Below are 144,179 nucleotides of genomic sequence, written 5' to 3' on the forward strand. Positions count from 1 at the left end.
ACAGTGGGATGGCATACAGGTAGAATAGCATAGAGTGGGGTGGGGTACAGTGGAGATGCTTACAGTGGAATAGCATAGAGTTGAGTGGAGGTAGACTACATTGGAATGTCAAAGGTTGGGGAGGTATGGATTGGAGTGGCTTAACATAGAACAGCATGGAGTGGCGTACAGTGGACTAGCGTGGAGTGGCATAGAGCGGAGTGGCATGCAATGGAGTGTGGTGGAGTGGTATATAGTGAAGTGGCATAGAGTGGAATAGCATACAGTGGAGTAGAGTGGTGTACAGTGGAGTGGCATAGAGTGGGTTAGCATACTGTTGTAATCCAAAAGAAGTGTATAAACAAAAGTAGAGAGTAAGGGATTTTTTCATATGTATGAAAAGGATTATACTCCAAGTCCCCTGGGTTAAGGTATCTATGTAACAAAAAAGGAGTTTCACCACAAGAATCGAAGATTCTGAATGGGATGTGTTTAGGGAAAAAGGAACATTTATCCTTTTGTAAAAAAAAACTCACTCACCAACCTAGGGGTGGCATGCTTCATCATTGGGGTCCACCCTGATGACTGAATGCCATCAGGGTGTGCTGCGACACAGTGGAGATGGTTTTTGTGAGTGATAAGTGCAAAAAAAGGTGTTAAAAATTGTCCTGGTATAACTTAGTTGAAAAAAACTTTATTCACAAGCTACTGAACAATATTAAAAATAGTGTTGAGATACTAGTAGGTGGTTATGATCATAAGTAACTATGTGAGTGGTCTACATGTTTCAACCTTTACAAGGCGTTTCCAGGTTTTCATCAGGACCAATGGGCAGGGAAATGGACGATCTACACACACTAACTTGTATTCAATCCTAGATTCCTGGTGCCAGGTTGCCAAAATCTGCAATCGGCATATACTCAAGCCTAAAAAACGGCGCGAACATCTGTGAGGAGTATAGGTAATCTGCCATTCCGATCTCGGCAAAACTAATATGTTTACGAGCCAAGAGAGCCTTCCTTCTGCCCCCCCCCCGATGCCTTAAAGACACACAATAGGAGTCTTTTTTTCATTTCTCGACGTTTTTTAGGCTTGAGTATACGCCGATTGCAGATTTTGGCAACCTGGCACCAGGAATCTAGGATTGAGTACACGTTAGTGTGTAGATCGTCCATTTCCCTGCCCATTGGTCCTGATGAAAACCTGGAAACGCCTTATAAAGGTTGAAACATGTAGACCACTCACATAGATACTTATGGTCATAACCACCTACTAGTATCTCAACACTATTTTTAATATTGTCCAGTAGCTTGTGAATAAAGTTTTTTTCAACTAAGTTATACCAGGACAATTTTTAACACCTTTTTTTGCACTTATCACTCACAAAAACCAGCTCCACTGTAGTTCAGGTGTCGCAGCACACCCCGTTGGCATTCAGTCATCAGGGTGGACCCCAATGATGAAGCATGTCACCACTAGGTTGGTGAGTGAGGTTTTTTTTTACAAAAGGATACATTTTCCTTTTTCCCTAAACACATCCCATTCAGAATCTTCGATTCTTGTGGTGATACTCCTTTTTTGTTACATAGTAATCCAAAAGAAGCCACAAATTAGGTTGTAGATTAGAGGTTTATTAAGCTTAGTTACAGGATGGTAAGTAGGATGATAGGTTCAGCAGTTCAGCACCCCCAGAAGTAGCATCCTTCCTGCTCAGCCCAAACACTCCAACTGTCTCTCTGTCAACCACAACAGGCACTCAAGCATTCCACTACCTCATCAGGCATCCTAACATTCCACACACATCACATTCATACTGGCTGAGTAGTAGGTACCAGATAGCTAAAGGAAAGCATGCAAAGCAACATTACAAGTTACAACACACATCTTCCCTTAGAGAAAACAATAATAATTATTCAACAATGTACAATGGGAGTACTCGCCATTTGACATCATCAATACGAAAGAGAAATATACAATATTACAAATAACTATTTCAATTTGAAAGAACTAAATACCACATCCATTGATATTACAACACTGATATTATGCAGGAACGGGAGAACGGAGGACATAACTTCAGTGTAACTCCCTCATCACTCACCCCCTTCGCCACACCACACATAGCACACCTGACAGAACAAGAAGTCTCAGGTAAAACACAGTACAGGGTACACGACCCCTCAACACACCCCTAGGCAAAAAACAGTACAGGGTACATGACCCCTCACCACACTCCTAGGTAAAACAACAATACAGGGTACACGCCCAGTCAACGCACACCTAGGTAAAAGAAAGGTACTGGGTACACAACCCCTAAACGCACACCTTGGCAAAAAACATCACAGGGCACATGACCCTTCACCACACCCCTAGGTAAAACAAAACACAGGGTACACGCCCAGTCAACGCACACCTAGGTAAAACAAAGGTACAGGGTACACAACCTCTCAACGCACACCTAGGTAAAACAACGGTATAGGGTACATGACCTTTGAGCACTCACCTAGGAAAACGACTGCACAGGGTACACAACCCTCAAACGCACACAACTCGCACACCTAACAGAATAAGAAATCTCAGGTCAAACAGTAACACAACCCGTAACTCAATAAGATTCTTCATAACAACGCCACACACTGGACCCCCACACACATATGGCATTATACACACACAATAAAGAAATTTATGATAGCATACTAAACAGTATAGCATAGATGACGAAACACTAAAAAGAAACAGTATGGATTCAGAAAATACAAATTGCATCACACTCAGCATAAAAAGTAGCTCGGCATACCCTCTCCCACCTAATAACTAGATGAGGTGTAAGCATACACAACATAGCCTCACTTCGTGCAAAGGATCTCTACTACACCCCCATCCCCTTCTGTTCAAGGGGCAAATACTCAACATAAGGCACACACATAAGCATACTCTAAATGAAGTAATATTATCCACATAGGACAACAACACACAGAAAACGGTGCAGTGTTAGTCAAAAGGTCGCTTCTGAATGCCAGCTTGTGACAATTCCATGCCTTGTAAACATCAGTCAGAGCATGTTACCCATAATGATAGAATCCGGAGTAGTTGGCAGAGGATCATCTTAAAAGTGAGGTTTCTTGTCCGTGTCCTCCGGTTGGTAGGACTGCTGTCCTGAGGAGAGCTGCAACAGCTGAGGGTGGTGGCACTATGTCACCAGCCTCCCCTACTCACGCTGCACATGGCACACTGGGACAGGCGAGCGGATAAGACAGTGGCCTGGGCGATGCAGACGGAAGCACCACCTAGGGCGTGTCGGCTGGGTAAAAACAAAGACGGCGGCACGCAGGAGTGGACGGCATCAGGTGGCTCATGGTGCGAGTGCTTCCAAAAGTGAAACAGCTCGCATTCCTGGATGACAATAGAGATGCCGCAGATCTACTCGCAAAAACAACAATTGATGGACGAATGTTGCACAATGGCAGAACATTCACTCCCAGTCACAGATCTGGGTTTAATCCATCGTTATTTTGCTCACCAGACCACCCCAGTTCAGACATGGCCATATGCAAATCAGTCATGACCCTGTGCCTCATGGGAACAGTCCAGCCCGAACTGCCAAGCCATGTCTTCATGGACTGGAATCAAGCATCCTAGGACCGGTTTCTGGCTATCAGCCGTCATCAGCCATGATAGCTTGATTCCAGTGGCCTGGAGAACAGCACCTTCACACGAGACGTGGGCAACAGTAAGAGGCGCGTGAACCGCTAGAAATGAACTTCTCGCGGCCCATTCAAATGCCACTTCATTGTAATGGCAGCTCAGCAATACAGTTTTGTATGACCCCATGATTTCGAAAAGCACCAAACTAGACCAGTTCCTTTTGTAACACAGTTAATTTGAAGATAATGGGTCCTGCTGCCAGAGCTTTCTACTTTGAACTTGAGTGTGCCGACTTAGCGTACTTGAAGGTATTTATTGTTAAAAGGAGCCAGCAATGTTGTGCACTTTTGCAGGTCAAGAAGGTTACCAAGGATGAAAACGCAGGCAAACTGGCGAGTTCCTACCAGCAGCCTCCCTGGTGATGCTAACGTGAATTACTTTCTGACCTCTCTCACTAATTTGGTCACAATTCTTTGTGGTTACAAGTTTCCTCTTGAAGCCTGTATGGAATGTGGTGCATTGACGCTTTTTTTAAATTGAACAGTTGGGCTAACAGGTCAGTGGCAGTGAGCCGGTCCTGTGAGGGGGAGTTTTATGTTTGTTAAAAACTCCCCCTTTGTCTTAAAAATACTGTTCTGAGGAAGTCGGGCGTTTTTGTGTTTATACAATATTGAGTGGGGAGCGACCTGACTGTTTACACCCTGGTGCTCCTTGTAGTTTTGACTCAGAACATCTAGACTGGACTATTGTAATGCCCGACTATCTGATCAAAAAACCGCAAGTGGTCCAAAACACAGCAGCCCGCATTCTCCTTAGCCTGCCCACAAGAGCACATATGTCCCCCCTCACCTGCGAGCTCTCCACTGGCTGGCAATAAAGACAATTCTCTTCAAAACACTGGTCTTAGTGCATAGATCCTTTCATCATTCTGGGGCAGGCTATCTGAGGGCTTTTATGGCCCCTACAGAAATCTGAGGCCAGCCCATAGCCTCCTGGTAAGGATCCCCAAGATCCGTTTCACAAGAATGGGCAGAAGATCTTGGTTATATATTGGATATGTGGCTTGGAATAAACTCCCTTTGGAGCTATGTTCTGTAGCTGCCACCGACGTTTTCAAGAAAAGTCAGAAGACATGGCTCTAGGGTACAACATAGGTTCAGGAAAGGGAAGAGGACAATCGACCAATGTTTAAACTTAAGTTTAATGATAGTAAAGTACTCAGATCGCTCAGCTGCATTAGATTGTGTGATTCATACCAAACTCTGGGAGATCATGGCCCATATAGGAATTGACCCGCTGATAATAAATTTCATCAGGCAACTATATCCAGGGGATACAGCTAGTGTAAGACGTGGAAGAGGGGGGGGGGGGGGATGAACAAAACTGTTCGGTATAGAACGTTGGGTTAGGCAGGGCAGCGTGCTCACCCCTTTTCTCCCTATATACGAATCAAGTGGAGATGATATTAAAGACAAGCGCTAAGGATATACCATATATTGAGTCCTTCCCTCTCCCTTTCCTCCTTTATGTGGATAATGCATTCCTCTCGGCATGAATCCCAAGAGCTCTGCAGAGATTATTTGAGGATTATACTAGTTTTATGGCTGCCCTGGGTGTTCACATTAATGATACAATATCGAACATCTTAATCACTGGACCTTGTACACAAAAACAACAAAAAAGACGCGCATCCTTCTAAGCAGCCCAGCGTAAAGTTGGTGGTTGATTCCTACCTCTATTTGGAGATAATCTTTGATAGTAAGTGGAAAGATAGGGTTACAAATGGAGCCCTCCTTTTTGAAATAAGTATAGCAGCATTGTTCAATTTTTCCCAAAAAGTTGGGAACAGACAAATGCCCGTGATTTTGCTAATCTATGATGCACAAGCGAAGGTCACTGCCACGTATGGCATGGAAGTTTGCGACATGGCAGATATTGATTCTCTCGAGCGTGTGGAGGATAGCTTTCTTAGGAGTCTTCTGTTTCTTCCCAAAAGTTGCTGCAGTTATCAGCTCCATAGCAAATTGGGTCTACCATATATAGATAGCAGACATACGCCTTGCCCCGTTGTTACTGTGGCAGTCTATAAGGCACAGAGACGGTGATGTTAAACAAGGAGTTTTAAAAGATTGCCTCAAATTAGATCTGGTCAAGGAGATTCCCTAGTTAAAGTGTGTCCAGGCAATGTTTGCCTTTTTTTGGGTTCAGTAGTAAGGAACAGGCAGAATAAGTATAACAATACCGCTGTAGTCCTACACCATTCTGTTCACTCGGTGGGCCACGAGTTCCACTCATATTTGGCATTGGTTTCTAATTTACAGCATTGTTTCATTTTAGCAAGATTGAGATTGAACCTCATTCCTTTGATGAGTTTTCCAGCGAACTCCTATTCTTATAATAATCTTTCTTACACGTTGTCCATTGGATGGAGTCTTCCAATCTACCAAACATTCTGTTCTTTTGCCATTTTTATAAGCAGCAGAGGCACCTCGTATTTTAGTTACTTTCTTACGCAGGAGGGGTGAATTGCACAATAAGGCTGCATTACTTTTTACAACACCTGGACAAACCCGTACTGGCCGCTTTTCTTTGGGCAGCCACGCTACGTATGAAAGAACTTAATTGGCTGGATGAGGGACATTTGTACGTTTAATTGGTCTACGTAATCAGGTATGAGTTACCTGATAAAGTAAATTAATGTGCTTCAATATTATTCCTGTGGTATATTGTTTTTTATGTGATCCCTTTGTCCTGTTAATCTGTGTGAATTTTATATGTTTACTGATGTTGATGCTATTGGATACATCATTTAGCTCTTTAAAATTGTATGCACTTATGTGATAGCTATGATGGAGAGCTTTTAACTATGAAAGTATCCTTGTATATGTTTGTACTGTTTGAACTCTAAATGCACTATGCTTTTTATCAATTATACTGTGCGACTTATCGATGGAAACATGGCTACTTAAGTCTGACTCGACTATGGTAATGCCCTATATTTAGGCCTCCCAGACTATCTGGTCAACAAGCTGTAAGCGGTCTAAAACACAGCAGCCCACCTTCTCCTTAGCATGGGCCCAAGAGCACATTTGTCCCCCTCACCTGCGTGCTCTACACTGGCTGCCAATAAAGAAGAGAATTCTCTTCAAAACACTTGTCTTGGTACATAGAGCATTGCATCATTCTGCGGCAGGCTATCGGAGGGCCAGAATTTGCTTTTACAGCCCCATCCAGCAATCTGAAGTCAGCCCATGGCCTCCTGGGGAGGAGGCTCAAGATCTGTCTCACAAGAATGGGCAGAACGACTACCATATCTTGGCATGGAATAAGCTACGTTCTGTAGCTGCCACAGACTTGTTTAAGAAAAGGTGAAAGACATGGCTCTTTCAACATGAATAGATGATTGGATTGCTTATTACGGTCATTTAACAGCGCATCGCCGGGACGCTCTGGAGTCGCTGTGCAAGTGTCAGTTCATTCATAATTGGTAAATTAATCTTTGTTCTTTTTCACAAAGGATCCCATCTACATCCTTTGCCACTCTTTAGTTGTTCAATCGTGACCCATCTCAAGTAATTTGCTGCATGTCCTGTGGATAGATAGTGCTCAGACAATCTTGGTTGTATTTTTTCTACATCATATATTACTACGAGGTTCACAAATCCTCGTGTTCTCACTCCCAGTAGTGCCTACGTATTGTAACCCACAAGGATAGGTGATCATGTAGATTACTTGTGTGGGGTTAGTTTGTAGGTTTTCTGATAGTCCATAATGTTTCAAGACCCATGTCCAAGGTTTTAGTGGCTGTCAAATGGCAGACACCACAATTGCCTCAGGAGTAGTGATCCACTGCATTGGGAAGGCCCCAATGGTGAAGGTCAGTGTCTTGTGTTCCTACATCATCTTGGTCTTGTGGAAACCAACATGTCACTCTAGCAGGTTCATAAGAGAACATAGGTTTTTCCCATTTAGGGGGCCCGGTGTTTAGGATGCTCTAATTCGGATTTATAATCTTTTTGATGTGATTAGACATAACATTAAAATGTGGTGACACAAGTTAGGGGATTGTCATTTGTGTCTTTCATGGAAATTTCCAATATTGGCTCGGTTTTCAAATGATCCTTTCTGGATAATCACAAGCCCGTAATTTATCAGAGAGGGTTTTTGCTTGCAGCTTAAAATCAGCTATTTTACTACAATTCCTTCTAAGTGTAGGAATTGCCCATCGGAAAAGGTGCTCTTTTAAAGGTCTGGGATAGAAGCTGTAAAATTTTAAAAGGGTGTTTTTATCAGTCGGTTTTCGATAGGTATTAGTGTTTAAGACCCCATCTTTTGCAGATATAGTGACATCCAAAAATGTCAAAGTTTCATTGTGTACAGTATGTGTGAATTTAAGGTTCGGATCAGGTCTGTTCAGTCATGGGAAAGTGGAATCTACATTCCCTGCCCAGAATACAAGGACATCATTTGTACATCTTCTCCATGTTAACATGTTGTACCTGAAGGAGTTGAAAGATTTAAGAAAATCATGGACATATAGTCTAGCCACACTTGGGCCGAAGGCACTCCCGATGGAAGTACCATGTATTTGTAAATAAAGTTTTTTTAGCATTCAAAGAAATAGCATTCAAAGAAATGTTTTGTTAGCATTCAAAGAAATGTTTTGTTAGCATTCAAAGAAATGTTTTGTAAGTGCTAATCTTGCACTTTTCAAAATAAAGTTTTTGGGTGTTGTGTACCCCATTCTTCGTTCTCAAGAGTTTCCCCATTAGATATAGTGTCTTTCTGGAGTACACTTGTGTGCAGATTTTCAATGTTTTTTATACCAAACGATTCCTAGGCCATGGAGGTGACCACCATATTTTTCTAAAGGCTCCTCCTATAATCCATGCTCCAAGCCTTTAAAAGCGCGCGGACTGGTAATTCAGCAGCCATTTTCTTTTGGTACAAGTTCTAAGGCATAGCCAAGGCCAGTTAGAGTAACCACTTTGCCCTTGTTTTTATTCCATTGCCTCTTTCGCTGTTTCCTTCTCTCAGGCCCAATTTTGCTAAAAGAAAGTGATCAGGAGAGGGAAGGGAATTGTAACATTTTACACTGTGGCCTAGTTCTCTAAAGAGGAGTTGACAATCCGTGTTTTAAGTTTAGTTTAATATTCACTTTGTTTTATATTCACTTTGTTTTATATTTAGTCTGTTTTAGTGCATTCTTTGGAGATGAATATTTAGGAATAATTAAGATAATTTAGCATTTGCATTTAGGACTAAGATTTTAAATAATTTAGAGACAGTTTACATTAATATTTGCCATGATGGCCAAGGATAAAGGTTTGCCTCAGCTAGAGGTAGATGAGGATATGTTTAAAAATAATTTTGCGGAGGGTTTGAAGACTTCTATTAAGGAGGCAGTCGAGGCCGCTGTATCCAAGATGAAGAGGAGTGAGTCTTCAGGGGAGGAGTACTTCTCTATCTCAGATGAGATTAGACCCTTAAATCTCAAAAAGGGTGGGAAGGCCATATGTAAAACAAGATATCTGGACATACCCAAGAACACTGGGTCAAGTACAAAAAGCGATGACCCTGTCCGGATCGCTATAAGACACCAAGGTAACCACAGTGCTACTAAAGACATTGTGTCCATCGCGGCACAAGAGAGTGATGTTCTTCATGGCACAATAGATAGGGAGGACTAGTCTACCATGAGATGTTCGATGTCAATGAGAACGAGAAGTGGTTTGACAAAATAGTTTTTGATCCTGATGAGGCCCCAGACACCCTCGACGGGCTAGATGACAATTTGCAGGGAACGCCTGCAACCAGGCCAGACAAGGATCCTTTAGGCCAAGTGATATTTAGCCCGGAGACTATTAAACATCCAAGCTGTTGCGAGTGGTGGCCACTTACTCATGTGGCAAAGTTTATTACGCAGTGGGTTAGATGACCTCTTGAGGCAACAGTGCAACATGATGTAGACATAATGCCCCAGACCGCTTTTAGATGACAAGGCAGGCCAGATGCCTAACTTGGACGCAGAACTCCTTCCTTTTTTATTCTAGCAGGGACCCAAGAAGGGGTCTGAACAGGTGTCTGAAGCAATGCCAGGACCATCTATTACATGTACTGGGCCCTTTGGCTCAGATACTGGATATGGCCGAAGAGGCACATATCAAAGATTCAGAAATAGGACCCGACCTCCTTAGAGGCTGGAACCAGCGAGCGGTTTGCATGCTGGGTAATGCCAATGCGAGGCTCATCGCTGAAAGAGGCAGCCATCCATATGAGGATGAGCCCGAAGCTTGTACAACTGGCAAATAGAGAGGCAGAAAGTAACCTGGAAGGCTTTATCTTTGGTCAGAGTTTTATTACGTTGTTGGGTAAATATGTGTCCACCTTTACACCCTTAAGTGAAGACCAGTGCAATTTGCAGCGTGTTTGGGTCATGTGCTTTTTGGAAAGGCTGACTGGCTGCCAGGACAGGAACAAGAATGTCACAGTTCAGCTCCTAAAATCAGTACAGTCAAGGCTCCATAGTCTACGGCCAAACCTACCATGCCTCCCCAGGTTTCTTCCCACAGAGAGGTAGTTTCTGAAGGTAACTAGAGCAATTTGGGCTGGTTCTTCCCCCAGTAAATGTTGCCATAAGGCTGAAACTTTTGAATTCACATGGGGGAAGCGATCACAAACGACCCCTAGGTTTAAGGGGCAGTAGCAGGTTTCAAAATAGATTTCTGGGAGACCCGCGTTCAGACTTAAACCCCCAAGAGATTGATTTTTAACAAAGACAGAATGGATTTGGTGGATGTGTAAGTTTCCCAGATGTAGCTAAATGTACAATAGTAAGAGTGGTAGACATGCACAGTGGGTTTGTGAGCGCAATTTTTCTAGAGAGAAAAAAGGACAAGGGATGGCACCCAGTTATAAATTCAAGGGACCTAGACAAATATTTGGTATATCGCCGCTTCAAGATGGAGAATTTTAGCCACAATTAATCTTACTGGAGGTTCCAACAAAACTGTACACTTCTTTAGGTTTTTGGATTGACCAGATCACGCCCATCTGTAGTAGATGGTTAGACATTTTCTCCTCTTGGCTAGGCTAGCAGTTTCACAATATCTCGTCTTTCTACTTTGGCAGTGGCAAGGTGTGTGCGTTTTTGCCCCTAGTTTGTCTTCATATCCTGCGGTTTTCCAGAGCACCACTTCCTCAGGTGCACCATTTTGGGGTTCAGATTTTGACTGCCTAGTCCTTACACTAGGGAAATTCCACATACTGGCTTAAGGTTTACCTACCCAGTCTCTGTTCTACAGGATGAAAACAAGTTACTTACCTGTAACTTTAGTTCTCCAGTATTGGAATCTTTCATAGATTCACATGCCTGAATCATTCCCCGTCGTCGAGACAGGAGTCTCCAGTATATAAAAAAAGCAGTGCTTAGTAGTGTAGCAAACTGAAAAGAGGCCTAGGCCCATTTCCCTTTTGCAACCCATAGCCTTTGTTATGTAAAAAAAGGCCCAAACTTTTCTCTGAACCAATCAGAGCTCCTCACCCTCTAGAACACTCCTGAGAGAACCTTCTGCCTCTCAGGGGAGGAGGGTGGGTGCATGTGAATCTATGAAAGATTCCAATACTGGAGAACTAAAGTTACAGGTAAGTAACTTGTTTCCTTACTCCAGTATTGGAACTTTCATAGATTCACATGCCTGAATCAGAATAGCGAGCAGTGAAAACACAAAGCACATTTTCCTGATACATTACATAAACATGCAATACCATTAGAAAATGAAGCATAATCACATTGTGTGTATATATATATATATATATATATACACACACACACACATACATACACACACACACACACACAAAATGTGACTTTGTAAAGAAAAGAAATTATGGATGGAGGGATGCAAGAAAGGCTCACCGTTACTGGATGATATTCCACAGTACCGCCTCTCCCACCGCCGCATCAGATTCTGCGGCTGCCTCCAAGCAGTAGTGCCTGGTGAAGGCATGCGTAGATGCCCAGGTTGCTGCTCTGCAGATATCCTGGATTGGCACTCCTCCAAACAAAGCAGTGGATGTGGCCACTGGCCTCGTGGAATTGGCACGGACTCGTGCATTCAAAGGCTTTCCAGCAGCTTGATGACAGTAGACAATTGCACTGGAAATCCATCTGGCAATTCCCCGCTTTGACAGCGGGAAACCTTTCCTGGGTGTGCTGAAGGTGACGAATAACTGGGAAGACTTGCGAAAAGCCTTAGTCTCTTTCAAGTAAAATTTCATACATCTCTGAACGTCCTGCTAGTGTAACGCTCTTTCTGCCGCTGTTGATGGATGAGGAAAGAAACGCTTCAGCACCAATGGTTCGTTCAAATGAAAATCCGTTGGCACCTTCGGAATGAATTTCGGGTTTGTTCCGAGAACCATTTTATCCTCTTGAAATTGCAAGAAAGGCTCCAGAATCGTGAGCGCTTGCAGTTCACTTACTCTTCTCGCTGAAGTCAATGCAATGAGAAGAGCCACTTTCCAGGACAAGAACTTCAGGTCTGCCCTGTGTATCGGTTCAAATGATGGCTTCATCAATTGAGAGAGTACAATATTCAGATTCCATAAAGGTGGTGGAGGCTTTACTGGTGGAAAGACTCTGAAAATCCCCTTCATGAATTGTTTGATAATCCTTGAGGACCAAAAGATGGGACTGACGATGACCTCCTGTAGCGGGATAATGCAGCCAAATGCACGATGGAGGCATGTGCTAATCCTGACTTTGCTAACAGCAGAATGTAAAGTATAATTTGATGAGGTGCAGCAGTAAGAGGGTGAACATCAGGTCTCTTACACCACAGACAAAACCTTTTCCATTTCAGTCTGTAGGTTCTGTTGGTACTCTCCGCTCTGGCCTTGGACAGGATCTCCCTACATTCATGTGAGATGTTCAGATGGCTAAACTCAGTGTTCAGGAGAAAGGATGCTAATCGCAAGGATTTCGGGTCCGGATGGCGCACCTGCCCCTTGGACATTGTCAGAAGCGATGGAATCAGGCGCAACCAAATTGGACAGTCCTCCGACAGTAGCAGCAGTTCCGCGAACCAGTGTTGTCTGGGCCACCATGGGGCTACTAGGATCAGCCTGCACGGCTTTCTTGATCTTCACCAGTACGCGGGGGGAGAAGAGGAATTGGAGGAAAACCGTAGGCAAAGATGCCGGGCCATGCCATGGAAAACGCATTCCCCCAAGATCCCCTCTGGGGAAGCCAGCTTGCAAAGCACTGGCATTTTCTGTTTTCCCTTGTAGCGAAGAGGTCCACCATCGGTGTTCCCCATCTCCGAAAGACGCTGTCCAGGATCTCCTGGTCTAGCTCCCATTCGTGGCAGGACGATTTTAGCCTGCTGAGAGTATCTGCCTCGATATTTTGATCCACCGGAGGTGTTCTGCTGTCAATGATATTCCCTGCGGAAGGGCCCATTCCCATATCTCCTGGGCTTCCTGAGACAGGGAGAGAGATCTTGTTCCCCCTTGCTTGTTTACATAATGCATCGCCGTGGTGTTGTGTGTTCTTATCAACACCGGCGCACCTTTTAACCTTGGCAGAAAAGCCAGTAATGCCAAGCGGATCGCCCTGAGCTCCAGCAGATTTATATGTAATTGCTGCTCTTCTGCCTTCCAGCAGGCACTGACCTGAAGGTCCTGAAGGAAAGCTCCCCATCCTTCTAACGACGCATCCGTCGTCACCACTAGCGGAGCTGCTCTTGCTAGAAACGTCAGTCCTTGAGACACATTTGCCTTTTGCGTCCACCACTTTGCTGACTGCAGCATTACTGGCGTCACCATTATTGTATCTTCGAAGGATCCTGACGCCATTGTAGATCGATCTGTTCCTACCATGGTCTCATCCTTAGCCTGCAGCAAGGTACCAGTGGAATACAAGAGGACATTGTGCCCAGTAAGGATTTGTACCTGCGGACTGAGAGAGACTTTCTTTTTCCCCCAAGTCTTGGAAAAGGGACACAATCCTCAGTTGTCTTCCCTCGGAGGGAAACGCTTTGTTGCATTCCGTGTCCAATATTGCCCCCAGGAATGTGATCACTCTTGCTGGGTGGAGGTTTGACTTTCCCTCGTTTAGAGTCAATCCTAAATTGGCGAATAAGTCTATGCAAGCTTGCGTTGACGCTCTGGCCTGTGTCTTTGATGGTGCTTTGACTAGCCAGTCGTCAAGGTACGGAAATATTTGAGGTCTTTGTTTCAACACAGTCGCCACTGGAGCCAGGCATTTCGTGAAAACTATTGGCGCGGACTTCAAGCCGAATGGCAGTACCCTGAACTGGTAATGTCTTCCGGCTACCCAGAACCGAAGGTACTGCCTGTGTGCAGGATGTATCGGCACGTGGAAATACGCGTCCTGTAGGTCCAATGTGGTCATACTATCTCCTGGGTTTAATAACGGAAGGATGTCTTGCAAGGATACCATCCTGAAAGATTGTTTCTTGAGATAGGTGTAAGGATCTGAGATCCAGAATGGGGCGCCACTGGAGCTTGTTTTTCTTGATAAGAAAAAAACGGGAGTAAAACCTTGTTTTCCTGGGATTTCGGTACCAGTTCTATTGCTCCCTTTCGGAGCATTGTCCGAATCTCCTGCCAGAGTTGATGCAGATGGTTGGCTCTCTGATGCATCAGTGGCGTACAAGGGGGCGTCTGAAGAAATTCTAGGGTGTGACCGAATTGAACAATTTTTAGGACCCATTGGGCCGTTGTTATTTTCCGCCAATTTTGAAGATGGTGAGCAATCTTTCCACCCAGGGGAGCATCTGACAGAGCCGGAAGATGGAGGATGTCATTGCCGACGTGTGTTGTCCTTTCCTCGGCCACCACGTCCTCTTGGAGTTAATTTTGGGTATCCTCCTGACTGACGCTGGTTATATTGCTGACGGTACGGCTGCGATGAGGACTGATAAGAAGATGAATATCTCCCTTGTTGCTATCCTCCTCTATAAGAGGATTGATCTCTACCCCTGGAGCCACAAAAAGGGGTTTTTCTGTACTGCAGTGTTCCCAGAGCCTTTGCCGTATCAGTATCCTTCTTGATACTTTCCAGCGTATCATCTATATGCTTCCCAAATAATTCTTCTCCATTGAAAGGGAGGTCTAAGATTTTGTTTTGTACTTCCGGCCTAAATGCTGTTGCTCGCAGCCAACCCTGCCTGCGCAGGACTGCAGCTCCCCCCCAGGGATCTAAAAGCCATGGTCGCTATATCCATAGCGCAGTCTATGACTTCAGCCGAAGTCCTCTCTCCTTCCATGAGAATTTTCTTCGCCTCCTGCTTCTCTGGATCTGGCACCAGGTTAACGTATGGCGACAGGTCGCACCACATCTGCCGGTCATACCTCCCCAATATTGCAAGGGCATTAGCTGCTCTTACAAGCAGAGCAGACATTAATGAGAAACGCTTCCCTGCGTTATCCAACCTTCTGCCCTCCTTGTCTGGAGGTGTTGCAATCTGAGCAGATGGGTTCCTGGATTTCTGTTGTGCCGCCTGCGTGATAACAGAATCAGGTTTGGGATGACCTGAAAGGGAAGATGGTGCATCGACTGGTGCTTTATACTTTTTATCCAGTCTGGCCAGAACCAGTGTTACCGTCGCTGGCGTCTCCATAACCTTTCCAGATATGAGACACTATAGGTAGATATCGCACAGATCTCTGATACGAGTCTTTAAAGTCATATAGAAGACATTCCGTTTTCTCCTCCGTCATGGTCAGTGCAAACCTCTTAGTGGCTCTCTCCATCAAACTATGAAATCCACCAATGTCCTCCGGTGGAGAGCTCATTGGTCTCTGCGGAGGAGTTGCAGGTGATGGGGCGATATAATCATGCCATTCTGCATTTGTGTCCGCAATCTCACCATCCTCCTGATCCTCATCCGAGGTATCGTGGTGTGTGGTCGGTGGTGATTTAACAGTAGGTTCCGGCACAATCTCTCTCCTACGAATCGGAGTTCCTGGAACCGACCGTGGAGAAGCCTCTATGGTCTGTTGAGCGACTGGTGTCGCTGGGTATCTATTCCTCTAATCCTCCAACATTCCCTGGAGATCCTTCAACAAAGAGGATGGTACACTGGTCATCTCCTCTCGTTGCCGTTGCCGATATCGGTGTTGTTCCTGGGGTTGTTCTTGATAACCCCCATATTCTTCCTCGGAATCGTATTCTTGGCACTTGACCTGTAGTTGCAAAGGGCTACTGGCAATACCATACTCATCTTCCTCCGAATCTTCTTCCTCCAGTAAGAGAGACGGTAGCAATGGGGAGACCTTGCTTGGAGATGTAACCTCAGGTGTAATAGGTTTTTTCCAAGGCACCAACCTTTTTTCTGGTGTTTTTTCCCCATCGCCGTCGTCGACCAAGTCATTGTCGTCGACGCTACCGTCGACGTAGTCGTCCTTGTCGACGCTGTCCTCGTCGACGTAGTCGTCCTTGTCGACGCTGACCTCGTCGACGTAGTCGACGCTACCGTCGTCGACGCTGCCGTAGACACGGTCGTCGACACTATTTTCTCACCAGCCTTATCCTTCTTCGTCGACGGAGGCGTTTTAGTCGTCGATGATTATCCCTTTTTAGTCGACGGTCCTGCCGACTGAGCTGATTTCTCCTCAGAAGGCGCAGAAGAAGATCGTTTGATGGTAATCTTGATCTTCTGAGGAGACTGTGGTAGATCTGAGGTGGATTTTGCTCCTTTCACCTCACCAGCAGATCCCTTCTTCCCCTTAGATGAGACTGAAGGGGATTTTGAGGGACTGCGCCCTGAAGTGGACTTTTTTGGGGCCTTCTCAGGTCTTTCCCCTGAGGAATGTGTCTGAGGAGATCTACTTCTCTTCTGAGATCTTAGACGCCACAGATTCCTCCGCACTCACTTGAGAGGATTTCCTTCCTGGCTTTGACCTTCTGAAGCCAGATCAGTAGCCTTCCCTCACGATCTCTCAAGGTCTTATTTGAAAAGGTACGACATACCTTACAATCTGCTGCCTTATGGTCTGGATAGAGACAGTAGATGCAGTCCTTGTGAGGGTCATCTGTAAACAGCCTTTTCTTGGAGCAGGTTGAACAAGCTCTAAATAATCCTTTTTTCTCTTTCTCAGACATCGTTAATGTAGAAACCTCAAATTCAAGTCAAAATACTGTATAAGTAAAGAGTTTGAGCAGAGCTCAAAGGAGACTCCCTAGCACAACGTGCGGTAGAAAAATCTGAGGGGCAGAAGGTTCTCTCAGGAGTGTTCTAGAGGGTGAGGAGCTCCGATTGGTTCAGAGAAACGTTTGGGCCTTTTTACATAACAAAGGCTATGGGTTGCAAAAGGGAAATGGGCCTAGGCCTCTTTTCAGTTTGCTACACTACTAATCACTGCTTTTTGATATACCGGAGACTCCAGTCTCGACGACGGGGAATGATTCAGGCATGTGAATCTATGAAAGTTCCAATACTGGAGTAAATACAAGGCATTTATATTGTTCACACTATACACCATTACAGGGAAGCAGGGCTGTCCCGCTCTGAAGTAAAAAAAAAAACAACAACTCTATACTCTCCCCATCAAGGCACTGTTTCTTACCTATTAAGTCTGGTACTTTAATGAGCGCTCATTAGCAGAAAATAGAAACCAGTTTGTTTTTCCTACCATAAGATTACACAGTTCCGTTTTGCCACACTAAGCGATTGTTAAACTAAAGAAGCTATTCTGTTGTTGGAGAAAACTTGCAAAAAGGGGGGCGGAGGGGTTTTGAATGATCGAATTTTGTAAACTCAGGTTTCAGTAAATCTAAACTTCCTGACAGAAAAAAGAAAATTGAATTGGGTGTACAAGCTTGCTCGGTTCACACTAAAAACGACCACTGGCTATCGAAAAACGACCACTGGCTATCGTACTCGCAAGAGGAATTAATATATTTTAAAAGAACTAAACGGGGTGCCGCTCGCTACAGAGGTTTACATCGTGTCCAGGTCTTTGCCAGATCACCGCTACAGGAGTAGCCCTTGTTAAAAACTACTTACAGTGCCCGAGGAGGACGGAGTTTCACCAGCGCGGCCGCAGAGGAGGCGAGAGGCGCGGCCCCGGGACTGCGAGGTACAGCGTAATCACCACCAGCTGTTTCCTCTTCCCGTGCGGGCCGCGCCCCCTCCCAGTGCCCCGCCCCTATTTCACCTTTTACTGTTCTTAAGCAAGGTCGCCGACGCGCGCGGGTCGACGCCCGGGCCAAGGGCGGGCCCGTTTAAGCCCGTTCGAGCCTGGGCAAGTCTGGGCCAACTCTCTCTTCATCGTCATCTGCCCATTGATAATTACAACTTATATGGGGTGCACTTTACTATCACATTGATTACTTATCAACCTACGTGTGCTACACTGCCATTATGACTACCAGGGCCATGAGGAACAAGACGGCCCAAGGAGTGGGTCAAGTAACTGGCCCAATTGATCAATTCATTACAAAAGCTAATGACGCTATTAACCAGGGGATTGTAATGCTTGAAAGACGTGTTTCCCAGGACCTTGCTGCAGCACGAAGATCCTCCATGGGCCTTCTGGCTTTAGCCAAAACACCTACCCACCAGGAAATTAACGTCCCATTACTGCAAGAAACTCGCGCAGAACTTCATACTATCCCTATGAGCGTCGACTTATCTGTCACTCAACTTTCTCTAGGGGAAGCCTCTATGGATGATTTGGAGAAAACACCTACCCTGGTGATTAGCCCCACTCAAACCGCACCGTTAACTTTAACAGAGTCGCAACCTTTGATAGTGTCGCTACCATTAGTAGTAGCCTCCCCCACAAAAACTGAGAAGGCGCCTAAGGAGGGTGCCTTTCCCAAACAAGCTAGTACAAGGCCAATACCCAAGACTAAGCAGCACTGCCCACCGAAGCGTACTAGGTCAAAAAAATCTCCTCGTACCAACCTCCAAAATAACACAAGACATTCATTGCCCGCTAACGTGGATGACTCCTCTGTCCTGGCCGCATCGTTGGATGAGGCTCATAGGGGTCACGACACTGCAAATACTAACCACCCTGAGCTTAACGCACACGTGTTTGACTTAATCAAGGACCTCATAAAATCTCAACTACTTCCAATAGAGCGAACTCTTAACAATATCGAGAAGCAGCTTGCCAGATTAGTCAACCACACTAGCCATCTTAAACCTCCCACTACCACCCTGGCTCTACCAGTCCCTACGACTGTCAATCATGTTAAAGCAGTTGCCGTACACAAATCTGCGCCCCAACCCACAATACATAAAACCCCCTTACCCACAGGAAAAAAAACCAAAACCCCAATTATTATACAAGCAATTCCTACAGGTACTAAGGGCACCACCAAACAAGTACATGAAAAGCCACTAACAACTGCTGACCCTACCAGAACGAACTCAAAGCCCCCTTCGCCCAAACCCTTGATCAATCAACAGGCTGCTGATGCACCCAGCAAACCAGTTAGTACAAAGAGACCAGTTCATCTTCCCCCAGAAGCAAGCCCCTATACTGTGATCCTCACGGGGGTACCAGAATTGGAACATGTGAGTGAATCCACCTGGTCACTGAAAAATAAAGTTATGCAGTGGCTCCAGACTAATAGACCCCTTCCTTCACATTGTAAAAGTAGACTATCCATGGTACGAAGAGTCCCCTGAATTGGTAAAACAAGGAAAAGAATAAAGGGGGACTGCATTATTATCAATTTTGATAACCCAGAGACAGTCAGCCACATATGTTCTTGGTCAACCTTGGAGAGAAAGGGAAGTATAGACACTAACAGTCTGTCCTTCTTTTATCCACCGAGGTACCCCCGTGAACAAGATTTCCTTCCAAGTTGGGATCAATCCCCAGGCTGGAGCTGGACCCAAGTCGAAACGCGTAACAGGAGGAGGGATTGGGAAAATTATCCCTGGAATCCAAGAAGAGATCAACCATATACAGAGGGGGTGGAGAGGGGCTCCAACTAGTAACTATTTTTCAACCCTAGAAATGGTTGATTGACCATTAGACAACCAACTATCTATTAACAACAAGCCTATAACCCCCCCCGCCTCCTGTCAGCCCAGGGATATCTCCAAGGAAGCATGGGAAACTTGCTCCAGCTCAACCCATTGTGGATTCCTCCAACCTGGCTCTGCCACACGGCCACTTTGGGCCGGGAAGTGCACAAACTGATGACTCTCAGATTCCCTTTCTACCCCTAACCCCTGTCTTGAATCTCCCATATTGCTCTTCAACGCATCCTGTTGACGATCAATATTTCTCAATTTTATCTTGGAACATAGCTGGTCTCTCAAATAAACCTGAACTACATAAATACCTTTGACATATTAGCGTTCCAGGAATGTTGGGACCTGACACCTATAAACTTGGATGGCTATAGTACACACTTCACTCCATCTATTCAGTCATGCAGAGGTAGGCCCTCGGGAGGTCTTTGTTTGTACGTTTCAAACAGATTAAACGTATCATTAGAACGCGTCGAACTCCCTTTAACTGACTGTAGCTCAAAGTCTTTTGGTCGCTTACTACAGGCCTTCAAAATGTCTGGGAAAAAGGCAGTCAGTTCTCTCATTATAAATTTATATAACAGCGTACAGAGAGATGACCAATCTAAATTTAAAGAGTTTTTCTAAACTCATAAAGAAGGGTATGGGAGGGTTCTCCTTAGACAGGCGCTTGATCATACTAGGTGATTTTAACTGCCACCTATGCCCATACAGTGGAACCAGGGTTTGTGATCAAAGAGCCCCAAATGGAGAACATACTACCCATTTTGAACATTCAGCTATGGGATCCCAATTGAACAACCTATTACATGAGTGGGATCTGGGCTTTTTTAACGATTTAACGGTGCCCCCGACCGACTTTCTACCCACATTTCATGGAAGGGGTTCGCTCACGACAATAGATTTCTTCCTCTTGTCTCACAGCCATCATGGCGATGCCCTAGAATTCAATAGAGAGGAGCTGGTTCTGAGCGATCACTATCCCATCAGTGTCAAAATATATTCCCCCTCCAGTGGTACTAAGTCCAGGTGTAACACGGAAAATCTTCTCACATACCATTTCTCTTTCATCAAGAAACGGATACACTATAAAATGGGCTAAAATTGACACCTCGAAATTTCTTGAAAATCTGATCAAAACTGCTCCTGATCTTTTTCGGACTTGCTTAGAACTCCCTCCCAACCCTCAAGAAATTATTTTCGCCTTTGACCAAATCGCCTCGCAAATTGGAAAAAATTTGACCAAAAATAATAACAAAAGCAATGCTTCCAAGAGCCATGGTTGGTTTGACCACGAGTGTTCAAACACTCATAACATCTTGAAGGCCACCCTTAATAAAACACCAAAAAACCAGGTGGAAATTAGATCCGCCCGTGCCGCTTACAAACAGGCAATCAAGAACAGAAAAAAGGAACTGAAAACTGCGGCCTGGGAAGCTCTGTTGAAAGCTAGTACCTTAAGAGACAATACGGCCTTCTGGAGGGAGGTCAACGCCCCTTTTTTTAGCGACAGGTCAACTGACCGCATAGAAATTGCCATCACGGAAGAAGTATGGATAAATCACTTTACCGAACTGTACAAACTAGATGACCGGATTCAACCACTTAACCTTGTAACTCTACCAATGGAGAGTAATGAATCGCAAATCAATAATTCGGAGCCGTTTCCACTATCCATCTACTTTAATTACTCAGAAGTGGAACTGGCCATCCTTGAAAGTTCTAATGCCAAAGCGCCCGGCCCGGATGGAATCCCCATAGACCTATTTAAAGACAACATTCAATTATGGGCACCTATTCTTACAAACGTCCTTAACTCTTATGCCCGTAAAGGATTCCCTGCAACATGGCAAGAAGCGATCATAATACCCATTTTTAAAAAAGGCGAAAGAACGGACCCAAAATGTTATAGACCAATTTCCTTACTGGACTCCATGATGAAGGTGGCCGGGAGAGTCCTGTTGAACCAACTGCAAACATGGGCACAGGAAAATAACATTTTGTCGAAATTCCAATATGGATTAGTTTCTGGCCTCGGGACAGTGGAACAATGCTTAAATCTAGCTCTGATCATCGACAAATACGTGTTGGCAAAAAGAGGCAATATATACATGACTTTCGTGGACTTAAGCTCTGCTTTTGATTGCCTCAACCACAGCTTACTATGGTCTACCCTCATTAATATGGGCGTTGACCCTAACATCTTAGCTTTCATAAAAGACAACTATCGAGGAGCTGGGGCCAAGGTCCGTTACGGGAAGGATGGAGCTTGCACGAACAAGTTCCCTATAAAAAGGGGGTCAGGCAGGGCTGCATCCTTCCCCCTTTCTTTTTAATTTGTACATTAACAGCGTCGCCGATTGCCTGGCCAAACTAGATGTTGACTATTCAAAAATAAATGGCCTTATGGTTCCAATCCTTCTATACGCGGACGACGCTGTTATGTCCAGGACCCAATTAGGGCTTCAAAAAGCGTTAACTGCCTTTTCTACCTTTATGGGCTCGAGAGGCCTTAAGATCAATGTAAGTAAAACTTTCACAATGTGTTGCAGTAATAAAAAGAACACCTCTTGCAATACGTTCATTGATGCAACCAAAATCAGCCTCACAAAAACCTTCACCTACCTGGGTATACTTTTTAGCAACACTGGCACATGGAAGAACGCCGTACACACCCGAAATTTGGCTTTTATTAGACAAATTGGAGCCCTGAAGAAATTTGCGACTAAACTAGGTGGGAAACCAGTTAGGATTTTGTTGGACATATTTGCCGCCAAATGCGTTTCTACCGCAACATATGGAGCAGGTATCTGGGGCCTGACGGACTGTGGAGAGATCCAAACCAGCGAGAATGCATTCTTAAGATTTTTGCTGGCTGTTCCTCGGTCCATTTCAACCACAGTCTGCCATAATGAGTTAGCACGAGTATACATCTCGGACACAATCAAAATTGCACCAATACTGCTATGGCATAAAGTATGGTCCTCGGAAAAAACGGTGTTAAACCAGGACATAATTAAGGATTGTATGGCCTTAACTAACTCCAGAAAAATACCCTGGCTCGCCTATGTACAGAAATTTTTAACCTCACTGGACCTAGCCGATATGTACATTAACCCCACAATGTGTCAAACGATCTCTAAAAAGGACCTCAAGGCTCGTTGTTTAGGCTTACTTTCAGACAGACGTTCTTATCTTGAAGGTAACAAACTATCGATTGCCAATCACAACCTCTTACTTTACGATGTTGGCATCCCATCTTACCTCTCTCCGATTATCACAATCTATACGAGAATGTTGCTAACAAGGATGAGGGTGGATTGTTTCTTCCGTCTACTAACATTTCCCACCGTAAACGATTGGTCGACTACCCTGGTGGTCTGTCCTTGTGACAATGTTTCCAAGCAATCCAACATTCACGTTATTTTATTCTGCAAATTTTATGACTGGGGTAGAAGGAAACATCTTCTCCCACTTTTTAAACTCTGGGGCTTAAGACAGTGCAGCCAGCCTTACTTAAGCTATACAGGCTTGAAGATGAACTTTCAATCAATGCAGCTGCTAGCTTTTTGAAATTCGCAGTAAGGTGTAGAGTGTCTATGAACTAACTGTCTTCCGTTCCCCGCCAGCCATAATACGCACAAACTTAATTTTTAAATCCCTGTGTATGTTGTATGTTTTATGATTGAAATCCGTACTCATTTTTATGCTGTATCATACCTGCTTTTATGATTTTCCTCGTAAAAAATCGAATAAAGCTTTATTTGAATTTGAAAAGAACTAAACACCTAGAGATTTTTTTTTGCTGTAGCTGCCAGTCTAATGACATCAATGCAGTACGTGGCAATGGTCTATCACAGATGTATATACCGTACCATTGAGATCAGTATGCTGTGGGTGATGCGACAAATGTTTATTTTAAACTTTGTTTCAAAGGGATAGAATAAATGGCGCCACTAGGTGAATACATTCTGTATTTACAGTCCTACTTGTAAGCCAGTCGAGTAGGCTTTGCCAATGTTGGTTATGGGGAGGATGGCCAGCAATGACCAAAAACATGAACTGAAGAGCAACTGCTATATTTCCTCTCCCCTGGTTCAGTCACAAGGGATGGACAAGAAGGCAGCCAGTGGTGCCAGACAGCAAAGCAGGGCTGCACCAAACCACAAGCATGCTGTGTATTTAAAAAGAGTAAATTCGGAGAACACCTTTAAACTACAGAAAATATAAATTTGCCAAGCGTCTAATGGTCAAATCACAGTAAATTAGGCATACTTTTTTGGGTACATTACGAAGCAAAGCGTGGACCAGATTTTCTGGCACTCACAGAATAAAATACACATTGTACGGTCATGATGTCTTTAATATTTACCAGGTACCACAGTTAACTCCCCTACCATAAGGGGGAGCTCAACTGCTTACTGTAACCATTTACAAAGAGGAAATGTGTGCAGGAACAGAAAGGAGAGTGAACAGTTGCGGGACCAGCATGTACACAGTGTCAAGGTAAGGTACATATAATACAGTAAATACACCACAGAGCCGGTGGAAAGCGCAGCACCACCCACAACACGTAAACTGTCGAACACATGCAACTAAAGTGCTACTAGGCATCGCCCTCGGCAGACAATCCCACTAGTTCACGCTCTGGAATTGTTCCCGCCAGATGTACAGAAGTGCTGCAGTTCAAGGTCAGAAACTGACTGAGGATATGTCCGCCCTTTAAACATTACTCAGAGCATCCACACCAGGAAGAACTTTGCCTGCAAGTTAAAGGGAGAAAAAAAATGGTGTTAGAGGTTTCAGTATCTGTGGGAAATGTAGGATTACAACTCGTTCTGGCTTCTGGACTAAGCATGCATACACTTTCAACACGACCAATATGCTTTATATTGTAAATGTAATTATTAGCAAACAGTTTCCAATTAACAAAAAAAATATACAAACCACACGATCCAATACAGGCCTTGAAAAATTAAATTACTACACTTGCAGGTCTAGTAAAATTTTTATCATCTACTCAACCTAACTAATGTACGTGACCAGTAAACTGGTCTAAAATTGTGCGATCCTCCTCCTCCTCCTCCTCTATTCTATTTTAAGGAGCCACCCTTTTCTTCATTTATCAAATATGAGAGCACCTTCAGATTTGAGGTCAGCATTTCTGCTGTACAAGGATTTATTTTTTGTTTAATAGACTAGCCTTTGTTGCATGCATAATTAGACGAGAGGCCACATATAGGGTTCACACATGACCCCCGACTTGCCTCTTATTTCACGAATAGCATTGTCATCAGGGCAGGGGCAGTAACGTTTCTCAGTTCAAAATTAAAAACTCACTTTCAATAAATATATTACTACAGCATGATGTGGTAGTACACATTAGTTTACAGCTTGCACATTTTCCATTGAAATGGCGACAAACTTTCCCACTAACATGCAGTTTTACTGATAAAACTATAAAGCACATAACTAATGTTTGGATACTGGGTTTCAGCAAAAAAAAAAAAGATTTATCATTTGCACATCAACAAGTAGTTTTCCAATTTATCATAAATTTTGTTTCCACCACACAATTACAAAAATGTGCATTAATAACTACCGAAATATATTTGAAGACATTTATACAGTTCACTTATTTCAATGCAGTATTAGAAACAAAAAAGCCTGACATATTACAACCATTTATTTTACACGCTTTGCACAGCAGGATTTGCACACAGTTCACTTTACAAAGTCCTGAAACTTCAGGGAAAGCAATTCTATACAACAAATGGTAGCTTTAAATACATAAGCCATTACACCCAAATACCTTGAAATGGTGGTATGATGAAGGCTGTATTCAGGTGATTTTTAAAATAAAATCTTGAATGAGTAAGCCATGGATCCTGCGAACCAGACATTACTGGTCATTACTCTAGAATGGACTAGACTACTGCTTCATTGATTACAGAGAGATGGAGAGAATTCTAGAGCTAGCACATATCCCAATTCATTTTATCGGGCCAACCAGCCTTATTAACCCTTGCGTGCTCCAGTCGGCTAGTTCTGCCGTCAGCTGACGGAGCGCCGCCCGCACCGCGGCGGAAAAACTGCCGCGGTTATGGCGTTAAATATCAAGCTGCCAGTCCGTAAGCAGAGCAGAAGATGGAGGATTAATAGGCAGCTATTTCTCAAAGTCAGATTATGCAGGAGGCAGGGAAGGGAAGGGAACGGAACGGAGGACTTTAGCTGGAATAGGACGTCTGCCCCTATTCATTTGATATGGGAAGCATATAAAGCCTGGTTGATGATCACTTTAAAGAGCTTCTCTGTTGCGTGGAACAGAAAGGAGAGAATGCAGGTATCACAGCCTATCTTGAACAGAACTGAAAGCAGGCTCGGTAAAGTGGGGCATTAGGAAAGGAATAGAGAAAACACTGGAGGACTTGCAGCTGAAGCTTACATTGAAAATGGATACAGTAAATGGGAAGCCAGCAAGGTCAGGGAACATGTGTATGGCGAGAGCTGTAGAAAGTGGGTAGCCTGGAAACCCAGACTGCATAGAAATCTGAATTACATCAGAAAGGTTATGGATGAGGCAACAACCTAGATAGTTGAGGAGCGTAATGATCTAAAATGAGATGTTTTTCTAGGATCTGCATTTAGAAACCTAAGTAATGATTGGGGAAGAGTTAGATACATGGTTAATGGATAAAACATCTGACCAGTCTCACCTAAGAACAGCAATAATTCCTAGGTCACGAAATACCCAGTGGAGATATTTTGACAGCAGTTAAGAAGCTTAAAAGAGGGAAAGCAGCAGGCACAGGCAGGATCTCAAATGAGCTCTACATTTTAATGTTGGATGCGGTGATTCTGGTCTGGCGCAGGTAGTTTAATTCAGTTTGATTTTGGAAAGCAACCCCTTACCAGGGTCCTGGAAGGAGGCTATGTCACTGATTTTATAACCTGGTAAGAACTCCATACAGTGGCAGTCGCACAGACCAACATCATTGCTGAATTGGGATTATAAGGTTTACCAGTATTTTAGCTACCAGTCTGAGTAAAGTGGTGGGTAGTTTATCTAATGAAAATTAGAAGGGTTTCCTACTTGGAAGGCATATGTGCAAATTAACTCGCATGTTGATAGGCTGAACAGACTTAGCCATAATTCTAGGGGCCCACACTGACACTTAACCCTGGACTCTGCCAAGGAATCCGACCGTGTTAATTGTAACTATTTAACAAGTGTGCTAAAGTGTTTTGTGATGGTGGACGTGTGTTCGGGTGTACTGGGTACGATTTATAGTATACCAAGAACCCAAGTTCTTGTTAATAAAAATCTCAATGCACCAGTTAAAACAAGGAGGGGGGCGCGGGGGGTGTACTAGGCAGGGTTGTCCCCTCTCAACCATTCTGTTTGATTTGTATACCGAACCTCTGTCAAAGTTTAAGACTGAACAGAAGAATAAAACCTTTTACAATAGGCGCACTTTTCAGAAAAACAGCTGTATGCTCAGGATTTGAACGGTTTATACACCAGGCGCTGCATCTAGTATCCCGTAGCTAATGTTAGAAGGGAGGCATTTTGGGGAGCTATCTGGATGGCGGACAAGGAGTCAAAAACAGAGATAATGGTGTTTAATCAGAGTTTTGAAGGTATACAGAGTATAGGGATAAATAGGATGCAGGATCCAGAGAAAATCCCATTAGTTAACATGGAGAAAGTCTGCAAGAAGGTAGGTAGGGGTTATGAAGAGATGGCAGACACATTTGGTTAAGTTGTCTATCCTACCCAAATTTACCTACCTGCTTGAAAATATCCGTTAAGCTTGAAAAAAACGCTTATGAAAATACAGGAGAAAATTGCCTGGTTTGTCTGGACGAGCAAAGGAATGACTCCCTTGAAAAAAAAGCTGAGAATGAAGGCGGAGAAAGGGGACGTAGGGGCTCCCAGATTTTCAACTGTAATGCGGAGCCAAAAAAACAGCCAAAAGGCATGAAAAGATGGTTCATGGAGTAATACTTTAAATGGCAATATTGTAAAGTATGCTAGCAATCTATTATTGCTACATGCAATGTATGGCAGAAGCCAAAGTGACTGGCTGGATTTTCAGCCACAAACATTAGTTTGCACAGTGGTATGACAAACAGTAAGGACAATTTGAGGAAGTTCCATAAATACTCACTGCAGCCATTAAATTTCACCCACAAACAGTGGGGATTCCTCAAAGTATGTCTGAGTTACTTTGATAATAGAGTCGTCAAAATACACCAGCAACAAGTCAAGAACTGGATTAGTGTCCGTTTATATATGAATGGGCTTCAAAGAGTCCATCACACGAAGGGCAAGAACATACAGAACAAAAAGTGGCCTTTTTATGTAACGCTTGTCCTCTCTCAACATTCAAACAGTGGTCTTGATAATGACCTCCTTTGAAACTGGACGATTTAAAGGCTCAACTTTGACAATATAGAATGCCCTTATTTTTTTTTAGTTGCATCTCATCTTTCACCGTATTTGAAACCATCAATGAAGGTCTAATCTTTCAAGGCACACCATATGCCACTTAATAGATCTGCAACGGTCAGCACTTGGTTGCCAGGTTACCAGTGGTTGAACACTGCTGTAAAACTAACACAAAGCTAACTGAATGAGCAGCTGCAGGCTGTACAAAACAAAGGTGGCACAAGTCATGACTAACTCCAAAAGAGGGCAAGAGAAGAAATTGCAGCTTAGCATCGTTTAACTCTGGGTCAGCACAATTTCCTGAAAGCATAATCGACAATGAGATTTACCTTCCAGGAGTTCTAGACTGGCTCCACCTCCTGTGCTGACATGGCTTACTTTGTCCTCAGTGTCCCACTTTGCACAGCAAGTAGCAGTATCTCCACCGCCTGTAATAAAATAAGTAAAATAAATGAACTAAGCCATTTGAATTCTTTAGATGTTACCCTCCAGAATGATGTATGAAAGGGGGCTGCACTCAAATATTCAAACTTAGTGCAAATTTAAACCAGTGTATGTGCTGTGTCGGGATTAGTGCCTGCACACTGTGGATATGAACTGAATATGGCCTGGTGCCAAAAGGCCACCAGGGCTCCAAACACGCACAATGAAAAAAATACTCCTTTTAAACAAACTGCAATGTATTTAATCACATGAGTTTCTTCAACCAAAGTTCATTTTCTTACAATCATTGTTTACTACAAACATATCAATTTCATCAGTAAATCAGGACATCAAAGCATCATTAGTTCAATCAATGAAACTATGGAACATAATCAAAACATAACAAAAACCCAATGCATTTCGGGGCCCTGCCCCTTCGTCAGGGGTCTGTATAAGAAAAGGGAAAGAAAAAGGAAAGGAGACCGTATTACTTTTGTTGCCAAGGGGGACAAAATGTATATACACTAAAACTTGCGTTTTGTTACATCTGGCTTACCTAGTAATTGTTATATTGCGCGTTGCCAAAATGTTGACAGGGCGCGTAGTTCTCTTTTTTGACGTTCTATGGGAAAACGAGTGGAATTATGCGTTCATGAATGGTTGACTGACAGTCAAAGAAGTGTCATACTTCAAGTCAATTCAAAAGCTCACCTCAGTATAGAAAATTATGTCCAATCTGAAAAACGCGAATGGACATCTATCAGTATGATTGTCAATAATACTGAACAAAAGGTAACATAAACTGAACCAAGAAAAACGTGCATTTACCTGTGGGGTATGTGTGTATTCTAACCCCAGACAATCAATCTTGTCAACAGGGTTGCCTACAAAACAATAAAATCGAAATGTTGGAACTGAATATATCGCCAAAGGTTATCTGCCATTCTTGCCGCTTTAGGCAGGCACATTTGCTTACCTGCGGGGAGATTAATATTGCCAGTCCCGCTTCGTGATATGAGGTACACACGTCCGCTCTACATAAAGAGAACGAGTGTTACTTAAATCTAATGTGCACTCGTTTTGGTAACCAAAAACGAGAAAATAAGTTTCTAACTCTTACCGATTTGCAGCCGAAATATTGGCGAAAATCTGCTCAATCCTAGATGTGCCGAGTAAACCGCGGGTACTCATTGAGTCCCTTTACTCTGTTTATTGGAAACTCCAACATGAAAATAGGACTAGGAGCAAAAAGGCGTCGGCCATTTTTGAGTGGTGTTTTCGCAAAAACGAGTGTGAAAAAAACTTAAGAGGAGAAAGAGAGGTGAAGTGAAAAAAAGGGGAAAAGATTAAAGTGAAAGAGAAAGAATAAAAAAATAAAAAAATAAACACGACAAAAGGAGTCATTTTCCCATCTATGCCAAGCAATTCCTGCCTATTTACAAACTGAATCTCAACATTTGGATGGTAATGGCAATCATATAATGAAATATACGTGACATTAAACCTGTGAATTTCTAGCCATGTTATGATGGTCAATGTTGGATAATGAGTGTGGGTCATCGTGTGGGAGTTTCCCTAAGGTCCCAAGTAAGTGTGCTTTAAAGGAAACATGCCATGTCCATTTTGTCATTAAGCCCAAAAGGGGTCAGTGTTTGCAGTTTGCGAATCCAGAAGGCCTCTTTCTGAAGTAGGATCTTTGAGTTATCCAACCCCAAACGCTGTGGGAGTAGTTCAATCACCTGGAATCTTAGTTGAGCGATAGTGTGGCCAGCTTCCCACCAGTGTTTTGCGAGTGGTGATGTGTAGTTCTTATTCCTTATGCGGCTCTTGTGTTCCGACAGTCGCAATTTCAATTTGCGCTCAGTTTTGCCGACATATAAAAGGCCACATGGGCATTTGATTGAATATACAACAAACTCAGAATTGTTTTGGCAACGCGCAATATAACAATTACTAGGTAAGCCAGATGTAACAAAACGCAAGTTTTAGTGTATATACATTTTGTCCCCCTTGGCAACAAAAGTAATACGGTCTCCTTTCCTTTTTCTTTCCCTTTTCTTATACAGACCCCTGACGAAGGGGCAGGGCCCCGAAATGCATTGGGTTTTTGTTATGTTTTGATTATGTTCCATAGTTTCATTGATTGAACTAATGATGCTTTGATGTCCTGATTTACTGATGAAATTGATATGTTTGTAGTAAACAATGATTGTAAGAAAATGAACTTTGGTTGAAGAAACTCATGTGATAAATACATTGCAGTTTGTTTAAAAGGAGTATTTTTTTCATTGTGCGTGTTTGGAGCCCTGGTGGCCTTTTGGCACCAGGCCATATTCAGTTCATATCCACAGTGTGCAGGCACTAATCCCGACACAGCACATACACTGGTTTAAATTTGCACTAAGTTTGAATATTTGAGTGCAGCCCCCTTTCATACATTGTTATAGTTTCACTGCCACACGGGAGCTTGCACCATTGTACAATGTCGTTTGAATCTATAGCGGGAATTACAGACAACAGAGCGAATATTAGAGGATACTCTGCAGAAGAAGCCTCTCAAATTTACAAACTCATAAAGGAAACCAAAACTTTTGATACCCAAGGAGGATCAACCGCGCAACAGTTAAAACAACTTGAATATCTGGCACGACGTGAACTAAATCAACGTCTACATGCGTCCACACTAATTCAATACCATCGTGTGAGGTGGATCCCCAGGGGCCTACGACTAGCAATCAGACCTATGTTATACAGATTAAACAATAACCTGCAATTCATGGAGAAATGGTTTGAGATTCTCAACAAGTGTTCACTTGATCTTATATTGTTATTGGTAGAAGAACTGGCTAAGACAATCACTGATCTGGAGGAGGAAATCTTTAATGTTAAGAACGAATTGTCTAAAAGAATAGAGGATGAACCATGGAGTGAATTCCTTGAGGAACTTGAGATTAAACTTGACAAATATGGCAAGGAGCTGCAAGAGACTAAGTTGCGCAAATTCAAACGGGACACTATCGACTACAAGTTGAACGAAGCATATACATGGGCTGAAATTTACGCTAAGAGGCGCTACACAACCAGGAAACAACACACAGCGTCATCAGAAGAGAGCGGAGTGTCGGATAGTGACACCAGTGCTACTAGGCAACCCATGAGCAAGCAACAACAGTTTACATCTAAACAGCAAGAGTCGACACCGAACCAGCAAGACCAGGCAGAAATAGGAACAGGTGCGACAGCCTCCACATCTGACTCTTTTTTAGACAAGGACATTGCACCACCCAAACCTCCGGATATACCATCCACAACGAGCGACAGAAGACGCGACGAGGACAAGGCAAAGGAAAAGGAAAAGGAGGTAGAGAAGAAGAAACCAGGCCTAAGGAGCCAGACCAAAGCCTTGTAATTAATATTTCTAACTACCAACTAACAAAAGCAGAAGAACATCTACTTAACAAAGGTACATCTTTTGTCCACACCTACCATACCAATCTACTTGAGACTGAAATAGCCTTGTATAAATTTATGAGGGTCCTGAGGCTTAGACACTTTTTCACAGTGCTTAACCCCATTGAAAACGAAGACAGTACCTCCATTAAGTTCAAACCTAAAAGCACCTTCATGGCCCCAGTTTCTCATAAAAGCCTTGACACATTTGAGTTACTTGTCAAGATGGATTTGAATAAAGTTCAATACAAGAAAAAGATCAACAACCTAACAAGAGCGGAATATAGCACTCTACACGCACTGGCCAACAATAAAGAGATCATGATCCAAAAGGCAGATAAAGGCGGAAGCCTTGTGATAATGGACTTGGAATTTTACGTGAAGAAAGGCTCAGAACATGTGCAAGATGTAAATACTTATGCTAAACTGGACGAAGATCCTACGAATGCTATAGCCAAAAACCTTGATGGACTACTAGACAAATTCGAAGAACTCGGCTGGATAAACATCACAACCAAGCGTTACTTGAGGCAAATATACCCAAGAAGACCTAGGATATATTTTTTGCCAAAAGTGCATAAAGACTTGAAAGACCCCCCATTTAGACCGATAGTTTCGGGATGTGCCTCTATTTTCGAGAATCTGGGCATCTTCATTGATGCACACATGCAGTCCTTCATCAAAAAATGGCCGACTTATTTGGAAGACACCTCAGATTTCTTGCGAAGTCTTTCAACCATTGACACGACAGATACAGGAAATTGGACTCTATGTACAATCGATGTCACGGCTCTTTATACATCGATTCCTCACAAGGAAGGCTTAGAAGCAATTGAGTGGGCCTTACTCCTAGATAAGCCGGATGAGTTGAAATATTTAATTCTGCAGTTGCTAGAATTCTGTTTGTCTAACAGCTACTTCTCATGGGAAAGAGAGTATTACTTGCAGCTCACTGGGACAGCCATGGGCTTTCCAGGGGCCTGCATTTACGCGAACATTTTCATGGCAAAATTCGAGCTTGATTATATTCTGGAAGACAGCACTTGGCAGGCAGGCCTAGTGTATTATAAAAGGTACATAGATGATGTTTTCATCATATGGAAACGACCAGTTCTGGATTTAATCCAAAACATCAAAAGTTTGAATCTTGCTAATCCAAGGATACAATTCACGCATAATATCAGCAAGGAAGCCTTACCGTTTTTGGATGTCTGGGTTGCGCTCAGTGAGAATTCCATCATTACAACTCTTTACAAAAAGCCTACAGATAGAAACACCTCACTTCTGTATGGAAGCTTCCATCCTTTAAACCTTGTCAACAACTTACCGGTCTCACAATTCATGAGAATAAAAAGAATATCTTCTGACAAAACTAGCTGTGATAAGCATATTGAAGAACAAAAGCAACGTTATTTAGACAGAGGTTATCCGCGTAAACTATTGGATGCACATGTGAATCACATTAAGGCTATCCCAAGGGCAGACCTTTTGAAAAAAAGACCCAAAACTGAGAACAAAAGAATGGTATTTGTGTCTAAATACTCCACTGCTTCCAGAGACATAAAGCGTATCATCTTGAAACGATGGGAGATCATTCAAGTTGAGAAAGACTTTGGTAACTTATTCAGTGAAAGACCTTTGTTTGCTTATAAGAGAGCCCAGAATCTCAAAGAACTGCTCAATAAACCAAGTCACCATATGGACACCACCCAACAATCTGAAGTGTATAAAGGAACCACTCGCTGTTATAATTGCAAAAACTGCAACAATATAATACCGGGGAATGTTTTACTACACCCTCGCACAGGCGAAAAAATCCAATTAAGGCACAACACAACCTGCAATTCTGAGTTTGTTGTATATTCAATCAAATGCCCATGTGGCCTTTTATATGTCGGCAAAACTGAGCGCAAATTGAAATTGCGACTGTCGGAACACAAGAGCCGCATAAGGAATAAGAACTACACATCACCACTCGCAAAACACTGGTGGGAAGCTGGCCACACTATCGCTCAACTAAGATTCCAGGTGATTGAACTACTCCCACAGCGTTTGGGGTTGGATAACTCAAAGATCCTACTTCAGAAAGAGGCCTTCTGGATTCGCAAACTGCAAACACTGACCCCTTTTGGGCTTAATGACAAAATGGACATGGCATGTTTCCTTTAAAGCACACTTACTTGGGACCTTAGGGAAACTCCCACACGATGACCCACACTCATTATCCAACATTGACCATCATAACATGGCTAGAAATTCACAGGTTTAATGTCACGTATATTTCATTATATGATTGCCATTACCATCCAAATGTTGAGATTCAGTTTGTAAATAGGCAGGAATTGCTTGGCATAGATGGGAAAATGACTCCTTTTGTCGTGTTTATTTTTTTATTCTTTCTCTTTCACTTTAATCTTTTCCCCTTTTTTTCACTTCACCTCTCTTTCTCCTCTTAAGTTTTTTTCACACTCGTTTTTGCGAAAACACCACTCAAAAATGGCCGACGCCTTTTTGCTCCTAGTCCTATTTTCATGTTGGAGTTTCCAATAAACAGAGTAAAGGGACTCAATGAGTACCCGCGGTTTACTCGGCACATCTAGGATTGAGCAGATTTTCGCCAATATTTCGGCTGCAAATCGGTAAGAGTTAGAAACTTATTTTCTCGTTTTTGGTTACCAAAACGAGTGCACATTAGATTTAAGTAACACTCGTTCTCTTTATGTAGAGCGGACGTGTGTACCTCATATCACGAAGCGGGACTGGCAATATTAATCTCCCCGCAGGTAAGCAAATGTGCCTGCCTAAAGCGGCAAGAATGGCAGATAACCTTTGGCGATATATTCAGTTCCAACATTTCGATTTTATTGTTTTGTAGGCAACCCTGTTGACAAGATTGATTGTCTGGGGTTAGAATACACACATACCCCACAGGTAAATGCACGTTTTTCTTGGTTCAGTTTATGTTACCTTTTGTTCAGTATTATTGACAATCATACTGATAGATGTCCATTCGCGTTTTTCAGATTGGACATAATTTTCTATACTCAGGTGAGCTTTTGAATTGACTTGAAGTATGACACTTCTTTGACTGTCAGTCAACCATTCATGAACGCATAATTCCACTCGTTTTCCCATAGAACGTCAAAAAAGAGAACTACGCGCCCTGTCAACATTTTGGCAACGCGCAATATAACAATTACTAGGTAAGCCAGATGTAACAAAACGCAAGTTTTAGTGTATATACATTTTGTCCCCCTTGGCAACAAAAGTAATACGGTCTCCTTTCCTTTTTCTTTCCCTTTTCTTATACAGACCCCTGACGAAGGGGCAGGGCCCCGAAATGCATTGGGTTTTTGTTATGTTTTGATTATGTTCCATAGTTTCATTGATTGAACTAATGATGCTTTGATGTCCTGATTTACTGATGAAATTGATATGTTTGTAGTAAACAATGATTGTAAGAAAATGAACTTTGGTTGAAGAAACTCATGTGATAAATACATTGCAGTTTGTTTAAAAGGAGTATTTTTTTCATTGTGCGTGTTTGGAGCCCTGGTGGCCTTTTGGCACCAGGCCATATTCAGTTCACCCTCCAGAATGAAGCATAATGGTTGTTTGCATTCCTGACATCATTCGTATCCAATTATTCTACAACTTTATAGCCTTATGAAAGGGCTAAGATAGGAAATTACAACCAAGGAAAAGGAACGAAGAAAGGCTAGTTATTGTGAAGTCAGAGGCCCCAGGAACACAGCTGGTTGCAAAACAGCACAAAATACTGCCACCACCTTCCAGGCACCTCTTTAAGCCACTCCTACAATAAACAGCATCTTAATTCTGTATTCTTCAGCTTTAGGTTTTTGTGCTTGGTCCACATAATACGTAAATGTGGAGTCCCACTCGGTCCTGCTGGTAACCCCGTGGACCATGGCGGTTATCAGGGCAGGGTAAACACAAATGTGTACACAACACCCCAGGGCAGCTATACACAATTACATAGCATAGGATTACTGTATGAATAGGCCTTCAGATTGATGATTAAGAGATCTACTTTATTATTGACTCAACATCTTTTTATAAGCTACGACGTACCAAATATAGAAATATAAAAATCAATCCCATTTGCATGCAGTCCCGCATTCGCACAACAATACACCATCAATACATAGTGCCGGTCATAACTTGATCCAGCTTATTTCTCTCAATAGGACAAAAGTGGTCCAGTCATAAATTAACAATGCATCTCAATTTAGTGTCACAGAAACATGATCACAGCGTTTGTGGCTTGAATTTTGATAGGTCTTCAAGAGATCTTTGCGAGTGCCAGCTGCATAAGAGGATACATAATCATGGGCATTATAATAAACATGCGACAATTGCAATACTCCTCTTCCAAAAGCAAGTATCCACCAACATTCAAGTACATCACAAGCACTGACAAGAAGCCCCCTCAAGGCAGGTGAAGCTGACAACTGCAGGTTCTATTTACTCACCAATGATGGTTGTACATCCTTTTGCAGTGACTTCTACCACCTTGTCCATGAGAGCTTTGGTTCCATTTGCAAATTTATCCCACTCGAACACACCAACAGGGCCATTCCAAACGATCTGCTTGGATCGGCCGACTGCTTCAACAAACTTCTTTACGCTTTCAGGACCACAATCTAATCCCTAAATAAAAAATTAAACTAGTATCAGGTTAAGAATATAACTGACTCGTTAACTTTAACTAGGAAGTTTAAAAACAAATAAGAGTATTGGTTTTCTATACAGAGCACTGGAGACTTTGCTGTACGTAAGCCGCTTAAAATATATAAGCATGTAATAGATGTTCAAGCCTAGCATGTCACAAACATCTAACTTCAGTTTTTTCCTTGCACCTCATCTGGGAGATGAGTTTGCCTTTATTCGCCGCTCACTGCGGAGGTCTCAAACTTCATTCAGAATAAGAGCATCATAGGATTGCCTTGTGTTTTGTCCTGTGCTACAACACAGTAAAACAAAAGGCAGTGGAAGAGGTGCAGCTCATGTTAGTGAGTTCCCAAGCCACCCCCCATGCAAATCATAGCCCGCCTGGATTGCAGTTTGGCCCACCAATGAAGTATTCTGCTGGAATTGGGCTCGAGACTGGTGGGCCGGGCAAGGACAGGCTTGGGCTGACTGTTCAGCAATCGATCAAAATGCTCTGCAGTTTGGAGCTGCATAGAGTACATATGGAGACTGCTGTGAAGGGCCATTCTGATGCAGGATACTGTAGTCTCAGAAGCTTCTGGAAACACCAACAATGCATGGTTTGCTAAGAAATGAGCCATGGTTTGAAGGGCATTCAATGCGCTCTTGGGGGTAGTAAAATCCTTTGCAAGGTTGGTGTCCAAACCTAGCCCAAAGAACTATAGCCTACACAAGGTTGTCAATAACCCAAGATCCACAGAATCCATATTATCAGAGCCTGGCTGAACTCTAGGTCCTTCAACAAAACTACGATTTGGCAACATTGGAGGTAATGTACCTAGGCCCAGGATCTAGGCAGAGATACAGGAAGATGCATATATGCTGCCAAAGGGCATTGCTTAGATGCCCGCTAAAATGTGATGCATCACCTGCAAGCCACCAAGACCCGTACATGGAATGAAATGTTCTGCATAACCACATCCAATCATTCTGGGCTGCGCAAAAGTAAACATCTTTGACTTTACATTCTCAACTAGTTCTCCCTGCAAAGGTACAGAATGGGCCGAGGAAACTACAGACTATTCAGTGGAGAGTTGGTACATTAATGATATAGAAGAGAAAGTTCTTCTCCACTCCTTTCCCTGCCCACTGTGGCAAGTAGCCCAACAGGCCAGAGCAACCCCAGGCAAGTTATAGGAACTTCTTGGACTCAATTTTTGTCTTCTGGACAGATTAATTGAACATACTCCACACCAACCCACTACCCCTGAAAGCACCGGAGTTTCAACCTCCAGAAAGTCGGGGGATGCCGCCCAAGTCTTGGAGCAAACAGAGGCTATGGACTTGAAACGCTGCTTAGACAGCGCTAAGCAACCCAGACATGACTGTACTAGAACACAACAAGACTAGCACACACTAGAGGGGACTGTTCTGGTACTCAGATTTGGGTGAAGTCTTTAGAACTAAAGCATATCTGCTCATGGAAAGAAAACATAAATCTGTGTTAATGTAAATTAGGTGCAAAAACCTACGGTTTTAGCTCAGTCGCTTTGTAAACATAGTAATACAAGTTTCTGCTTAACATTATAAGGAACGAGTGGTCAATATGAACACATCAGATTCAAGATGAATATATAGTACACACCAAAGCACAGGTGCTACACCCCATTACACACTGCCATCAAGGGTGTTATGTCAACAGAAATAGTCTACACAAAACAACCTCAATCCAAGCACAATGTACTCAATGGGAGCACAGCAACAAGGCATGTGACAGAAAAGAATCGGGTTTGCAAAAACATATGCTCCACATTTATGGATATTTAGTACTTTTTTTGCTTTCATTTTTTATTAAGTGATAGGCAAATGTAATATACTAATCTCCATAAGGAGAAGAAGAATATTATAAACAAATTTACGTGGATTTGTAAACTAGGAGTCAGGTAGCTCTCCCAAAGAACTATGAGCCAGGAAAGGGTAGCAGAATCTCCCTAGTTTCAGAGGACTCCACCACCTCTCCTTAATACTAGAGTTAGACCCCATTGCAACACATCTGCCTGGACCACCAACAAGCCACCATCTAAGTGGCACTTCAATGTAGCAAACATAAAATGTAACACTTGCGACATGAGTGTCTACATGGATAGGTGAAGGGTCTGGTGAAGGACTGGAAAGCACCCGAAAAAGCAGGAGAGGCCAGTAGGTGGATACGTGGATAAAATCTGCCTTACCGCTATGAATGTTATTGCTGCCATTAGGGTCAATCCTCTGCAAAACGGTGAGCTATTGGGAGTCACACTCCCCAAAAACAGTTCACCTGGTGTGCCATTCTTGGACACCGAGCCCTGCGGTGTCACAAACACTGCTCCAGCACACATGCACAACTGTCACGTGTGCTGAAGTGGCACGAGAGGGCGGGGCCAAAAGAGGCACGATGTGCTGTACTTAATTTGAGGCAGGGGTATGCTCACGAGCCATGTGGGGGTAGCCGGGCAGGGGCTTTCTCTGTCCCACCATCTGGAAATTGGGATCAGTCAGCATTGGCTTTCTCGGATGCAATTTAATACGATAGATTTTTCTGCTGTAGAAAATTTACCGTTCAGAGTGAGACTGTTGTCCACTGAGGAGGTATTTCAGAGTAGGATTATGGAAGTAGCTGTTGAGAAGGAAGCAAACACCCACACACACTTAGAACTATGGTGGTGCTCAACTAACTTTCCACTGATTATTCCATCAGATTTAGACATGTAAATATAGTCCCAAAAAAGAGAGGTGTAAGTGTAAAAGGGATGGAAAGTTCAGCAAACAGCCCTATATTTCAAGAAAGTGCTATATATAAAAAATAAAAAATAAATGTTATGCACTAATGCCCAAAAGTATGCAATAACTATTTCTGCAGATAATAAAAATTTAGAAGAGGGCACGGTGAGAACTTCTGGAAATATTAGAACAACACTACAGCAGAGGTCTCCAACCTTTCCTGTAGTTAGAACTGCTTCCGATCAGTGAAATCATCTTGAGCTACTGAAGGCTAAGCAACCTACGCCTTGTTATCAGACATCCCCTCGCCCAGCTTCATTGACTTTAAGCCTAATATCCATACACTATGATCTGAACCAAATATTGAACAAGACTGCAATCTGTGTCAGTGAAAATGTGGTTTTTGGGGGATGTATGAACATGTGTGCGTATGAATGGGACATAAGTGTATGGGAGCTTGGCTCAACAATGTCCCCCCGCTACAGTTTCCTTCTACGGTGGGGAGAAATTTGGGCGTTCTGTTGGATGGCCAACTTTCATTTGGGGCCCCGGTGTCACCTGTAGTGAAGGCCTGCTTCTGGATCCTTTGCATCTTGAAGACGTTTCGTCACTTGCTCCCTTAGAAGGCTTATGTTATCGGTGTTAGGGCTCTAATCTTTTCCAGGGCGGATTACGCCAATGTTCTGTACTTGGGCCTCCTAGACGACTTGAATCAGCAGTTACAAGTTATACAAAACACAGCAATCTGCCTGCTGTATAAAAGTCCTATATATGCGTCTGTCAGTATTTAGGGACAAATTGCATTGGGTGCCAGATATTGTATAAGACTGTCTCTTACGCACCAGCTCTTCAGGAAAGGGGACCTAGGCATCTTAAGGAACAGATCAGGGAATAAATCCCAGGGAGACTTTTAAGCTCTAGTATTGCCTGCCAGACATATTGCGATCCCTAGTTTTGTAAACCAACCAAGGGGAGGCTCCTCCTTCACAGTTAAAGCATTGGGAATGTGGAATCCGCTGCCGGTACATCTAAGGTCCATCTTTAAGAAATACATTTAAAAATGAGCTGCAAACCTGCTCAATTTGTAGTGGTGTCCGCAGTGGTAGTTCTGGTTCTATACTGCACTTATTACCTAGAGCACCAGGACACACTGAGTAACTGTGTACTATAGAATTGTATTCATTCAATGAGTCGTATGTACTTGTGACACAGGTCAGGACATACCTTATACCATACGGGCACAGTTACATGAATAAACGCAAACAACCATTTTTTTTATGAGATCAATCTAAAGTGCAGGAAAATGTTCTGAAACTATGTTCAGAAGGAACATTTTTCTGCACTTTCAACTTCTCCCACTTGCAATAATGGCTGTATTTTTCATTAATAAATATGACACTGTCTACCAGCCACTCGAAGCAAGATGCCTTCCGTGTGTAAAGGAAACACTTTGAAATGGGAGAAAATTAAACTGAAGAGTTTGCTTTATCTTTATATGGATTCCATAAAACTCATTTAAATGTTCCCCAATTTCAAGCATCACATTTACAAACAGCAGGCATCTTGCTCCCAATGTTCTAAAGACGCCGTGTCATATTTATATCAGAAATATAAGAGCCATTTGTTTTAATTGGGAGGAATTTAAAGTGAAGAAACATGTTCCATAAAACAATAAGACGTAATTAGCTTGATTGAAAGGGGAGAAAAACATTAATACTTAATGTTTCATAGAAATATTTTTCTTCACTTTGTTTCTCCCATTTAAAAACAAACAAGCATTGGCATAGCCAATAGATTTCGCCTTGGGGACAACATAAGTGTTTAGCCAGAACTATTGGCTTTGGCAATATTTTAAAGCTATGTTACCCAAGTGGACCGATATCATTAAGTAGAATAGAGCGCGTTTGATGCACCAAACGATTGAAGATCTGGTTAGTGTGGATTAAAACGTAATGATTATCACCTCCACACTTAACAAACCAGTGCGTAAGCCCAAAATTATACAACCAAGAACAGGATGCCTTCACACTTCGCGCCCACCTCAGATCATGCTGACTGCCAACACCTCCTCAACTGGACCCCCACAAACAAGGAAGGAGGCGTTAGAGTCAGTCATTAAAAGAGAGCAACACTTATCTAAAAAGTTTAACAATATAACTTATTTATTTACAGAACGTATCTATAATGAAGGGACAACATACTGAGCTTCTACTTTTGCCTACACAAATAATGTTGCACGCTTCACATATACCGGACTAAACTTTTGTTTTTCATCCTAAACTATTGTTAAAAAAATATATAGAACATGACAGAATGCAACATGGTTTGACTCATCACAACACATTTAAAAAAAAAAAAAAAAATCCTTTCACAAATGTGTTTCAACACATCTCTAGCCAAAGTAATCCATCAGAATACTTGCTCTACTTCAGCTTACATTGACCATTAAAACCAAAAGGGCAATGACCATAAGATCAGCTGCTACAGTTAGAGAGGATGGATAGATACCTTAAGGGAACAGATGTCTTGGCATGGATGACTTCAGCTTGCATCAGGACAGGTGTCCTAGGAGCACAACCCCTAGTTGACACCCATGTCGCCTCACTGTCATGGGTCTAATTTCCCTTGTAAGCCAGACTCAGGCAGCACCTAGAAGCTATTCAGTTTGCAGAGCGAGCTATACACGAATATAGCGACAGTCACCAGTACCGCCAGTTGCAATTGCTGAGACGGTGTGAAGCATGTCCCTGTGGTCGAAATCCCCTTTTTCCCCCCCCTTCCCTGACACGCGCCCCCCCCCACTCTCTCGCTTTCATATCTACTTTTGTGTCTTTCCCTGCGGTGAACTTTGAGATAGGGAGTGGCTGGCATGCTCACCTGATGTTTGGGGGTGTGAAAGGAGTGACGAAGCAGGCATGTGCCGAAAGTGAAGTACGAGTTAAGTGCCAGGACGGCATAGAGCGGTCATGAAAAATAAGACCACAGAATTAATAGCAGACAGTGTTAGAATCTAGATAACAAGAAGTGGAGAAGGAGGTTGGTAGCGCAGTGTCTAAAGTTTCAATATTAGCAGCGAAAAGTGCTTCTAAGATGTTAAAAACAAATCACAACCCTGCCTCGTCATGTTTGGTGCTTTGCCAGCATCCATTGAAAGCGCCCATTTCTGTAGAGACTTAGACCTAAAGATCTTTCTTCAGAGTGGTAGCTCATCTTCCCGCCATTCATCAGATGTGCAATAACCTCAAAAAAATACTTAAAAATCCTCAAATTCCACAGCTCACCTCTTCACCTACAAAAAGCACCAGCTGTAATGTCTCATGTATTAGAACTTTCCACTTTTGTGGCATTTATTTTGTGAAAATGCCAGCTACAAGCATTGTTTATTATGTGTCCACTTTATCTGTATCCATGTGTTTAATGGTTGTGAAAATGTGAAGTCGCCACTAGCTTACACATTTATTGAAAAGCCATACGCGCATGCACCGTTGGATGTAATGTTTGGTGGTATATTTATCCTTAAATACGGCAACAATACTGTCTGAATAGATCGCCTAGGGTGAATGGACTGCGTATTTGCAGCGAATAAGCTGTAGATATATTTGTTCTATTCCATCTGTTTATGTATGTATACACACACACACACACACACACACACAAATAGTAACCCCTTTCCAGTTTGTATCGATTTGTAAAAAATCTAAACATGGGTTTCCTTCAGTATTTATATGGAAAAAAATTACTAAACACAGAAAATTTAGGACATTAGTTAGAAGTTGATCTCCATTCCAGCGTATCCCCCGCCCCCAATGCATCCCAGTGCATTCTGGTACTCGCAGTGCAGTTCTGTGTTTAATGTATTAGCAGGTCAGCAAGTTCTAGAAAGCAGAGCCCAAACCCAGATTGAGTGAACTACTCAAATGCAGAACAGACAAGAGTTCTCCTCCTGTAATGCACTGCACATTACAAACCAATTTGTTCCCGTGCTCTGCCAGACCACAAGCAGCAATGTTTGTAGGGCTTCTCCAGGGGTCAGAAGGGGAGAGCAAGGCGCAGAGTGTCACAGTAAAAGGAGTGCAGACCTCTATCCAGAGAGGAGTCAGGACTGTGCAGTGGTTGGGGGAAGCAGGTTGTCAGGGTGTGCAGACCAGGTTCAGTTTCAAGCAGGAGGCGGTCCAAACCGGAATGGAGTAGTATATTTGTGTATGTATACACACACACTAGACTGAATCGGACATCATGGATCTGTCCTGCAGTGTGGTCCTTCTTTGGCCAGGCCAGGCTAGTTTGCTGCCAACTGGTCAGACCAGCTCTGCCTTGATGACCCAGAGGCCACAGAGTAATGTCAAGGGTACCAATCGAGGGGCAGGCCCCGGTCGACATCCGTGATTATTCAAGGAGATTGGGGAGCATTGTGGAACAAAAAGACTCCATAGGTGTTAGTTTTAGGCAAACACACTTGTTGGAAAGCCTATTATCTCACCGTAAACATAGAACAAGCAGCGTTGTGTGCCAGCCAGCAGTAAGGAGAGGGCAGAAAATAAAAGTAGTGCAGTTAAAACATATGTCCCATACTGCAAGGATCCATGTAGCAAGGGCAATCGGCAGGGCGGTAACAAAACAGCCACATGGCGATACAAATGGACACTATTCACCAACGAAAACTATGGAATTAGTAAAGGCAGACCGAGCAACAAATGAAAAGTGGTGGGTGTGTTCAAAATCCATAGAATGATTACAGCACGCCTCGCAGCGCATGCGCAGTGTCTATAGGCTCAACCTAGAAATGCCTATTTTTCTGTTGCAAAAGTGGCACAGCGTCTACTGGAAGCAAGAGGACTGCTGTATGTAACTGCAAAATCAATTTCCCAGGTTCCAATATAGAGTTGACAAGGACTTTAATTTAAGAGTTAAATGCTTCAGTTCTTCACCTCTGTGCCTCAGGTGGGTCATAAATCTGACTGAGCAGTGCTGATTTTTAGGCCCTGCTATCTGCCACTTGATAATATAGTAAAATAAACAAACAGTCTTCCTGTAACTTCAAAAGGAAAATGTCACCCTGTGCTTATTTACAAATTGACTTATTTTGGTATGCGAGCCCTACCAACGCAGTGTGCGATACACAGTTCAGCGTACCTAGCTTAGTTTCAGCACAGAAAGCATGCACAGTTCCGTACGGAGGGAGGAAGATTAGCAAACTTTGCCCTTTGCTACAAAAAAGTGGTTGAAACGAAGTACACCAAACTTTGTATTAAAATAGGTGCTTTTTGATTTTCTGGTTACAGTAGCACCATTTGACAAATTTGCACAAAATTTACCACGTTGAGCTTACAGTTAAAAAGTTAATGCTCATAATTGTGGACTACTTTGACAAAGCCACATGATATGTTGCAACATTTAGTCTTGTGGGTATGGCAAGTTTTGTGCAGATGCATAAGGGGTAGAGGGGTGCGCTCAAAGCTAAATGGGGCCAAGGCATTTTCATGAAGTCTGGTAAGCTATTAGCAATTAAATCCCAGTGTTGGAATCTCAGGTCTCTTGCACATGCAAGAAAGTAAATTTAGGGTGTGGTGGAAGATGAAAAAAATTGCTAATAATTTATCAGTTTTAAAGAACAGTTCCATATGACACATGACATATTTAGCCAACTCTTGAAATGGAGTTCCATGCAAATCCGTCAAACAAGATAGCAAAGAACACACTTTGACCACTGTTAACTTTGGTGCTATTTAATAAATCCGAATGAGATGGTGCCAGCTGTTAGCAAATTAATCTCAGTGCAGAGTTCAATGAGATCTGATAAAGGAGGTTGGAAAAGTCTAATTTACTAAAAACTATAGTGCTATTTTGTAGATGTGCACAAAAATTGTCAGACACTTATCAGCCACAGCTTGCACAGGTAAATTCTGTAGGGTGGCGGGGGTGTAGGGGGCAGGGGGGTTGGAATCAGACGGCAATTTGAAAAGTAACTAAATAAAAAAAACACTTACCTTGCGCTCGCCGCATCGCTGAAGTCTGCGATGCGGCGAGCGCAAGACAAGTGCTTTTATTTAGTTAGTTTTCACATTGCCGTCGTTTGTTGGATTCCACTACTCTCCATCCCACAGCATTTACCTGTGCCGAGGCGCGGCTGCTTGCCATGATTAAAATGCTTCGAATATAAGGAGTTTCATACAGATCCTTTAAGGGGTCATTATGAGAGGGAAGGGAAGAGCAAGGAGAATAAACTATTCCCCAGTTAACATCTTTGGCACCCCTTCAGAAATACACACTGGATGCATCAGAAATATACAGGTTTAGTTTGCTATGTCAAGTTATACTCCGTGCAGGAAACTCAGGTTGTCTGCAGATCTGACAAGGAGTATGAAGTTAAGTGTTTGGAGGGGGAGGTATGGAGAGGACTTGGAAGGAGCGATTTGCAAACATTGGCACCACTGGACAGATTTGCACAAAAGTGAAGATATCAGTTATGGATTAAACTTCCAAACGGTCTGTGAAACTGGTGGCTGGTTGTCTGCAGTAACACAACATTACACATTTTTTATGTATTTGTGTATATATATATATATATATATATATATATATATATATATATATATATATATATATATATATATATATATATATATATATAGGGCCAGAATCAACTCCTGTAAGGAGTATCTCTGCGCTTTGGACAGGCAGCATAGGTGTAGTGCAATTGCAGCTAAATCAGAAACAGAAAAGGGTAGTCTTAAGCAGCTTCCTAAATTGTAGATGGTCAGGGCACTGTATAAAGTGCAGGGGGAGCTCGTTCCAGTAGCGGGGGCCAAGATAGGAAAGAACCTTCCCCCTCCCCTAATCTTGCCTTCCTAATTCTGGGAACCTCCAGAAGATTTTTGAGTCTGAAATAAGAGACCTGGAGGGAAGGTAGGGTATGAATTTCGCCGAAAGATAAATAGGACCAAGATTGGATAGCACCTTATGGATAGTACAACAAACTTTGAATTTTACCCATTGCATATAGGAATCCAATGAAGCTGCAAGAGGAGAGGACAGGAGGCACTCCTAGGGGGGCACGTTAAGACTAGTTGCACCGCCGTATTCTGGAACGCCTGCAGTCTGCTGATCTAAGAATCACTAGCAGAGATCAGCAGACCGTTACAGTAGTCCAGACGGCTTAATATAAGTACCAGAGTCAGTCTTGCGAGTACAATCAGGAAGCAGAGGAAAGACTCAACGAAGTAGGCTCAATGTATGGAAACAGGCGCCAGCTGTCTGAGCAGCATGCTCTTTCAAAGTAAGGGCTTGATCCAGACAGATACCCAAGTTCTTAACAGTGGATTTAGGGTCAGGAGGGGCACCATGATCAGTCGGCCACCACTCAGGAGACCATAGTAAGGGGGCCACATGACTAAAGCGGTGGGAACTGGCTACCAGTAAAGGGTTGCGCTCTGGACTATGCAGTTTTTGGCCAGTATGTTGGGGGAATACTTCAATAGAAGTTTCATGTAGGATATCACATAAAAACAGAAATCTACAGGAAAAAGTTAGTGTATGTATGGTTAGCTTTAGTCATAACATCTTAGTAGTTTATTAAAAATAAAATGTAAAATAATTTTTAAAAACACCACCATCAGTTATGGTTAGCTCTGCAAACCATAGCTCGCACACCTTCCACACAAACATTAAATCACATACCAAATGTGAGGTTTATGCCCTTTTAGTATTTAGAGCAACCACGAGGACCTTACGCCACAACTTGATTTACTTCATATACCCATAGATAGGTCATTAAAAAATGCTAATGTAATATTTCATGTAGTTGGCCACTATTTGTCCCACTTATTAAATTTTGATTGGGGTTATAAGAAATTTGCAAATTAAGGTTAGTATAGCAAGAGTTTGTTACTCTTTGAAGACAATTACTGGGGAATTTTATTTTGCAGCCATAAATGAATGTTAACTATATTTTTCCAGTGGTGATCTATATGAATATGTATTCATGCCAGTGAAAATGAAGGTCCTAATAATACAAATTATTTATAGCAAATGTGCTAAACACCTTTATTTCAAATTTTGTGTTACTACCTACAGCAACACCGATTACTGCCTCATAAAATGCTCCCTGCATGAACTTAACTCCTTGCAACTGGATTAAATAATTTACAAAAAGACATGAAACACCATGGCATAAACCGTACATGTGAACAGTACATCTTGTAATTTATTGCCCTCCCCCATTCCCCACACACTGCAATGTTAGTTTATATCATACTATATAAACTCAATTGGTAACTTCCTAAATGCAGAGTAATCCCACTACTTTCAGTTTTTGATCTGAATAGCTTCTATATGCTTACCATCCAGCCTGCTGGAATTCCTGTGGCCACACTGGCAGTTCCTGTGTTGGCGTTCTCGTCAAACTTATCTGCTGTAACGAAGTCAACAGGCAGGGTGATGATCACACCATTTTTCTCTGCCTTTGCCATGAGGTCCTTCACTATCTTGGCTCCTTCCTCATCATACAGCGAAGTACCAATCTAGAAAAGAAAAAAAAAAAAAACTAAAAATTGCAGCGAGTAGCTCCATTGCACATTGACTGGACCAGAAATAAAAATCTTAGTGAATGTTTAAAAAAAGTTTTTTTTTTTTTTTTTTTTAAAGTCGTCCATTTAGTTTCACTGCCTGCTAACAGTCTCCTGCTTAGTCTTGGCTCACACTAGAACTACTCAGCACGTCTGCGGTAGCTCTTTTTTCTTAAGACAAGAAGAGCTAGGGGTTCTGCAATAGTAACGCCCCTAACATTAAACCCAGCTGTACCTCACTTCCAAAATCAGTACACTACATTCCACTCCCAGTGTATGTGGTTACCCTTCAGCTGGAACAATTCTACTGAAGCAAGTAGACTCATACCAGCCCTTGAAAAAGAAAATTCCATCTGGGACACATAGCGGGCGGGTACTGGCCTACTAGTTTGTCAGAACTCACAACTTCGAGTCCAGTGTAACTCAGCAACCCCTAGGGTTCACCACCAAGAAAAAGTCAGGATTCCCTTGGGTAGGCATCCTATTAGGGAGGCTATTTGAAAGTCTGACGCACTACTTTTAGGTATGTACTTTTTGTTACAAGCAACTTTGTATCAGACAGCTGAGGAAAATGAAATTTTACATGACCAATATGTCCCCTGCGTGTACCCTATGTTTAATGTATGTGCATGTCATCCATGCATTTTCCCTTAAGTGGCCTGAATCACAAGGCTTCTGCATTTACGTCTTGCATTAGGATACCAGTCTTCAAGTCCCCCATGTAAGAAATATTAAGTTAGCATTTAAGGCCCATGTATTTGCATTGTGCACTTTTAAATAAGTCACGATGAACCCGTTTTGTGGTTCAGCCTGAGCCAGTTTCTGAATTAGGGTTTTCATGGCTCAGACACTCTGAGAGCTACAGTTACGTATCCCTGACCTCGCATACCTCTGGCTCAGCCGAGGCTCAGCCGAAAGAGTGCCAAGACAGTGTTTTGCAAAATAGTTATCTGCTTGTTGTACAGAATCACATTTCTGCCCAGTGAAGGAGGTATACAGAACCCGTCTGCAGAGATAGGGCCTAGCCTTTCTGTCTCCGTTTAAGTAAATTACAGAGCTTGCATCCGTAGAAAGCCCACGGCCCCCATGCAATGCACGAAGAAATATATGCCCTCTCTGGCTCTTAGTGATGAGCGACCTTTGCTTCAGATAAAACATCCCCGGACTCAAGATATCAGATACCAGACGTGCTGGTCGCCCTGACACTAAAGGCCTTTCTACTAGACTGAATGTCAGCTTTCCCCCCAGTCACACGTCAGTTGCACGTCATGATCAAATTGCACGCACAAGTAGGGCAAAGTTCCAGACTGCCATGCAACCCCCTCCATGTATCCACCCACCTATGACTCCTCTAATGCACGCCCATATTCACGCCCACATGCTCTTATCTCTCTTTCTCTTGCTCTGCCTGGAACGTTTCACCCTATGTACAAGATTGCACGTATAAATATGTAATCAGAAAATAATGTTTTAGAAGACCCTTCCTGAACCTTAGAGGTGATGGAACAGATTCTCCCTTAACTCGAGTTATTGGAATAAAGCCCTTTCACTCTGATACCACGGACTCTGCCTCTCATTTACTGCATGAAGCATTGTTTATGTATAGAAATTATGACAGGGTAATATTTTATTTACCACATTAATCTGGCGCCCGAATAGGGACTAATCCCTTTCCCCACACGCCGGAGACGTAGGTCCAGCCTTTGCCCCCTTCTACAGCCGTGACGGACTTCGAAGTGTACACGCAGCGGGACTTCCTGCTTACTCCCTCAGGCCCACGGAGGAGACGGACTGCGACCAGGCGTCCACACGAGGCGGTGAGGATCGCGGATCATCCCAACCAGAGCCCAACCCGTGAGAGAGCAAGGTCCGAGGTCCCGAAGGCCCACCTGTTCCGTGGCGCATGCGTGGAAGTAGAAGTAGACGTGGTATCAAGTATCGAGTTTCCGAGGCCTTCAAGTTCTGCTTCCCGGTGAGTACCACTATGGGGAATGCATCAAGTTAAAGACGTGTCCGTTCACACGGACACGGTAAAGATGGGTCCACGGTAAAACGTGGGCACGGTAAAGACGTCTCATTTTTGGGACCGGTATGGTTGTACTGTATTCCAGTGCATAAAGTTAACTGTTTGAGTATGTGTTTTATTCCATGTATCAGGTTAGACTGTATCTGTTTTAGTGTTTTAATGTTGTAGTGTGAATGATTGTTGATTGTTTCAGTCTATTCTATGTGTATTGTATTTCCATTGTGTTGGTTTCAACATGCCACTGTTTGAAATTACGTCAAATAGGGACCAGGAAAGGTATATTAGAAGAGTCAGTTAACATCCCGCCTAGAGACACACGTGGTCATTTTATGTATAATAAGCACGGGCTATGATGCATTATGAGAGTAGAGGAAGCGCTATGGAAAAAGAAATTAAGACCCTCTCAGAAAGATGCCATTGAGTTATGGTGCAAAGAGTCACATAGGAGAACAGAGAAAGAATTGAACAAAGCAGAGAGAACTAAACAGGCAGGGGAAAAAGCGAAAGAAAAGAATTGCGGGAGGAGGGGGAACGGGTCAAATTAGAACAGGTTGACAGTTAAAGAAATGCCGTCGTTACTGGTATTTATCCCGTCCTCTCAGAAGAACTAGCTAGAGTGACCACCTCAGAAACACCCAGTAGGTCGCGAACGCCACCACCTGTACCCTTTAGAGTATGTAGAAAGAAGCCGACAGCATCAGAGGCTATTATTTCCTCCTATCTAGAAGAGTCCCCATATATATAAGTTTACTGTGTAGTTCCTTGTAAATAGCTCCTTGTAAATATGGTTTATGAAGAGCATGTCATTATTATAACTTGTTGAGTTTCTTGTGAATATGGCTTGTGAATAGCACCATGTGGTTATGGTTTGTGCAGAGCATGTTATCATTAAGTCAGGAGAGAGCTGGATCTCTTTCAAGTGCTTGGAGAAAACGTTTTGAAGATGTGCGTACGTGTTATGTGATAACGTGGAGAGATGGGTTCATGACTTTCCCATGTACTGCAGTCATTGGGGAAAGATTGTGCTTCAGCTGCCAAAGAGTTAATATCTTGTATTGAGAAGGCAGTATTTGTTTTAACATGCTGTTTAACATGCATGGTTATGTGAGCGGACACTAAAAGTCAGTGAGTGTGTAGATGAATGATGGTTTGATTTAACTTTTTCATTGGTTGCTGGGTCTGCCTATGTGCTTTGTCAGTTTGCTGACTGAATGGTAACGTCTTGCATGGAGAGTAAAGAAGTGTTCATTTAACATTCTATTTCAAATGCGTCCCGTGTATTTGTGTGGGTTTGCCTTGGAACACTTGATTTAATGTGTTTGACTCAGAGGTCGGTAAGTTGTAAATAAACCAGTCGGATTGAGATAAGGGTTTGCACGGAGGGTGCTTTAATGTTTTCACGGTTGAGGAGGAAATATAAAACAGACCCATCATAGAATGTGCTTTTAATTAGTGTAATGCAACCGTGTGTTTTTTAAATTAAAATTTGTTCTACAAAATATACAAAAAATATTTTATATATATAAAGCTGCCCTTTAGAATGGCGTGTGACAGTTAATCCACTCAATTGGAAAACATGGCTTTTTGAAAAATGATGAATCTGGCCCTTTTAATAGCTAGAATAGAAGAGCTTGCACACTTAATTATGAAACTCTTGGTTCTGCAATGCAAAATTATGGTGTTTCACATGTTATTTTCAAAAAGTAAAATGTGATGTGTTTCCATGTCATGTTCTGTTTCTTTTTTTTCCTTTGCAGCTAGTAACAATATTTTATGATATAATTATTTTAAAATGCTAGCATGTGTCTAGGTTACGAAGTAAAATATGTCCTTATTAATTACTGATTTTAGGATGCTTTTTATCACGTTTTGAATTTGCTTCAGTTAAGTTAGAGAATGTTGGTTAGCTCTCTGGCCTGGGTACAGATATGTTTTGAATTACAGAGAATGTGTTTTTCGGCCTTGAGGTGGCCTGGCTCCCAGGGAAAGATATTTTGTAAAGGGAGGGCTTTTCCCTCTTGGAGCGCCGAGCAGTGCCTGTCTTGTTGTTATTGGCCATACTCCAATTCTTTCCAGCGGACAGTTGTTGGCAGTCCTCCAACTGACTCAGGCTTCCTTCGCATGCAGATAAAGAATGCTTGCAAATTGACCAAGCTCTCTCTTCAGTAACTTGGCAACTGTTCTTAGCTCTCAGAGTTTTGAAAGGGTGGAGGAAAAGCCCTGTTGGTGACATCACGATGAAGGGGTAGGCAGTGTAGAGAAAAAAATACTTGATGAGCCACGGAGAAATTGTTTATATAAGGGGGGGGGGTCATGTTGCTCTTCCTTACAGCCAGCACTGAAAGCTTCATTGGCTTCAGATAAGGCATGCTTGCAAATTAATAGTTTTTCCCTCGTAGTGTAAACTGAATAATTGGCAGGAGTTTCGCTCTTGCAATGAGTCCTAGCATTTACAGTCAGGCATTGAAAAGACAGCTGGACAGTATTAGCATGCCTCCAAACACAGCTCTACTCCAGTACATAGACGACCTCCTAATCACAGCACGATCAGAACCAGACTGCGAAAATGCATCACTGACAGTTTTTCACTTTCTGGCTGACAAGGGGCACAGGGTGTCCCCTTCAAAGTTACAGATCTGTGAACAGCAAGTGGTGTACACTTGCTGTCCAAGGATGGTAGACAGCTAACGCCACTCATTTCTAACCTTTCACAGCCTAAGACACAAAAGGAAGTACGGGCCTTCATTGGCCTCACTTCATACTGTAGGCAATGGATTCCCCAGTATGCCTATCTAGCCAAACCACTCATACAATTGACAACACAGGAGGCAGCGTCTTCGACTGTCCTCCCTTGGACACAAGAACATACCTTGGCATTTGAGGAATTTAAAAGAGCATTATGTCAAGCACCAGTTCTAGCGACTCCTAGTTACAGTAAACCTTTTATGCTTTTTGTAACTGAACGGGATGGAACAGCGTTATCTGTCCTCACACAAGATCAAGCAGGAAAACACAAGCCTTGTGCTTATTTTTCTAGTACACTAGACCCAGTGGCCCAGGCTCTGCCTGCGTGCCTGACATCGGTTGCAGCAACAGCCCTAGCCATAAGACAAAGTGACTCGATAGTGCTGGGACACCCTCTGACAGTACAGGTACCACATGCAGTGGAAGTTCTCTTAAACAGGACACAGACACAACATTTGACTATAGCGAGACTGACAGGATATGAACTGACATTGTTTCAGCCACACATAGAGATCAGACGATGTAATATTCTAAACCCTGCTACACTTTTGCCCTCAAGTACAGTAAATGCACCACCACATGACTGTGTGGAAGTAATGAATAGAGTGACGAAACCAAGACAAGACCTGACAGATATTGCACTTCCAGACCCTGACCTAACACTCTATGTAGATGGATCATGCATGAGAACGAGTGCAGGAGAGTTAGTAGCAGCATATGCCGTGACCACTGCTACTGAAGTCATAGAGACACAAAGAATACACACTGTCAGCACAAGCAGCAGAGCTCATCGCTCTGACACAAGCCTGCATAAGAGCTAAGCACTTAAGAGTGAACATTTATACAGATTCACAATATGCTTTTGGCGTAGTTCATGATTTCGGAGTACTGTGGAGGGAGAGAGGTTTCTTGACCTCTCATGGGGCCAAGATTCAGCACGGCCCACTTATTCAAGCCCTGTTGGAAGCAATACATTTACCTACAGCCATAGCTATTCTGAAATGCAAAGCTCACACCAAAGTTACAGACACCATTTCCCAGGGTAATGACCTGGCAGACCGAACTCCTAAACTTACAGCCCAGACACCAACAGACACGACAAGGACAGAAGTACCATTACTGACAAAAAGTATGACAGTCAGGGATCCTTCTCAAGATGTACTTGACATACAGACACATGCCACTACAGATGAAATAAAGAAATGGACTGAACAAGGAGGGATCCAGACTGACCAAGGTTGGATGACTAAAGGAAAAGGCACATGGTTTCTTCCAGATTCCATGGTACAAGTAATCATAAAGACAACACATAGTCCAGCACACTTGGGAGAAAAGGCAATGATAGACAGTTTACAGAATATCTGGTTTAACAAGCACCTGCGTGCAGCAGCGAAACAGAAAGTACGAACATGTATGATCTGTTGCCAGTTCAATCCAGGTAAAGGCATCCCGGTGGAACAAGGCGGATTTTATCCTCCTGACCACCCTTTTGAGGTCCTCCAGATGGATTACATCCAAATGGACAGATGTAGAGGTTATAAGTACGTCTTGGTAGTTGTGTGTGCACTATCTAGATGGACAGAAGCGTATCCAGTTCCAGATTATACTGCTGTGACAACCGCCAGGCAATTGGTGCGTGAATTCTTCTCCAGATATGGATTGCCCCGTGTCATCTACTCAGACAATGGCCAGCCATTTTCCTCTGAATTAATGAAACAAGTGTCTCTTCTGTTAGGATATACTTGGAAGTTCCATTGTGTACGACACCCTGAAGCAGCAGGCCTTGTAGAAGGACATAATCAGACAATTAAGACAAAACTAGTGAAGATCTGTGCCGACAAGGGCGTGGATTGGATGGTAGCCTTGCCGGTTGCCCTCTTTTACATGCGTATGGTAGCTCATTCCAGAATAGGCCTATCTCCATATGAAGTAGTTTTCGGTAGACCGCCAAATATGTGGGGTACGCCTATGCCTAAGAAAATAACTAATGTTGACAGTAACATGCTGACAGATTACCTGGCTTCCTTGATGTCTGCACTACTCTCTTGTCGTTCACAGGTTGCTGCCACCTTCCCTGACAACACCCAGGTCAAGGAACACGCCATAGTCCCTGGAGATTTCGTGTTTGTCCGGAATTTTGATCGATCAAGCCCCCTTGAGCCACGTTGGAAGACGCCGAAGTTGGTGTTACTGACCACGAGGACTGCTATAAAGATCGAAGGAAGAAAAGGATGGATTCACGCCCATCACTGTAAACAATACTTTGGACAATCTGGAACTTTGATAAAGACATTAAAGACATTAAAGACTTTGCGCCGCTTGCGCCGCCTTTGCTAGAAAAGACTCCACAGCAAGAGTATAGGTCTAAGTTAAGATCTAGTAAGTCAGACGAGGTTTAATTGTTTAAGTCCACTCGGTGGTGAATCGGTTAGCCTAGATTTCTGACATGTATAAGATCACATATGACCATGATAAGAAGAGCATAATGAAAGAGAAATATTGTAAGCTATTACATAGTAGATGTATAGTTTCTTTGATTATTCTATTTTTTTGTGCCTCGTTATAATCTGTGTTAGTTTAATACTACATGTTTTCTTTCCTCCTTTTGCCTCACATATGCACTCTTCCCTTAACACTGTAGAGCATACATTCAGTGACCTGCCACCTCATGAACCGTCATATCGACTTGCCCTGCGTAACAATACTTTCATTCGAATGTTACACCGTTCTCATCAGACCAGCAATGCGACTGATTGCTGGGTATGTGGCCAACTGCCACCTTATCAAGAGACGAAGGGAGTTCTGCCCTTCTTCCCTTTACCGTTCTCCCACAATGGTTCGTGCGGAGCATGGTTTGCCTTAATGACCTCACTAGACAAAAAGTCCATAGTTTACCAAGATGAATGGATATATGGAAACCTGAATAAAGTAATGAATGAAGCATGTTTTCCAGACCAAGACTGATTTCCCCAAAGGAAGGGAACAATCTAGAAAATGAAGAGTACGAGCAAGGAAATGCATCCGTTAGTTTTATAATGCTGAACGCTCAGCCCATGCAAAATATAGGTCCACCATTTATTTCAGTCCTACCGGTAAAAGGTGATTTATGTGTTAGAAAGAAAGGTTCAGTACATATGGGACACAGCGAGTGTAAAGCTGTAGTAGAGTTTAACGATAAAGGACAGTCTTCATTCAAAACATCACGCCATACCTATTTCATTTGCGGTCAGACAGCCTATGTACAACTGCCCCCAGACTGGGGTGGGACATGTTATATAGCGTTCCTGCTGCCACCAGTCTTTCTGGCCCCATCCCATTACCATCGAGATTCACGACTAGAGCATGTTAGACAAAAGAGAGAGACCGATGCCTCAGAGATCGATCAGACTGAAACAGCTTGGGAGCAATATACAGATTTCAACAAAGGATTCTTTTTCTTCATAGGTCCCGTCCAAAACAGTAAACTGATACGCAGGTTAACAAGAACTCTGGAAGCAGTAGTGAATGTGACTGCCTCTGCTCTGGCGAATTTGACCCAGGAGCAGTCTGCCATGAGACTTGTTGTTCTTCAGAACCGCCTTGTTCTTGACGTCATCCTGGCGGATAGGGGCGGGGCTTGTAGAGTGATCGGCTCTAGTTGCTGCATTTTCATCCCTAATACCGCGCCATCTGTGTACGCAGCAATAACAAGACTCCACAAGATTGCTCATGATATACATCAAGACCCAGGCACATGGACTTGGTCCAGTTGGCTCTGGGGTGTAATATCGGCTTGGGGATGGAAAGTGTTGTCGTTCCTAGGAATGATACTGCCTATGATATTCGGCTGCTGTCTCTGTCTGCAGTGTGGCCCGGCCATTTGCGGCCTGTGTGCGACTGCCGGTGTTCCACATCCACGTGTACAAAGGATTAAAGACGAACAAATGATGCTGTATGATCAACTATACGGTCTCATGAATATAGATGTGTCCTGAAGGGTAACGTAGGGGACAAGGAGGGAATGAGGAAAATGAAATTTTACATGACCAATATGTCCCCTGCGTGTACCCTATGTTTAATGTATGTGCATGTCATCCATGCATTTTCCCTTAAGTGGCCTGAATCACAAGGCCTCTGCATTTACGTCCTGCATTAGGATACCAGTCTTCAAGTCTTCCATGTAAGAAATATTAAGTTAGCATTTAAGGCCCATGTATTTGCATTGCGCACTTTTAAGTCACGATGAACCCGTTTTGTGGTTCAGCCTGAGCCAGTTTCTGAATTAGGGTTTTCATGGCTCAGACACTCTGAGAGCTACAGTTACGTATCCCTGACCTCGCATACTTCTGGCTCAGAGAGTTCTTCTGGCTCAGAGAAAGAGGCACAGAAAGAGGCCCAAGACAGTGTTTTGCAAAATAGTTATCTGCTTGTTGTACAGAATCACATTCCTGCCCAGTGAAGGAGGTAAACAGAACCCGTCTGCAGAGATAGGGCCTAGCCTTTCTGTCTCCGTTTAAGTAAATTACAGAGCTTGCATCCATAGAAAGCCCACGGCCCCCATGCAATGCACGAAGAAATATATGCCCTCTCTGGCTCTTAGTGATGAGCGACCTTTGCTTCAGATAAAACATCCCCGGACTCAAGATATCAGATAATACCAGACGTGCTGGTCGCCCTGACACTAAAGGCCTCTCTACTAGACTGAATGTCAGCTTTCCCCCCAGTCACACGTCAGTTGCACGTCATGATCAAATTGCACGCACAAGTAGGGCTAAGTTCCAGACTGCCATGCAACCCCCTCCATGTATCCAACCACCTATGACTCCTCCTCTAATGCACGCCCATATTCACGCCCACATGCTCTTATCTCTCTTTCTCTTGCTCTGCCTGGAACGTTTCACCCTATGTACAAGATTGCACGTATAAATATGTAATCAGAAAATAATGTTTTAGAAGACCCTTCCTGAACCTTAGAGGTGATGGAACAGATTCTCCCTTAACTCGAGTTATTGGAATAAAGCCCTTTCACTCGGATACCACGGACTCTGCCTCTCATTTACTGCATGATGCATTGTTTATGTATAGAAATTATGACAGGGTAATATTTTATTTACCACACAGCTAGAAAAAAATGGCTGCACCAGTATGCTGGTCTGCCTTCCGTCATTATAATCTATAATTCTGAAATTAAGTGAGAAGGTCTGAAACACCCCCACTGGAATAAGTTTAGTGCATTTGGTCCAAAGTGAAATGGTATTCTAGCAGTCACCATAAGGGAGATGTAATAAGGTTTAGGGTTGGATAACTTGAATAAAAGGTGCCGGAGACTTTTTTTTTTTGGAGGTCATATTTTTAAGTGTACTATTATAAAATTAACTTCCCTGTAGTAAAATATTTCCACTGGATATTGAACTAGCTGGATATGGAAGCTGTTGCCAGTTACCCAATGATTCCGATTTTTCACCCACCATCTTGAAGTATACCTTGAATGCAGTAGCAAAGTGCTAACAGAGTCACAAAGTTTGTGTGCCGCCAGTGGTACACGACGGAAACTCTGAACAGTTACTGCCTAGTAACCTCTGCATGCCCTGGCAACCATACCCTCAATAGAATCCCCCTCCCCAGCACGCTGTTCGGCATCTTATCCATTTCTAAGGAATCTTCTTCTACAGAATAGAATAGACCAATGGCCAAAATATTTATCAGATTGCAAATTCTGTGAGTAGTATTAAAAAAAAAAACATTTTGACAGGTACGCTTCCCAGACCGGAGTTTGTGTACAGATGGAGTGGGGAGTAAATATCAGACTGGCCTGGCAGCGATTAGCTTTCCCTCACACATGCCAGCTGCAGACACTGGATGTGGAGAGAAGCTCCAAGGCAAAGGGTAAGCGGGGCATCTTCAAAGACAGAATGATTGTAGCCACCACAAAGAAGCCATAAACAATAAAACATTGTGCATACCTCCATGTTATTGAGTACTTTCAGGAATGTGAAAGCCATGCCACCTCCAATTATCATCTCGTTCACCTGGTCCAGCATGTTGTTGATTAGCTGAATCTTGTCCTTGACTTTTGCCCTTGAAAGAAAAATTATGACGTCAAAACACTTGATCCAAGCGGCCCTACGTAAACATTCTCGCACAACTAGGACATTGTGCAACCTCAGAACCTGAAATTTACTGTGAAACCGCAAGAGATATTTTCTGCACCTGAGACGGTTAGCGTGAAGTGTAAGAAAATAATACAAGAGCACAGCGCCAAACAAAGAAAACGTGACTGTTCGTTTAGGGTTCAAAGTGCATTATAACACACAAAATATTTTGGCCACTGTTCAATACTGACGTGTATATATTCCTGTGCTGAAAAGACACAAAATCCAATGTCCCCCAGGCCAGGCACCTTTGCGCTCGCAGGTTCCCTTGGGTACAAGGTCAGGTCACGTACAGAGCTGACGCTTGGAAAGAGCCAATCACTGCAGGCTTGACGCTGCCCCCTTGGAATCCCACGCACGGAATGACGCCGGAAAGGTCACAGCCCGACGCAAGTAATCTAACGGTCCCCCTGCTTCCAGTCACCTCTCCTCTTCTCTCAAATGCAGCTCTGCCCGGCAAATAAAGGCATGGCGAGGCTCTTTCAGGCATGCTTTAAAAGAGCCCATCTAAAGAAAACAGATCTCAGTAACGGACACATGATATGGCAACGTTAAAAAAGTGAGCCGGGGGTAGAGGCTTAGGTTAAAGCACAGGGCCGGCGAGACAGGAAAAGGCAACTGGCTAAATTTTGGCCAGAACTTAAACTTTGGGGTTTAGATTCAAATGCTTTATGCTTGAAAGTACAGCGCAAGAAAACCATTAAAAAGCAGGTTACCACGAATGTAATATAAATGTATATTGATTTATTCAGGACATGCATCCCGATCTATTCATGAGATTAGATCAAGTTACTTTCTTTAGTTTTACAGAACAAATTACATCTCGATAAGGACCCGAGAGGTCCGATATGCAGCGAGGATCACATTAAATTTGTGATGAAAGATCATATTGTGAACAGACTGGGAATATATATGAACAATTCAGGTGAAAGATTGAAGTCTTCCAAATGCAAGGCTGTTGAATAAAACAGATGTGAAAATTCAGAATACGAATACCATTTGGTTAGAAAATTATTTTTGGAGATTTTACTGGAACCCATAAGGGACCACAAAGAGAAAGGCGGGGCCGGCATCAGGCCCGCCGCATGTATGGCAGGCGCTCTGGCCCCCACTCGCTCTCAGTGGTGAGGCGCGCCCCCATCGCGTCACCATGACGCGGCAGGCGCGCCGCCGCATCGATTGGACCCCGGGTCTCCTAGTGACCTGGAAGTGATTGAATCACTTCCGAGTCACTAGGGAACGAAGGCCAGGCCGGTTAGATCCGGCCTGGCCAGTGAGGGGGTTAAAAGGCCAGCGAGCACGGGAGTCTGCCTCTTTTACTCCGCGCTCCACGGCTTGCCCCTCCAGCCTCTAGGAGACTAATTCTTTTTCCAGTTTTGTTTTCCAGGTCCTCGAACACGTTTCAAGCCTGGAGCCCGGCATCAACATTGCATGAGGAGGATTTCAGACTGGGAAACACTTGTGACCCACCATCGCCGCTCCCAAGTCGTGGAGGATCGATCGGCGCTGGGGGTGGCCTCGCATGAGGCTCTACAACACCCTGTGTGTTTTCTTTTTTAGGCTTTCAAAGATGTTGGCTCCAGAGGAGTGCGGTGGAAGGATGGACGGTGGAGCGGCAAGAGCGCGGACAGGGACACGTGCCGGCTCCGCTGAGGACCATCGTTAGCGGTGGCTCTCAGGACCAGAGAGGCACGGGCGCGTCCAGTGGCAGTTTTCGGAAGAAAGAGCAGCGGTCCTTGCGGACAAAAGGGAGGAGGATTTCGGTTGAGGCTTCGCTGGGCAGCCCGATCAACATTGGGACAACAGGGACCGGAATGTAAGTATGCCTGCTCCCGATTTGTGTTCTGCGACACGTAGGCATTGTTGGCAGGTCTGGTCCTGCAGTGAGGGGTGTGCGCAATTTTGAGCAAGCGAGGTTGGGCCCCTTATATTATGCAATCTCCATGGTGATTGCGAAGTCCCATTCATAAGATACGTACAGTCGCCACTCTGATTACTATGGATTGAAATATGCCAGTTGATGGCGGAAGCAAAATCCCTTCCCTGGTGTAGTGCATCATTGCGGTGGCAAATGTCACAGTGGTTGGGCAACGTTTTAAAAGCGCATGTTTAATCGCACTACTGGTTTACTCGTACTGGTTTAATTTAGCAGATACCATTTAAGAGTACCTCTTGCTGCCCTGCTCCACGCGTGGCCCGTTTGAATTTAGAAACTCTTTGCTTGGACTCCAGATAAGCAGCAGAGGCCTGAGTGCACGGCAAGTCCTGTCAAACCCCCAGCCAGTGGTCCTGCAGATTGGCCATTCTGATGCCGCTGCCATGTTGTGCCTATGCCAGAAATCTTGAGGTTTACTTTCGGCCTTCCATTGTTGCAAATTTCACACAGTCTACTGTGACACCTAGAATGTAAGGAGGGAGATAAGCGCACTCTGTGATTGTCGCAAACACATTCCTGGTCAGGGTTTGTTTGGTGTATTACTTCCGGGAAGTAGTTTACCTCATACAGTTTGCTTAGGGCCTCTTGTTCTTGAGCGTCCTTTGGTGGGAGCCCACCACATTGCCCAACCATTGCACATGCGGCGACCAGCTCCTTTGCTTACACCCAAGTGAAGTAGCTTGGCGAACGCATGGTGGGTGTGCCGTGAGCTTTATTTATTGGCCAACAGCTCCATATTTGGAAGCTTTCCTATAACTTTGCTCTCTACATTACCTTGGAGCACCCATTGCACGTGGGGAGGCCAGCTCCTAGTTTACACCCCAGTGAAGTGGCTTGGCAAAAAACAGGTGAGCTGTGTTTGTTTGCAAACAGCTCCATATCTGGAAGCCTTCTTTGGCTCTGCTTCCTGAAGCACGCACTACATGGGGGGGGGGGGGAGCTGCTTTCAGTTTACGCTCAGTTGGGTGCTGTGCAGAGAGCAGTGACCTGTTTGAAACCAGCTCCGTGTTAGGAACCTCCTTTAAGTGCGCCCTCCGCATTTCGATGAGTGTTGCATGTGCAGAGGCCGGCTTCTTTGAGTGCACCACATTGGGGAGGTTTGTGAGAGTCATGGGGTGTTTGTAAACAGCTCCGTGTGTAAAAGCATCAGTTTCATGGAGAAGTCAAAATCGGAGAGACTTAAAACCATGATGTATTACTTACTTTGTGTTACTTACGGAGCATAGCAGGCCACTGCACTGGGGAGTCGGGGGGCCCATGTGTACTAATCGGTGGGCACAATTTTACACGTTTTTAAAACATTATCTTGCCCATGCATCGGTGCCGGGCTCCCTGACATGGTGGGTCAGTCACGCACTGTACACAGACTCCAATCCTTACTCGGAACTTGGGAAAGACTAGCTCACTTGAAAATAGCAAGTGCACAAGGAACATACCTTACCCAGGAGGGATTGAGAGTGAAAGAGCGAACAGCACGACACCTGAGTATTAGTGTTCGATTAGTATAGCAAAATATTAAAATGATTTGACGCAATCTGTAAGAATGAGTATGTGGTAGTACGGTGCATTGGTTATTACATTTTTTTTGTATTAAATAAGGATGTGACCATGTTTTGACACAGGATTCGCTTAAACCCATCGTACATAGTACTCTGTGTGCGTGTGTCAGGCCAGCAAGCACATACTAACATGTGTAAGGTTGATAGCGACAGGCATGTTTTAAGCCCAGGTTAGGCATACCTCCCAGTTTAGTGTCAGAGTACGAAACACCTGATAATCAGGGGTAGAGTTGACAATGTGTCCATATATGTTAAAGCAAGGATAGAGGTGTATGACCTAGACACGTAAGGTCTCTGGAACGAACATAGGTGTACTAAACAGATTGCATATGCACTAAACACTCAAGGCAATCACTGCCAGGCTTACAGTGGGCGTGTGTGTGTGTGTGTGTGTGTGCACTAGGTTCCATGAGATAGTTCAGCTGCATGTTTACAGTGTGCAGGAGCACAGACTAAATGTGAGGAACATAGAACGGTATACTACCAGTTGTAGAGTCGGTAGGGGGCACTGAGGGTACAAGAACATACGTAGTCCGGGAGTGCGCACTATGGGGGTGTTACACTGGGGACAAGAAGGCCCCTATGTGTGGCGAGCACAAGGTAACTAATCATGTCTGACTTTTGCCTTGATTGAGACAAAGCCTTAGGAAATTTCGTGTGGGTTTAGATGCATTTATTATGAACAGGATTTGGCAATGCCAATAGCCCGGTTTGGCAAAGTAATGTGCATTTCGAGCATGGAGTCTGCATTCCTTACATAACCATGAGTGCGCTGTTGCTCTCCACTCTGTACCTGGTACCCTCCCTAAGTAACTAGGAACGCGATATTCTATTCCACTGTATACTTCTATTCTTTAATTAACGGGGCACTTGCACATGTGGAGTACCTTCAAGGGGGGGGGGGCTACATAGTACGCGGTTAAATATTAGCCCGTTTGTAACAAATTGAAGTCTTTAAGTCCAGTATATGAAACAGATCAGGTTTATTGAAGATAAGATTCAGGTCAGGTAGATAAAATAGAATTAAAGTAGATCCAGTAATAGAAACCCCACCAGGAGCAGATGGACTCCAGCTCAGCCTCAGATGTAACTGTTCCTGCTTTCAAGCATACACAATTGGAACACTATGTGACATCATAGATGCCTGCTGAGCAAGTAATGACAAACACTAAAGAAGGACAGAGAAGAAATGAAAGCAGGATGCAACACCGTTCTCTAAGGACAGTATTGGGTTGTATTCCCCTCTAGTCGGGCGCGGGGGGTCAGCCATGGGCATTTCACTTTGTTGGCAACATTTCTCAAAAGGGGTCCATGATGGGATATGGTACCCGTCCTTTCCCCTTTCAAAAGCTTCATTTATTGGGTTCTATCAATGACACCGACTCAGGTGATGCGTGGGAAAGCATGTGATCCCTTGCGGGTATTCAGGAGGAGGCCCCACGTTTACAACTGGGGCTATGCTAGGTTCCCTCACTGTAGGCTAATGTAATTGCTCCCCAGGTAATACATCTGATGCTGTGCTAAGCGCTTTCAGTTGATACTACCAATGTATTGTGTCACTCAGTGCCTCTGCACCAGGGTGCCTGAACACCTGGTGCATTGGACGTCTGTTGAGCCGCATGGTGTACCCCATGTGCCTGATCAAGCATTATATGCCTATGGTGGTCACGCGGTCTCTGCACTCTATTACTGAGTTACACCATATCTAACATACTCATTTCTTGTGCACGGTTAGTGTTTTTGAAGGCTTACGTTATCTTGCATCCGTGTTGTGTCGCACATTGTATCATGCATTGTCTTTTATCCAAAGAATAACAGCACTAATCGTCTGTGTTTGATTTTTCATTTATGGATGGATCCATGACTGATGCATGGGAGGCGCTACACAACACAATGGTTGCAAGATGGGGACAGGCAATGGGACCGGAAGATCCGGATTGTGACTGGCAAGCGACAGCATCAAGTCGGATGGGCAAACAACAGAGTAGCTCAAGAGGTGAGATGGTGAGGCCCATGCACTATATTGTTTGAGTATAGGTGTGTCAACCAGTGGTTGTTGCCAGCCAGGGTACATTTTTAGCAGCACTCTGCCCTGCGGTTTAGACCGTTCCAGCTTGACAAAATCGAGGGGTGACGGGTGGATACAACACCCCTTTGTCGTTAAACGGTAATTTTTTATCATCATTGTGGCTCCTGTGGTCGCAGGTGCTATCATAGCAGCAAAAGGAGTTGCCACTGAAGTAGCAAATAGAGTTTCATGAAGTAGCACTGATTTGTAGGATATGGGAAGTGTTCCGGTCCTATAAAAACAAATGCACTAATCATTGATTTTCATTTTTGTATGACTGGTTTCACGCCTAACCCTTGGGAAGTGCTCCACATCGCTATGACTGCAAAATGGTGGACAACAAAGGGGACAGGTAGATCTGGAACGCGAGTGGCAAGCAACGGCATCAAGTGTGATGGGCGATCAATTAAACGGCTCAAGCGGTGCCAGCATGGGAAGGTGCTACCCATGCATTATTAGTTGAAGTGTATAATTGTCACCCATTTGTGTTGCCAGTTGTGGGAAATTAGCAGTACACTGCATTACAGGTGCATACCGTGACAGCTGGCCCGGAACACAGGTTTTACGAACGGAGGCGTCACAACAACACCCTTGTTGTGAAACGGTTATCTGCTATGACGGCACCTGTGCTCGCAGGAGCCTTCGTAACGGACACTGCGTGGTGTTAGGAGGCTCCGTAGTAGGAGGGTAGGCTTGCACAATCTTACCCCAGAACATAGTGGTCAGGGCTTATAGGGGAGCGCCGGCCCTTTGGGGCATTTTTTGGGTAGCTTCACAATGGTACAGTTGCACCAACATGGATTAGCATTGGCAGGGGAGGCATGAATATCCGGTGCACCGTGCTGCTAATGATGGAGGCAGAGTAGTGGCTCCAAGATGGTGTGTCAAGTTCCTATGTGTAGGCCAGCCCCAGGCATTATGATCCTGCAACTTGAACAGGACTTGGTGGTCAGGAACACTAATCTCTCAAGTGGGTTAGTTTTCCACGTCTAGTGCCAAGATACGCCCTGTCACAGCGACTCCAGAGATTCCAGAGGGAAGGGCATCTGTGAGAGCACGGACTCCAGGTTTCAAACAGGGGGGAATTGTCTCTGGGAGGGCATGGAGCCACTCTGTGGTATACCTAGTAACAAACTAGTGAGGCTATCTAGGGCTTTGCACCGGCAGTCTATATTCCTTGGGTGAAAATGAGGTGTCGGGCCTCTTAAAAAAAGACGGCGCCTGTCCGTCCAGATTAGGGAATAATATCTGTGGAAAGATCTTTAGGCCCAGTTAGTGTATCGACATGTTTGTGCACGGGGGTACACCCAGACATTACAGAGCCTCCAATGGGAGGAAGCGAGTCTTTGAGGTCATTGGGCAAATACCTGGTAACAAACTGCTGAGGCTAGCTAGAGCTGGACACTTCGACTATAGCTCAGGGGTGCATCTGGGGGAAGTCATGCTTCTTAAAAGACGGCGTCCATTTGTCCACACCGGGGGATGAAACAGTCGCAGAGAATCTTCTTGCCTAGTTAGTGGTGTTTAGGGACAAGGCATGACCTTGCAGTGAGTTGGCTAGTTTTGTGAATTTATTAGGGACAGGACATGACCTTTCAGTGTAGGAGGGTAGGGGGGCCCAGATAGTCAGTCGGTCAACTACGCTGGCCTGTGGCGGTAAGGTCACGATTGGTGAGCAGTAAATTTAAGATCCTTAGAGGGCGGCGCCATTCTTTGGGGGGGGGGGGAATGCAGGGGAGGGCCCACTACACATGCGCACTCCAACTGGAGGGCGTGGTTTAAGTGATAAGGATCTGACAGCAGTTAGTGACCTTGCCGTAGGCCCCAATAGGATACGCAGAAAATTAAGTATTGTAAAATTGATACGTTAGATTCAGATAGGAAATACCTTGTACTAGAATTATGTTAAGGTTAGCCATCTGAGATCAGTTTATATCAATTGTAATCGAATGTCATGGAACGTTTTCTGTGTAATTGTGTAAATATTGTCCCTGGCCATAGAGTGCAGTGGGTGACAATATATCGGATGTGATTTAGTGCAGCGCCTGCAGAAAGCAGTAACCAACATTTGTGTCCTACCTGCTGCCATTACATCAGGGTCTAGAGATAATCTATCAATGCCACTTGAGAAGGATTCCAGTGCTCCAGCTGAAGTCCTTAAACTAGAAGGTACCTCACTCTCCTCACCAATAGCATCATTTGGCTCTACATAATCAGAACAATTATTCAGAAGCCTGTGACCACCCCTTTCATGATTATTAGAGGGGGTCACTGGCACACTTTAATTCAATCACTGCTTGAAAAGAAGGCTCTTCATGAGACCTGGTGGGACACAGCTCATTTCCAGTGTTCAGCCAAATATCAGCCCTACTTCAGACACCTAGCCCTTAGCCATATAAAATGACTGCAATGCATTTGCTGAAGTCTGGCAAAGTCGGAGGTCTCCATCCTACGAGAAATTACTGACCTAAAGGAGCCAAACATCAGTGGCATTATTTCCCTTAAGGTACAAAGCCTCTCCTACCCACAATTTGCTAGCTTTTCTGGATGCATCTGAATTAATGATGTAGCGGAGGATAGATCAGAACTAAATTATCAAGATCTGCGCTTGCTGCTTTGTGTGTGTGCAGAGGGAATTCTCTGAAGCAGAGGATTCAGTTGGTCTATTGCCGCATCTAACTGCCAAGATTGTATGTCCGTGATCAGTGTGCCTATCACAGGAGGTTCTCATATATTGGCCATGGCAGCGGCTCAGCAAAAAAAAAAAAAAAAAAAAAAACACGTTTTTTCAGTGGGTGTGTAAGTGCTAGACTAAAAGATACCCTGGATCTCAATACACACCTCATGTGGCTTTAGAAAAAGTTGTGAACCTTCTCTTTGAAAGCAGTTATGCCTCATTGGTAATAAACGTTCAAGTTTATCCTTCTATTCATTGGGGCACAGCGTCAGGATGTACATTTTCATACACTGATCGTTTAAAAAAGAAATAAATACTTAAAACACCTGGCGTTTTCCCCCCAGAAGCAGTCCGCTTCACATCATTCGGACTGCAGTGCAAAGCAAAAAAAAAAAAAAGTGTCGACCCAGTATGCACTCATTGAGTTTAAGAAACCTAGAAAAAGCATCCGAGAAGATAAATTGAGGTTTGAATTATGAAAAATATAAAAACATGCAATTTACATTTTAGAAATAGTTAATGCTTACACATCTGCCTAGGCAAGTTGAATGACTATTAAGACATATGCATTTAATACAACATTGCATTGAAATTGGTTTTGGGTGGCCACATACATCAAATACATGCAGTAAACAGCCCAAATGACCACTTACCCGCCAAGGATTGCCAGGAAGGGTCGCTCTGGGTTCTCCAGGGCCTTGGCAAAGTAGTCGAGCTCCTTCTTCATCAAAAAGCCAGCAGCCTTCTGGGGCAAGTTGACTCCCACCATGGAACTAGGCAAAAGAAAGGAGATTCATACAGATGCTCACGCCACTGCCGTTTGTCTAACAGTCAAACTAATAGCTACACCAAGAATTCAGGAACAGATGGTCTGTTCATTCAAACTTTAGCTGAACATGTGTCATACATATTAAAAAAGAAATAAAAAACACACACAAAGAACACCCGACACCAAGAGAATGAGCCAAAGACACAGTGGGGGACGGGAACATGATATATGGCAGATATCAAGATGCAATCAGCGACTTTGAGAGATTGCCACAATGAGCCATCACAGCTCTAAGGGGGAGGGAGGTTGTTGGCAGGGGAGGGGGGGGGGCGGCGGAGGCGAACATTGCCAGAGGAGGGACAGGCTGCAACGGCCCAGCAATAGGAGGGTAGCAGGTAGCAAAAAGGGTTAACACAGCAACGCGCCAAGGTGTGGGGTCAGGCTGCCCAGAGCCGGTGCAAACATGGAATTTGAATTGAATTTGTTTATTGTACAGTTAATAAAAACTCACAATGTTACACAATAGATAAAAAGTCGTTGACTGTATAAAAAGGCTTTTACAAAGAAGTTGATGCACATTGATAAAATCACAAGGAGTCTATAGTAAATTAATGAGGCTTTCCTGTTGGTCACGGCATTAATACTTGTAGTTCTTATGTTATAAGGCTGTTGGAGAAATCACTGTTCTCCTAATATGATTAGTTGTTGTATTTTGCAAACATGGGGGGACCAGGCCTAACCTGATGGCATACGTGTTTTAGGACAACTGATGAGAAAGACCAAAAGTCCCATAATAATGCACATTGCTCAATTACATTTTAGGAATAGAAATTAAGCTTTCAGTGACAAGGAATCATAAGACCACCCGATTTAGAAGCCTCATGTCCACCCAGGCATCTACTAGAGTAGCCACTCTAACCAGGGGACTCCTCAGAGGTAGGAAACCCCAGATGTAGGAATGGTATCAGTAATTAAGACCAAGTATTTCGAATCCAGGATGTGACTGAGCTTACTCCCTGGCAGGTGCTTTGGAGCCAACATGTGGATACCACACTATACTTCGGCTGCACTGTTTAGCAGCTTCACAATATTACAACAGCCATTACCAAGCTAAATGCCCCTCAGGTTATCAATCTGAATTGCATTTCAGCTTAAGCGAACCTCTACAGCACAGACATTAGCTGCACCAATGTCCCCTCCACAGTTAAGCAATGCCACGTGGTACTGCCCAGTACGTTACTTCTGACTAGTACTGGGTTTTCCACCCGTCCCCATGAGTGACTGACGATCATGCAAATTCACTGGACACGCTCTATTGTTTTGTTTTTCTGTTAGTCAGTGAGAGTCTCAGGTGACTGGAGGACCAAAAGTGTACAGTCACTGAGAGTGTGGGTGGTATTTAGCCCGCTGACAAGGCTAAGTAGTTAGTAGCGGACATCGCCAACAGTAGGTTAGTAGGCCATGGGCACCGATCTTGGCACTTCTATACCATCACACTGTAATGTACTTGGAGATCGGAGAGTCTCTTGGAGTTGGTGGGGGGGAACACAGTACTCTGGAAAAAACAGGCTAGGGCGTCACAGCTAGGACTTTAGTTCCTACAGCGTTATTAATGCGCTAAATTTAAAAAAGCACAATGTTACTGGCAACAGAACCGCAACATCAGTCAAGTGAAGAGGACAAAATGCTGGATGAAGAGATTCATTACTTGTGAATGAGACTGGGAAGTGGATGCTTCGAAGCATGAATGACTACATGCAAATAACCACCTGCATACCGTGGACTCCAAAGTTCAGAGTAAATGCTTACATCAACAGAAAATCAGGATCAAAGGGGTTTTGAAGCCTTGACTACCAGGAAGCATGGTATGAACTTTGTAATATGGAAGGTTATGCAGCAATGTCAGACCAATGTCTCTCTGTGTATGTTCAGTGTAACAGCCGCCTGGACAACTGGTACACACAGCCAGCCCTGTAGACTTGGCTGGTTGCTGAATAACGGACAAATAGATCAAGCCCTTTCCAAATCTCAGAACACATCCTTCCTCTATTGCCAGAGGCCTTTGTAATTTTATAGTACAGAGTCAAGTTTACTGTGTGCTTATTAATGCTGTTTCTGCGTAGTTACTTCTCCTTGGAGCATGTCCCAGTGGCTTATGAATGAGATTTTACTGTGTATGGATTTCTGTGGCTCCACAAGGGCCCGTCCCATTAACAATATCGGAAAGTAATTTTTCAACTATTCTCTACTCTTCACTTTAGTATTGGTGATGCTATTGATTTCACTTTGATCTCCTATCCAGTGGTAGCTTTTGCTTTTCGTAACACTGTTTGGTCGCCATTAGTGGTCTGGTATCTTCCCAGTGCTCTGCATTATGTCCTTTCCCCATTTTGTTGGAGTTTCCCCAAGGCAATCTTCAGGAGGTAGGAATTCTACATCCCTCAAATCTACAGTACTTCGCTTCCTGTGCAACTTCTAGTTAAATTCCATACATCTTTAATGCAAAGGACTCACAATGAACTTTTCTATTAAAGGTGCATCTTTAACTCCTGTCCAGTCCCAAAACCTTCAAGCCCGCCACAGACCCATTACTTTTCAGGGAACGGGGTGCTTTATGGAGAAACATCCCTGCTTTAATTTATAGAGAAAAGACTAGCACCATTCTCGAGCAAAGACTGTTGCGTCTTTTAATTACAGTATACCAGTGTTTTTATTCGATCTATGGCATCAAACTCCGTATCCTTGGTAGGAGGCACTAAATGCTTTCGACAAATCCAAGCAATATGTAATGGGGCTCTGTCCCCATGTAATTCTAGGCCTTGTGTACAGGTAGTACAAAGTGCACCAGCTCATTGTTTTATATTGGATCTCTAAAACATCTCAGCTATGCTTGCATATGTGGAGCTAAACATATAAATAATGACCACTCATTGTAATAACACTATGCCCAACCACAGCTAGAATTCTGGCTCTACAACAGCCCTCCCAGCGCCAATAGTCAAGCAAAAATAAATCCTAGAGGTCATCACATAGATGGCAATACGTGTAGGTGGAATACGTGCAAGTACAGTGCAGACTAAATAAAAGAGGGGGTAAAGAATTGTAGACAGTAGTCTTGTTGTGAGGGGTGGAGTCCTACAAGCCATGTGTGTAGAATAAAAAGTACCCCATTTTCTATAGATTTAAAATTTATCCCAGATACAGGACTTTGACTCCACAACTCTTTGGCCATTTTCAATTGGAGACACTAACCCTGCACTAAACAGTATACAACGCACAGAAATCAATCCCTCCTTCACTGCTTCAGCTACGGAAGCGCACAGATTGTCATGACTAGCAGGGCATTTGTCTTTTATAGAAGAAAAACACATTACACTTTGTACGAAGATAAAAATAAAAGCAGAAGGTCTACAAACCATAGATGGTTCTGATACTGCAGGACAGATGGAGGTAATAGGACAAAACCAGATTTTGGAAGAAAGGTGGGAGGTTCAGGACTTGAGCGCTAAACATCTACTACACATACATGCAGGGTTGTCTAGGCGGATGGCACCAGTGGGAATGATGGTGAAAGTCTCATCCACATAAAAATACTCTGGACATGCTGTCCCCGGGGCGCAAGGATCAGGATTTCAAGAAATGTCAAACTTTTTCAACACGTATGAGTCACATTCTCCAGTTTGAGGTGCGCAGCTGGTCAGAGGGATCAGCTCCTGTAGGTGGGGTTACAGACCTAACCAATACAGACTTTTCAAAAGTCAAAATGGTCTATTTAAAATCAATTCATAGTTTATTAGAATGAAAGTTTTCCTAAACAAAAGAATCGGTGTCCCTTTCCTTCATACTTTCACTCCCGTGGAACCCATACGGAAAGTTATATTTTAAAACTGTTGGAAAAGCAAGCATCACACTTCCGATCAATTACACACCTGTAGTCCCGCCTCCCCTCCTCACCCCCCCAAAAAAGCTGGAGTGAGGGAAAGTAGGGACGTATCGAGGTAACAGCAAGTCAATACACTCGGTGGGGTAAAAATGCAAATCTGGTGCGGAGAGTAAACCATCAAAGAAGAACTCATTGCAGGAGGTGTTAGTATTCGCCCGGCTAGTAAGATTCACTATTCTCGGAGAACTGCTTGCAAGAGACTGAAGGTGAAGGACTCGGATCATGACAGCCTTAAGAGATGGGAATGAAGAGGAAGGCAAGCAAGAGGTCTAGCCATCCCTGGGTCACCGTTTACGTCTGGAGGGGTGCCAGCACAGTCTAGAAAGGGGAATGACCACATTTGAAGGCTCTATCGAATGCCCACTAGCGGGCTAGTGGCAGGCCTTGCACTTAGGTTAGTTGGTACCCAACAACTGCATATGGGGAGAGCCTCATACCATGATTACTGCATAACCACCCACTACATCAAATACCATTTACAGTACGTAATTTTCTTTTATCAACTTCTCATCTACAAGGGATCAGCCGCACATAGACAACGGTTGCTGAAAACACTTGGGCCCCACTCTAAATTGGGTACAATGCTTCTGGCCAGAAGATCAGCCCATTACTTAGAAGGGTCTTCGCCCAGCACAGAGGTTTACAGGTCTCAGAGTCGTTATTAGACAAGAGCTGGCATTTCAAGTAATAGCGTTATCGGAGATAGGTCAAAATATAAGGCTAGGCCACCAATTACTGAAGATAAACGTCAACATGAGAAGAAAACATCAAAACTGCAGACATCCTCTAAAAGATATTAATTTCTTCTCCAAAGACAACTGAATGAGCAACAAAGCAGAAAGAGTCACAGGGTCTGCCTGATAATCCACCAGAGAGAAGGTTGTGCACATGAATAAAGCGATTGGGAAAATAATTCCCACTAGAAACAAAAAGGTTTACATTTCGAGAGCTAAAAATAATAATTTTAGTAGCTGGTGATGTGAGAAAGATTTATATAGCGCACGAATGCCCAAGGGCGTCTAGGCGCTCACAGCGGCAGAAAGAGTCCAGGTGTGGATCATTTAGATTCATTTACAAAAGGCACTGCAAACACAGCATTAGGTAAAAAGGAGTTTGGTTTATATGGACCTGCTTATGTTTTTTCCCATAAAACAATGTTTAAGACCCTACTGTTTCATGAACAGTGTACATATGTAAGGATTTACCCACATACCAGTTAGAACACAAGTCACCACCAACAAAGACTAGGAGACAGTTTTGTAGGGAGATCTCTAGTTTGCGCCTGGTGGAGCAGAATCGATGCTAGCAAAGGCTGCTCCTTGCAAGCAATAAACAAACTGCAGGCAATGCACCCAAAGGTAAGGAAGATCCTCCCCTCCCACCACCCCTTATCCTCTGCCCCCCTACAACAACGTTCTTCCTGTTTAACAATAAAAGGAGGAGACAGAAGCTCAGAGGCCTCAGCTAAGCGCACCACAGACCAGGATGTCCACAAGGAGTGAACAGCCTGTTCTTTCCAGGTGCAGGCCTAATGAGATGCACTGACTTGCAGCATATTTCCCATGGGCACGGTTTAGTACATAGTTATATGTGGATCCTGGAAACCGTATTCCCAGATGATACATTACACTTCCTCCATTTTCAAGAAAAAACAGTTCATCTAAAGCTGCAATCTGTTGGTTTGATGACAAAACTCTGGCACCATGACACACAACGGCAAGAGGCTTGGATCATTTCAGATACCTGTGAGCGCGGTGGGCGGTTCCAAAGGCATCATTGACGTAAACATCTCCCAGCTTGGAAAGGGACGCTCTGAAGGCTTCCACCTGGGCTGCACCCGCCTTGATCTAAAAATAAAACCGCATTATCACCAAGGACCCCAATACAAAAAGGAGCTGACCGACATCCTGCACGTCCTAAAACTAGGTAGAAGCCCATGCTAAAAGACAAACACAATAACAGCCTCATTTAGAGTGTGATGGGTACTCAGATGTGCATTACCAAAGGAAACTAATGCACCTCAGTGTTTGAGGTTGCTAGTTTATGGTATTGTTCTGCAAGAACTGACCATTGAGTCTGAACCACCTGCAGCCAATAGCACAACGCACTAGAACTGCTTCTTTGTATGTTACTTTATGAATACGCCCCCCCCCACCCCCATTTCTGAACGGTTCCTCCCCAATTATATAGATTGTGTGCTCAAACTGTAAGTTAATGTGTTCCCTTTCTCAATTAAAGGCTTTAATGGGTCGATCCAGAACAGTAATCCAATGTGGCACAAAAATTAATATAAACCATGATGGTAATACAGGTGAGGATTGAGTCATACCTTCCCATCAGACATAATTGAAATACACAGATGGTGAATTATGCAGATGCATGCATAATATACATACATTGCCGACTCGTGCAAGCTTTCCTGAGTGTACCCTGGAGTAGAATTTGAAATTAAGACAAAAATAAAGTTTTTGCCCAGGCTCACATCATCCCCTTTTAAATGGTTTGTCTTGGGCATCTTTCCTTCATACACACCCAGTGCACATTTAGGACAATAGAAGCCTACTACCGCTTTCTTAATCACTTAACATATGGGTTATTCAAATGCTGGCTTGACCAACGAACTAGGGTGGAAATACATTTAAAATGTTTAAGCAGCTGTGGCTTCTCAATACGGAGAAGCGTCACCCCGCCCCTGTTGCAGGTGCAGCAAGAGCACAAAAAAAAAAATAATAATAAAATTACTTTGCCATTTTATCTATAACTCCGTCAGCCTGAGCCAGGTGCGAGTGTGGGGCAGGGCCACTACTGCACACTGGTAGCAGAAAGGAGTGGTGACTGGCTACAGTAGTTTAAAGTGCGCGTGTCCTTTTGGCCGGCTTTCTTGCGACTGTCAACCTGACATGCCCACTTTAAACCTCTATAGCCCTGTAGAGAGAAGCACAGGCTGGCTAGGAGAGTCTGGATTGGTAGGGAAGTCGGATCTAGGACCCCAGACAACTGGAGAAGAACACCAGTACTGGAGGACGTGGAGGCAGTGGGTAAGGGAGGATTATGTTTAATACATATTGAAACATAAATAAATAGTAACTAAAATCACCGACATGTATTACATTAACGTTTTAAAGATACATATTTTAACTTAAAAATGTATCTAATACATTTCGTTAGTTTATTGCATGCATTTCATTTCGGTGGGCACCGGTTTGACCCACTGTGAGAAACTCGTGCTGCCTTCATTCTCAACTCCAGAGCTCAGTCGTGGTTCGTTATAAACCTGGTTTATAACGAGCCACGATTGAGAGCTTAGCCAACGAGCCGAAATGCATTGCAGGTGTCAGTGTCAGCTTGCTCCTCTCCCACCACTTTAAATGGTCACAAACCGCCACTGTTTTTAACACCCCCAAAATGTAGAACTGTGGGGGTGTTAAGGCCATCTGCATTATATCGCATTTATCCAAGCACTCAGGCACACTCATGGGAATCCTCCACTCTGAAAGTAGGAGTGCAAATTTACCCACAAATGGCAGAATTTAGGCACAAGATGATGATAACCTCATGCTAATCTCCGATCATGCTGCATTTGTAAATCACTGATAAGATTACACTTGGGCATATTATGTAAACCCAGACACATTTTTTGGGATGGGAAACAAAAACAGTGATTCTGCTTCCAAAAGATATAGTTACAACATTTTCTCTCATCTTGAGCAAGCAGAGGTAGTGACATAGCTCTCGGAGTAGAATAAGTTACTATGGGGGTCTATGAAGAGTGATGGATTCTGATAATTCAAAGAGCCACGTTAACCATGGACAATACCAGGTGCAATAAAAGCCCCTGCTGAAGAACAAACAAGAGTCAAGCATCGAACCGACTGGCAACTTCATTTACAAACATTAAGTTACCGGTTCCAACAACCAGCCGAAAAGCTTGCAATGTATAGTCCCTGCAAGATCATGAGGCATTCTTGCCCTAGCAACTACAAACAATCCCTGCAACACAACTTAAATAAACACAGACACACCCATCAGTAGTATAAGAGCGGTGGGGAAGGGAGGACTGCATCAATTACAAATATCCCTTTGACTAAACTGACTGCTTAAGTGGAACTACTCTTCACCAGGTAGCAACAGGCAGAATAAACAAGCATACAAAACTCATTAAGATAACATGTGACTGCATCACCTAAACCATGGTTCGAAAGAAGCATTAGCCCAACGAGCGAAGGAAGGGCTGCTTAATTTTAAAATCTTCAAAGAAACCTTGCTATGAATAGCTCTGCCTGTGCACCAATGAAGAGTTCATCCTTACAGGTCACCCCGCAAAGGTCACCACTGAAAGGTCAGCCTACTGTATGTCAGCATTCAGATGCATTTCACAGATGTCCTTGGGTGAGTGTTCCAACCCTGCCAGGAAAAGAAACAGTCTGGAGGGTAGTGCTAGCCTGACCTTCAGGAAATGTCAGGCGGTGAAGGAGCACACTTCATGCTGCCCTCAGAATAGACCTGCAGGGCATCTAAAATCATCTTACGCTGTCGCCCTAGAAGTCCTCCTTCCAAACCACTTGCGAACATTAGTGTAGGCAAGCAAGCGAGAAAGATTGCAGCTCGAGTATTTGACGGATTCCAATGCAAGAGTGTCGCTCCGCGCAGGAGAATGAACACTCCTATGCGTTTCACAGTAGGGTGGCCCAGGTTTAAACCAACAGTTGGGGGTCAGTGTGAAAGCCTACTCCCAGTTTTTACTGCTCCATTCCAACATTTGATTTTTCATTTAATGTAGCGAATGAGAAAATACATGTTTTCAGTACAACTGGATATGGGAATGTGTTGCTTAAAAGCACATAGGGCTAGGACATAACGTAGTGATTGTAGGATTTTGACATTCTTTACATGTAGCATAATACACATTGAACCAAAGTCGAATATAGCCAGCCTTTGACGATATCCAGTTAAAAACTATAAAAAACACAAATCTCAAGAACTCCATTGCTCCACAACACTTTGCCACTCTCAGCAGGCACGTACCCTTAAAATGATAGGACTAGATTAGACAGTAAATTCCATTTGCACCCAATTTCAGTTTTACTTGTGCAGTCAAGAACATGTGAAAAAAGTCTAAGCAATTTCTGTATGTGTGGTCCCCGTAACTGCACTGCTATGTGCTTCATTTCCTTCAGAGGGAAACAGTCCATTGGAAACCCAGAACAGCACGCAATTTGCACCATGCCCAGATGTGCATGCGAATGGCTCCCAATTTCACACACGTCCCAAAATGACGCTGAAATGCTGGACTCATAAAGCCACTGAAGAATACAATGAAGTCAAGTTTTCAAAATAAACATGTAGAATACATATAATAATGGACGTACTGCAAGTTATCTGCAGGTTTTACAATAATTTTGAAATTCTAACTGGGTTTTTCTGTGCTGTGACTTAGTGGACGAGCCCACAAAATATCCTAAGGATTACACATAGATGTTGGCTCATGCAGCGTCTCAAATGTTTGTCTCACCTTGTTTCCAGACGCATCCTTGCCCTTTCCTTCTTCCTCTACATGGAATCGGAGGTTCTCCAAAAGAATGACAGAGCCCGGGGAGGGATCGCAACAGGCCTTCTCTACTTCAGCACCCACGCAGTCTTTGAGGAATACAATTTCTCTAATGAAATGAAAATGAATAGAGATGATCATTTATGCACGGACTTAAAGGGTTTCACTTCATAGGATTGTTTTTTTCTTCTTACACACCTTCCCATGAGTTTTTTCAGTTCCACTGCTACTGGTCCCAAGGAGTACTTGTCTGGCATCGGAACACCATCCGGTCGGCCCAGATGGCTCATCAGAACCACTGATTTAGCTCCATGATCCAAACAATACTGGATACTGGGAATAGCTGCCTTGATTCTGGAATAAGGAGATTCAAGATTAGTTAATGTTGGATATAGCCAAGAAAAATGGGGTTAAAACAGTTTTTGTGAAATCACGTATACAGGTCAGCCCCAAAAATGTTTGTTTTACTGAAGATTGTAGTCAAATTATTTCCCATTTTTCAGCTCTACTTGCTCTTTTCTAGGATTCAAGAATAAAACACAACAGGACAAATGTTGTCCCATGTTGCTAGTGATGCTACTGCACACTCAGTTACACATGCAAAATATCCTCAGATACGGGTGGAACACAAGTCTCAGTGCCAACTGAAAAAGTATAACATCAGGTGTTTGATTTAGAAACATTAACCAATAAGAAAGAATTTACAAGCAGTGTTCATCTAACAAAGTTTGCCATGTACATCACTCAGAGGCTGTGGTTAGGTTTGGCTCTACCAACTGAGCCATCAGAGCAAGTGCCAACTCAAAGTCCATCTCAAACGAAAGAGTGGCAAAACAGCCGTAAGACAAACAGAATAGGTGTCTGAAAACAAGGATAGGAGAAAAATAAGCCATAGATTTCAGCAAAATTAACAAATTGGATCACATAACTGACAAAAAGCGTAATTTGCCACATTATAACTTTGCATGCACATTTTCAAGAAGTACTATTTGAGAGGACAAATACGATTCAGCAGGCATAGTAAAAGCACTCTATGGAAACTAGTATACACTGAAAAACCACGGAGGTCTAAGGATGGCAACTGGGCAGTGGTGGTAGGCAAAAATTGAGATTTTTGAACGTGTAGTAGACATTTTCCTTTTAGAAGAGAACCACATGGGAGCGAGACATGCTTATGGTACTCTGACAATTTATCAAAAAGGTGTAGTAGTCTTACCTTTGGTTGTTTGTTATTTGGTTATTTTTCATAGGAACGTTGAAATCTACCCTGTAAAGAAAAAGTAATCTACATTAGAATAGAAAAGTTAACATTTTAACTGTAGATGCTGCTCCATTCTGATGCCTTATCTTGAATGAGCAAATACAAAGTAAACTGCTAGCACAAACACTAAAATGAAACACCAAGATGGAAGGCACATTTTCTCTTGAAGGTTAGCAGCAAACTGTTCTAAATGCTGAAAGATGGACTGAGCTACAGGAATATTCGGACAAGGAAACTCAGTCTGGTGTGTCGGAAAGGTCAATGGAAGTTGGGAGAGTCAGCTGCATGTCCTCTGAAATGGAACAGACTGACAAGGTACCATGGCCTTTTGCATCCAACCCCATGTCGAGTTTTACTTCCACATAGCAACACTGCATCCTTATGCATCTGCCGGCGCTAACAGAGGCCTACAATATAAGGAACACCTTCACTAGCACATGAAAAAAGTGGGCAAATCCTATGAATGACGGTAAAATAACAAAATGCTTGCATGCACTTGATCTATTCAAGATATTGTTTGTCACACCGCAAGTCTACATCATAGAACCTTAAGCTTAGCAGACAAAGGTGTCTACATTCCTTTCTGAACGGAAATAAATGCTGCATTAGCAAGGCATCTACTATTAGAGGAGGATTATCGAAAGATTAGTAAAGATGGAAATGAATTTAACCTTGTCCCAATCTACTCAAGCTCATAAAAAGGTATGATGCACAATGGTGTGGGCAATGAGAACGTTTTATTGCTGTGTGTGACTGAATTTAACCCATAAATTGAAAATGCTATATCGTCCATTAACTTTAGGACTTGTGAATGACTGCCCTCCGTCCTTTCAGCATTTCATAAGCCATGCCTGGTGGCAAACATAGGGAAGGGGGCAGATGCATTAGGGGCAGAGCTCTGCATCAAACTTTCTGGAGTCCAGATCAACATACAGCTGAGAAGAGCCAACCTTCCATGTCTCACAACCCCGCTGCACACCTCAGCTGATCAACAGCGTCAGCATTGACACCAGCCTAAGCTCCATGGTTCCTATAGCTCAAAAGACTTGGCACCAACAATCACAGCAGTAGAAAGTAAAATACCCTCTCCTAGAAGCAAGCTTCAGAACGGCCATTCAAGTCCTGGTCCTCTTGCATCTTAGATTCAACACATTGCTGAAAGGAGTACCAGATTCACAGCTCAGCCCTTTGATGACAGTCATTCTAAAAGCTGTGCTCCTTTTCATAAGCCTCTAGAGACCTTCAAGATCAAAATGTGTTAGTGCCTACATTTCCCAAAGAAACAATATCACAAGGTTGAAAACCAAGAGAAGCAAGAAAGACAACAGGATAGCAAGCCTTCCATTACATGAGAATCTGGAGCAAGATTTTCACCTAGGTACACCAAGCAACCTTCTTCCTCCACTTGCAAAAACAACCAAACAGTTCTTCGTGCACCCTACCTTTCACTCCGCATTGGAACCCTTTAGTACTTCTTGACCTCATTTTTAGGTCGAGCGTAGCATTGCAGTGCATGCGCTGCTCGCTTTGCGAGGCATGCAGTATTCAGTATAGTGTGGAAGCTTAATGGAAACTCCGCCCACTCTCCACCCATCTTCATTGGCTTAGGTACAAAATGCTGCCTTCCGATTGGTTTTAGGCTTTTTAATCCCTCCTCATGACAGCCAGGTTGTCAAATGTATCCTTCCGTGGCTACTGGCCCCTTTACTCCGAACACTATTTTCTTCCCAGTCTCCGGAGCCCAGGCAGTAGATTTCTTCTGGACAGGTCCGCTGTTCACTGTAGATTGGAGTCTTTTTCGAAGGCAGCAGTCCAGCCAGGGTTTTTAGAGGCCGTTGACTTAAAGACAGGTCGCCTTTTGGCTGCAGGCTCTTTGAAGCAAGAGAAAGGCCAGTAAGGCTGGGGCCAAGGCAGTGGTTGTCTTCAGGGATATCTTCTTTGGTCATCGCAGATCTAGTTTTCATGTCTGGGGGAGCCAACTAAATACTAAAGTTAGGGTTGTTTTAGGGGAGTAGCAGGTGGGGCCAATGGACACCTTACCTGGGGTGATCACATCCTCAATTATGCCACCCTCCTGTGGGAGGAGGTATGCACCTAGCCCTGATTGGAGGGGTCTCCCCATCTTCAAGATGGCAGGGACTGAGATTTGCTTCACCTCGCCTACCTTAGGGGTGGAGTTGGCAGAGGTGGGCACACCTATTCTTCAAGGTTTTCCCGCACAAAGTGGGGGTGTAAACCGGGGGCTGACATCTGCTGCTAGCAGCAGGGGTTGCATTACAAAGACGGTAGGCCTTTCAAGCTTCCCCTTAGAGCACTGGCCCATCCTGGGGGAGGATATGCGACACCTCTGCCCAGGATGTGCATTGGTTTTGGTCCCAGAGTGCAGAGGCTCTCCTCCCAGGGATCTAGAAACCTGTCTGTGTGGCAGCCTGCCTAAAGCCAGTCAATGCCCACACCAGGTCAGTAAGTTTGCAGGGGCACCCAAGGTATCTTCTATGTACATGGCGTAATAAATCCCACACTGGCATCAGTGTGAATTACAAGGAGTTGTTTGGAACCAAACACTCCTGGTTTCAGTGAAGCCATCATGGTGCTAGGAAACTACAGTTGTCGAGTTCCCAGCCCATTTACTCTTCATGGCTTCCCTGGCTCTTACAATATTTTAAGAATTTACTTAAATGCTCCTGCAGGTATTCCCACATCTGTGATATAGTGCACCCTGCCATAGGGCTGTTAGGCCCGCTCGAGGGGTGACTAACCTTTGCCTTTACGCAGTGCTAGCTGGCCTGGCACCCAGGCAGGTTGCCATGCCACTTTCTCGTTTTCACCTCACAGGAGCATGCAAGCGGCAAGGGCAGTGGGATGGTCCCAGTGAGGGGGTGAGTTCAGCTCCCACGCCCTAGGGATCCAGGTTCTAACTTACTAGGGATTTACAAAGGTGAGGAGGAGGGTAGAAGTACCAATAGGGGAGGGGGGATATGTTTTAGGAAGAAGCACTGGCACAGGGGACCTGGTTGGCAGGGACCCAGTGCACTACAATCAATACCAGGCAAAAAGTGGGGGCTAACCATGTCATAAAAAGGCACTCACAATATCACATTCACTGCTGAGCTTATGGAGTACTTTACACCCACCCTTTGTAAGATTCGAAATTGAAAAAGGACAGATTCAAGTCTCTCTGCTCATCTGTTATCAAATTTGATTTCAGTTACTGGTGCAGCGTGCTCTGTAAACGAATGCATCTTGTCATCCCACAGTCTTTTTCCCAGCAGGGAATCACAACACAGTTGTTACAACAACCGCGTTGTGATTCCACATACCATTACTCGGAAAGTCGGAACAACGACTTGCGGTGGGGTGGCGCTGGATGTTGGAATAGTATAATTTACTATTCCAACTCCAGTCTGTGCAGACAATAGGGAAGGTGTTGGATTTTAAATCCAACACCTCCCCCCACCACCCTGCAAGTCATTGTTCTGACTTGCGGAGTAATGGTGTGCGGAATCACAACGCGGTCGTTGTAACAACCGCGTTGCGATTCCCTGCGGGGAAAAAGATTTGTCGTAAACGTGGTTTACCATCGCCCACATCTGTGAACGAGGGAATAAAATGTAATATATCCTGCAAAGATAGGCACTTTTAGCCTATCAAGCACAGAATACAAAAGTCTTGCATACAAGAAACGATTTAACAACATAAAAAACTAAAATTCAGTTTACAAATCATTGGTTTGGATCAAATGAAATATGTCAACACAGTCCAACGCAAAAAGCTATGAAATGTCAGACTTGTCAGTTTGTGGCCAACATCTACAGATAAGAGTTCCAGAGCTGTATACACAGTTCAATGAACAAGGTTTCAAAACCTGGATTATATGGAGGCAGACGATCACAATCCTGAACAATGAGTTACAGTCCACTTGGAAATGACCATCAGTTTCACACAAATACGGTTCAAACCAGTCTTTCGTTCTCATTTTGCCAGTCGAATAGATTTTGAATGCACAGTGATGCTGTGCGGAGTATAATCAGACTGACGCAACAAGGTCAGCACCATTAGAGCAACTGAGGCCGGGAAGCGAAAGAATTTGAACAGACAGTCTAGCCAGAATGAAAGACACACAATCAATTACAACCAAAATGCTCGACATATCAAGTATAAAATGATGCAGCCCTTAAATGATTTGCTAGACCAAAAGAGGTGCAAATAAAGTCCTTCCACACAAACAAGCACGGGTAAGAATCGAATACATTGCAAAGGCAATAGGAAAACGAAATCTGAAATAGGCAGCAGATTAGCTGGTTAATGCAACAGTGTAACCATTAGCCAATCCATGTCTTTCAACAGCCCTTTGAAAAACCATAAAACATCGACTGAGTAGCAACAGTTCTGATCTTCATTTCCGTCGCTGCATTTAGCAGAACTCCAGTGCACCATATCCACTGATTTCAAGGGAATGGACTATTTTAGAACCGTTTAAAATTATGCATAACAAATAAAACGAACATTGTTAACTACGTTGCCAACCCACGCAGCTTCCCAGCATGTGGCATAGTCTTCTTTTAAAAGCAATAGATGAAGTAAGTGTATCAGGGTGAGACCCTCCACTGAGCAATTGCAAGAAACTTGTTCTCTCGTGTAAAATACAAACTTGTTCTCTCCTGTAAAATACAATCAGGGAGGCAAACTCATGATTCGAATTTCAGCAGGTACCAATTTGGAAGGAGGAAAAGCCCACATGACAAAGTTTCTGCTACAGGGTCTTGCAAAAATTATGACTTTGGTGGAAAGTTATCCTTGCTTGCATAAAAACGGACTAAAAATGACAGCATACTTACCCATCAACTACTCAGCTCACCAGCCACACTCTTTCAGCAAGCAACCATCATACATAATTGTCATTGAGAGCTTCTTTGCTGACTTCCAAAAATACCTGAAACTATTCCACACGAAGCTAAAACACGTTATAGAAAAAGCAGGCAGAATGACGTCCTTGTTTAATGACAAGGTAAAAGCATGGGCGGAGGACCACTTGAGAGCAAATCTGAGATTCACAGACACCCTACCATGCAGCTCAGCTATTCTATTTGAAGTTATACCAAAATGAACTATACTGCACGTTAAAGGGCTGAAAGCAAGAATGTCAAGTCATGGATGTTCGGATCTATGCTGGATACAGGATACTCACTGACTACGTAATGAACCAATTAAAATATATGTGTAAATGTACCTTGTGTGACAAAGACCCAGCCCTTCTGAAACCACAATAGACATCCCACCTCGTAGAATTCGCGTGAAGAGACAATGTCACTGTCGTTCATATCTGCTTCCTTACAGAAGGTGATATTTGTAACGCTACAATGAAGGAAGAATGTGCTCCACACAGCTGAAAGGCTTTTTTCTGACAACTGCAAAAGTGAGAGTTTCCAAAAGACCAGTCAGGATGAGAAAAACTTACTAGGAGATGCATAAAAGCCAGTTACTTCAAAATCCCCAGGCTTCAACCAGCAATTACCCCACACCAAGGATTGTATAGTTCTTGAGGCAAAACTGTTAATGGGGAAAACAAAACAAAAATGGAGAACACTCCTGACCCCTTAGACAAACTGATAAAAAGGAGAATATAGGGGCACTCATAGATAAGAAGTGGCAGGAAGCAAAGAGGGTTCGCATTAAATGGCTAGGGCAACCCAATACAAATGATCTAATTAAAATACTACACCACACATATCTCACCCAGTGGAATCTATTGCAACTTGGTCAAATACCAGAGTGGTCTGTGTGCGGACCACGCCTGAGACTTCATCCACACCACACTGCGATTTTGTAAGATTTGACCCTTTTAAGAGGACGTTTACCACACACTGGGAGATTGGTTGGGTTGAAGGATACAGGAGGAGTAACAGAAGTTGGCCCTGTTGCACATATTGCTTGTCTTAACACGTGATCAGATGCAAAATGGCACATAGCCAAGAATCTGTGAAATGCACAACCTCAGGATTTGGAAATGAGGAAGGCGTGCTTAGATCACTGCATGACTTTAGAGATCCCCATATACAAATGTAGAGGTTGCCCCCTCACAACCATTATAAAATAATAAGAGGGTGGAGGGGCACTGGAGTCAGTACCGGGGAAGTGGAAAAACATGGGCAAAAATCTAATTTAAAAACATAGTTCACAGATACAGGTGACCCGTGTATACTGCATTGTAATTTATACAATATGTTGGGAACTGACAGACGAATATTGAAAAGTGATTTCGCCATGAGTTCCTAGTAATGTTACCAAGTGCTCGCGATGTACCACATGCCATTGTATTTGCCACGATGATTAAAGGGCATCATATGTATAAAGAGCTCCCACTTCAGGACAAGCATACTTTTACATGAGATGCAAAAGGTTATGTATGTTAATACCAAATAAGAGTAAATTGCACACATGTATGCGTCATGCCTGTACATCCAGTTTTTTGTGGAATGGGAAGCCACAAAGATTTAGCAGCCATAATGTGCTTTTTTTTTTTTTTTTTTATTTAACGAACTTCCACTCACCAACAGGTTGCTCACTCTGTTAACTTGAGAAGCAAGGTCTGCTTTTACGGGTTACATGCAAGTGTGTAGCACACCTTTTTCTTGAGCTAGTATGGCAACATACAATGCCAAAATTGAAACAGTATTAATAAAAAGCAAAATATACCACCGCCGATAAATCAGAAAGTAAGTGTTGGCAAAAAGACAGGTGTACCATGGATTCCACCACTATACATTTTTTTACCCATCTCGAATGTCCTTATTGCATGCCACTTGGGGATGTCAGACCTTATTACATATCTCGGAACCTACCTGGATTTCTTAAAAAAAAAATATTTAAAAAAAATTATATATCAGAACCTAGGCTTCTATAGTGAACCAGATACTTCTCTAGATCAGTGTTACACATAGGAATTTGTCTATATAAAAAAACACAACCGGTGTGCGCTCAATATCTGTAAAAGTGCTGCGTTCTTCAGTCATGATAAGGCTGATGAGGCTTGCACACCTGCACAACGTAGAACCTTTGCATCTGGCCTACTCGTTCTCATCCGTTTTAAGTGCATCTTTAGAAGTCTGAAAACTAAACATTAAGGCTGATGCTGTAACAACTGCTGAATCCCAGTCAAAGAGGTCTATAAAAACGAATAACCAAAAAGAACGGCGTCGCTTTAAAAAGCATTACAGGAACATGGGAGGATGTGGTCGGCCCACTGTTGATGACGCTGCCCATGAATCATTTCCCTTGAATGACGAATGCTTTTTTCCCCCCTCCTTAATATAATACTTTCAGTAAAATAACTGTAGTAAAAGGTATATATGGCCCATATTCACGCAAGGACACAAAAAAGGCTATAAAAGTACAGTCATGTTTCTTTTAGCAATATGTCGATTTCAATGCTTTGCTCTCCATCGCAACTGACGCCATGTCCTTTAGAGCCAGCAGCCCTCTGGCATGTAGGGCCAACACCAGCTTTAGGCTGCAGCATCCATGCACCAACACCGAAGGTATCACATTTTCCAGGCAAGGCAGCGTCGTAGTGTCAAACCACTCACCTGCCGATCTGCCTTACCAAGGGAGGAAAACTCACGCCGCAATTATGCTTCTTTCCAGCCAGTAGACTGCGTGCCCTTCCCACCTTGCATCCCTAATACAGCAGCCACACCACCCCCCTCTGTATAGGGAAATCAAATGGCTCCATCAGAGCTCCAGTCCTGGATCTCCATTCAACAAAAAATGCATTCTGGGAGTTGTAGTCTTAGTTCACTCCAGTTTACCCAATGCAACTAACATAAAAAATTACATTGTAAAGGAAAAGAGCAACGCTGGGGCACTTTACCTCGAAGTCTCCTTACCTAGATCCTGACAAGCTCACAGTGTAGTGGTACACTCCCCATCCCCAAAACACCATCACTAACCTCATCACAATTCTCTTGTTTTTCACATCAACCTTGTCCAGGGTGAGCTTTGTAGAGAGAGACATTTTGCACTGCCACGAACAGCTGATGCACTTAGGAGTTCAGACTTCAGACCTGCACTGCGCTCCCTCCCCCGAACCGACTGCACCAGCCTCTCCCTGCAGGTCACCTTAAGAGAGTATAAAATGTCAAGGCCTCTAAGTCCCGCCTGCTCGTTCATCCGATTGGGTAAATGAAGGCACATCTCACAGGGTAGAAAACTCTGATTGGTTAACGCTGGAATCAATTGAGACGAGGAAGGAGGGACAGGGTAGGTTGCGCAGGCAGCTGTCACGTTCGTCACGGAGCTCAGCAGCATACACTCAATGAGCTGCACGCGCTCATGGCAATAGAAAGCGGGTGGCGCTCTACTATTTTTTATTTATTTATGGGGATGCACATTTTCTTTTTCCAAGCCAGGGAACAGTAAATAAAAACGCGTACCCAAAATAGTAATAGAGCATCTTTATTCAACATGTGGGCTAGAGAAATGTGAGTAGAAGAGTGTAAACGAAGGATATGTTAATATTGATGTTTCTGAACCATATTTTTAAGCCGTAAAATTCGACAAGATTTTTTCTGAAATTGCTACAAACATATGAATATTGTGGCACTGCTTATCAAATGTAAGGGGAAATGTCCTTTCCAACATGGCGGTCGGATGAAGGCAACCCGTGATTTTATGTCGATGGCTTCACTGTCCATGCGTCCCAGAAGTGCACTTATATTTATTTATTTAATGCGATTTTATATAGCACGAACTTTACCCGAAGGTGTTAGAGCGATTTATACAAGAACCAGTTGCAAAACATAAGGACTAAGGATTACATGCGTTACATAAAAGATACAAACAGAAAAAATTGCAAATGTACAAGATGTAAAGTCACACAAGGAAGAGATACACACTGAAAGAAAAATTGCAAATGTACAAATAGTAAAGTCACTCAAGGAAGAGATACGAATGGATATTATCAAAGAGTCACATAGGAATGGTAGAGAGTAGAAAGGTCTGCTGCATATACTAGTGATTAGAGTTATCTCTCTATACCTAAGGAAGGGAAACGAATGGATATACACTAAGAGTCACATAGGAATGGTAGAGAGTACATGTCAGCCTTTAAATTCGTGGAGAAGCGAGGAACATTTTGGGGGTGATTTATAGTTTGGCATAATGTGCACATAATGAGGTGGACGCGAAATTTCTCTTAATTATAAGCATGCCCTTCTAACTCCAGTCTTTTCAAAACTAGAGAAAGTGTTTGAGAATAGGGCTGCCACTTTTCTTATGGTCTGAATTTAGAAGTGCAGATCAGCGGGTAAAAAAAAGGTGGCAACCCTACTTGTGAGCTTTGCTATTCTATTGACGAATGGAAAGAAGCAAAAAGTTCAGCATGATGATGGATATTCATTTAATACTGTATATGTGTAGCAGACGTAAGACCTACGTTCAAAGTCAGGAATGGCCTATTGTTTTTGCACCTGGGTTCCCTGGTGGCAGTACCCTATAAAGAGGACCGCAGGATTTACTGAGCCCAACCTGCTGTGGTTGAGGCCTTTTAGTCCGATACTGCCTACTATGGAATGTAAACAACTGTGCTTAGTACCCCTTCAGCACAAGCTAAGCAGTCCAAAGCTTTTTGGGGATTAGGTAGGTTTAACACAGGCAGGGACTCACAACTCTTAATATGCCCAGCAACCCCAATACATGATTGTTGAGTCTTTTGGGTCACTGTTTCCTCCATTAGGGCTTCATCTAGCTGTCACATTTCCAGTGAATTGTGGGTCGATAATTTTTCTCATATCTATTCTCCAACTATTCTTGTTTTGGCTTCAAAGGAATCCGTGTTTACTCCTGATCTTCAATTCTGTGTATCCTTTTCTTTAAAGGAGGTTGCTGAAGCGATACAGCAGAACCCTACTGAAAAAATACCAGGGCAGGATAGGGTTTCTATTGACCTGGTAAAATGTAACCCCAATTTATGGGCACCACTGCTCACTTACATCTATATTTACCTTACATATACCCAGGTCCTGGTTTTCCTCGATTATTGTTCATATTTTTAAATAAGGTAATCGAACAGACTCCCAATGCTATATGCCGATTTCTCTCATCGACACCTCAATTAAAATCTTGGACAGGGTCATCTATAACAGGATCGGCGGCTGGACTTCAGAAAATAGCATACTTAATTGTTGCCAGTATGGCTTTGGAGAAAGACTGAGGACCGTGGATAAGTACCTTCATCTCAATTTAATTATAAGCAAATATACCATCGTAAAGCAGTGTCCACTCTACCATGATTTCATGGATTTGTCTACATCTTTTGACTACGTTAGTTGCTCAAAGTTGTATCCAATTCTATTGGAATTGGGGCTGGAAGAAGCCTATGTGAACTTCTAGCAGTTTTGCATGGGAGTATAAGTGCAAGAATTCACATTTGGCATCAATGGAGAACTTACAGACAACTTGGATATTTCCCAAGGGGTTCAGCAAGAATGCTTCCTTGCCCCACTTTTAGTTATACTCTACATTAATAAATTAAGCTCATTCCTCAGCAACACTTGCCCGGATGGCCCAAGGATTGTCCACAACCCCCTTCCAGCTTTATACTATGCCGACGATATGATGTTAATGGCCCGTACTCCAAAAGCCCTGCACCTGTTAGTAACCTCATTTTCACAGTTTACGGCACACTTAGACTTTCTTACAAATTTGAATAAATCAAATATTATGGCCTGCAGCCACAAACTATTGAAAGTCCCTATTCCGGCTGACGAACAAAAACATTTTGAAAGAACTAATAGCTTTTCTTATCTTGGGGGAAACAATCTTTACATCACAGTCATTAGACCTTGGACCCACCCCCTCGGCCTGGGACGACTCCTGGTGACCGACCACACTGGGAACAGCACCGACACCCATCGACCATGCACGCAACCTAGGATTCATCCTCGACTCCTCCCTCTCCATGTCTAAACAGGTCAACGCCGTCTCCTCCTACTGCTGCAACACCCTCCGCATGCTCCTCAGGATCTATAAGTGGATCCCGACCGAAACAAGAAGAAGGGTGACACAGGCCCTCGTTAGCAGCAGACTGGACTACGGCAACGCACTCTACGCAGGAATCCCAGCCAAACACCTACGACGACTACAACGCATCCAAACGCCTCCGCCCGACTGATCGTCAACGTCCCCCACCGCAGCCACATCACCCCCCACCTGAGAGACCTACACTGGCTCCCCATCGACAAGAGGATCACCTTCAAGCTCCTCACCCACGCACACAAAGCACTCCACAACGCCGACCAGCCTACTTGAACAGCAGACTCAGCTTTTACACCCCCACCCGCCAGCTCCGCTCCGCCAGCCTCGCCCTCGCCGCTGTTCCCCGCATCCAACGAACAACCTCCGGCGGCTGATCCTTCTCCTACTTTGCCACCAAGACCTGAAACACCCTCCCTACCCACCTACGGCAGTTCCAAGACCTACTCTCCTTCAGAAGACTCCTCAAGACCTGGCTCTTCCAGCAGTAGCGGCACCCCCTCCCCTCAGCGCCTTGAGACTCTCACGGGTAAGTAGTACGCTTTACAAGTACTCTGATTGATTGATTGATTGATGCATTTACAATGCGGTTGTTACAACAACCGCATTCTTACAACGCAATGCCATTACTACTCAAGTCATCACATCGACTTGCAGTAGATGGCGCTCTAACATAAGGAATAGTATAATTCACTATTCCAACACCTTCCTTACTGTTGCGTAGGCTGGAGTTGGAATAGTAAATTATGCATTCCTAATGTTACAGCGCCACCTACAGCAAGTTAATGTAATAGCTTGCATTGTAATGCATCACGTTGTAACAACGCGGTCGTTGTAACGACCGTGTTGTTACGGAACGCGATGTATTTGCATGCGTTGCAGCATGCTATATTCGCTTTAACCAGCTTGTGATCAAAGACTGCCTATCATGTGATAAGGGCCTCACTATTCCTTGGCTCGCTTACGTCCTTAATACCTTCCAGGAGCTAGGAAAGTCATTTCTTTTTGATGATCCGTTGTCAGGCAGCAGGGTGACAAAAATTATTTAAATACAACTGTCTGGAGTGTTAAATGAAATGAAATGAGGCTTTCATAGAGCGCTACATATACCCGAAGGTGTCTACACGCCACTTTCAAAACAATGGAATTTATATAAGATTAGCTTGTACTCACCCCCTAAAAAGCCAAGTCAGAGCTTTCTGAAGTTTAACAGATTGTTTTATTTTTTTAGAGTTGTTGGCAGGTGTTTCCAAAGTCTAGTTGTAGTATGAGTAAAGATTTTGTGTCCCCATTTAACTATACGCGATCTGGGACTGACAAGGTTCCTGCAGTCCGCTGACCTGAGTGTTCTAGCCGGGGTATAATACTTGAACTAGTGTGACATTAGCAGTGGACCAAGTCCATGCAATGATTTAAACGCTATGCATAAGGCTTTGAATTGAATACGCTTAGCAACTGGCAGCCAGTGCAGTTGAATCAGGGCCTTAGAAGTGGAATCAAGTCTCGAAATCCCCAGAAGAACTCGAGCTGCTGCGTTTTGTGCCATCTGCGGCTTGAAAATACTTTGCTTATATGCACTAGTAAATAATGCTTTACAGTAGTCCAACCTGGATGCAATTAGTGCAGTGACCACTGTTTTTCTCAACTCAAAAGGGATAAAAGGAAGAACCTTCCTCAGAACTTTGCGACCCGACCGTGACCAGCCCCAGGACCCCTGGACCTCCGGCCCATCAGCTCTACACCTCCTCGGCTCTCCACGAACTCAACGTAGGCATGAACTCCAACTGCAAGCTCTCCTCACCGCTTGACACCCACGGACCCTTCACCTGCCATCATTGCCATCATTCTTTCACCTCCGCCGAGACCCAGGACCCTCCACCTCCCTCCAGCAACAACTCCACCGCACTCTAAACCCTAAGATGCCTCCTCCATAATGTCCTCCCCCTCCCCAAACACGCCACAGAAATCTGGGACCCCCTCAACAGCACCGCCCGGACATCGCCTTCCTCACAGAAACCTGGATGAACGCCGCCTCCAGACCAGACATCGGGTTCGCAATCCCTAAAAGATACAAGTTCACCCGGAAGGATCACACCAACCACCCCTGAGGAAGCATTACCATTGCTCACAAGACCAATCCCTAGCTGAGCACCTATTCTGACGTACCCACAGACCTAATGGAACACCTCCATTTCAAGATCCAGACCAACCCATCCTACACCCTCCGAGGCACCCTCATCTACAGACCTCCACTGATTTCATGCTACTAGGTGACCTCAACTTCCACCTCGACAACCGCTTCGACCCCAACTCCGCCGCCCTCCTGGACAACCTCTACACCATTGGACTCAAGCTGATCGTTCCCGAACCAACGCAGTCAGCTGGGCACATCATCGATCCCGTTTTCACAGCAGGGAACTCCGTCACCTTCAGCCACACCTCCGAACTCCCATTGACGGACCACCGCCGTGTCCACTTCACCTTCAAATCCAACATCCTCCGCAGATGCCCGCACCAGCTCCAAGACAGGAATTGGAACAAGATCTCCAACAATCGATGTACGATTGACTACGAACATCGTTGCGCTACCGTGTGTGTGTAAACTGCATTGCTGCAAGGGTTTTTAAACTTGTTATTTTTAAAAATTGTTGTTACCCCTACCACTTTGTGCGCTGACTCCCCGGTCAACCGCAGCAATTCATGCTGTTTGTTGTGGAGGGAGGAAAAGCGCCTGCACTTCCTGGTTGTTCCACGGCGGGCGGCCATCTTTCTAGGGTGACGCTCTAGTCTCCCCTCCTCCCCTGACTACATAAGAGCTCAGCACCCATGCGCACGATTAGATTAACTACGAACATCGTTGCGCTAGCGTGTGTGTGTAAACTGCATTGCTGCAAGGGTTTTTAAACTCGTTATTTTTAAAAATTGTTGTTACCCCTACCACTTTGTGCGCTGACTCCCCGGTCCACCGCAGCAATTCATGCTGTTTGTTGTGGAGGGAGGAAAAGCGCCTGCACTTCCTGGTTGTTCCACAGCGGGCGGCCATCTTTCTAGGGTGACGCTCTAGTCTCCCCTCCTCCCCTGATTACATAAGAGCTCAGCACCCACGCGCACGATTAGATTGACTACGAACATCGTTGCGCTAGCGTGTGTGTGTAAACTGCATTGCTGCAAGGGTTTTTAAACTCGTTATTTAAAAAAATTGTTGTTACCCCTACCACTTTGTGCGCTGACTCCCCGGTCCACCGCAGCAATTCATGCTGTTTGTTGTGGAGGGAGGAAAAGCGCCTGCACTTCCTGGTTGTTCCACGGCGGGCGGCCATCTTTCTAGGGTGACGCTCTAGTCTCCCCTCCTCCCCTGACTGCATAAGAGCCCAGCACCCACGCGCACGATTAGATTGACTACGAACATTGTTGCGCTAGCGTGTGTGTGTAAACTGCATTGCTGCAAGGGTTTTTAAACTCGTTATTTTTAAAAATTGTTGTTACCCCTACCACTTTGTGCGATGACTCCCCGGTCCACCGCAGCAATTCATGCTGTTTGTTGTGGAGGGAGGAAAAGCGCCTGCACTTCCTGGTTGTTCCACGGCGGGCGGCCATCTTTCTAGGGTGACGCTCTAGTCTCCCCTCCTCCCCTGACTACATAAGAGCTCAGCACCCACGCGCACGATTAGATTAACTACGAACATCGTTGCGCTAGCGTGTGTGTGTAAACTGCATTGCTGCAAGGGTTTTTAAACTCGTTATTTTTAAAAATTGTTGTTACCCCTACCACTTTGTGCGCTGAGTCCCCGGTCCACCGCAGCAATTCATGCTGTTTGTTGTGGAGGGAGGAAAAGCGCCTGCACTTCCTGGTTGTTCCACGGCGGGCGGCCATCTTTCTAGGGTGACGCTCTAGTCTCCCCTCCTCCCTAATCTACTTATTTACCAGCCCACTCGCGCAGCGGTGACGCGCAGCGGGAGCACCGTAGACGTGCCGAAGAGGCGTCTAAGAGAAGCCAGTCTGCGCCAGTCCGCGTCCAGACGCTCCCAGCCTCCGGCCTCAGCCGGCACTATGGTAGGAATCTGCCTTTCTTACAGCGCCTCCTCCCTGTACGCGTTACGACCTACCGCCAACTCACTATGTTTACATTCGGTCCTCCCTATTAATACGAAGGCCCGCTATAAAATATGTGACGGGTATATCCTCCCCAAATACAGTCAAGCATCCCTCCATGCACAAGAGAAGGATGTTCCTCCTTAATTGCCGGTCCCTGCCGAAGCACCACACCGAGCTGGCCATGCTAATAGAGGAGCTCAATCCTGAAGCCCTCTTTCTGACGGAGACATGGCTCCAGCTAGAAACTAATCCGGCTACAGTATGGGCCACCCCCCAAGGCTACACTCTTAAGCGATTGGACCGCCAGACAGGCAGAGGTGGAGGATTGGCCATCATCTATAGAGATAATTATAGATGCCGTGTCACTTCCTCCACTACACCAGCCTGTGAGAGCCTACATTTTACTCTCGAATTCTCCCCTACCATCACCTTTTCTGGTATCTTAGCTTATCGACCACTTGGTTCCCTTAGCGACTTCGTCACTAATATGACGGACATAGCTGCCAACCTAGTGCACACCTCGGCAAATTTCACCTTGCTGGGTGACCTGAATCTGCATCTAGATGACCCACTTGATTCAGCAGCCAACAGCCTTCGTTCAAACCTCCAGGCCATTGACCTGTTCCAAAAAGGCTTTCACATGACACATACCAAGGGACACCTTCTAGATCACATTTATAGCAACCTAAATAGTCTAACGGTCGAGGTACCTATACCACTGCCTTGGACCGATCATTTTTAATACCTTTTTACATGGTCCATAAGCACCCCTTCCACCTTACAAATTCACAATAAACACTGCCGCTCCCCAAATGGGAACGGGCCCTCACCGAACATCCACCCCGGAAGGTGATTAATCCCAATATAGCCGTTGTCAATTTTGACAACTGGATTTCTAGCACCCTTGATCAAGTCCTCCCGAAGGGTTCCCTGCAATTGATAAAAAGATCTAAAGTCGCCCCTTGGTATTCTCCCGCCCTTAGAACCATGAAACAATCCTGCCGCAAACTTGAGAGAGCCTGGAGACAAGAACGTTCACAACTGAAGAAAACAGAGTATAGAGCCGCAATAAAGCTCTACAAAAATGAAATAAAATCTGCACAAGCCGAGTTCTACGAAACCAAAATTAATCTTGCCGTGAACTCCCCTAAAGAAAATTTTAAAATAGCTAAATCTCTAATCTCCCCCCCTGAGCTTCTGTCATCTGACGGCGCACAAGTCCATTGTAACAACTTAGCCACTTTCTTCTCCCAGAAGATTCAGGTCATTTACTCCTTATTCACCACCGGTAGTGACGACATGGAATTCACCTCCACAACAGATTCTGACCTCCCTGTCCCCTGTTTGCTGGACAATTTTCCACTCCTTGATTCCATCACACTAGACAGAATGATCCCCAAAGTCACCTCGGGATCTCCTAATGACCCAGCACCTCCGCAGACTCTAACTAAGGTTATTGATGCCATCCGCCCAGTCATCCTGGATGTCCTTAATGCCTCTATCACCTCCAACTCCGTCCCAGCTCCATGGAAGTGTGCGATGGTCAAAGCCTTACTGAAAAAGCCTAACCTGGACCAGAACAATTGACCAACTTTCGCCCTATTTCCTTGCTTCCCTGGATGAGCAAACTGCTTGAGAGGCACGTCAATAACATTTTAGTAGATTATTTAGAATCTAATAATCTGCTACGTGTCTCTCAGACGGGGTTCCGCCCTCAGCACGGAACTGAAACTGCCCTCTTAGCAGTGACGGAAGAAGCTAGAGCTATACTGGACCGGGGAGGAAAAACAGCCACCATACTACCCGACCTCAGTGCCGCGTTCGACACGGTTAACCATGCCACATTATTACATCGTTTGAAGGGCATGGGCGTGTCGGGCGCGGCCCTGGGATGGCTGACCTCCTTCCTGGATGAGCGATTCTTCCAGGTGTTTGAGGGCGAGGTAGTCTCTCCCAAGCATCCACTTAGCTGTGGGGTCCCCCAGGGCTCCTCCCTAAGCCCCACTCTTTTTAATGCCTATATGCAACCTCTAGAAAAGATAGTCCATCCTTTTGGTGTGCGTATTGTCACCTACACCGACGATACCCAACTGGTGGTCTCTTTGGACCACACCGAGGGGTCGTCTAACACCTTGGGCCCTTGTCTGGAGGCCGTTGCTAAGTGGATGCAATCCTCCTATCTCAAACTCAACGGGGAGAAGACGGAGATTATATTACTGGGCAACCCTCCTTTGACCACCTTGGCCTCCATTTGGCCCACATGTCTCGGTCTTCCTCCCCCCCCCCAAACCTCAGATAAAGAGCCTGGGAATCTGGCTCGACAAAGCGCTAGACTTTTCGGTCCAAGCCATCAAAACAGCCTCCACGTGTGTTGGGCTAATGGAAATGCTCCGCAAAGTGCTCCCTCTGCTTCCATTCCAGGCGAGGAGAGTCATGGTTCAGGACCTGATACTCTCCCGCCTGGATTATGGAAATGCTTTATATGTAGGAGCCTCGGCGGCAGTGACCAATAGGCTTCAAGTCACGCAAAACTGTGCCGCTCGATTACTGTTTAATATTCCCCGCTGGCAGTCAGCTAAGAATGCCCTAAAAGAACTTCACTGGCTCCCAGTGGCTGCCAGAGCACAGTTTAAGGCCATGTGCATTTTGCACAAATCTTTCCACCGAACAGGCCCTGCCGTTCTGTTACCCTTAGTTGTGCCTTATGCCCCGTCTAGAGCCCTTCGCTCTAGTATACTGCATCTGGCAACCACAACTAAAATTAATAAAGCCCGATGGGGCGGCCGCTCCTTTTCCCACATTGCTGCGAGGCTCTGGAATTCTCTCCCTCTAGCCCTTAGAGAGAATAATAACCAGATGTTATTCAGGAAAGCTCTGAAAACTCATCTGTTCGCAAAAGCGTGTTGACTCACCCGGTAGCTCGCCACAGTAATCAGTCTAAAGCGCTGCGAGGCCTCCGGGTAGTTACGCGCTATACAAGTGTAATTTTTCATTTCATTTCAACGACCAACTCGCCTCTGCCCTCAGCAGCTCTGCTCCCATCGCAACAGACGATGACCCCACCACTCTACACAACTGGATCACTGACTGCGTCAACACCATCGCCCCCTCAAGAAAACCTCCAAGACCCACGCCAAGGAAGCCTGCTGGTTTTCCACCAAACTCCAAGACTCCAGACGCACCTGCAGACAACTCGAAAAATTGTGGAGGAACTCCAAAACCCTGACAGACCTCGACAACTTCAACAGCTACAGCTGCCCCCCACAAGCACATCAGACTCTCCAGGAAGGAAGCACTCCAGGACAGAATCTCCAGCAACACTCACAACAACAAGGAACTCTTCGGCATCATCAAAGAGTTCGCCCAACCCAACAGCGAGTCCACAGACATCACTCCCTTTCAGGACCACTACGACAGACTCAGTGCTTTCTTCCATCAAAAAATCAAGACCATCTGTGACAACTTTGATGTCAACAACCCCCATGAGGAACCCTCTCCCACCGGTCCCGGCAGCACGCAACCAACACTTAACAGCTTGACCGCCCTCAGCATTGAAGACACTCTGAGGATAATGAAGACCACCCACTCCAGGGCCCCCTCAGACTCCTACCCCACCACATTTACCACAAAGTTGCCGCTATTATGCCTTGAACTTCAACATATCATCAGCCACTCCTTCAAGACCGCCTCGTTCCCCGATGACGGGAAACACGCCGAGATCAATCCTATCCTGAAAAAACCTTCAGCGGACCCTACTAAACTCAAGAATTACAGACCGATCTCCCTACTCCCTTATCCAGCCACAGTCATGGAAAAAGCAGCCAACCTGCCGCGGTCATTGAAGAGAACAACATCCTCGACCCCTCCCAATCAGGCTTCAGGAAGAACCACAGCACCAAAACCACACTCCTCGTAGCAACAGACGACATCCGCGCCTTCCTTGACAGAGGGGAGACTGCGGCCCTCATCCTCCTTAACCTCTCCGCGGCCTTCGACACTGTCTCCTACCACAACCTAGCCCCGCAGACTACATGACACGAGAATCCAGGACAAGGTCCTCGACTGAATCCTCTCTTTCCTCTCCAACAGAACGCAATGAGTCAGACGCCCTCCATTCCTCTCAGAACCGACTCCACACACCTGCGGAGTCCCACAAGGATCCTCCATCAGCCCGACCCTGTTCGACATCTACATGGCCCTCTGGCAGCCACCATCAGAGCGCACAGACTCAACATCACATCATACGGAGACGACACCCGACCCATCCTCTCCCTATCCAACAAACCCAACATCACCAAACACAACTTTCAAGACGGAATGGAAGCTGTCACCAGATGCATGAAGAGCAGCTGCCTTCAACTCAACATGGACAAAACAGAGATACCCATCATGGGCCCTCACCCCTACGCCTGGAATGACATCTAGTGGCCCCCGCCCTTGGGGACCTCACTGCCCCCACGGACCACGCGTGCAACCTTGGGATCACCCTGGACTCCAAACTCAAAATGGACCGCCAGGGTCCTCCAGGTCAACCCATCACCTCCTCCTGCTACCACACCCTCCGCCTACTCCGCAAGACCTTCAAGTGGATCCCCCCCAAACACAGGAAAACAGTCACGCCTTCATCAGTAGCAGACTGGACTACAGCAACGCACTTTACGCCGGCATCGACAAGAACCTCACTGCAAACTCCAGAACCTCCAGAATGCCACCGCCAAACTAGTCCTCAACCTACCACGCCACTGCCACATCAGCCAACACTTCGGACCCTACATTGGCTCCCTGTCGAAAAGAGAATCACCTTCAAGCTTCTAACCTATGCTCACAAGGCCCTTCAAACGCCGTGACCCGCCAACCTGAACCACCGTCTCATGTTCCATGCTCCTCTGCGCTCTCTCCACTTGGCCCAGCTTTCCCTGGCAACTTTAAATCAGATCAGGAAGAGGAGACGTAATCTCCAAGATCCATCGAGGAAGGAGCTCAGCAGGGAGAGAGCTTTATCTCTGATCCCGGGTGACAATAGACGTGTGCCATCACTACACTGAATTGTGTAGAACTTAAGAAACCAACAGTGTTACCTTATGCGAATCTGGAGCCCTTTAGCGTACCAGAACAGTATTTACATATCACACGAGGGCAAGCATTGGGAGAGATCTTTGCTATTCTGCTTTAGGGCAGGAACGTTTTTATTTTTACTTTGCTTTCAGTTAGATTATCATAAAGATGCTTTAGCCCACCCCAGCCCATGTGATGGTACTACTCTACAGTCTCTGTTGCATTTTTTTCTTTTTTGTAAATGTTATGCATGTTTTACATATCAATTGTTTATTGCTGTTGCTAAGAAAGCATACAATCCGCCAATGTTGAGTAGCATTTAGATATTTGCAATTTTTCCTAGACACAGAATGCTGCTTTTATGTGGCATCTTTTTTAAAGCTGTTCATTAAAGTAGTACCATGTATGGGGGAGAGGCCAGGCAAGATCAATTATCAATCAAGTAGTATTTATAGGGCGTGGTTTGTCACCCGCAAGGGTATCCAGGCTCTTGCTGCAGGTCTCATTAAAGAGCCAGGTCTTGATATGGCGGAGCGGACGTAATCCCGGATCGTCCAGCAGCCCAAAGACAAAATCCTACAGAATACTGATCAAGAGCCAATGTATGCCGGTGCCTTGGTAGTCCTGGAAAACTCATATAGAAGTTAGCAGCAATAGTGATGCAAGTGGTGAGGGTGCAGGCTAAGAACAGCTGAGGCCTGCCAGGTCTGTGTCGTGGCCACCTCTGAGATGGAGGCGGGGCTCGTCTGACCACGACTGGTGTGGAGCTGCTCCTGGGACCCCCCCCCCACTGGAGAGACAGCGTGGGACATTTTATGGCAGTGGCAGCTCGCCCAGCTGCGGGAGAACCCAGTGGGTGACTGCGCAGAGCCAGAGGGAGTGGCCTGCAGGTGGACAGCGTGGGTGAAAAAGGATCGCAGAGGGCTCCAAGCGGCTAATGACACCCTGTACTCCAGGTGGAAAAATGGTGCCGCACTGAGGTGGTGCGGAGACCCCTGAGACACAGACATCGTCAGAAACGGTCGCTCCCTCAAGTCCCCTGGTGCTTGTGGTTTCAGCTGTGCCTCGCTTCTTCCTGATCAACGCTGTGCTCTGCCTGGGTATTGTTTGCGCTGTGCTGCTGACCTGCACTGTGTGCCTGCTCGCATTTGACTGTCGACACCCCCCCTACCTCCAGCATTTGCCCACTTCACTTGCGCTCGCATTACCATATTGTGCATTAGTATTTGTGCCCCATTTCGCTAGCGCTTCTCTGCCCACAGCGCTATTTGTTAATATTCCCCAACCAGCTCCGGTTTCACTTGTGCCGCCATTTGTGTTGTGATTTGCCTCGGAGCCCGCCCTCTCCACGCACGCACCCGCCTCCCAGCTGCTCCTCCCCCGCCCCTCCCACCTCCCCATACTATATATGACAGATGCATTTGCGCGCAGCGGTCACGCGCAGTGGACGCGCCCCAGTCGCGCCGAAGGTGCGCCAAAGGTAAGCCCGTCTACGCCCGTCCGCGCCTGGACCGCACCCAGCGCCCGTCCCCCTGCTCTATGCCGCTCCCAACCCCCCAGAGTCACTTATGATGCCGCTACTCTCCTCGCCCTCAACCCCGGACGCACCCCACTTTGCTGCGCAGCAACCCCAGGACGTACCCACGGCCCATTCTCTTGCCTCTCCTGTAAGTTCAACTGCTTCAGGACCCTCACCAAACACACTTCCTCCACACTCAGCTCCGAACCCAACGACTTGAAATGCATCCTACTGAACACCCGCTCGGTCCACAGACATGCAACCGAACTCTGGGACCTAATCGACACCGCGTCACCTGACATCGCTTTCCTCACTGAAACATGGATGAATGCATCCTCTGCCCCTGACATCGCCATAGCCATACCGGACTCTTACAAGATCATTCGGAAAGACCGCACCGATCAAACTGGAGGAGGCATCGCCATCGTCCATAGAAACACCATCAAAATTACAACCAGCTCTGACGACAATCTTGCATCCGCCGAACACCTCCACTTTCAGATCCACACCGACCCCAGGACCACACTCAGAGGAACCCTCATTTACAGACCCCCCAGGCTCCCGATCTCAATTCAGCGACGTCATCACTGACTTCGTCACCCCGCACGCCCTCGCCTCAGAGAACTACATTCTTCTAGGAGACCTCAACTACCACCTTGACAACATTCTCGACAACAACACCACCACCCTTCTGGACAACATGGCCAATCTCGGACTCAAACAACTTGTTAACGCCCCCACTCACACAGCCGGACACACGCTCGACCCTATTTTCACCTCCAGCAAACACATCTCCTTCGATCACACTACAGCTCTCCACTGGACGGATCACAGCTGTGTTCACTTCAGCTACAAAACAACCCTGACCCACAACCGTCCACAACCCATTCCCCGAAGAAAATGGAACAAAATCACCACCGACCAACTCCTCACATCACTCAGCCTAAATACTCCCACCCCTGCAACGGACCCAGACCAAGCGGCCACCAACCTCAGGCAGTGGATTACCCACAGTGCAGACAAACTAGCACCCCTGAAAAAACACCAGTTGAAATCATCCAGCAAGAAGGCTCCCTGGTTCAATGATGACCTTAAAAAATCCAAGAAGACATGCCGCACCCTGGAGAAGAATTGGAGAAAAGAACCAACCTCAGACAACATGACCTCCCTCAAGACAGCCACCCGCAAACACCACCAACTGATTCGATCCGCCAAGAAATCAGCATTTAAGGACCGTCTCGACAACAATTCTCATAACAGCAAGGAACTCTTCAATATCATCAAAGAATTCACCAACCCTCCCGCAGCATCCAACGACATCACTAACTCCCAAGTCCTCTGCGATGCGTTATCCTCCTTCTTCTACAACAAAATTGCCGACATCCACAACAGCTTCAAGAATACTCCCAACGAACAACTCATCCCACCCCCTTCAGATCCCACCCTTCCAACTAACTACCTTAACTCTTGGAACCCAGTCACCATTGAAGACACCATTCGCCTCATGAACTCAATCCACTCCGGCTCACCTTCTGACCCCTGTCCCCACTACATCTTCAACAAAGCTAACTCCATCATCGCCCCACATCTCCGCGACGTCATCAACTGCTCCTTCAACTCCGCCACCTTTCCAGAAATATGGAAACACGCCGAACTCAGCGCCCTTCTGAAAAAACCAACAGCAGACCCCTCAGAACTGAAAAACTACAGACCCATTTCCCTCCTCCCTTTCCCGGCCACAGTCATCGAGAAAGCCGTCAATAGCCAACTCGCAGCCTTCCTTGAATCCAACAACTCCCTGGATCCCTCACAGAACGGCTTTCGAGCCAAACACAGCACCGAAACCGCCCTCATTGCGGCGACCGACGACATCCGAGCACTCCTGGACAACGGTGAAACAGTGGCCCTCATTCTACTCGACCTCTCCGCCGCCTTCGACACTGTCTGTCATAACACCCTCATACAACGCCTCAACAACATCGGCATTAAAGGTAAAGCCTTGGACTGGATCATCTCGTTCCTAGCCGGGAGAACCCAGAGAGTCCGACTCCCCCCTTTCTACTCAGAGCCCACCGAAGTCATCTGCGGCGTACCTCAAGGCTCCTCACTCAGTCCCACCCTCTTCAACGTCTACATGAGTCCCCTCGCCTCCATCGCACGTCAACACAACCTCAACATCATCTCCTATGCCGACGACACCCAGCTAATCCTTTCCCTCACCAAAGACCCCAACACCGCCAAAAACAACCTCCACGAAGGTATGAAAGAAGTAGCCGAATGGATGAAACAGAGCCGCTTAAAACTCAACTCAGACAAAACGGAGGTGCTCATCCTAGGATCCTCTCCCTCAGCTTGGGACGACTCCTGGTGGCCTTCCGCTTTGGGATCAGCGCCCTCACCCACAGACCATGCACGTAACCTTGGCTTCATTCTAGACTCCTCTCTCTCAATGTCCAGACAAGTCAACGCCGTATCGTCCTCCTGCTTTAACGTCCTTCGCATTCTCAAAAAGATCTTCCGCTGGATCCCCCTCGAAACGAGAAAAACTGTCACCCATGCACTGGTCACAAGCCGACTGGACTATGGCAACACACTCTACGCCCGAATTACAACAAAATTGCAGAAAAAGCTCCAGCGCATCCAAAACGCATCAGCGAGACTCATATTAGACATCCCGCGCCAAGAGCACATCACCGGTCACTTAAAAAACCTCCACTGGCTTCCCGTCAACAAAAGAATTACTTTCCGCCTTCTTACCCACGCACACAAGGCCCTTTATAATCTAGGACCCGAATGCCTCAACACCCGACTGTCCTTCTACTATCCCACCCGCCAACTAAGATCATCCAATCAAGCCCTCGCCGCAGTCCCGCGCATCCGAAAAACCACCATGGGTGGCAGATCCTTCTCCTTCCTGGCTGCCAAGACCTGGAACTCACTCCCCACCCACCTCCGCCTTACTCAGAATCACACCTCCTTCAGAAAAGAACTGAAAACATGGATATTCGACAAACAATGAACCCCTCCCTCTAGCGCCTTGAGACCCTCTGGGTGAGTAGTGCGCTTTATAAATGCCTGAACTTGAACTATGTTGAGGGGCCTGGGGGCAGGCCCTGTGAGGAAAACAACCGGCTGTATGTGGCAGAAGGCCAATGGACTGGGGTGAGAGCATCGCTATGAGTGGAGCGCTTAGGTAGACACCTGGGCAGGTGATGGGCCCTGGGTTTGAGGGACCACCTCCTCCCGAAGGTAGAGTGGACTAGCATAGAGAGAGCACAGTACAGGGTGAGCGCCAGGGCATGGAGGCTCCATTAGGTTGGCGCTGATATGGGATGGTGGATTCACACAGGTGCACTTTGGATGCCTGGACTTTTCATACGCCTCAGGGCATGTGCTGTGCGGTCGAGATGTACACAACCATACTGGTTGGCGCTGATCAGGACTCGGGTGGCAGTACTAAGCTGAGAGAGGACTGGCTCCGTGGGGCAGAGCTGTGACTGGGGGGTGCCTGGTGTGGGCCGCTGAGGCTACAATGTGCAAAGAGAAAGGGCCCAAGCTCATCCAGGGGAACGCTATGATAAACTATGCAGCCCTCAGTCTACCCCACATAGGACGACACACTTGATGGACGTTCAGAGGTCCCAGGGATAGATGGATACTGCTGGGGAGCCCTCGAGGGCGGAACTATTGCCTCGAGACATGTTATGTTATGCAGTTTTATATAGCGCACAGCTGCCCCAGCAAAGGGATGTTCCAGCGCTGAAGCAGAAAACAGCAAATCAGAAAAACAGCACACAACAGTCTATGATGGAAAAATATGCGTTTTGATGGCCCTGCAGAATGACATGCAGTTTTACATGCTACGAATGACGGTGGGGAGCGCGTTCCAGAGTCCAGCCGCCAGTACACCAAAATAACGTCCACCAGCATGCACCCTCCTCACCCATGGGACCACCGCCAGATGCTGGCCCATAGACCACAGTTGGCGGGAGGGGATGTAAGGTGTAAGCAATTTAGCCAAGATGTCTGGGGAGGAAAAATTCAAAATTTTAAAAGACCTGCAAAGAGTCTTGAACTCAATGTGCTTTGCTACAGGCAACCAATGTAGCCGACGGATAGCATTGGAGGTAGGACATATCCGGTGCAGACCTAACAAGGCTCTGGCGGCAGCGTTCTGAACCCTTTACAGTCTTGTGATCTCCACTTTATTGACTCCCAAGTAGAGCGAGTTGGCGTAGTCCAGGCTCCCAGACGGCCCTAGAGGGGGAAATTGAGATGTCTCCATCGATGTTAACATCGTCCATGCGACCCTAGCAAGGTGGTGGACAGAATCCACACAGTCGAGGGCACAGTTATGGACTTGCAAAGCGAGGTTGAGACACTGAAGGAACAAATGGCTTAACTAATGACAGAGACTGGGGCCTTGCTGGATAGGGCAGATGGCACAACAACTTCCCCTCTCGCAACAATCTCACCTTCCTGGGGCTCCCAGAAAGGGAAGAGGGGGATGACTCAGAGACCTTTCTGTAGAATTGGATGAAAAGTGAGCTTTCTGCTGTGGGCTTGTGGAGTGGTTTGTCGTCGAGTGGGCCCATAGGGTGCTGACGCTGGTGCCCCCAAGGGCACTCCCCGAGTGCTATAATAGCGCAAATCCTGAATGACAAAGGTTGTGACTGCATTCTACTGGCCTGTAGACAAGCGGAGCGCTGCCCCTACGAAAACCATGCTATATCTATTTACCCAGACTATACCAAACTGGTACAATCATGCAGAAAAACTTACATGGAGGTGAAACAACAGCTCAGAAACATGGAACTTCAATATATACTGCTGTTACCGGCGTGTTCAAAGGTCCTTGCAAATGACAAAAGTCACTTCTTCGATACCGGGAGGAGGTCTGGGCCTGACTGGAGGTTGGGATATGGCGGGGACGTACAAACCTGAGAGCAGGCCCTAGTGATGTTCGGGGCGGGGAAGGACAGCGCGAACCTCTTGGCCAGTCGAGAGCTTGGATAGTGGGACAAAGGTTGACGGTCCAAGAGGATGGGACTCTAACCACGTAGTATCTACATCTGATGACCTTGAGGTGTCTGGGGAAGACCCTGGCTTGATGCACAGCCAGGGGACATCCCCCTTGATGGGGGAACATTTCATAAATGGTATGGTTGCAGGTGATTCGCCGGCTCCTGAGACAGAAGGGGAGACTGTGGTGCAGGACACCTCAGTAGGTGAAATTACATACACTGAATTGGAGAGCATATATTCTGGAACGCCAGGGGTCTGGAATATTTTGAAACACATTCTAGTGGGTTTTGTGCTTACTCGCTCTTGCTCGTCAATGGATAGCAGGGGCGGCTCCTCCGCAAAGGCGGAGGAGGGTCCCGCCACAGGAAAAATAAAATTATACTAACACCATGTTATTATCATTTTATTTTTCAGAAGGCTCTGAAGATGCGGGGCGAGGCTGCCCACAGAGCAGGGGAAGGAGTGGTGAGCACTTTTTCTGTGCGCATGGCGCTTTGGCCGGACGTTTTGGGCCGGCCAAACAGTCATGCATACTTAGCATGTTCTCCACCAGGCTTTAATGCACAGCCTGGGTGGAGAACATGCAAAGGCTCCCACTGCCTGATTGAGCGCTGAACGACAGCATTCAGACCAATCATGATGCTGCTGTCATGCTGATGTCAGCAGCGTCGTGATTGGCTAGAGAAGTCTGCTTGCTGCTGGATCGAAGAGGATGGAGGAGAAGCGGCAGCAGGCAGCACGGGTAAGTGAATTTAATTTTTTTCTTACCCCCCCAGTGTCTCTCCTGCACCACCACTACTGGCCCGTAGCAGCCACTACTGATGGATTGGGGCTGAAGAGGAGTGAGGGACGATGTCCCACGTGTGGCATAGGGGATTGGTTGGTTTGGTCACATCCCTCACCTGGTGGACTGGACTGGCTTCCTTATGGAAGAACACTACTGGTAAACTTACATCGTCTGGGGTATTTTATTTTATTTATTTTGAAAGTTTTATATAGCGCGGACAAGATCCTTGCGGATATCAGAGCGCTTTACATAGAAGGAGTACATGAGGGAGCATAGTCAGACGGGTAAATCAGATGAGCAAACAATACATCGTCAGACAAATAAATCGGAAGGAGCAAACAGTACAATCAAGTAAATCATGCATAGGGTGCAATATGATCTAACGATCGGTGCATTAAAGACAAGTAGAAGTATAATACTGCAATAAAAGGCATACATTCACTAGTTGCTAATAGTCTAAAGAGGTCATTTCTTAGGGTGCTATATGAGCTAACGATCGGTGCATTATAAACAAGTAAAAATATAATACTGCAATAAAAGGAGTAGTCTAAAAAGGCCATTTCTTAGGATGCTGTATGAGCTAACTATCGGTGCATTAAAAGCAATTGGAGGTATGATACTGCAATAATAGCAGACATTGCTAATTAATATTAGCCTAATGAGGCTTTCTTAGGGTGTGTTCAAGTAGTGAGAAAGACTAGTCCAGGATGGCCGACAAAGAGAGAGAGAGAGAGAGAGACCAGTCTAAGATGGCAGCCAAAATGTGGGGATTACAGAGTTTGGTTTCCCTTTCTACTCTGGGAATGTCGAGTTAGTCCATCTTCCATGTTGATTGAGGGGGAGAGCAGAGTTCAGCTTCTATGCTGCTAGATGGTGGCTTATCTCAGTTTTGCTGCTCCCTGACCGCGTTGGTATGTAGCTTCATGGTGGGCAGGGGGGCGATTTATGGGTACTGTACCAGCGGGCCCTAGGCAGATTTGAGGCAGCCTGCGAGAACTGGTTACTACTCATTTCATTGGTTGGCCAAACTTAGTTTTGGGGCTTAACCCTCCTTCACGAGGGGGTTGGAGGGAGCCAAGGATTAGACCTCTGAGAGGATGGATCCTCAAGGACACTGGGGATTTGGGTGGGTACACAATCAAATTGGTTGGCGGGCCACATGTTTGGTTATTTAGCAACTGCCTGTTGGGAGGGGCTTTTCTTTTGAGGGACTTTTCTGTGTGTTTTGTTTCTGGTTTCAAGAGCAATGATGACTATTGCAGTGAACTGCTGGAGTGGGAGGAGAGGTGAGGGAACTGGGCAGGGCCCAACCCATGTGTTAATGTCATGGAATGTACAGGATCTCCACGGATACTCAAAAAGGTACAGGGTGTTATCCTATCTTAAATGATATAAGGCCTAAATAGTTATGTTGCAGCAAATGCACTTTTTGCAGAACGAGATAGCAAAGCTAGGTAGCCGGTGGAGAGGTCATTTATATGCTGCGACGTACCCTAACCTAAGCAAGAGGGTAGTGACGTGGTAGCCATCAGGTGTCCCCTTTGATAAGTGAGCAATAAATGCGGACCCCAGAGGTAGATACCTAATAATGGTGGCGGTGCTGGACGGTTTTGAGACCCGCTTAGTGAACACGTATGCCACTAAGGTTGATGGCGGCTCATTCGTCTGGGAGATGGTACGGGTGATAGCCCCATACATAACAATAAAGTTTATTTGGGCATGGGACTTTAACTGTATAAAAAATTGGCAGCTGGACAATTCCCCACCAAGAGAGGGCCATAAGGTCCACATTGAACGGACATTGACAGAGGCCAAATCTGACCTACAACTATTAGATGTTTGGCGACATCACAACCTGAGAGACAAGGTGTTCTCACACTATTCCTTCGTAAACAGGGGATACAGCTGTATAGGCTATGTGTTGGGGAGGAAGGAGAATTTGGACTGGTATGCGTCCTCAGCCTACCTAATCAAATATCTGTCAGACCATTCACCTCTACTACTAACTATCCATGATGGGTGGATAAGACCGAAAATCCAATTGCGGAAATTGAGAATGGATGTGCTGACAGGGGGCGCTTTTTGCACACACATTAGGGAGTACACCCTCCAATTTTTAAGGGAAAAACAAGATTTGCTGAGTTGAGCAGTGGAATAGGAGGCTGATAAGGTTGTGCTGTGAGGGGAGCACATGACCCAAGTGGTTGGAGTAAGAAGGCAGCTAGAATGAGAATTAACTGACCTAGAGAAAGAACAAGCAAGACTGGGAATAGCCCTACGGCCGAGCCAGATGAGCCAAGGCAATTACTGGGCAGCACCAGATGGGTGGAGGAGGTATAAGCAAGGCTGGACAAACAGACACACACACACAGTACAGACAGAGGCTATTTAGAGAGGGCTACAAATACGGACGACTGCAGGCATGGTTGCTGAACAGGTAAAAGCCCCATACGTATATACTATCACTACAGGGAGGAAGAGGGGATACCCAGATAGTTAGGGATCAGATAAATGAGATCTGTAGTGCTTACTTGCAGGAGGCGTTCCCCGGCACCCATTAGATGTCAGAGGGAGCCCTGGAGAAGTTCCTAAACGGAACAGAGCCGGCGCGGCTCACAGAGGACCAAAAGCACAGTCTGAACAGTCAACTTGATTGATCGGGGAATTTAAAAAGATGCTCTCGAAGATGAAGATAGGGAAAACACCAATAACAGATGGGCTACCGGTGGAGCTCTATCAAGCGCCCCAAATCAGTCATTGAGACGCTCCTCGGGGTGTATGCGGAGGCACAGGAGAGGGTAGTGCCCCCCCACAGACCATGAGGGAGGCAGTGATGGTTCTGATTCCCCAGGGAGCTAGAGACCCAACACAACTCACCTCCTACAGTCCTTTATCTATGTTAAATGCAGATGCCACGTTGCTGTACACAGTCCTGGTAAATAGACTGTTTCAAGCGATACAAGAGCTGGTCCATTCCAACCAGATAGGTTTTATTCCCGGAAGAAGCTCAATGTATAACAATACAAGGTTGTATCATGTCATGCATGAGGTTGGTGGTCTGTGAGATGAGCTGGTGTTGGGTGCAATGGATTTAGAGCGTGCCTTTGATAGGGTGGTCTGGAACTACCAGTGGCAATCATGCACTGAATGGGCTTTGGTCAAGGGTAAATCCAATGGGTGCAATTACTGTATATGGAGCTGGTGGCTAGAGTCTGAACAGGAAGCTTGATTTCTGAACCGTGGCACATGGGCAGGGGAACTAGACAGGGCTGCACCCTGTCCCCTATGCTTTTTGTGCTAACTGTGGAGCCACTGGCCTGCCGCATTCTGGTGTTCTTAAGACCATGGGACACAGACTTTACATTGGTATACCTCCGGAACCCGGAATGCTCGGAGCTCCTCTTGCTAGAAGTGATGCACGATTTTGCTGAGTTATAAGGGCTGCAGATGAACAAAGCCAAATCCAAATTATTCCCACTAGTTGGCCTGGTAAGGGAAGGTGCTGTTTTGCGAGAGGGGTTAGGCCTCGGCTGGGAGTGTGATATGATCTGGTAGTTGCGAATGTGGGTGACCAGGGGCTGCTAAGAGCAATACGATCTCAACATTGGAAAGGGGATAGATGGACTGACGAGGTCGATCAAATTTTGTAATTCGCTCCCATTGTCGTGATGGGAAGGGTGGTCCTGACAAAGATGGCGTCCTTGCCAGGTTGCCTGTACGTTCTGCAGAGAACGTGAGGGGCCTGGTGTGACATTCAGTTGATTGGATAGGCTGCTGATGGACCTAATTTGTGCGGGCAAGAGGAGTTGAAAATGCTTAGCCACGTTGAATCTCCCAATGTCTGACGGAGAGATGGGGCTGCAGAATATGTTCTTTTATTATGGTGCAAAACAACTGCAACACACTGTCCAGTGGTTCAACGCAACCACTCCTTGCAGGTACACACCATCCTTATACACTCCCAGAGGTGCTTTTAATGGGGGTTCCAAAGGAATTTTCATACCTGCTCTGACACTGGGCGGCAGTGTGGCACAAAGTTGTCAGCAGGGTCATCCAGACGGCCCTCTTTGTGGAGTATTACCCGCTGTGGGCGCTCAGGCCAATCTACAACATAAAGACAATTTGGGGCATATGTACAAACCCCTATCACCAAGGGAACGTCACTTTTTGTGACGTTCCTGTGGTGATAGCGGCCTTGCCTTATGTACAAGGCAGCGTTACGCCACTTAATGTGGCTTAACGCTGCCTTGTACATAAGGCACCCTTTCATGCTAACTTAGCGTGAAAGGGTCATGCAGTGGGTGTTCTGGTGGGCGTTCCACCACACCCATTGTATTTGATGCTGCCCCTATGTACAAGGATGGCATACATAGGAGGTAGCGCCAAATTAAAGACCAGGAAAATCCTGGTCTTACGTTGGTGAAAGAAAGAGAAATGAATTATTTCTCCTTGTTTTTGCTTTTTCCATGTGTGCTGCCTTGTGCTAGCCTCCTTGGCTTAACGACATGCTCCGCCACTTTGGAAACGCAAGGCTACACCATATTTACAAGAATGTGGTGCAGTCTTTAACAACTTAGCGCCAAAACAGGCACCCTTGCACTCTGATTGTTTGATTGTCAGTCAAATAAATATTCTTATATAAAAAGGAGTATCTACTACATAAATTACAATACAACACAAGGGAAATAATATACAGAGTCTTTTTAAGGCAGGCCCACTAGCGTTACCTGTTTCAGCTCTTTTCCCACTTCCCCATCTGTGGATGATGGTTATTCCCCTTGCACGTGTGGCAATATCCAAGTTAAGCCCCACTAGTGAGTACAAGTCTTAGAAGTTCTATGAGGTCTTTTAGCAAAAGTCCACATGTCCCGGGGTAGGGAGGGGGGGTCAGTCAGAACAAGTTCCCCAGGGCCCGATGGCCTAGTATTAGTTGTATCCACACTCACTGGGCTGGCGGTCCATAGTCCCCAGGTATGTGTTTCAGGTCCGCAGTGAGCATGGCTGTAGTGGCAGACATCCACGACGCTCCACCAATCCATCGGTAGGGCTTCTTATTAGTCCGAAGGCTGGTCTTGGTGCAGCCGTACTCAGACAGACGAAACGTGGTTCCAACTCTGCAGGTCACAACCTGCTTGCTATTATGTCTGCATGCCGTAGTAGGATGAAGTCCATCTTACCGGCCTCCTGCCCACCACCTGATGTGCAGGGGCTCTTCACAGTGCATATGGGGCAACAACTCTTAGTATTCTCCACAATCCCCTCTAGACATACTGGAATCGCTTAGCAGTATCGATTATGCAACAGCCTCTTTGGGTCTCAGTACTACCCAGGGCAACGGCCCTCCATTAGTGGCATTACAGCACCAGAGCGGCGATCCATACTCTCAACCTCAACCCCCCCCCCCCTGGCTTCAGGGAGTTACACAATGCGCACATGCTAGCGGCCCGATCGGTGCAGCGGTCAAGTCCTCACCATGGCCCTCAACTGTCCCCACTGGACCTCCCTCCAGGGAATCTCCTTCTTCTCACAGGACAAACTGGTCTTGGATCAGAGAGAAACTGGTGCTCCAGTCGAGTGTTCTTAATTCTCCTGGGTGATGTCCGCTCCCCCAGCCTCGGGGACTGGCGAACCCTTAGCCCTTAGTCCCCAGTTCCAGTAACAAGAGGCAGAATTCGTGCTGGGCTTCTCCACGCTGATATATAGCCTCACATTGACAATTTGGAAGTCTCAAGCCCCCCATTTCATAATCTATTTTCAGACTCACTTGTTATTTAGCATCTCTGTCTCTGAAGTTCGTGTTCTGGGAGTTGCCCACTTTGAAGTGCCCACTCCTTTATTGTGCTTTTCTTCCAAAGAGCAGTCTATCACAGCAGGACAATCTCCAATTGTCGTAGCCCCAAATACAGGCCATTGGAGTGACTAGAGGTTCAAGTCTGGATACAAGCCTCAGTGTTATATGTATCAAAAGGATATCAAAGTGCCCCAGTCTATTATTTATTATGATTCTCTTATCAGTCTCAGCCCCTATTGATGTACACCAAGGAGTCTGGCTCTTCCTTCATACAATGTGAGTCCCACCCAGCTTTTAGGAATGCAACAATCCACAAATGTGACTGGGAGAAATCTCTACCTCTCCCTGTTCCCTCAGCAAGCTCTGGGCCTCCCAAAGTATAACCCTGTGTCTTCCATGTGTTGCGCCAATTGCAAGCACACGCAAACACCATGTGTATACATACACACATGCACAGTCTCCAATACACTGTACCTTTGCACGGACATCCATACATCCTAGCACACTCACGGAAACACTATGTGCTATCTCCCACATGAAGTATGGCGGCGTTTGAACAAGAGACCATTCAAGATGCGAGTAACCCCTTTCGGAGCTAACCGGAGACTGTGGAAGAGGTACATAGATGACATCCTCATCTTTTGGCAGGGTGACATACAGAGATGCGCTGAATTTTGCGAGTGGATTAACACAAAAAAACAGCACTTGAAATTCACCCACACTGTATCTGCCACGAACATTGCATTCCTAGATCTCACCATCAGATTACAAGAGGGTAGAATAACGACATCCCTTTACAAAAAGCCTACCGACAGAAACAGCTTGCTACTGTACAGCAGCTATCATGCTACACTGAGAAATAACCTGCCCTTCAGCCAATTTATAAGAATTAGAAGAAATTGTAGTTCAACAGAGGACTACAAAATTGAAGCAGAGATACTGGCTGACAAATTGCTGAAGAGACAATACCCTAATAAACAGGTTCACTCTTGCATGAAACGAGCAAGAAACAATAAGGGGAGAGGAGTTGGCCTAACGGCTAGGGCGCTCGACCTCGAACCTGGGGATCTGGGTTCGAGTCTCGGTAACGATGCCAAAACCTCCTGTGATTCTGGGCAAATCACTTAATCTCCCCGTGCCTAAAATGAAAGTGTGTCCTCATGTAACGTAACTGGAAAATATGTAAAGCGCTCTGATACCTGATTCGGTTCGGGTCTAGTTCGCGCTATATAAAACTCTGCAAAATAAATAAATAAATAAATAACCGTGAAAGCCTCCTAGAGGTACATGAGAAAGAACCCACTGACATTTTGACCTGTGTGACCACGTACACACCTAGATCTAATCTAATAAAGGCAGTGAATAAACACTGGGCAATTCTGAACACGGGTACACTGTCAATACCTAAACCAAGGTTTGCGTTTAAACGGACCAACAATTTGAAAGATATGTTGGTGCACACTAGACCCAAAAAGAGCAACATCCCTAACCAGAAGCAACTGTGGGATCTCCCACCCGTGACAGGACACTATCTCTGCGGCTCTTGTGCCGAGTGCCCACAGACCAGACACACCAAACAATTGGTTCTATCAGTCACATTTACGTGGATGCTAATCTAACACTCTAACTGTAACACCCCACATTGTGTGTACATGCTGACCTGCCCTTGTGACAAGAGGTATGTTGGCATGACCATGAGGCCCGTTAAGGTCAGAATCACTGAGCACAAGAGCAATATTTGTTGCCACAAAACTACCACCAAACTATACACCCACTTCTCTGAACATGGACACCCCCCAGAGAGTCTACGCGGGGTCATCCTAGAATCCCACCAACAAATAACACAGACTGCTTTGTTCAGGATTGAACAAAGGTGGGTGTTCCGTCTTGACTTAGCAAATGACGGCCTGAATGACGCCATACCCTGGAGCACCAATAATAAATCTGATATATACAACCATTGACCGCAACTTTAACGAATGAGTATATCAGCTTAGGACTCCATGCTGGTCTCTCACCTCTTAATACATCTCGACCCCATTATATCGATTTCTCTGAAGAAAAGAAGGAAGATGGCTGGAGGTTCTGGTCCTTTGTTAGAGTTATAGAATTTTATTAGAACATTGGAATGTTGGTGGCTCTGACTGTGAACAAAGGCTTCAGGGAGCCTGCAGGGATTCCAATCCCCTTACGCTCCCATAAGGCTATGTTCTTTTTTGTTAGAACACTCTGCCCTCTAGTGGCAGAATGTTCTAATAGCCTTATAGCCCTTCGTAGCTGGGTTATACCGGCTATTAAAGTCCCTCTCCCTTCGGCGAGGGCCTTTAACGCTGGAGAGGGCCTTTAATAGCCGGTATAGCCCTCTATGGCGGGCTATAAGGCTATAGTAATGTTCTATGTTCTTAAAGGTGCTGCTGTAGGTGGAGCTATAAAAGAAGATTGCAATAATCTTAGCCTCCAATCTAGTCATAAAATCTAGTGAAATAGGAATATAACAGGCCTCTGCTATTCTCTAAGTTAAGTCTTTATACGGTAACCAGAAAGGGAACCCCAATGCCCATCAAGCAGTAGTTGAATAAGAGAGCAATAGACACAATTAGATTTGAGATTACTACAGGGGTCTAATCAGAAACTTTAAGGGGACCATTAGCTCCTTAGCAGGATAGCTACACCTTGAGTAGGGCAGAGCATTGGCTTCTCAGCAGTGCAGCTAGAACTGAAATTGGACAGTAGCAATACTTCACGGCTGGGATGTTGTTCTTGTAATTAAAAGGAATTGGCATTCTATAGAGGACAAACCAGCACTTCTCCTCTGAGATGCTGGTTGTTTAAGCGGGGTAATAGAAATACTTCTCTGCAGTACAGGGTGGGCACTTTTTAATCAAGCTGTTTGTTTTCAGAGGTACTATAAGAGATTTTCTCCGCTGCTATGCATAAAATGGCGCAGAAACTACACTTCCCAGAAGCACTTACATGTCTACAACAGGATAAGTGGTTGTTGTGCCACCTTGCCCATCAACAGATTACTAAACGTTCAAGCACAGTCAAAGGTTACCAAATCCTCTCACCCAGTGAGATACTACGCACCACACCCAGCTATGCCATGATATGCCATCCTGAATAAGCAACCACCATATCCAGGCATGAAGACTTAAACATTTTATGTACACAGTTTTCATTAGCACACACTGCATACATGAATTGCTTCTAGACACAGAGACAGAATGGAAGAGGGAAGGCAAGACCATGTCTCTCTTATGAGAGGGGGAAGGAGCATCAACTCATCTGGGAATCATGCCCGTGACAAAGAAAGGCCACACCAGTAAGAACTGATGGCCATTAGGATCAGCACGGCTACCTCAAGGGCTTGCAGAAGTTCATGCTTGGATTCCTTGCCAGTCGGATGAGAAAGAAAGAACTGAATGGAGATTTTCTAAAGAACATAAAAGAAAGTGTGGATTTTGTTAATCACACAGATGTGAGACTTAGCGTTACTACTCATCAGACGTATGCTTCCCTAACGCTTCAGTAAACAAACTACAGCTCCCATGGATGCTGTAGTAAACCCAAACAACATACTACAACCAATAGGAAGGCTCCATCAATCCATAACATCCTTGATTGGCCCTTCCTTTTCCTCTTTTTTCTGTGTATATCACTTAATATCTCCCCCTATTTTTCAGAAGGGTGGGATAATATTTGCCTTTTTGCCTAACAGAATCCAGACTTTCTTTTACGTTGCTTAGAAAATCTCTATTCTGTGTCAGAACACAGAGGCTCCTATAATGCTATTTTAAAGCTAAACCAAGACGTTCCCAGTATTAAAATAAAATTCTTTAAAAAAGGATTCTTTTGACAGTCTGCCACCTTCATTATATTCTTTAAGCCTGCACCTACCTGGGAAGCTTTTGAGGCCATTACCCCTCTAACAGAATAAGCCCCAAACTCTCCTATATCGATGCCAGCTTGTTATTTCACGCAAGTGACCCATCTTGCGAAAGTGGTTGATTCTACGGATTAACATATCACCACAGACATTTGCTGAGAAAGCTGGAGAGCACACATGTAACCCCTTCCAGAGAAAAAGAGCATCCGACCACATCACATCTAATGCTCTAACATCCAACACTCTTCTACAAGATATTAAACTCAAAAACATCACCAACTTACCCGATAGCTCCTTAAATGGTGAATCTTCATTCTTTTCCCATGCTAAGAACAATTCAGAAACATTGTTGACATCTCACAGGTGCTCATATTAGCTCCCAGCGGCAGCGGGCGCCATCTTAGGTTGGGTTCACTTCACTATCCCAGCCCTGCCACTCCCCCGCCACTCCGCCCCTATTTAGGAGCGTGGCTCCCTCTCCTTTCGTGTTTGCCAGTGGCCCGGTGGCAGTGGGCAGACCGGTTAACGCTTGGAAAGCTTTTTTCATCATTTTATGTATCTCGCCCCGCTGATTGCAAGCAGAGGCGCTACCACGCTGCTTATTGTATTTTTTTAAATTGTCACTAACCTCTTTTAAAGTTATGCAGGTGTGGAGTTGATTTTGTTCTTGGGGGTGTGCTGCCGGCTGGGGCTGGTCTTGTTTGCGGGCTCCCAGCGGCAGCGGGCGCCATCTTAGGTTGGGTTCACTTCACTATCCCAGCCCTGCCACTCCCCCGCCGCTCCGCCCCTATTTAGGAGCGCGGCTCCCTCTCCTTTCGTGTTTGCCAGTGGCCCGGTGGCAGTGGGCAGACCGGTTAACGCTTGGAGAGCTTTTTTCATCATTTTATGCATCTCGCCCCGCTGATTGCAAGCAGAGGCGTTACCACGCTGCTTATTGTATTTTTTTAAATTGTCACTAACCTCTTTTAAAGTTATGCAGGTGTGGAGTTGATTTTGTTCTTGGGGGTGTGCTGCCGGCTGGGGCTGGTCGTGTTTGCGGGCTCCCAGCGGCAGCGGGCGCCATCTTAGGTTGGGTTCACTTCACTATCCCAGCCCTGCCACTCCCCCGCCGCTTCGCCCCTATTTAAACGGGCAGTATGAGGCAGCGCAGCGGACGAGCGCAGCGGGCGCGACGAAGGCGCGCCGGAGTTGCGCCTGAGTTAAGCCCGTCTGCGCCCGTCCGCAGCCGGCCGGGGCTAGGGGCACAAGATGCTGCCCGCCCAACCATGTACTCACCTTCTCTGCTTTGCTCGTATTGGGCCCCCGGTACCATTGATCCCTCAACAGCTACTCACCTGATGCACCTTGGTTTGTTTACCTCCCCTCCTCAACTACCCCCTGGGATTATATCTCATTTAGCCTCGTCGCTCAATACGTCCCTCCTTGCCCCCCCACCACCTTCAGTCCCCCCTGTTCCGGTATTTAGCACCTCTGCCACACTCCTAAACACCAGGTCTGCGGTCACTCATCAGTACGAACTTTTCGATTACATCGACTCCCATGAACCAGATCTCTTATTCCTGACAGAGACCTGGTTCAAGGCTGACTCCCTGCCCAATGTGCTAGCCGCTTTACCATCTACTTACTCCGCCGTTCGGGCGGATCGCTCAGAAGGCAGGCGGGGCAGAGGAGTGGCCCTAATAGCTCGTACTGACTTCAGTTTTCAGATTCTTCCTTCCCCTCCTATCCCTGACGTAGATTACCTTCTAGCCCGTTCGATTTCTCACCAGGCACCCCTTACTTTTGTTCTAATTTACCGTCCCCCTCAATCTACTCCCTCTTTTCTCCCAAGCATCCAGACCCTCTTGGCTACCCTGGTGATTAACAACTCATCAGTATTAGTCCTGGGGGACCTTAATTTTTGGCCCAATGACCCTGCCGAGAGCTCCCAATCCAAGGAGTTCACCAACCTCATGATCAGCTTAAACTTTTCATCGCTTGTTCACAGTTCTACTCACACACATGGCCATACATTAGACCAAATCTGGGCATTAAATGTCCCGTCCACACCCCCCACAATAGCCCCTTGTTCCTGGTCAGATCATTCCATCATCACCTTTTCCCTTGCTTTAGCCCCTATGGCTAAACCTCAGCTCCCCAAGAACACTTGGGTTAGGAAATGTGGCAAAACCGACATGCCTTCTCTCTGCTCGATCTTGGCCAAAACCAGCCCTGACCTTTCTGGCCTAGCAGCTACTTCCCAGCTGGCCGCTATCAACAATTGGCTGACTCTGGCAGGTGACGAATTTGCTCCTCTAAGGCGGCTTACAGTCAAGCGGGCCCATGCAGCAAATCGCTGGTTTAGCCCAGATCTAAAAGAAAAGAAACTAGCTGAACGGAGGGCCGAGCGAGCCTGGAGAAGAACTTATAGCCCCGAGCAAAAGACAGTCTATCTGTCTGTTTTACAAGTCTACAAAAAGGGCATCCTCGAGGACAAAACTGAGTTTTATACGAGCAGGATAATGGCAGCAGAGTCTCATTCGAAGGAAATCTTCTCTACTGTCCACGAACTGGCGTCATCCAGCAGAGCTACGGCCACCATCCCCCCTTTCCAGTCCCTCTGCAACTCGCTCAACGAGTTTTTTATTGATAAAGTTGCTAAAATTAAACTTAAGATTCCCCTGCCCTCCCCTACATTTGTCAATCCCTCCCCACGGCCCCTAAATTGACCACCTTTCCGCTGTTAACCAACGATACACTTCCCCCGCTGCTTTGTCGGGTTAAATCAGGTTCCCCCCTGGATTTCGCCCCAGCCCATATCCTCAGGGAAATCTACTTAGCTTGCCCCATCCCGCCCCTGACCCTTCTTAATGACTCGCTTATACACGGCACTGTCCCCAGCCCACATAAATCAGCAGTTGTCGTTCCAATTATAAAAAAATCTGACGCCGACTCATCTTCCCCCTCCAACTACCGCCCCATTTCCCTTCTGCCCTACCTAGCAAAAGTCCTCGAGACTCATGTTACGACCATTTGAGCACTCATGTAGAGGCAAATCATTGCCTCTCTCCCTGTCAAGCTGGCTTCCGACCCCTGCACTCTACGGAGAAGGTGGTGATTTCAGTAATGGACAAGCTACGTGAAGGTATTGACATCAACCTTCTGCAAGCCCTGATACTCCTGGATCTGTCCGCCGCTTTTGACACGGTGGACCACTCCATCCTCCTCAGCCGTGTCAGGGCGGCGGGCATAGAGGGCTTGGCCTTCTCGTGGCTTGAGTCCTTCCTAGCCGGGAGAGCTCAAGTGGTCCATTTGGCTGGCTTCACCGCGGCCTCCCGCAAGGTAGAGTGCGGGGTCCCCCAGGGCTCGTCACTCTCTCCTCTTCTGTTTAATTTATACATTTACCCCCTTATTTTTATGTTACAGCAGCTGGAGGTCACGGTGTTTAATTACGCCGATGACCTCCAGCTAATCTTTAACCTCTCCCATTCACCTTCATCCGCCCAGAATGTTCAGTCAGTCATGACATTCATTCAGGACTGGATGAACTGCAACCACCTCAAACTCAACCCGGACAAGACCGAGTTGGTCTTGACCGGAGGTGGTTGCAGTCCGTGGTCCCCCTCCTTCTGGCCCCCGTCACTTGGTGTCCCCCACTCCCAGTACCTAAAGTTAAAACCCTTGGGATTTTCTTAAATTCACAACTTTCTGTTCATTCACAAATTGGTTCAGTGGTCTCCTCTTGTTTCTTCTCCCTTAGAACAATTAGGAAAGTCTCTCGTTTCTTTTCCCCCTCTGCTTTAAAAATTATTGTGCTGGCCATGGTACTATCTCGCATCGATTATGGCAACATAATCTACAATGGGGCTCCTGCCTACGCGATCCACCGCCTGCAGTTGGTACAGAACGAGGCTGTCCGCCTGATTCACGGCCTTCCTAAATACCATCGGGCCAGTCCACTGCTCAAAGCACTACACTGGCTGCCGGTGAGAGAGCGCGCCCTTTTCAAACTTGGCTGCCTCACCTTCCAGGCTAGGTCAGGTACTGCCCCTGAATTCATTTGCTCTGCTATCATGCCTTACCTTCCAGGTAGAGAGCTTCGCTCCTCTCATATGGCCCTTCTAGCTACTCCTCGTTTTAAAAAACAGAGGGCGGGTGGAGCGAAGTTCGCTGTCCTTGCTCCAGTTTTCTGGAACTCTCTTCCTGTTGCCCTCCGCACATCGCCTTCCTACCTACAGTTCCGGAAGGATCTCAAAACCCTCCTATTTGCGCAAGCTTACCCTGCCTAAACCTCTTCCTGCTGCTGTCGTCCACTGCATCACACATAGCGCCATGAAACCGCTGGGTAAAAGTGCGCTGAATAAATGTTTTTAAATTCAAATTCAAATTCAAAATTAGGGCGATGGAGCGATTTGCGTTTTTCTGCTTTCATAACCTACATACTAAATGATGTTCCCTCACTGGGGCACCACCCTCATAAATATGATCTGTCCAAATAGCCGACATGTAAGAAATTCACTATTTTATGTCATGCCTTGTTGGGCCAAGTCAGGCAAAAAATTCAAAATAGGAACAACAGTAGCCGAAGTGCAATGCACACCCTGTCCGTACACCAGCTATCCCATTTAGCCCATGTCTCTACAATGCAATGAATGTCTTTGCTGGGTTCTTCGCCATGCGTAGATTGTACGGAAAGATTACTGGAGGCTGCACTCAGTGATCTTACATCTGGATACCACACACTCAAGTCGACCACCATGCCATTATCAAAATCAAGTCTGCATCCTGTCTCCTGACTTACAGTACTACCTTCAGAATCATCCAGAAAGGGTGGATTGCAGAATTCATTTGAGGACCGCACCACTGAAGGAAAGCGCCTGTCTCCACCACTTCGGGATCAGACCTCCAACTGAAATACTGTCGGGCAATTTAGTCTGGACACAAATAACATCCACCCTACCTGCCTGGCAATGCCTTTACTAATGTTGACTTCAGTTTCCAGGTGCTGTGATTGATAAAATGTTGAGATTCCCAATCCATTATGTTATTCCGATTTCATTATAAAGGCTTGGTAGATACAATCAATGCGATCTGACGATCCAGGCAGAAGTGCCAGAATCCTTTTGCCAGTCCCATCAGCAATTTGAATCACACCCCCCTCCCCCTACCAGTTTATATAGTGCACTGCTGGACTTGTCCATTCTCAGCAGAATACAACACTGCAATCTGTCCTTTGCAAAAGAGTATGCCAATAATTTCAAATAGTTGTTGTTGTGCAGACTCACTCCTTAATCTGACCAGGGGCCCCGTGTTGACACAAGGCCGTAACATGCTCCCCAGCCCAGTTGACTAGCAAATAAGACTATCATCATTTCTGGGATGAATCCAAATACCGCCTGACCAGTCCATGCCCCCATGTGTACTAACCGCCATTCCAGCTGTACCCTGGCATCCTCCAACCAAGGTATCCTGTCTTCATATAACAGACCTCTCCTTAGGTGCAGTATTTTCAACCGCTGCAATGCCCAATAATGCAGTGGTCTGGCGAAGATTGCCTGAATCAAAGCAGATAACCATCCTACTATGTTGGACAGATCTCTCAGCATTATCTGTGTTTGGGCCAACAACTTCTGTATCTCTTTTGTTAACATAGTAATTTTGGGGCATATTACTAAGCAATAGCGATAATTATCGCTATTGCTTGGTTAGAGACAAATTTTACCGCTGAGCTGCGGCGATTTTTATCGCAGATAAACCTTGGTATTACCAAGCTTTATCGCAAATGCGATAAAAATCGGCCGCAATGCATGAATATCGCTGAAAAGTCAGCGATATTCATGCATTACCAAGCTAATGCTCGTAGCCATGTTATCCACCTCCCATTGGATAACATGGCTAAGAACTGCTCAGGGCAGGTGTTAGCTTTTGGAGATATTCGTGCTTAGCTGGTAATAGGAGATAGCGATGTTAGCGACTGTTTCCAGTCGCTAACATCTTGGCACGCCCACTTTGCATGTCATTAGTGATAAATATCACTGACATGCAAAGTGGGGCCCAAGATGGTCGCTATCTCCTACTAGCTGTCGCTAACTGGTGTTAGCGACAGCTAGGTAATAGGGAGATAATTTTATCTCCGCTTTCTTAGCTTTTAAAGCCAAAAAAGCGGAGATAAACCCCTTTGATAATATGCCCCTTTGTTTTCTGGAAGTGTCAAAAGATTCTGTATAGATTCCATCATTAACCCCAGGAATTAAAAAAACTGCGATGGCACCTGCACAGATTTCTTTTCTCGTTTATCACAAATCCCAGATCCTGCGATAGGAAACTCCAAATGACATCTGAGACTGCAGCATCTCTTTGTCTTGTGCTGTGAATAACATATCCTCCAGGTATACTATCTTTCTGCCATCACTGATCCTCAGATATGCTACTGCTGATTTGAGGAGCTTTGTAAAGAACCATGGGACTGAAGACAACCCTAATGGCAAACTGGAAACTTCTCAAATATGATCATTCTAATGAAAATGTAGAAACCACCTGTGAGATTCCCAGATGGTTACTTTCATGTAACCATCTTTCAGATATATCCTTGCCATCCAATCACCAATCACCTTGTCTCAAAATGCCCGCATCTTTTAAATTTATCACTAGATGCATCTCTATAGTGTATTTCATTCAATTTATTTCTGCTTCTGAGGGGTTCATCTCTTACCTGGTGTTTTACAGGTATTGCATTTTCTTTCATAAATTCGCAATGCCTAAAACCTTTAAATTTACCAAGTGTATCGCTGAATACCAAAACAAATTGGTCATTTAAATAACCACAAACTTATGCAACTCTGGGTTAACAGACGTTTCGGGGCTAGATTAGGATCATGACAATGATCGGACTCAACACTTTTGTCATTATCTTCCATTACCAAGTTCATCCTTCGAAGCCCAGAGTTTCGACATACTCTATTGAAGTGGTCTTTTTAAAATTAAAAAAAATATTGTTGAGAGTGATGGAGCGAGATAGAGAATAACTTTTTATTCCAACTCGTGAAGTTATACTTCCATAAAATAAAATAATCTTATTAATGATTTGTGATGTATTCGTACTAAATCCACTTAGATTAAACTTTTACATGTGGGAAAACTAACACATGTGCTCATAAATGTGCAAAACTGTTGCATCTTTTTGTTCGTGAAAAATAATAAATTAATTTTGTCGTTCTGTCATGTCATAACTAACTGCAGCTGAATTTAAAAAGTGGCATGTGCTTATTTTGCTTTCCTTGTCTATGTGATGTCATTCTACTCTCTAAAGGTGCATAAAGGATTTTGTGGAATAATGAAGACTGGTAGATATAAAATGCTGCTTTATTTGTTTGCTTTGTGCTAGGTAATATTATACTAACGGGTGGGTTAAATAATTAGCAAACAAAGGGTGGAAACAGAATGAATAATATTTCTTTCATTAATTATTTTCTTGTGTTTGTTTATACATTAGAGAAATTAAGTTGACTGCTTTGGGCCTAGTTCACTCGAGTTTACTAAAAAGATGAATTTAATTTCTGCACGAAGCCTGAGATGTCCTTTCTAAAGTTTTCCATCGAAGTAACATTTGTTGAACTGTGATGAGGCTCTGACATTATTCTGGTCGGACGTGGCCAAGGCCAGGAACCGGCAGAAAGAACATTTGATAACTTGGCATCCGAGGAAGTGAAATGAAACTAGTGAAAAACTATGGCAAAATTGTTGCAAGCAAAGGAAGCCTCGGATCACGTACAGTAGAGACAATGGAGTTTAAGAAAGTGACGGAACTGATGTTTTGAAATTATGGGGTGACATGTCACTTGTCACTCATGAGCCAATGGGACATCGACTTTTGCGGAAAGTTTTACTTTTACTTAGATTAGCTTAGCGCAGAAAGGTATAAAGATCCATGCCCCGTGGATGGGTCACGCTGCTGCTTTCTAACCTTTGGATGAGGGTGTCGTGCTGTCGGACTTTGCTTGGAGCACGTAAGAAACCCTAAAGACTTTACTTTATTTCCATTTATTTAACTTATTTAGGGACTTAGGTTCTGGAAAATGCTAAACTTATAATTCTTTGCAAATAATCTGAATTCTATATGATGCTTACAAATATGCTTACAATGATTCTAATAAAATGCTTAAATAAAACTATATTCTTATAATTCAAATAAATAGCTAATAAAAACGTACTTTTGAAAACAAGCTGGTCTTGTCATTTCGGGAGTGCAGGTTATCATTAGCTAGATGCCATCGCCAATGGTGGCCAATTAAATAGTTAGGATTTGTTTAAATAATGTCAATTTTTACCGCGGATGTATATAAATGTATATAAGTTGTATATAAGTTTAATTAGGCCACATGATTCAGTTGGTCAAAATATGTCAGGTTTTGTTAATGGGTCCATGTTTTTAAGTGGTGATTTTTAGAGTGTGTGGTGAAGTTAGGTAGCGTAGTTTATGACATATTTCCTATAGGCCGCTGGATCAATTCTTCTGGTAGCAGATTTTGATGGTTGCTATGGTAATCAATGTATTATGGTATGAAAATAGGATTGATGTTTAACACATGTTGAGTTTGTTTTTCGTGCTGTATGTGAGTTGTACCGGTACAGATAGTGTGATGAGAAGGTAGTCACACAGTACATTTGATCTGTTTCAGTGTAGTGGTATCGCCGTGTATCACTGGTGTTGTGGCCGTGCAACACATGTTAGGGCTAGGTGTGAATGTTGTATAGTGAGGATTATCTAAAAAATTTGAACAGCATGAGTATAGGGACAATGTGCCCGTTCTAAAACTCACTGTGATAAGAGTAATAGTATATATTCAAACTTAAATGAAGGGTAGGATAACGTTGGTACATGATTATCTATAAACAGGTGAAAGTCCTGTACGGATAACATCGTTTATTTTATTAACGGTGCATGATATCTATAAACAGGTGAGAGTCCTGTACGGATTTCATGTGTGTTTGATTTTAGGGTCTTTCCGTTTGAAAGTGCGTGAATGTTTTGTAATTGTGTTCAAGTCGAACTTTCGAATTAAGTCACTTAATTGTGCATTCTAGAGGGAAGACGAGTTCATTAATTACTTGCTTGAAGGGTAGAGTAAGAGTTGCTCTACTGGCAATTGAAAATTATTCTATGAGAATAGGGCCGACTATTCCAAGCTGAGAATACTTGAATGAATGTAATTCTATCACTTATTAGAGAAACAGACAGATGAGTCTTTCTTGTCATTGTTAAAAAATTAATTTTCACCGAAAGAGCGTTCTTAAAATGGCGCTGTGAAAAGATTTTGTGAAGGAGGGGTGAGCGCTGGGAGTGAAACGCGAGAAACCGCAGCTGCTGTATACGTCACAGAGCCGCGCTGTGATTGGGTGACATACGTCACGAGCTGTGTTCTGATTGGCTCTTGAATCTTTGATGAGCTGATAGCTGATTGGCTCTTCAGTAAAACTCTAATTTTATTGGGTGAGCAAAGTGGTGACGTAGCTCAATCCTGATTGGCTTGTTGGTGTGTTTCGCGCACGGATTGGCTGGATTTTGCGGAACATCCCGGAAATAATTTTAAAACAATTTTATTAATTGAATTTGCCTCTTAAAAATGAGTTATCATTTTAAACATGTTGAGAAAAAGCCTACGTTATTTCAGAAACTTAAAAATTTTATTTCACCGGACAAGAAAATAGAAACGCGAGGTGGTAAATTACTTCATAAATATAAAACACCTGCAGCGTATATGGAAGGTGAATATGGTTATCATACTGTTTTGTGGTTTGATATTTGGAAACACTATACAAAAGATGATGGTGTTTTGACTTGGCCGGACGATGGTTCTTTTAATGTAAAGGTTTTAAGAAATTTAAGAGAAAAGATTAATGCTCTTGTACCAAAGCCGAGACCTACTCAATTTGAAGCTTTAGTTGAATGGGAGGATGAAATGTTTCAACTACAAAGAGAAGCGAGTGGTATTAAAAGACCTCCTAAAATACCAAGCTATAGAAGAGAAACTCATGAAGATAGAATGCGAATGTGGAGACAGGGAAGCATGAGCGATGGACTTTATTTAATTAGAGAAATGGTTTTAGGATCTCCTAGTGAAAAAAGAACTGAAAAGAAAAATAATGTTCCATTAGAAAGTGAGACTGAAGATGCAGTTTTAGAAGAAATTTTCACTTCTAACAAAAGAAATGAGCCTTTGAGACCTCCGCAATCATGGTCTACTCCGATGGTTTCTACAGAAACTACACCGAGTGCACCTCCGATTAGTGAATCTTCTAAATTATATCCAAATAATTCTGAATCTTTTGAAACTCCAGAAAAATTAGAAATTAGGACAAATGCTGATGTCTGTATTGGAGGTTAACATTTTTCGTTAATTCCAAGAGAAAGGGAAGCTCCAAAAAATTATATGAGAGAAATAAAAAATGAAGAAGTTGAAAATTCTTCTGAATATTTCCGATCAAAAGAAGAATTAATTCGACAAATGACAAAAAGCTTGGAAGCTGTGACAGTTCCAGTAACGATTGGTCCTGTTCAGCCTGTTTTTGAACGAAATGAAATTAACAAAACAGGTTTATCAATTCCTCTAAATGCTGAAATTCAAAGGGTTGCTGAAAAACTTTACTCAGATATATCTGAAGTTAATTCGGGAAAAACAAGAATGCCTGATCTGACTTTTAATGAAGGTTCTTTTTCCAAAACACCGATGGGTGCAGAATCTGATGCTGAATCTTCTGATGCTAGAAAACAAAATTCTAAACTTGATGTTGCAAAATTAAAAGCTAATCTGGAGGAATTAATTATTGGTACAATTGGTCCTGACAGTTTAAAATTTTATCGTGATGATGAACTCCTGTTCATCTGCAAGAGTATTCAGTGGAAAACAAAAAATAAATACGATCAATTGGAAGAACTGGCGGCAGAACTTGAAATTGATTTGAACAGGCAGGAGAATTTTGGAAAACATTATAGATTAGATTTTTCAGAAAAGGATATTGAACACTTGAATTCAATGGGAAGAATAATGCATATAAAAGAATTGATTGTTTACATCAAAAAATTAGGTGAATTGAGTAAGTGGAGAGTTAAATGGACACGAAAGAAGGAAGATGAGAAATTAGAAAAATTGTCAAAACAGTTTCCAATGAGAGAGATTGCAGGTGGAGGATATGTTCATGTCCCTTGGTCAAGACAAGACATTCTGTTGTTTACAAATGACTTTCCTAGATTAAGAGAAAAACCTGTCGAGTGGTATCGTCAGGTAGACAGATTTATAAAAGTCTCAAAAGTTCTGTGGATTGATCTGGATGGATTCTTTGACATTGTTGTTCCATCAGATCTTTGGACAGAATGTAAAATTTCTATAAGTTGGCCAAAGGAGGAACCTGAACGAATTAAAGAAACAGGTGCTCCAGCTCCGATAGTAATGGATTTTTATGAAAAAGTGATTTTATGGTTAAAACAAAAAATTCCACCAAAAGAGGTTGATTGGGTCAAAATAGATAGAACTAATCAAGAACCGAAAGAATCAGTTCATTCATTTTATGAGAGGTTATTGTTAGTTTTTAAACAATACAGTGGCTATGAGAAATTGGATGAAAAGGATATGAGTCATTTTATATATAGATTTGTTTATGGTCTCAGACCAGAGGTTGGAGAAATGATCAGAAATAATATTGTGGGCTGGCAATCATTTTCAGTTGATGACATTTTAAGAAAAGCTAAATACTGCAGTGATGAGTTAGAAGTGAAACAGAAAAAGCTTAAGGAGAAAGCAATGTGGGCTCAAGTGAAAGTGGCTGAGCAACAAATTGCTAGTCTTGGAAATAAAAATACTAATTTTATTCAAACTCAAAATTCAAATCAAGGTCAAGGGAAATTTAAATTTAATATTAACAGAAAATGTAATCCTAAAGTTGAAGAATTAAAACAGAAATTACCTTGTTTCAATTGTGGAGAAATTGGACATTGGAGAGACGAGTGTAAGAAACCACCTAGAAATTTAAAGAGTCCATTGTTAAATCCACAGATGCAGAGTGATGTTGATCTGCAGCGACAGCTACAGTTGCAACAAAATCTAAATGATTTGAGTCTTCAGCGACAGCTGCAAAACCAATTGAATCACCAGCAAAATCAAATTCCGCAACCTCCTTTCCCTAATTGTGGGGGAAGTCAAAAATATAATCCAAGTGTGGGATTTCAAGGAGATGATCAGGTAATAAGAAACCATAGGCAAATTGTGCAAAATGCTTCAGGACAGTTTTTATTAACAGAGCAACAAGAAAGTGATTCGGATGATTACTTCTGACGGTGCCCGAGAGAGGGGGAAGAGTGTGTTATTGGAGCCACTCTTGAGGTTGACCAGTCTGGTCCATTTGTAAATGGGAAAGTTAATGATGTAGACATCACTTTCTTAGTGGACACTGGTGCTACCCGTTCTACTGTTTGATCAGTGGAAATTGAAAACCTACCTCTCTCTGGGGAAACCATCCAAGTAGTCGGTGTAAGTAATCAACAAATCAGAACGGATCTAACTGATCCAGTACCAGTTGAAATTGGAAATTTCAAAGACAAACACAGATTTGTGGTTTGTAACAGCAGTCCTGTGAATTTGTTGGGGAGGGATATATTGTGCAAAATGAATTGTAGAATATATTGTTCTCCTGAGGGAGTTGAACTACAAACAATGGAGGAAGATGGTTTGTATCGAATGACTATGATGTTAGTAGAAACAGAAGATCCAAAATTGTTTCCTACTTTTGAAAAAGATAATTTACCAGAAGAGCTCAAAGAAACAGTAAAAGCTGAAATTTGGGATTTGACTGGAAATGAGATGGGTCTAATGAAACATGTCGATCCAGTCAAAATATCTTTAAAACAGGGAATAGAATTTCCAAATATCCCTCAGTATAAAATGAAAGCAGAGACAGTTGAAGGAGTTATTCATGTGATTGAAAAATTCATTAAACAAGGTGTTTTAAAAGAAATTGAGAGTAGTCCTTGTAATTCACCGATTATGGGAATCAAGAAATCAAATGGAACATATAGAATTGTTCAGGATTTGAGAAAAATAAATCAGATTGTTGTTCCATGCTGTCCTGTGGTTCCAAATCCTGCAGTTATTTTGTACCAGATTCCACATGATGCAGAATGGTATACTGTTATTGATCTCTGCAATGCGTTCTTTACTGTACCATTACATCCTGAGAGTCAAGACATTTTCGCTTTCAGATTTCAGAGTAGGACCCTCGCATGGTGTAGAATTCCTCAAGGGTATACTGAGAGTCCTTCTATCTTTAATGAGCTGTTAAAAAGATCTTTGGAAGATCTAGATTTACCTGGCAGGTCAACGTTGGTGCAGTATATTGACGATTTGTTGATAGCTGCTAAAACAAGAGAAAATTGTGTGACAGACACAATTATACTGTTAAATCATCTAGCAGATGAGGGACATAAGGTATCTCCAGCTAAGTTGCAGTTTTGTAAACAGGAGGTAAAATATCTAGGTCACAGAATTGCAAAGGGAAAGAGACAAGTGACAGTTGAGAGAATTAAAATGATTCAAGCAATGCAACCTCCAAGAACACAAAGACAAGTCAGAATGTTTCTAGGAATGGTTGGTTACTGTCGACAATGGATAAGTGGATTTTCTGTAATTGCGAAACCACTACAGAGATTGACAAAATCAGATGTAAAAGACCCAATTGTTTTAAATGAAGCTGAATTTGAGTCTTTTGAAAATCTAAAAAGAAGCTTGTGTGAAGCTCCAGCTTTAGGCATGCCAAATTATGAAAAAGGTTTTGAATTATATTGCAGTGAGAGAGAGGGATGTGCTTTGTCTGTGTTAATACAAAGACATGGGAATTTAAAGAAGCCCATTGCATATTTCTCTGCAGTTCTTGATCCAGTTGCTAAAGCTTTACCAGGTTGTTTAAAAGCAGTTGCTGCAACAAGTGTCAGTCTTGAACAAAGTGAAGGAATCATAATGGGATTTCCTGTGAAAGTTTTCGTGCCTCATTCAGTTGAAATATTACTGACAAGAGGTAAAACTCAGCATTTAACTAGTAGTAGGTTGATCAAATATGAAAAAATTATTCTGGGAGCAGATAATGTTTCTATTGCAAGATGCGTGAATCTTAATCCTTCCACATTGTTACCTGATTCTGAAATTATTGATGAAAATGATGTGGAACATGAGTGCTTGGATGTTATGGAATATTGCACCAAGCCTAGGCAGGACATTCCTTTGCCTGAATCAGATTTTGTTTACTTTGTAGATGGTTCTTGTTTGAGGTCAGAAGGAGGTATTTTAAAAGCAGCCTATTCAGTTTGTACAGTTGCTGATGTTGAAGAAGCATCATGTCTTGAAGGAATTAGTTCAGCACAGGTGGCTGAATTAATTGCTTTAATTCGTGCCTGCGAAATTTCAAAGGATTTGAGAGTTATCATAATAACTGACAGCCAGTATGGGTACGGAGTTGTGCATGATTATGGACAGCTTTGGTCTCAGAGGGGCTATTTAACTTCAGCAGGGTCACCAATTAAAAATGCAATGTTTATTAAAAGATTAATTGACGCAATACAGTTACCTAAAGAAATTGCTGTAGTTAAGTGTGCAGCACATACAAAAGGTGTAGATTTTATCTCTAAAGGCAATGCTTATGCAGACGAAACTGCAAAGTATTGTGCCAAAAATTGTCGTGCATACAATCGGGAAAAAAGCAAAGAATGTGATTCAAATTCATTGATGCTAACATCAGTAGTGGAAACATGGCAGGAAATCAGGGATTTGCAAAATGAAGCTGATGATGAGGAAAAAGATTTGTGGTTAAGAGCAGAATGTAGACCACGTGATGAGGATGGAGTATGGACTTACAAAGATGGCAGAGTAGTTTTACCAAGCCAGATTATATCATGGTCCTGGCCATATTGGAAGAGATTCCATGATCAGACTTTTTAAAGAAATTTGGTTTAATACCAAATTTAGAACTATTGCTGAATCTTTTTGTCAGAGGTGTTTATCTTGCCAGCAAATGAACTCAAACAGAAAGTCAATAGTGGGTACAGGAATTATAGGTCGAGAAGGTGGTCCTTTCACCAGATTGCAAATGGATTTCATTGAGATGCCCTTACACAACTGTTTGAAATATGTTCTTGTGATTGTTTGTTTATTTTCAAGATGGGTAGAAGCTTTTCCTACTCGACATTGTGATTCAATTACAGTTGCAAAACTGTTACTTAGAGAAATCATTCCAAGGTACGGTTTTCCTGTCACTATTGAAAGTGATGGAGGGAGCCATTTTGATAACAAACTTATGAAGTTAATTTGTGAAGCATTAAATATTGAGCAGAAAATACACTGTGCATACAGACCAGAGGCATCTGGAGTTGTTGAGCAAATTAATGGAACAATTAAGAACAGGATTGGAAAAATGTGTCTAGATACAGGTGTAAAGTGGACAGATGCTCTTCCACTAGTTCTAATGTCATTAAGGAGTACACCTGATAAGAAGACAGGTCTGAGTCCTCGTGAGATTTTAATGGGCAGGGTCATGAGGCAAGCTTTTGTTCCAGTTGGCAAATTGTTGAGCATTAATGACAGTGCTATTTTGGAATATTGCAAGAGACTGTCTGACGTAGTGACTTCTGTGTCTAATCAGGTGGGAACTGATGCACAATCTGATGAAAAAGTACAGACTCATGATCTGAGACCTGGAGATTGGGTCAGGACAAAAGTTCATCGAAGAAGAAATTGTTTGGTCCCTAGGTGGCAGAAGCCTAGGCAGATAATTTTAGTCACTACGAATGCAGTAAAATGTAAAGGATTGAAAAGGTGGATTCATCCCAGCCACACTATTCCAATTCCTACTCCTGAAAACTCTGATGAAGAGAGTGATTCTACAGATGATTCTGATTCCGAAATAGAAGGTGAAAGAAATCCAGATTCTGAAGATCGACAGAGAGGTCGACATCTGGAAAATCTGCAAGTGGATAAAGACTTGAATAAAGAAGATTTGGGAATCATTGAAATAGACTCTGAAAGTGATGAAGATCTGATTAAAAGAAATTCAGCAGAAGAGTCTGTCAAGAAAGTGAATGGAGTAAAGACTATTGAAAAATTTGAAGACAGAGAAGCTGAATCAATTGAAATTTCTGACCAGGAGAGTATTGAAAAGCAGAGGATAAGCTCTGGAAGAAGGAACAAGAAACCAGAAACTGGGAAGTTGAAGGTAATTGAAGAGGAGGAGGAGAACGAATTACCAAGTACCAGTGATGGAAGACAAAGTATAGTTCCTAACGGAGTGAAACTGCCGAGTAGAAAAGTTCCTGTTGTAGGAAGGTAGATCCCGGACTATGGTTGCCCCCAACTTTTTGCCTGGTGTTTTGCTGGTTTTCTGACTTAGTTGACCTGGGGCCCTGCTATTCAGGACCCCAGGCCTACTGCTCTCTCTGTAAAATGGATTCCATGTACCCTAGGTACATATCTAATTGGATACTGAGTCACCTTATCAGTCCCTGTACAGTGTACCTTAGGTACCCAGGGCATAGGTGTACCCAGGGCCTACCAGGGGCTGCAGCATGTATTATGCCACCCCTGGCTGGCCATCCAAATCTGACACAACTGGCTGCTTGACAGCTGGGGCAAGGTGGTGTAATCACCCTTTGCTTTAGATATAGTATACCTATATCTAACCCTAAAAATGGACACACAGATCTCCTATCAGTCACTCCTATGGCAGGCCTTAACAATCCTGAAGGCAGAGTGCTTGGAATCGTGTGAGATAGTGCTCTGGCATGAGCTGAGCCTGTCTGCGGCTTTCGGGATCCATCCCTTAGCCGTTTCCATGATATCGCATACCATATACTCTTAAGTGCATTATAATCCTCGCGGTTATATGCCAACTCTGGTATCGCTTTATCAAAACATGTCGAGTAAGGTGTCATACGAATTGGAATACTAACCCCTCGCCAATTCTGGCGACGGGGTTAGCATTCCACCCTTCTAGAGGGACACGACATGTATGTAACCTGTAACCCCGGTTAAAGTCAGACATAGCCTCAGCTCCACAAGATGGATGCTGCCACCGAGACACAAGTCTGCCCTCCTGCTGCTGGGAGTCCTCCCAGCACAGGAGACAAGGACAAAGGGTTTCCTGCCAGGGGCGGTGCCAGCACCGTCCCAGACAGGGTTTTGTGTATTCTAGGTAGGCAGGGCTTTAGAGGAAGGTGACTGCAAGTGGCACCCCGGTGCTCACTGTGCATAGGCCGGCTGAAACCAGTTCCAGGGGCACTCCAGCCCCTGGCCTGGGGAAAGCCCGCCAAAGGAGAGGGGTGTAACCACCCCCCTCCTAGTCCCACCCATAGGGCAGGACTTAGTCGCGTGCCAGCCCCTTTTTGCAGGATAAAGGTAGGAACTGGCCCCCTTCCAAAGCAGATCATCTTTGAATCCTGAACCAACTTTCTACAAGAAGGAACTCAAGACTCTTCTCAAGATTTCTCCCTTGTGACTAAGGAGTAGTCACCCTGCAGCAGCAGGCACCAACCAAGCATCGCGGTTTGTTGCCAGTCTCTCCTTCGGCTCAAGACTGCTCCAGCACGACGAGAACCGGCTTCCCTGGCACCTCTGACCTCAACCTACATCATCAGCCCAGCTGTGATCCGTGGGTGTGACGAGACCTCGAGGGACCGGCCATCTTCAGAACTGCACGACGCTTGTCCAGCACGACGCCTGAGTGACCCTCGACTGAGTGCCTTGGGGTAAGAGAAGCCCCGACCCTGAGCAGCTCCAGCACCGAAGTCCAGCCCCCCTGCATCCACGAGATCGGCGTGGGGCCCTTCTGCTTTTTGCTGTTCACCGCGTTGTCCAGGTCGCTTGCCTGTTGGCTAGTGGCCCCCTCACGATGCTCCACGACAACTAACACTGCTGGTCTGGTTGCTCCAGACTAGCCCGTGCTTCCCTCCAAAAGAGGAGCACCCTGGACCCTCCTGGTCCCCTCAAGACGCCATTTTAGGTCCACCGCGTGGGCCTTGCATTTGCCAAGACTTGTTGCCCAATCCTGGGTCCAGCAACGTCGACAGCAAGAACCTTCATGGGACAGCTCGCACCTCCATCCTGGTCGCCGACAACGCCTCCTGGTCCGAGAGACTGCAGAGCCCAGCAGCGCCCACTCACCTGACTGCGGTGACTTCGCCCGGTGCCATCCTGGTGCCCACTTAATCACTGGCTAGTGATTCAAGAACTTGGTCCCCTCTGCTTTCAGGTTTTCTCCTTACCTGATCCAGGCTTGGATCTCTTCAAACTTTTCTTCACTGGCCGCCTGCCAGCAACTTCTTCTTCAGGCTCCTGGTCCGTCAACGTGGGTTTCCGACGCAACTTGAACCCTATGCAGCCGCAGCCCCTGGGCTAGGTAAATCCAGCACTCCGGTGCCCCAGCATAGTCCAACACTCCAAGTGTTCGGATCCACTCCCGTTTTCGTCCCAGCTAGTCGGGTTCGCCCGAGAACAGTAACTTTGTGAGTTCTAGCTTCCATAGACTTTTTCCCGCCTTACGCGTGAGAGTTCCCACTCTGCACACGACGTCCACAGGCCTCCTGCAACTAATCTAAGTGTTTAGCATTGTAGGACTAGCGTTTCTAAAGTCTATGAGAATAGTTACTTACCTGCTAGTAATTTGCATTCCACTTTTGTAATATATGGTTTTTCGTGCCCCTCGGGCATTTGTGTAAATTGTGTGACTTAAAGTATTTTCTTAAGAGTTTTGTATTGTGCTTAGCTCCCTGACTCATAAAGAGTTCAGGGTAGACTTGTTAGAAATAAATATACATTTATTTTCATAACAACTTGTGTGGTGTCCTTTCACTGGGTGTTCAAGGGGTAATGTGATGGTAAAACAGCTGGCTTAACACGCCCTCTAGAGTCTTAGCCTTAGACTGCTCGTATCCATGCTACTAGGATAGCTGGTCTATAAGGTTGACTTACAACCAATCATCAATAAGGGTTGTTTGGACTGATACAAAGTGCTCACTAGAATAGTGAACATTATATATCAGGCCAACTTCTCACATTGGTGAGCAGCGGTTGGGATTTGAGCTTGCTGTTGTTTTACCACACATATCCTAAGAATATCCTTTGAAAGATCACATAAGTACTAAAGGTACATATAACTTAGCTTAGAATACTCTGAGTTCTACTGAACCAGCTGTTGTAGCTCCTAGGGCCTAGCACACCCTAAACTACAACTCTAGCAAGGGATCAGTAGGCAAACATATAGTGTAGGTAAGTGCACCACTTACACCTCACTAGAAAAGCATGTCTACCCATGGAGAGTCTTCAGAGACTCCCCTTGTGGTTATTGACCCTCCACAGGTCACTTCAAGATATGCAGCTCTAAGTTTCCAGGAGATGAGACAGGTGTGTACCTCCAGGAAACTGAAACAGGGGTCTAACCCCACCATTCCCTTTCTGATAGGTCTCTTAGAGACCTATGATGCGAGAAAGCTTTCTCAGCTAGATGGGAATATGCCAGCCTTAGAGGGTACCACTGGGGATCCAGACCTCCACAACACTGTAAATGCAGTTGGGGAGGAGGATCCTGAGGAACTCTCTGGGGATGAGGCAGACAAAGGTCTTGAGGTAGTCAGAAGGCTAACTAGGGCCAACATAGACTTGCTTGGGCTAGGATCTGGGGGACCCCCAGTACTGACCCTAAGTAGGCCTAACTTTGGAGTTAGGAGAGATAGATCTCTTTCTAGGGACTCCAATAGATCTCTGCACTCTAATGCCTCTTCTCAGAGGAGAAGGAACTCTCCCCAGAGGAGATTGACTTCCCCTCAGAGAATAGAGCATGAAGCCAGAATGAGACAAGCTGCTCTGAGGATTGAAAGGGAAGAACTTGCCCTGGCCAAAGAAAAGCTTGCATTTGCTAGAGAGCAGCAGATGAGTGGGTTAGCTCCCACTGGTGGCAGCAATCTCCCAAGAGATAGAGAGAAGGGTTTAGACACTAAACACCTGACAAAGATAGTGCCCCCCTTTAAGCAAGGGGATGACATCCAGAAATGGATGGCTGCTTTGGAGAGGGCCTGCACTGTACAGTGCATCCCCCAAAGTCAGTGGGCAGCTATACTGTGGCTCTCCTTTGATGGCAAAGGTAGAGATAAGCTCCTCACTACTAGAGTTGAGGATGCCAATAATTACCAAGTCCTGAAAAATGCACTGGTTGATGGGTTTGGCTTAACCACTGAGCAGTACAGGTTGCTGTTCAGGGATACCCAGAAAACTCAGTCTCAGGATTGGGCTGACTTTGTTGATAGTGCCACTAAGGCTTTGGAAGGCTGGCTACTGGGTAGCAAGGTTACTGACTTCACAGGATTGTATAATCTTATTATGAGAGAGCAAGTCTTAAATAATTGTCAGAACCAGTTATTACACCAGCACCTGGTAGACTCTGATCTGACCTCCCCACAGGAATTGGGTAAGAGGGCAGACAAATGGGTCAGAACCAGGATTAGGCCTAAAAACCAAGGTGGTGACCAGAAAAAGGAATCAACCAAGCCTCAAGAGAAGGGTGGGAATAAATCTTCAGATCAAACCACATCAGGGCCCCAAAAATCCTCTGAGGGGGGTGGGTCCCAGAATCCTTCCAATGCCCAGAAGAAACCTTATTGTTATCCCTGTAAACAGGTGGGTCATTTGAAAACTGACAGCAGTTGCCCAAAGAACAACAATAAGGAGAACATACCCCCAAGTAACATTCCCAAACCTCCTGTTACTACTAGTAGTAATCCCCCAGGTGGTGGGAGTGCCCCCAAGAATTTGGGTGCATTTACTTTGGGAGTTCCTGGGGACTCTGGCCTAACCAGGTCCCCAAACTTAGATACTCTTGTCTGTGAGACTGGCATGGGGTTTGCCAACTTCACAACTTGTCCCAACACTTTGGGCAAGTACAGACAGGAGCCCCTCATCAATGGTATAAAAATTGAGGCCTATAGAGATACAGGGGCTAGCATCACCATGGTGACTGAGAGTCTAGTCCCCTCAAGGCAACTTTTACCTGGTGCCACATACCAGGTGACCAATATTGATGGAGTACAGAGAGATCATCCCATGGCAGTGGTCAATCTCAGCTGGGGAGGTGTCACTGGCCACAAGAGAGTGGCAGTGTCACCAAACTTGCCTGTAGATTGCCTACTGGGGAATGATTTAGAGCTCTCAGCCTGGGCTGAAGTAGAGCAAGAAACCCATTTTAGAATGGTAAACATCCATGGTAAGGTTAGTGGGGCAGTGGTAGCCACAGCCCCAGTCCAAGATATCCTCCCTGAACAGGTCAGGAGGGCTGTGCCAGTCACAGCCCAATCTCAGACAACTTCCTTCCCAGAACAGGTTGTCAAGGCTGTGATGGTCACAGCCCACACCCAAACTGAGCCCCCTCCTGAAAAGGTTGGGAGAGTTGTGATGGCCACAGCTCAAACTCAGACAGATGATAGTGTTGTGAAGCCTGAAACTATGGATCACTCCACTCAGACAGAGAGCATTGAGGAGGAAGAGAAATCTCCCTCCCACCAGACTTTAGTAAAGGGTCAGCCTCCTCAGGGAACTGATCTGACCCCTTGTGAAGAAACTGCCACAGAGGTAGTCAGGCCTAGCCTGGCAGAACCCCTGATGTCAGTGGACCCTTCCAAGGTGGGACCCAGTCTGGAGCAGGTAACCTGCCCCTCTCTACCCTGCCTCAGTCAGCCCAGGGCTGTAGAGGTCAGGGAGGCCAGTGTTGGACCCCAAAGGGCCCCCTGTCCAAAAGAATTCCCCAATCAGCAGATTAAGGGCACTGAAGCTAGTAGTCCTAGCCAAGTGAAAATAAAATCAACTCCTGAGGGATCCCCCTTAAATTTAGTTAGGGACCTCCCACAGATGGACACTGTTGGGCACAGCCAAACCTGGGACCTGAGGGCCCCAAACCTGACCTGTCCCTCCAGTAAGCCAAACAGAGGGACCCAATCTCCAGCTGTAGGTAGCCAGAGGTTGACCCTGAGAGCCCAAAACAACTCAGTCTTGGAAAGAAAGGCCTCTATGGTAGAAAATGATTGGAGGAAGCTGAGCCCAAAATTAGTGGAGCCTCACTTCAGTACTCCATTTCAGCACCAGCCTTTTCCTTTGCCAAAACACACCACAGGTAGAGATTCCCTATGGTGGAGACCCTCAGATACCCTTAGGGTGAGGGATTGCTTAGTGGACCATGAGATAGGGGGTAACCATGCCAGTGCTGGTACTTCCTTATATGGCCACTCAGGCAATATAGGCTTACCTGGCAAGGATAGCCTTATCTCCTTTCGTTTGGGGGGGGGTTATGTAGGAAGGTAGATCCCTGACTATGGTTGCCCCCAACTTTTTGCCTGGTGTTTTGCTGGTTTTCTGACTTAGTTGACCTGGGGCCCTGCTATTCAGGACCCCAGGCCTACTGCTCTCTCTGTAAAATGGATTCCATGTACCCTAGGTACATATCTAATTGGATACTGAGTCACCTTATCAGTCCCTGTACAGTGTACCTTAGGTACCCAGGGCATAGGTGTACCCAGGGCCTACCAGGGGCTGCAGCATGTATTATGCCACCCCTGGCTGGCCATCCAAATCTGACACAACTGGCTGCTTGACAGCTGGGGCAAGGTGGTGTAATCACCCTTTGCTTTAGATATAGTATACCTATATCTAACCCTAAAAATGGACACACAGATCTCCTATCAGTCACTCCTATGGCAGGCCTTAACAATCCTGAAGGCAGAGTGCTTGGAATCGTGTGAGATAGTGCTCTGGCATGAGCTGAGCCTGTCTGCGGCTTTCGGGATCCATCCCTTAGCCGTTTCCATGATATCGCATACCATATACTCTTAAGTGCATTATAATCCTCGCGGTTATATGCCAACTCTGGTATCGCTTTATCAAAACATGTCGAGTAAGGTGTCATACGAATTGGAATACTAACCCCTCGCCAATTCTGGCGACGGGGTTAGCATTCCACCCTTCTAGAGAGACACGACATGTATGTAACCTGTAACCCCGGTTAAAGTCAGACATAGCCTCAGCTCCACAAGATGGATGCTGCCACCGAGACACAAGTCTGCCCTCCTGCTGCTGGGAGTCCTCCCAGCACAGGAGACAAGGACAAAGGGTTTCCTGCCAGGGGCGGTGCCAGCACCGTCCCAGACAGGGTTTTGTGTATTCTAGGTAGGCAGGGCTTTAGAGGAAGGTGACTGCAAGTGGCACCCCGGTGCTCACTGTGCATAGGCCGGCTGAAACCAGTTCCAGGGGCACTCCAGCCCCTGGCCTGGGGAAAGCCCGCCAAAGGAGAGGGGTATAACCACCCCCCTCCTAGTCCCACCCATAGGGCAGGACTTAGTCGCGTGCCAGCCCCTTTTTGCAGGATAAAGGTAGGAACTGGCCCCCTTCCAAAGCAGATCATCTTTGAATCCTGAACCAACTTTCTACAAGAAGGAACTCAAGACTCTTCTCAAGATTTCTCCCTTGTGACTAAGGAGTAGTCACCCTGCAGCAGCAGGCACCAACCAAGCATCGCGGTTTGTTGCCAGTCTCTCCTTCGGATCAAGACTGCTCCAGCACGACGAGAACCGGCTTCCCTGGCACCTCTGACCTCAACCTACATCATCAGCCCAGCTGTGATCCGTGGGTGTGACGAGACCTCGAGGGACCGGCCATCTTCAGAACTGCACGACGCTTGTCCAGCACGATGCCTGAGTGACCCTCGACTGAGTGCCTTGGGGTAAGAGAAGCCCCGACCCTGAGCAGCTCCAGCACCGAAGTCCAGCCCCCCTGCATCCACGAGATCGGCGTGGGGCCCTTCTGCTTTTTGCTGTTCACCGCGTTGTCCAGGTCGCTTGCCCGTTGGCTAGTGGCCCCCTCACGACGCTCCACGACAACTAACACTGCTGGTCTGGTTGCTCCAGACTAGCCCGTGCTTCCCTCCAAAAGAGGAGCACCCTGGACCCTCCTGGTCCCCTCAAGAAGCCATTTTAGGTCCACCGCGTGGGCCTTGCATTTGCCAAGACTTGTTGCCCAATCCTGGGTCCAGCGACGTCGACAGCAAGAACCTTCGTGGGACAGCTCGCACCTCCATCCTGGTCACCGACAACGCCTCCTGGTCCGAGAGACTGCAGAGCCCAGCAGCGCCCACTCACCTGACTGCGGTGACTTCGCCCGGTGCCATCCTGGTGCCCACTTAATCACTGGCTAGTGATTCAAGAACTTGGTCCCCTCTGCTTTCAGGTTTTCTCCTTCCCTGATCCAGGCTTGGATCTCTTCAAACTTTTCTTCACTGGCCGCCTGCCAGCAACTTCTTCTTCAGGCTCCTGGTCCGTCAACGTGGGTTTCCGACGCAACTTGAACCCTATGCAGCCGCAGCCCCTGGGCTAGGTAAATCCAGCACTCCGGTGCCCCAGCATAGTCCAACACTCCAAGTGTTCGGATCCACTCCCGTTTTCGTCCCAGCTAGTCGGGTTCGCCCGAGAACAGTAACTTTGTGAGTTCTAGCTTCCATAGACTTTTTCCCGCCTTACGCGTGAGAGTTCCCACTCTGCACACGACGTCCACAGGCCTCCTGCAACTAATCCAAGTGTTTAGCATTGTAGGACTAGCGTTTCTAAAGTCTATGAGAATAGTTACTTACCTGCTAGCAATTCGCATTCCACTTTTGTAATATATGGTTTTTCGTGCCCCTCGGGCATTTGTGTAAATTGTGCGACTTAAAGTATTTTCTTAAGAGTTTTGTATTGTGCTTAGCTCCCTGACTCATAAAGAGTTCAGGGTAGACTTGTTAGAAATAAATATACATTTATTTTCATAACAACTTGTGTGGTGTCCTTTCACTGGGTGTTCAAGGGGTAATGTGATGGTAAAACAGCTGGCTTAACACGCCCTCTAGAGTCTTAGCCTTAGACTGCTCGTATCCATGCTACTAGGATAGCTGGTCTATAAGGTTGACTTACAACCAATCATCAATAAGGGTTGTTTGGACTGATACAAAGTGCTCACTAGAATAGTGAACATTATATATCAGGCCAACTTCTCACACCTGTGTCAAGAATCGAAATTTCTGACAGTGACTCTGGAGAAAGTGACGTGTATGATGAAGATGGAAAAGTAAAGAAAAGATCTTGGAAGTCAGAAACAAATGTTTCAGAACCGAAAAGAAAGATCTTGAAAAAAGGTGATTTGTGGCCAAGCGGAAGTGGAAAATTGAGAGTCAGGCTAATTAAAAATTCTAAGGAGCAGGTGGATAAAATCACTAGTCAAAAAGAGCCTGAAAAGAAAGCTGAAAAAGGGAGGAAAATAGAAGTAGTGTCTAGAAAAACTAAGAGAGTTGTGAAGCCTAATCAGAAATATAGGTCTCCTGAATGGACTTATCTGATAATTCCTCCTGTTATTGAGATTAATAGTAGCAGCCAGGAAGATGAAATTGAAAAAATTAGTGACAATGATTGAAGTACTGATTTATTAAATTGGGTTTTTTCTTTTTATTATTTGGCAAAAGGCCGAAGAAATTTTGTTAGGTGACACAAGGTCGAAGAAAACTTGTTTAGCTGTGAAATTGTTTGTGACATAAGGTCGAAGATACATTGTTAGGGCTAAATAAAAAAATTCTTTTAAAAGGGGGGTGTACAATTTAGAAATTAATATTTTAAAATAATTTTTGTTTCTGTTTATCTTCTAAAAAAAAAAAAATGCCTTACGTTATGGAACGGAGTACTTCAAAGTGTTCTATATTCAAGAGATGCTGTAAGATGACTCTGGTATGTGTGCTCGTGTTAATTCTGCTCTGGTTAGTACTAGCTGTTGTTATTCCTTTTGAAATGAACAAAAATGTACACAAGGTCAATATGACAAGCAAAGCTTCAATTAGTCAAAACAAACATAGTGTAACAAGCAAAGTTATTGATCACAAACCTGAAATTCATCAGGACAAATCTATTAGTGATTTTTCAAGCAATACATTCACAAGGCTTTTAGAAGAATATGTTAAAGTAATGGATGCTAAAGATTGCTATGTTTGTGTAAAATTACCTGTTTCTGTTTCTGAGGGAGTAACATATAAAATGCTTCCTCTTACATATGGTATAACATGTAGTGTGTTAGCTAGTTTGTTCTATCAGACTGGACGTTTAGAATACTATTATTCAAATTTTGACGAAATTTTTGCGAATTTAAAAATTGAGAGTGTTTTGAATAAACATAAGAAAGCCAAACAGATGAGGGAATTTTTCTTAGTAACTAACGAACTCACTTATGAGTATGCTTATAAGAATAATCTAACTTGTAAACTAAGTACTGAAGGCAAGAATTTCCTGAATCTTGTTGAGGAGAGAAGAGCAATTTATAAATGAAACGAATTAGTTAAGCAGACTAAATCTAGGTTCTGGCAAAAAGAAGATGAGAAGCTTAATGGTAAAACTTTTGATAATGTTGCAATTCACATAGATAAACCAGTTAGTGGTAAGCTTTGTATTAGAAGAGATAATACACTTTTTGATAATTATTTTGTGGGTGCTAGTAATTGTGAAGACACTTATCAGATTATGGGTGGTTGGGGATTCAAAGGTGGCAAGGATCCAATTTTTCCTGGAATTTATTTTATTTGTGGTGACAAAGCTTATTATAATCTCCCAGATCACTGGTATGGGACTTGTTTTGTTGGAATTGTTTTTCCAAAAATATTTCATGTTGACAGAAATACAGAAGGATTGTTCAAAATGAATAATCATGTAAATAGATATAGACGAGAAAGTTTCACAGAAATTTTGGGAGATATTTTTGAAGCAGTGATACCCATAGTGGGTATAACCTTGAATGCAGGGAAAATTAGAAAATTATCCACAATTGTTGATAGATTGTCCACTGATACAGCAGATAGTTTCCAATTAGTGAATGTTGAAGTCATTGCAATTAGAACTATGGAGATGCAAGATCGCCTTGCTTTGGATATACTACTAGCAAAAGAGGGAGGAGTTTGTGGCATTCTACATGTACAACATTGTTGTATCTACATACCAGACGAAAGTAAGAATATTGATATGTACATTAAGAATATTACAGAAATACATTCAGAGATAGTTCCATTAGAAGAGGATGATTTCTCAGAGCGACTTTCAAAAAGGTTTCAAGCTATAAAAACATGGTTTCAAGAAATAGGTGGTTCAGTTCTTGGCAAGATTTTAACACCTTTGATTGTGATAATATTTATAATAGTTCTATCGAAAATTGGTTGTTTATTACACAAGAGAAAGAAACAAATGAAGGAAAAGAAGAGAATTTATAAAATAAAAAAGGAAGAAGAAAATGAAATAGAATTACAAGAATTACATAGGGCTCGTTATGATAATTGCAGAGATTTTGCAGAAACAAATTTTTAGAATACTAACTCAAGTGAATTTGAATCATTTTCTATTTTAGTTAAAATTTTCTAAATTTTGGGTGTGGTGTGGTGATTTGTTAATCACCAGATGAGGGAGTTGATGGAGCGAGATAGAGAATAACTTTTTATTCCAACTCGTGAAGTTATACTTCCATAAAATAAAATAATCTTATTAATGATTTGTGATGTATTCGTACTAAATCAACTTAGATTAAACTTTTACACGTGGGAAAACTAACACATGTGCTCATAAATGTGCAAAACTGTTGCATCTTTTTGTTCGTGAAAAATAATAAATTAATTTTGTCGTTCTGTCATGTCATAACTAACTGCAGCTGAATTTAAAAAGTGGCATGTGCTTATTTTGCTTTCCTTGTCTATGTGATGTCATTCTACTCTCTAAAGGTGCATAAAGGATTTTGTGGAATAATGAAGACTGGTAGATATAAAATGCTGCTTTATTTGTTTGCTTTGTGCTAGGTAATATTATACTAACGGGTGGGTTAAATAATTAGCAAACAAAGGGTGGAAACAGAATGAATAATATTTCTTTCATTAATTATTTTCTTGTGTTTGTTTATACATTAGAGAAATTAAGTTGACTGCTTTGGGCCTAGTTCACTCGAGTTTACTAAAAAGATGAATTTAATTTCTGCACGAAGCCTGAGATGTCCTTTCTAAAGTTTTCCATCGAAGTAACATTTGTTGAACTGTGATGAGGCTCTGACATTATTCTGGTCGGACGTGGCCAAGGCCAGGAACCGGCAGAAAGAACATTTGATAACTTGGCATCCGAGGAAGTGAAATGAAACTAGTGAAAAACTATGGCAAAATTGTTGCAAGCAAAGGAAGCCTCGGATCACGTACAGTAGAGACAATGGAGTCTAAGAAAGTGACGGAACTGATGTTTTGAAATTATGGGGTGACATGTCACTTGTCACTC

The 144,179-nt window shown here is 44.5% G+C and overlaps 1 protein-coding gene across 1 annotated transcript; it reads right to left on the reverse strand.

Moving 5' to 3' along the window:
- Window positions 1-23,994: 23,994 nt before the first annotated feature.
- Window positions 23,995-86,791, reverse strand: PGK1 (phosphoglycerate kinase 1). The gene is made up of 11 exons (XM_078688822.1): window positions 86,582-86,791; window positions 78,588-78,638; window positions 77,570-77,725; window positions 77,336-77,480; window positions 73,567-73,670; window positions 67,765-67,884; window positions 58,683-58,797; window positions 47,745-47,924; window positions 36,468-36,645; window positions 28,431-28,529; window positions 23,995-24,412 (listed from the first exon to the last, which is right to left on the reverse strand). The coding sequence occupies exons 1-11, from the start codon at window positions 86,644-86,646 to the stop codon at window positions 24,372-24,374; spliced, it is 1,254 nt and encodes a 417-aa protein (XP_078544948.1). The 5' UTR covers window positions 86,647-86,791; the 3' UTR covers window positions 23,995-24,371.
- Between the last annotated feature and the right edge of the window lie 57,388 nt (window positions 86,792-144,179).

Source organism: Lissotriton helveticus, chromosome 4_1, assembly GCF_964261635.1.
Source record: "Lissotriton helveticus chromosome 4_1, aLisHel1.1, whole genome shotgun sequence".
Taxonomy (NCBI): domain Eukaryota; kingdom Metazoa; phylum Chordata; class Amphibia; order Caudata; family Salamandridae; genus Lissotriton; species Lissotriton helveticus.

What these genes read in the sequence shown, in the direction of transcription:
- PGK1 (XM_078688822.1), bottom strand. Translation starts at nt 86,646, where the DNA reads ATGTCTCTCTCTACAAAGCTCACCCTGGACAAGGTTGATGTGAAAAAC. An exon ending in AACAAGAGAATTGTGATGAG is followed by an intron (nt 78,639 to 86,581) that starts GTTAGTGATGGT and finishes TTTTCTTTACAG; the next exon opens with GGTAGATTTCAACGTTCCTA. An exon ending in CAGTCTAGAACTCCTGGAAG is followed by an intron (nt 24,413 to 28,430) that starts GTAAATCTCATT and finishes TTTAACTTGCAG; the next exon opens with GCAAAGTTCTTCCTGGTGTG.